The sequence below is a fragment of the Acanthopagrus latus genome, chromosome 4, assembly GCF_904848185.1.
Source record: "Acanthopagrus latus isolate v.2019 chromosome 4, fAcaLat1.1, whole genome shotgun sequence".
Lineage (NCBI taxonomy): Eukaryota > Metazoa > Chordata > Actinopteri > Spariformes > Sparidae > Acanthopagrus > Acanthopagrus latus.
This window is the reverse complement of record NC_051042.1, coordinates 6,044,738-6,188,916: the sequence shown is the minus strand read 5'-3', so window position 1 is coordinate 6,188,916 and position 144,179 is coordinate 6,044,738. Positions and strand designations below refer to the sequence as shown.

The following is a 144,179-nucleotide window of genomic DNA, read 5'->3' as shown; positions in this document are numbered from 1 at the left end:
AGGTGGTCGTTAAGTGAAAGACAGAAGACGGCTTGAGTTGTGTCATCGTGTAAAATGTTTGTCACTGAACATGGGTCCATTGTTCGAGTGTTATTTGTCAACTGCTAAACAAAAGTGGTAGAAGCCACGGCCCACAGGCTCGTATGCATGACAGCACTCCTGTCCACTTATTTTAGTGCGCTGTAAGCTGCATCAATCATTTCAGAGCAGCCTTGAATTTATTAGCTTACCTGTGTGTCCTTTTTACACACCATGACTTTCATTTGTTGCCAAGAATAAGTACTAGATAGAGGTTAGCGTCTTTTTTCACATATTTCATTTCTGCTACTTCAGAAAAGAGGCTATGGATACACAAGGAAGAGGTTTTCAAAGATCCTGTTTCAAATGAAAACTCTGGCTCTGGGTTTAATGACAAGAGGTGGAGACTGTGAAATTTGTCATCACCTGCACTGAGAGTCTGACAAAATACTTTATGTGCTCTCCTCACTTTGAGCCTGTGCTCAGAACAAAAAGTGAGATATTCAGCTTTACTATGTCGCATCAGGACACGACTGAGAGCTGGACCTTATTTCAGCGTCACCACCAGAACCAGAAGCTTCACCAAGGTGACAGAATTTCTACAACTCATGCTGGTAGTTTGTACCTGTTGGTAGCTGGATGTTCTTGTTGTAGCTGGCAGCAGAAGACATGGCCTGGCCCAGAGCCTGGTTGGTACCAAGGGGAGCCCCAGGAGTTTTGGTTGCTGCTGCAGAGTTTGGTTTTGATTTGGAGTCCTTGCCTGGTTTTGTCCACACCAGAGTCTCTGTCACCTGCAAGGCAGCTCCCATCTTCTGGGCCATGTCCATCAGCTGGTATTGACAATTGGGCAAAGACATGTAAATAATGGCTTCAACAACTGACACTAAAACATCAACATAAACAGGATCCTACATACCTCAGAGTCAAATTCAAAGTTGCTACTGCTGTCTCGAAGTACATTGACTTTCCTCTCCATCTCCTGATACTGATCCAGAGCTCCTTTCTTCTCGCCATGATTATAGAGGAAGATAGCAAAGTTCAGGTTGACGAGAGGGTTGGATCTGGAGGGGAAACAAGAAAAAGTGATTAAACTACAGACTCAAATTCAGAAGTTATAGTTTTAGATAAAAGGTGTCAGACAGACTCACTCGTCCATCGTCACAGCTTGTTCATATGCTCTTGTGGCATTCTCCACATCCTCCAAGTTGGTCAGAGCCACTGTTAAGACAGAGCATAGAGGTGTAAACTTAGAGACAGGACTAGGAGCTGCGGAGGCGGGTAGTCGATGTCTGAAGCACTGCTCCTTCGGAGACTGTAAACTCCCAGTGCAGCCGGTCTCACCCTGGCTGCTGCACCGTGTGCCCGCGGGTAGCGCTCTCCTCCGGGGAGAGAGGGGGGTTCAGTGTCAACGTTTTACCCCCTCGCATCTATTCCGGAGGGCTGAGGGACCAGGGTTATGTCTGCTTATATCAGACAAAAATGTACCATGCAGTCCCAGAAACAATGGCACTTTCTCAGCTTAACTATGGTTGGACTATTTTATATCTAAACGCATCATGTGCCTTTGTTTACATGTCAATTCTAACTAGAACTTCCTAGAGGAAAGATTTATAATTTAAGATTACTTTTTTAAAATAAAAAATTATCAACAGGAACTCTAATGAATTATTTATTTATTACTACTTATTACTGAATCGATATCGAAGCGTTAAGTAAATATTGAATCGAATTGATATTGAAACGAATTGTGACCTAAAGAATCGAAATCGAATCGAATCGTGAGGTTCTTAACAACACCCAGCCCTAATTCACATTTATCATGTTCAGTTTGTTGTAAGTGGCATGTACCTGCGAGCAACATGTAGAGATCCCCCATACGTGGGTTCAGGTTGATGGCTGCACTGAGGAAGTGGAAAGCTGAGGCATACTGCTGCATAGTCAGGTGGACCAGCCCCAGGTTGTACAACACTTTCCAGTCAAAAGGAGACAAGTAGTGAGCTCGCTTCAGACAGCTGATGGCCTGGTGGAGAAATAAAGTTGGGAGAGAGAATTCAACAGTTGACAGGACTGTTAGGTGAGTATTTTGATAATATTTGATCCCCTGAAGGACCTGAGAAACAATACATTCTGTAAATGGTAGATTTATAATTCACAGTCCTGGCAAAGTTATTAAGTCAGTTTTTGACAACCTGGGAATGATATTCAACAATCAACTATCTGTCTCCTTAATTGAATACAAAGAAAAGAAGAAAGTACAGACAGAAGGCAGGACCTCTACAGAAACAGACACCGCCACAAACTTCTAGCAGGTAAGAAGCTATGAAAATGGGTTTGTGGGTGTTGTGATACCCGCTCCAGTCTGTGCTTTCACTCTAGTCCAGTAATCAACAGGTGGCAGTAGAGCAGCAAGAAACAAAGTCATGTGCCAACAAGGGCAGTGAAGAAGACTGTGAGCTACATGTTTTTTTTAGTCCTGAAGGAGTCACACTACTGGTTTTTCGTAAGTAATGCTGAATGTAATCAGAAACTTTGTTTATTTACAAGAAAACTCCACAGAGCCCTTTAATGTAAACATGTACTGAAAGTAAAAGTGCTCGTCCAATGCCCTGTTGCAGATCAATGTGTGAGAGTTACTTCACTGTTTTAGCTGATGAAGTCAGAGATAGTTTTTTTGAATAAGTTATATTCAGTTAGTGTTGTCCAATTGTTTCCAATCACAGAGTCTGGCCTCCCAAAGGATAACAAGATAAATCTGAGCAGTCGTTAGATGATCAATGAGAGAGGAAAGAAATAAAACACATTTCTGCAACACAAATCTGTATTCATCATATAGACTTTTCTTTTATCTGTCATTTTTTCTCTTTGGAGCTCAACTGGCTATTTAAATGAACACTGAGAATATTAGAAGAGAAATGTCTCTTTGGTGGAGCTGCTTACAACTCATAGACAAGCTCCAACTAGACACGGCTTTATATAGGAATATTTAACAAGCTCATCAGATGTTTGAAACATAAAACTTACTCTCAAAAGTAAAGTATCATAAAATGAAAATAATCCAGTCAAGTAACTTAAAAATGTCACAGTAACTGTACAAGTTATTTTCCACCACTGCTGGTGTTTAAGAAACTTATACCAAATGTCTCATTGAAAGGAATGAGTAAAAAATGAAATACTCCTCCTTCACTGACAAAGTGAAGCATATTACTCACAGCTACATATTTCTTTTTTCCAAAGAAGCACATGCCAATATTGTTCCAGAGAGGAGGGCTCTCAGGCACAGCACATGCTGCCACTCGGTACTTGTTCATGGCCACATCAAAGTCCCCATGAGTCTGCATCATGCTGCCTGCTGCCAGTATGGCCTGGAAATAAAAACAATGATTAGAGAGATATTAGAGGAGGATATACCCTTTGAACTTGCACATGATGACAGACCTCCTGACAGAATGACCTTTGATTTTGATTGAATGGCTTTAAAAGAAGTTCAACTCATTGTCTTTGGGTTGCTTAGTAGCAAACTAAGTTTATACCAGAGTGTAACATACCTTATAATTGTTGGGGTCAAAAGTGAGGGCATTTCCAAGGTGCTCAAAAGCTTTTTGGTATTTCCCCAGCTGGCAAAAACACAAACACAGAAAATTATATCTCATCTCCTTTCCATTTTTTAGTTTCTGACACCTACAGTAAATGCCAGTCTTATCTTGTAGTGTTCGTTGTTGTGTACACATAATTTCACTGGAAGGTTATAAAAAGAACTAGCTACCTGTAAAAACAGCAGGCCAAGAGTAGTGAGGAGTTCAGTATTCTCTGGAGAGAAGCTGGAAGGAGAATTAGACACGCTGAATGAAAAATGCCACTTTATCTATGCCTGTAATTACACTTAGTGCCGGCACTTATTCTCCAGCAAACATAGTTTATATTCAGGGAATCTGCTGATTATTCAATCAGGATTTGATTCAGCACAAATGTGGAGTATTAATTATAACCTGTGGGGGGAAGGAAAAAAGGGAGGAAGAGGCAGATCTACATTAAAATAAGATTCACAGTGGTATATCTCATTAAAGGCATCATCAGCATTGGGGCACTTGATTAATTCATTTAACCCCAACAGGAGGTAGCTACAATGAGCTCTATTATAGACACTGATGTCATTTCCTTATTTACATCACAGCCTAGTGTTTAAATATTCAACATGTGAATAGAAGTGGAAATGAAGAGAATTTATACTGAACTGAAAAGGCCCCTGGGTTGAAAGTGTCAAAGCTGAAGCTTTTTGTGAGATTGAAGGAGAAGCACTTTTTGAGAAGAGCTACAAACGCTGGAAATCATCAGACACAATCATCAAATAACCAAACTCCTCTGAAACAGCATGTTTTATACAAATCTCATCTGGTGTTTTGAAAGAGTGTCATCATGAAGAAAGCTGTCATGTTGAGGCTGTGTAATCATTAACAGATTTGGGTTTATTTTATTTATATCATTTGGGTTTGATGAAAAACTAAAAATCCACAAATTACTTTTTAGATGTCTTCTCTGTGTCTTTAAACATTGTTCACATTTTAATTCACTTACTCCACTGCTCTCTTGTACACATCGATGGCCCTGTCAGTGTCTCCAGCCAGCAAATGAACCTTCCCGAGCATCATGAACGTCTTGTCGTGCTTATTTATCTGGAGAGCTATGTTTAGGTGCTCTTCAGCCTGTCAGGCACAGAAAATCTGAATTGTCAAATCAAATCACAGCAGAAGTGACTATAATTTGCAGACAAGTGTTGGTAAAATACTCACATTTTTGAAGTCTTTGATGAAGAAATAGCACAACCCCAGATTATGATTGATCTCCTGGGGTGAAGAAATGTCAAATTAAACATGGGGCTTTGGTGCATGCTTAATTGAACAGGGCTGGATAAAGACTGAGCCGCATTTTACTCTCAAATATAAAAGCAGCTCTGTGGAATACAGATTCTATAGTATTTCTGACAGAAGTTTGAGATGGGACAGTCTGAATTTAAAAACACGCTTGTGTGAGTGATTAATGGTCCTGCCTTGCTCGTGTAATACAATTTTTATAGGCTTCAGAGTAAAACAGCCCTGGATCCGTTTTTAAGTTCGACCATGAAGTTCTCTTTGTAAAAAAAAAATGATGCTTGAGTATAAAAAAGGGCTTCAGTACTGGTGTTCCCCATATGAAATATGGAGAGGTGTTCTTGGAAGAACATCACCCTGTGTTTAAACTGAAAGATGAGAAACATGAACACTTTCCCTTACTAACTTTAATGCTGCCATCCGTTGCAGGTCGGAAGTCGGTATTTCTGAGTCAATGTTCCAGACTTCTGATCTAAATGCGTCTTGGTTTGTTTGCTCAGGAAAACATGGACAGCCTCAAAAAAATGGATGTTTGCATGGCGAGTCTGTGAACTTCACAAGAAACTCCAGCGGCCTGTGTAAGCCGGGCACTTACACAGGAGGAGTAGGCTCCTACTGCCTGATCGCAAACACTCTATCAAGCATAAATCAATGGAATGGAATAAATAAATGGAAATTAAAATGCCAACTACAACGTTACAGCATGTTTCATAACACCAACACTACATTAGGTAGAGAGTGAAGAAACTTTTATTTCCTTCCCCTTCATTTTATTTTAACTTACTTATCATGTACATTTACATATATTGTGATGTTGGTATTGTTTCTCTCTGTTGATTTTGTTCAGATGATATCCTTTTATTGCTTTTTCTTGAAAAAGGGAATAAGTAATGCAAAGGTAAAGGATAATCGTTCACTACGCGCGCTGACACGCTGCTGTGATGTCATCTGAGTTTATTGTCTGTGAAGTCGGGCTTGGTGGATCTTGCCTAAGTTTCGTATTTGGATGATTGTTTCATTGAACTTTTCTGTGGTGGAGGTAATTTTTTTTCCAAGCTGCAAGTTCAGTGCGATGCAGCATGAGACAAAGTAGAAACGCAGTATGTGATTGTTTCTTTTCTCTTACCCAGTCTTTCTCGTTGAGCCTTGCAGCTTCATGATAGAATTCAATTGCTGCTTTGTGCTTTCCCAGGAGAAATCTACGGAAAGAACAAACAACAATAATCCACGTGAGAAATTAACCAGTATTAATCACTACATGCTAAATAGATTCTTACACCAGTAAAAATACTCAGTGGGGATGGATGCATTTTATTACAGTATCAAAAAAGGTTCTGGTCATAGCTGACCTGCCGTTTGACTGTATATTTCTCTCTAATGTCTGTCTTGTTAGTAAAGGAAGAAGGATTGTTGCACCCTGGGCTCCAGGGCAGTAGACTCACAGTGATCTGGCCACTTGCTTGAGATTGTCAGTGCTGCTGGGATTAAGGATGGCACAGCTCTGGAACAGCTCCAGTGACTGTTGGATCTTGCCTTCAAGACGCAAGATTAGTGCTGTGGCAAGAAAATTAAAACACAAGAAGAGAGAGCGCTTCATCTACATGAGGAAGTAAAAAAAAAACCATTAAAAATCAAAGGCACAGCATGGGGTCCAAAAAGCAGATTTGGAGGGAGCTAAATGATGTATTGCGGAGCTTGAGCGTCGACTACCACAGAGTGCTCATTTGATGTAGATATTAATATCATACATTTTACAGGTGTGGGAGGGATGAGTAGCTATAAAACTCAGCTCACCTTGAACATATATGGCATATTCACACATTCCATTAGTCTCCTGCAGCTGTTCTTTGATGATCGCCTACATGGACACAGAAGGAAAGAGAATTTCTAAAACTGAAGTGGGTGTTATTCTCTACATGAGTGAATTAAAATACTGCTGAAAGTAATGGCTGCTATTGCAGTCCTGCTGAATACTACCTCCAGTGTGATTCAATCAACTTGATTTTAACAACATGAAGCTCTACCTAAGACTACAGAGATATATAAGTGTATTGCATCCTGTTCTGTACATCTGCACACAACAGCCTGCCGCCTGTATTTTTGTGCCATTGCAAAGACCAGCAGAGGCAGAACTCGAAAAGTTTGGTATATTCCTGACCTTGAAATTTGCATTGGCTGTACGATATTTTGGTGCTGAATTCAGAGCACAGGGGGCACAGTTGGCTGGAGAGGTTCAAACAGATGGGAGTTCATTCGAATGAGGCAACAAAGAGCAAGTATTGGTATTCTGGTAAAAATGTGGCTTCAACTTGAAAAGAAACATCAGAACCACATCTGTGTCTGACAAACCATCAATCTGATCTGTTTTTGTCAACAAGAGCAAACTGAATATTTGAAGCAAAAGAACACAACTAACAGAATACTGCTTAAAATGTAAATAATGTGTTTTCTGTAAATATCCTTCAGTTTGTAGATGCTTTTAAATCTGCATCAACAAATTGTTTAATGTGGCTGAAGAGGGAACGCCAGTAACTCAACTGAATTATGTGTGGCTATGCTGAGGGTTTTTTTTTATTATTATTCAAAGCTTCTGACGAAGTTTGAATGAAGCTTTGAATGTCTGCCACCTTTTATCAGTTCTTACCTCAAATAAAACAAACAAATAAATAAATAAATCCTGAAACATCCTTTTGAATAAAACTATTCATGATTAAATGGAGTGCCCCATGCCAAGCCAATGCAGATAGATAATGTGATTTTTTATTATTATTTTTTTTTACTTTAGTGTTAGAGCCAAAATAAATTTTCCATTCTGATGGTTATATAAATGTAATCTAAGGTGCTGTTACATTGCTGCTAAACTGGCTCATTAAACATAATTAAGCAAAAAACAAAAAAACATAATTTGAAAGTTGATGTATAAATCAGAAGTGAAGTATGGGCGTAGTAAGTGAAGTTCCAGAACTCTGAACTATTTGGTACAGCCATAATGTATCTATAAATGAATTGGCCTGACTCTTACTGGATATGATGTACACATGAAGCCGCTTCAGTTAATTAAACCTCTACAGCAGGGGTCACCGACACAGTGCCCTTGGGCACCAGGTAGCCCCCAAGGACCACATGAGTAGCCCTCAGGTCTGTTCTAAAACTGAAAATTGAATATTGATATTATCTGTTTCCCACCTTGTTAAGTCATTGTTGATAATTATTGTGAGAAATCATTAACGTGATCAGTGTCTTCACATAGATGAGTATCATTAATCATTAATAATCATATATAACTAAAGGCAAACTGAGCAAAGTTGTTATTTCAGAAGAATGTATCAAACTGGTAGCCCTTCGTATGACTCAGTACCCATGAAGTAGCTCTCAGTTTTAAAAAGGTTGGTGACCCCTGCTCTACAGCCATGCGAAGGTAGCAGGGCGGATACGTTGACAGCACAGTGCCAGTGACAGCATACACCTCCATACACATGAGACTATATGACTCTAACTTGGTATTCTGCCCGAGAAACACTGAGTTTCTGGGTCTCATTAGTCCTGTGAGCATGTCTTTATCAGAGTAACGTTTGAAAAAGATAAATCAGCAGTTCATGTTTTATTCTTGAAATGTATTACAAGGCAAACACTTCTGTGTCACATTTTAAGATATGATGTAACCGTCTGCAACGTGAAATAGAAACAGTAGCAATGAAACTGAGATTGATGTGATCATTCATTATTTCTATCATCATTGTATTTATTGTCTGTTAAAAAAAGAACACACCATCTGCCTCTGGCTGCAGATTTGTGTTGCTGTGTTCACATTGTATCACTCTGCTCTATCCAGACAGCAATATGATCTCATGAAGCTGATTCTTTATTTGTCGAGCTGGTTGTCATCATGAGTGACTGTGGTTGGCTCTGCTGTTTTAGAACAAATGAAACCAGAGATTTTACTGTCTTGTATTTATCCATCCCAACATCCTGTGATCTGTTTATCTCATGAGATCCTTTAAGAGAAAGTGTTTAGGAATATTCCAGTAATATATCTTAAAAGTACAGTCATCTGTTCAAAGATTTTACTAAGTACTGGTTTCATGTGGGAATCCACAGGTCAATACAGTGTATAGGTCATAATGAATACATTGTAAGACATGAGCCTGTACATGTCAGGTATTCATCATCTTCATTATGTTTAAAAGGTCAATCAGACCAACACTGAACACAGATTAAACCACAGGGAGAATGGTGGAATGAAGGTACTTTACCTTACAGGTATCATAGTCTTTGCGGATGTAGTGCTGGTGGATTAGCCAGTTTCTCCTCTCCACAATGGGAAGCTCTGGAGCTGAGAGGAAGAATTAAAGAAAGGTGGAGAAGGAGACAAAAATGTAAAGATTCTGTGACGCTATAAAGCTTATTACCCTCGACTGTTCAGATGATGCCTTAGCTGAATGATTAATCCTGAAGGTGCCCTCCTTTTGCAGTCATAAGTACGCCTCTGATCTGACAGTTACACACAGATGAAACATGCAGACCTACATCCACAGGCTAAATTTAAGTCATTTTTACCGAGCACACTGTAAATCCTAGCTTGTAAGCAAGTGTTTACTTACAAACTGACGGCTCAGGCTATCATGAATTATGTCTATTTGGACTATTTTTAATTCATACAGTCTTTATTTTAATTTGCTGGCTGAATAAATAATCCTCCCTCTGCAGTCTCTAATTGGAGTCTTTGATCTGACAGTTTACATAGATGTTAACACTTCAACCAAAAGCCACGGCTAAACTGTAATCAATTCATCCGCCACGCTGTAAATGTCACCTTGTAAGCAAGTTTAACATTAGATACAGTGTTTCTTCTTCCTGTCACTCTTTTAACGTCTCGGCAGGGTGAGATATTCTCCCGGTTGCCAGGGCAACAGTGTCTCACGCAAGCCAGGTGCTTGTGACAGAACAGAGAGGGTATAGAGACAAGCTGGAGGTATAAGCAGCACAATACAAAGCCAGCTTTAGAAAGGGTTAGGTAACCTCAAGAACTCCACCATAATGCTCCAAGTCTCCTTCCCAGTGGAGTACAACATTTCATTTCACAAGGAAGCAAACGTAATTCCAATCCGAGCGAGTTTGATTCTGGTAATCCTGTTATCTTGCACCTACTACCTTCCTCTGAGGCTAAAAATAGGATTCACGGCAATGTAAAATGAAGTACCAGGCTATGAGTCTGCCACTGACATTGGGGGGTTGTATTAACGAACTGCCTATAAAAAAAAAAAACAGTGTGAATTACACTAAAGCTCCCTTCTGTTTTTATCTGCCAGCGCTTCAAGCCGAGCTCTGTTGATTTGCTGCTAGAACTGGAGCCTCATCCAACTACTTCAGAGAAATCCTCTCCATCGCTGAGTGTGAAACTGCACAGGCTTCACACATTTGCCCCGTCAAGATTCAGAATGGCCCTATTTGTAGAGCCCTAATCCGCTTTCTTCCTGCTGAGACAGCAATAATATTCTTGTCTCTGGGTTTCAGCTGTGGCCCTGTGGTGCTCCACTCTCCACACAAACAAAGCAGGGCACATTTGGTGAGGAAAGATGGGGATACATGTCTGACATGTATTCTTAAAACTACTGTATAAAAGAATAGTAGAAAGGAGCAAGAAAGAAGAGCACAGCATGACGCCTCCTAAATATAGTCCTGTGAAAAACTTCATCCCAAACATGGAGGATTTTTCATTGTTACAGCTGATCTTTCTAACGCTAAGACAGATTTACCATCCATGTGCTTCAACCATCTGTTAAAAGGGGATAAGAGCGAAGGAGAGGCATGCTGAGATCAAAAGACACATGGGGAGAGTGTAATAGGAAATATGATGAAAATTATTTTGGAAGTTTTACCAAAAGAAACTTCAAAAAACCCTTGGTCTAGTCAAAACATTTAGTTTCATATTCAGCAACCGGCACTTTTTCTCCCCGAGATATGACAAAAATGAGCATCAGTGTCTTGAAAAAAGACTAAATAAGGCCGACTGCTATTGAAACTTGATTCTATAAAATTGAGACATGCTGGAAACAGGGGAAATTACCTTATGGCGCTGGCAGCTGGTTTAAAAGAAATTGATTTGAAGTCTTTCTTGTAGACATGCTCGTATTTTTGCAAACCCTCTTGAGTGTTGCCCACTAAAAAGGTAATATCCGCACTGCACAGAGTGAGATAGAACAACACCATGCACATCACAGAATTAATTTTGCATGAGCATTACATTTTATGATGGTAATAGCTGATGGAGACAAGTAAAGATTTATGGCTTTTTATTAGTTTTTTTCCAAATTTGGAGATTTATTTATTATTTATTATATTTATGTGACCATGCACCAAATTTTATCATCAAATCACAGCTTGTATTCTAGTGTATTCTAAGTGAGAACTAAATTATATCACTGATTATATTTTGTATCACCGTGTACAAGGCCAGATGAAGTCTGTTCTTAACTGTTCTCAGAGGATTTGCATTTTTAGTTACACAGATAGTAATTATAAAGCTTGTAAAACAAAACAAAAGGTTAATCCCTGAGCGACAACATTAATTGGCTGATGGGACATCAATTTTGCTGACAAAATATTCTCAATAATCAAACACATTTTCCACACAGAAAATGATCTGGACCAGGCAGTACATTGTACATATTCCTTCAAGGGACGGTAGAGAGAAGGGCAAGGGTGACCTCTGCAGGACGATTAGTTCAAAACCCACTAAAGTATCCTTAAGATTTAGTGAAAAACAAAATGCCAGAAATGAACCACAAAACAGCAGTTATGTTGTTCAACAATCATTTTAGAAGATGACATGCAAGTGTCAACTGTAACATGGTACCTTTAGGTGCTCGACGTTTCTTGGCTTCAGTCACAACTGGGAGCTGAAATATATGAAATAAAACATGGACAAATGAATAAATACCAGTGTCGATCCGTACATGACACAGCAATACATGCATCATCAGCGCTTCCCATGAGCTGAGGTATGTATGATGGCCACACCAAAACAGATTTACCCCACCCATAAATACTTTATGTGTTGTATCTTCATGATGAAAGGCTGTGTGGAAATGCGGGTGAAAGTTCAGATTCTCTGCTCCAACGGTGTGGTCATGCTCCATTTTACAGAACAGAAAAAAAACTTTCTCAATTACAAGTTGTTGTACAGAATGTCTTGTTCAGGGACTGCAAAGACAGGAGTTTAAAACTCACTGTGAGGCAACAGATTTAACTGCATATGGTCATTGTATATGGCAAAACAAATAATAAACTAAACTGCTCTGCACCAACTTACTCTACATGTTCATTCAGAGGGTTAAAGTCCTAAAAGGTACAATATCAGCAGCTGTCTGGTGGTATTAAAATGAAAAGCCCAAAGAATTGCTCCGTAATCTGTTTAAATAATTCTAGAAACCCCCCTGGGGTAGATGCTTTAATATTTTCATAAAATGTATAAACATCATTCATTCTTGAACCATGGTCATCACTGTTGTCTCAATTAAGGGTAGACTGATTATCAGTCCTGGATGATTATTGGGTTGATATTCAGCATTTTTTCTGACATCAGTAAAAATGTGCTACCTTAGCTCTGATGCAGCATCCTCTCACACAATATCCCACCCACAACAAAGTAACTAGTAACTCAGAGTATCAACTAAATGTAGTGGAGAGGAAGTGTAAAGAATCAGAACTTGGAAATAATCAAGTAAAGTACCTGTACCCATTACTGATTGTTCATCAATCAAGTAAGACTGCAAAAACCCTTGAGGCATTTGGGCTTTTAATCGAGAGATCCTAACTTTAATGCAACTCTGCAATGTAATTACTGAATGATTAAAACAAAGCTATCCCACAGACAATATACTCTTTTACTGCTTGTTCCCACTGTAAAGTCTACAGAGATGGAACATTAATGGTTGAATCTTACATTTCTTGTTGTCTGTTTGTCTTGATCAGTTATTGCACCCACACAAACACCACTCACTTCACTTGACTAAGCAGTGAGCTATGAGGCAGCTACCTTATGCGCAGGTGGATGAACGCATGCGCAGTGCCTGTGTTTTGCTTAGCATCATATTCCCCATATTTCATTCACTTGTGGATCGCTTGGAGTGCAGCCGCTGACAAGATATTGTAGTGACACTCGGTATATTTGACCACATCCAGAACGCCGGATGTCACAGCAATGACGGCTGGTGTTCGTGGTAAAGCCCGCCTCCGTTATTGTCGAGCGGACAGTTAAATAACTCGATCTGATCCAGCTCCGTTACGTTACAGTAACTTAACAGGCGTGTGCTAATAATGATGGTCAGCAGAGAATAATTGGAAAGACACATTTCTGTTGTTGGCACCTTCCTGTGTGTGCTGCCGTTAGCTCTTAGGTTTGAGCTTCAGCGTGTGAGATTAGTGACAGAGCGCAGCCAAGTTGCCGCTAGCTTTGGTTAATCAACTTAGCTCCGACTTAGACCTGGTTAGCCGACCAGCTAACTAACACTCACAAGGCGTTAAACGACACCAATACTCACAACTAACGTAACGTTCGCTCAATAAGTGTCACACTGCCACTTCTACTGACGAACTGTATCTGTGTGCACTCCACATAACGATAACTAGCTTTGGTTCTGCACTCACCGCCGTGGCTTGCTCCTCGTCCGCCATCTTGGGATGATCAACACTAGAAGCTGTTGTCATGGAGACGTCAGTGGAATGCGGAGGTGCAGCTGCCGGTTGGATTCTGAGTGTAGCTCAGTGTGTATACACTACGAGTCAAAAGTTTGGACGCACATTCTCATTTGATAGTTTTTCTTTATTTTCACATTTGTGGAATTTCTCGTCTTCTTAATGGGGTTGGGACCATCAGTTGTGTTGTGCAGAAGTCAGGTTGGTACACAGCTGACTGCCCTATTTGACAACTGTCATATTATGGCAAAAACCAATCAGCTAAGAGAAGAGAAACGACAGTCCATCATATCATTGCTTTAAGAAATGAAGGTCTATCAGTCAGTCCGGAAAATTGCAAAAACTTTGAATGTGTCTCCAAGTGCAGTCGCAAAAACCAGCAAGCCCTACGATGAAACTGGTTCACATGAGGACCGCCCCAGAAAAGGAAGACCAAGAGTCACCTCTGCTGCTGAGGATAAATTCACCAGAGTCACCAGACTCAGAAATCAAAAGTTAACAACTCCTCAGATTAAAGCCCAGATGAATGCCACACAGAGACACATCTCTACATAAACTGTTCAGAAGAGACAGCGTGAATCAGGCCTTTTTATGGTCAAATAGCTGCTAAAAATCACTACTAAGGAAAAGTAAGAAGCAGAAGAGATTTGTTTGGACCAAGAAACACAAGGAATGGACATTAGACCTGTGGAAATCTATGCTTTGAGTCTGATGAATTTCTTTCAGATCTTTGGTTCTTTGGTTTCACCTGTTGTGTGTGTGTGTGTGTGTGTGTGTGCGTGCGTGCGTGCGTGCGTGCGTGCGTGCGTGTGTGTGTGTGTGTGTGTGTGTGTGAATGTTTGAATCAATGCAATGAGCTTTATGTGACTTCATACTGATGATGAGATTCTGGACTGATTATGTCTTGTAACTCTAATGAAAACTTTAATTTACAATCACTGCTTTACAGCATTGCGGTCTTAGAACACAGTTGGCAGAATTAAGAATTAAAACTATATAACTGACTCATAGAGAACATAACCTTATTAAGACTCTATACCTCTAAACAGGTACGTCTTGGACCTCATCTGAGTGTATTTTCCATAATTTAGTTTGTAAAACATGACCCAAGTTTTCAAAGGAGAAAATAAAGACAGTTTATTCAAGGTTAAGACTGAGAACCGATTCCACCACATTTCCCCCATTTAAACTTTTTAAATAAGTCACAAATATGTACAACACCTTAATATACATTCTGATCAACCAAAACAAACTTCACCATGAAACATATTTCTCTGTAAAGACGAACATAATCAGACATACACTAATAACCAACAGCCTTGTGCTCCAATCCCCACACAAAAAATGGTAGGTTACATTGACTGAGGCTACTCCTGAACAAAGTGATTCAGTATTACAGTAATAAGTGACTAGAATTATACACAATATATATAATATTAACAAGTAAAAACATGAGAATGCTAATGCTTATCAAGTAGGTACAGCTAGAAAATACCAACCATCTGTGACTATTGAGTAACACGTGACTTGTGTCTACATGGTACAAAGTCAACCAAATGAATAATCAACAGATAAATATTGTTCTTTCTGCTCATCAAGCACTAACACCTCTAATTCTATACTATGTCAGTAACTTTAAATTAATAAACCTGCATCCTGTCTTTCACTTTTAATCATAACAAAGCTCCATAAAATTAAAAAAAACAAATGTATTCTTAACATAAAGTAATTAACATGTGCCTTCCCAGTTAAACCTCTTCTCCATCTGCTCTTTAAAAGAGCTTTCTGTCTCACTTCATCTAAATCAATTAGCTGACTAAAACAGTAGAAATAAAAAGAACCTTCATCCCGACACCTTCATAAATCATCAGTTTATCCTACACATGAAAACTTTAAATGGAACGAACCAAGTTAAACCAGAAACTGTGTGCATCAGCAGTGTAACATGAAACAGGATGCATCTCATTTACAGGGCGACCAGTGAGATTACCTGTAGTATAAGTAGAACTCATAAAGTGTACCTTGTGTAAAAATGTTCATAAGGCAGGAGAAAGACAGCCTGGTCACCCTGTAAACCTCTAGATGCTGCTGTAAAGACAAACATCTGTATACATATATTATGTGAATCTATCCATCATGATGGTCAAAACATTCTCATGTCAAGTCCTGCATGCTTTTTGTACAACCCAAGTCTTCGTAGTGTTTTGAGGCTCCTGTAAGTTATTTCTATAATTGTACTGATATCTGCACTAAAACAGGAATCTGGTATTTTTTAAACCTGGGACTTATATTTACACATTTCGTTCATACTTATCAAAGATTTTGGGATCAGCCCAGCACAATGCCTCAGCTGGCACAGCTGCAGTGGCTAAAACACAAGCCATAGGGTCAACTGTGACTGTCGGAGCTAAATCCACTGGAGATGCTTGTTTTTACTCACAGGCTGAGATGATTCCCACAGAGTTAGACCTGTTAGTTAATTAATAAGATCATTTTTGGAGCCACAGACACAATTCTCACTCAGGGAAAAGTGTCTGAAATCTTGCATAAGAAGGTGTTGTAGGAAGACGACAGTGGAAACGTGAGTCAGAGCTGGACAGAGGAGTTTGGAGTTTACCTACAACAACTGCCAGTGAGAAATGTGTTTCCAAAGTCACGGCTGACTACTGAGGTGATTTAAGACAATCCAGACGAGGAACTGTAGCAGTTCATCTTGCGAGATTTCAGAGCAAGACTTCTCCTTGAGCGAACCGTTTGGTCGTAGTGATTTCATTACAGCCACTGCAGCAGAGTCATGGCTGCCAGCTAAAGCAATCTGCTGGACCAAAACTTTGGTAAATCATTTACAACCAAAACATGAAAATGTAGGGCACAGGTTATAAAATACCAGAATTTCCCTTTAAACAATTAAATCAATGCATCTTATCACTAAACCCAGTGTTACCAATTACTTGTCACACTTGTTTTGTCTCCTTTTCTACCTTGTTTAGGTCAACTTCAATTTATGATGTCCTACATTTCCCAGAATAGCTTCTATTAGCATGAATTTTGAACATGCTGTATGACGACAAGGATTAAATAACAGCAACGAATTGTGCAAGTCATTACATGCTTGCTGTCTGTAACATACCAAACTCTGTCAGTGGTGAATGTGGACTCGGCTGAAGAGTTTGACATAAGTAACTTCTGGCCCTTTTCATTAAATAATCAACCCCCCATCCCCTTAACCCAGAAGAATAATGTAGGGACAGATTAGTCTGGTATGTTGGTCAGAGGAGAGACTAGCCTGAGGCACTCTGGATGTGGGAAACAGTCTAGTTTCCCTGACTCCTGCCAAAGGCTCCCTGGGCAGCAGAGGTAGCAGCACCTGCTGCAACATTCTGGACAGTTCGGCTGGTCAGGACTCCTTGTGAGAACTCCTGCTGGGCCTTGGAGAAGCTGGCACCTGTCCGTCTGTACTTAGAGTGGACCTGGAGGGATGGAAAGGGATACAGATTAGGGCAGAAGCTGTGAAACATAGATTATATTTCTTTACTCCGACTGAAATCATTCGGATTAGAGATTCCAATTTAAAGGAGCCCCATAATAATTATTTTTTTTTGTTCCTTTAGTGTTTACGAAGGTACTTGTAAAAGGTCTTAAAGTTAAAAAGTCCCACAAAAAGCTGCACTGGACAGTTATTTTTTAAATCAGAACTTAAGCATATAAACCTATTCTAGTAGTACGACAAAGTAAAATGAACCTGAAAATGAGTATAAAGTTTTCCTTTAACTGATTACAAGGATGCCTCATAAAGTGATCAGATATGCTGTGCTATGCCTCAAAGCATTTAATCAGTATATGCTTATTTTCTTTGCTATGCATAGTGGTTCTGTGGAGGTCTCTTTCCAAATAAGCCATTTATATTCCAGTTCCTGACCTGGTTAGACTGTTTCTAAACCTTCATAACAGCAGTTTCTAAATCTTGCTTATCTCTCCGATGCCTCGGTTGCCCTCTCGCTGCAGCTGCTGTTCAAATTTTTTGTGCCCACCAATTTTTAGTTTCTCTTGTTTTGTTTCCTGTTTTGATCTGTATGCATCCTCACGAAGTTGGAGTGGAAATAAACAATATGAAGCCTCACTGAGAATACATTTATATACAGTACATCTGCTGCACCGTATTCAACTTTCTATTTGGGGCAAGTTTAATTTATCATAAAGCTTCAACATCTTTAATTTTACTGCAGACGTACATATTGTTGAGACTGCATTTCACTTTAAAATAGCAAAATATGTAGATTATGTAACCTACCCTACCTGGTATATTTAACTCCACTGGTTTATACTCAAATAGTGTAACTGTAACATGGCTCAATATTCCCTTTTGTGAGGTGACTCATTAACGTACCATCTTCAGCAGGATGACACCCAGGACGGCATTTACGGTGAAAAAACCTGCCACCACCATCATAACCACGGCCACGGCCAAGTTTATGCGGATCATGCTGATGGATGCAATCCATCCACTGTAGACCAAAGACATAAAAACAGATGTGTCATTTCTGAGTGCACACAGCGTACAACAGTAGTTTGACACGAAAATACTTTTAAAATAACTGAAATGAAGAGAAATGAGCGTAAACCTTGACCTGCCTGAAGTGACCAATGAAAAAGCAGGAATGACGGAAAAAGCCTTTTATATTACGTGATATAGAGAAGAAACCTGAAGAGAAAAGTCCCACACTTACAAAGCAGCAACCCAGACAAGTTAGGTCAGCAGGAATCTGTCAAAGAAATGTAAAAGAGGAGATACAGAGCAGGAATACACACAAACACATAGATGTGAATGAAGAAACACACCAACACATGCATGTACCCACATTTACTATGAATCTACCCACAGCAGAGTGCAGACACTCATGGTGAAAATAAAAAGATGTTATGAGCAATGAACAACTGTCTCATGCATCAACACCACACCTCCAGTCTTTCACCCAACATGCAGTTACAAATCTCTCCACTCACCTGTTTCCCCATTTAGGGATCCCGACACACTGGATGATGTAGACTGCCACTTGGAAGAAAAAGACAAAAAAGAAGAAGAAGAAGCTGAAAGAGCTGTCAGACCTAGAAAGAACAAACAGACGACACAAAGGACATGTTGTTAATCATGTTACGTTCTTTAAAAGGTTCACTGTCAGACTGTCAGATACAGGAGATATAAAGAAGTGGTTCAATACATACACATATAAAATATAATTAAGGTTTCTCTAAGACCACAGAAACAAAACAATATTCTGTAAAGCCTTCAAAGAAACTTAATTTTGCAGATATTAAATATAAATTTGTTCAGAGTGTTTTTGGAGCTCGGGTCTTAATGTTGTTTGGGATGTGTCTCCTCTGCAGCAAAATGAGCGTTACAGGAAAAACATTTTCATAGTGGAAAAAAAATCTAATTAAAGCACTGAACTGTAGGCAAGAAAACTCAGATATTAGCATCTTCTAATATTAGAAATGGAGGCAGCTGAGTACAGAGTGGATCCCACATACTTCCTCTCACCCCTCTGGCTGAGTCGGAGGATGAAGGTGTTCACAAAGTTGTACTGAGTTAAAAAAAAAAAAAAAAAAAAGGAAACACTGCTAACTATTTCATCTGCATATGTCCCTATTTCTTCTGCTTGCACAACAAAACAGTTACATCCTGTAAGTTATGCAAACTTAAGAATATTTCAGCACAATGCTACTAAACCACTGTACCTGAAAGCCTTGTAGACGGGCCGGTACCAGCAGATGAAGGACACGGGGGTGAAGAGGAGGAACCAGAGGATGGACAGACCGAAGTCAACACCATTCTGAGCATCTGCAGTGAAGTAGGCCAGGCAGGCCATCACGTTGAGGAAGAGCGTGGCACTGTGGACTGCAGAGACACAAAGGAGAGCAATGAACTGGACTGAGGGAGGTAAAACAGGAACTACCATCAACATGTACATTGGACTCTGCTTTGAGTTGTGCGTCTTCTTCACGTGAACCATCTTTGGTGCTCTGTCAGAGGAAGAAACAGTTGTGGGTGATGATTTGATTGTAATGTGTAGGATGTGTGATGGGATGAGAGGGTTTGGTACCAGCAGTTAGGTTCAATGCAACACTCTGGATTTTAAAAACTGTGGAACTGAACTGCAAATAATCCATTTTCGATTATTTTTTTATTGTCAGCAGATCATTTTGTTAATAAAATGCTCATCAAACAATTTCCCTAAACCCAAAGTGACACCTTTAAATTGTTTCTTTTGTGCTCTTGACTGTCCAAAACCCAAAAACTCTTTATTTACTCTGATTTACAATTACAATTCAATAAACTGCCAGGACTGTCAGATGGCCTTTCAATTAATCAATATTGTTTAGGAAATAGATAGAGATAAAGAGATATCAAATTTTGTGTCGTGATTTTTTTGTTAATATTATGAAGATAATGACATATGTGTGCATCATGTGTAGTAATCCTTGGTTATTAAACACCTCAGTGTTTAAATAAGATCTCATATCATATATGACATATAAAGCTGTCAGATGTTAACCAGAGGCACTGAACGTAGACTGATGCAGGGCTACATACACATCCAGAGGTAATACATCCTCTTGCAGATCCTGCGGTACTCCTCTGGGATGTCCTCCTCAAAGTCCTGATAGAAGCAGGGATTCACAGGGAAGAACTTGGGAAGAGGAGGCCAGTTGTTCTCTTTAGCTGACGGACACAAACATTCCCAGCTGGATTAACATTGTGACTGGTGTGTAGATTCTTATGGTTCGTATGTAAAACATGAGTTTACACCAACTCACCACCAGTGTTTGTTGCTCGGCCGGCTGCCCTGTTCTGTAGCTCCTGCTCCTTCCGCTCAAGCTCAGCTGCTTTACGCTCCAGCTCCTCCTGCTGTCTGATCAGGTTCGCCTGGCCAGCAGCTGCACTCGCCTGTTGGAGGGTGGAAGACATGCACTCTTTACACCATGTTGTCACTATATCACTACAACTCCATGTCACATTTTTCCTTCTAATAGCCATGTGATACATGATCAGCAACAGCACATCCTCCTACAAACACTTCAGCTAAAATGTTTCCATCGTTGGCCAATAAGTGACGAGATATTATAAATATGTAAACTGAAAAAAATGTGTGGTTCTTTGTCACATCTTATGTGTAACAATAACTCAAGTTTAAGGACTCAAAACATACTCTAAGGACTAATATAAATACACTCACTTGAGCACTCTGCTCCACAGATGTCGGCAGGACGGCGGGTTGAGACGAGGAACCAGAGACGGGAATGGTCGTGCCGGTGTGGTTTCCCTGTGAGATGATTGAGGATTGATTTTTTTTAAAGTAAGTGAGTGACCTCAAACATCACATCAGTAATTAGAGTAAGAAATGGGGGAGCTCACCATGTCAATAGCAGAGAATGGGTTGAACTCCCCATTGTTTTCAGCGGCTCCACTTGTGGCTTGTGTGATGGAGGGATCCTAAAAACAGATCAAACAACAAGTTTGTCATCAGCTGTGGAAGTACTCAGCTCCTTTACTGTAAGTCTCCCTCCGGGCAAGTGAGTGTTTTTCTCCCTCTCCAACAGTTAATGTTTGAGTTTCATTGTGTAGAATGATGTACATGCATAGTTTGACACTTAAAGACTGTTTTCACATTTATTGTACAAATCTAACTTCAGAGGCAGGCCTGTGAGCAGGATTTATGATATCAATATTCAGCGTACACAGGTTTGATGGAGAAACTTGATGCCTCCCATTCTAATACTGTACACTGAGAATGGACTTAACAGAAAAGTATGAGACATCTTGTGCCCAGCAGTTAAACTACTGAAACATTTGCATATGAGATGTTTAAGGATATCATGTGTGGTCTGGATCCTAAAGTAAATGTTATAACACCACACTTGAAAATATTCTATTACAAGTTGAAGTTTGCTTTATTAGATAGTAATTGATCACTTTCAAGGACCAGGCAAACAAAGGTTGAATTTCACCTGTTCATCAGGACACACAGGTTATGATGATGTTAACACAACGAGGAAAAACGAACAAATAAAATTATATAAATAAGTTAAAATGGAGTCATCCCGGCAAGCTGACTGGATCTTTTTTATTCACTACTTCCTCTCCAGCAGCTCTCATGTTTCACTCTGGTGGATGAGCTTGTGTTATCACCATCCTTTAATTGTGGACATCCGCCGATATATTGATATTGGAATGTTTTACTGACCAAAATTGGTACATGGCCCAAAACTCATATGTGGGCTGGGCTCTATATATTTGGGCAATAATATCATGATATTTGATTTTTCACCCAGTGACAGAATCAAACATAACATGATTCATGAAGTGCTTCTGAGGAGTTTTTTAATATTGAGGTAAAGGTCAGCCCACTTACTGGGGTACAGAAACCTAGAGTTTGTCCTTAATTAGAGCTACAGTACTGGAGTCAGTGTATTTAGTTAGATTCCACTGCTGGATGTACTAATGAGAGGCCATGAGTCTTCAGTTATTAATCTGGAGTTATGTGTGGGTGTGTGTGAGCAGTGAACAGAGTCCTGAACCAGTTCAGGAAGACACACCACGTTAACTATTCATACACTCTGGCTCCTTCACCACATTTGTCTCTGTTAAAACCTAAATGTAATAGGTTTGAACAAGCAAATGTTGCCCTTTCTTTAAGCAAATATGTCTTAAGTCAAGAGGTGGATTTACCCTCAACATAAGCTCCTGGAGCTGATACGCCTGAGAACACCTGGATGAGATAATCATACAGATCAACAGTCGATAAGGCGACAAAATGAGACTTTAAATCCTACTAAACCTGCTTTTTAGTTTCTATCCCCGGCGTGCTGAAGAGAAGAGACAGGTGGACAGCTAAATATCAGCAGGCACCTGCTCGTCACTCTGCCTACCTGCGCAGGTGAGTTTAAAGCCCTCCCACAGCGAGAACACACCGTTTTAACAAATAATCTCTATTAAAAAAATCTCATCACTGGCCTCCAACGTGTCATACTTCATAATAGTGACGATTCTTAGCCAGGAAATGCTGAGGCCAAACCCAGCAACCAACCAAACAGGTTTGTGCTGCAGTTTATCTCCTCTAGGGTTCACACTCAAAGTCTCTCAAACTCGGTCCAAACGCAGACAGCGACAGAACCGTCTCACCTGGAACGGGTTCACGTCCACCGGGTCCACGAACGGGTTGCTGTCAAAGCCCGACATTGTAGTGAAAAGTTAATCGTGAGTGAAATAAACAACACGACCGCGTCCAGTCCGCTGCTACTGCTGCTCCTCCTGATGGTGCTCTATGACACTGCGGCTCAGCGCATGCGTGGGTCGATGAGTGCCTCGCGTCACCGCCCGGAGGCCGCCTGTCCTCGAGCCACTTCAAATCAGTGACGACTTAATTTAGAAATTGGTTTCAACTGTGCGGTCCTCGTGACAGTCTGAGCCCAGTGTTGTGTTGTGTTGTGTTGTGTTGTGTTGGACCAGCAAACAAAACAAACAGAAGTCTTTGTTTTTTCAACTCTTCTGGACATAAAGACTTTCGGTTGCCTTCAGGTGCCGTCGGAATTGTGGGATTCACGTACAGCTGAATAAATATAAAACTCTGTTTTACATTCAGAATGTTTTCAAAATTTTTATATTGGATTTTGGCTTATCGCTGAACATAATTCCTGTGGCAAACACACGTTTATGATACCACCAGGTTTTGTTACAGGCAAACACCCCCTTGTGATTTTTGAGGCATAAATTAAATTGCTAGCAGTAAAAAGTTAATGTTAGCTATAAACAGAATACATAGACTACACAGACTAATATCTTTAGCCTACAATGACCACAGATCTTGCTTCAGGCATTTTACTAAACCCTTTGACTTTGACACAAGGGAACCTGATGCTAACTACTACTAACTACCTACCTACCACTCTATTCAAGGCCTGTTCCACTGTTTACTTCACTTTGCCAATGCTGCTGCTTCATAATTACAGGCAACCTGCGATGCTGCTGTGAAACCTGCAATAACCTTACAATAAAAATGTAAGTTTCACCTCCAACCCTGCATCTATCTCTCCAGGATCCACAGATCAGATTTTCTGATACTGTCATAGAAAGCCTTGGTGGGTGAAAAGAAGCATGTGTGAAGGAACTGAATAAAAACAGAGGAGAAAACATGGAAACTGTTGGCCTTGCTGGTTTGTGCTTCTTTCTTTCATAAATGGATGACAATGTGTTGAAGATGGAGGTGGAGAGGTCAACAGCAGCTGTGACCTCTGCAAACACAGCTGGAGGTCAGTCGACATCAACAGAGTGAGGAGGCGGTCATCTTTGAAATCTGAGCAGAATAAATAAATGCTGCAGATGACAGGCCTCATCGCTCTGCATCCCCTCGCATTCCCTCGATTTGGACAGTTTTTTTGTTTTTATACTGTACACAAATTAAAGGAGCATTACGTAGTTTTGAGAATTTTTTTTCAGAGGAAGAAGATCTTCACTGACTGATTGTTTTATGCCTAAACAAACTAATTAATTAAATAAAGAAACTGAGCTTAAAGGACAACACAATGTATACTGTTTACTTTGTTTATATGTGGAGGACCCTGCCACCTCTCTGTCTTTAAACAGTGTTCTGGGACCTTATTCTCCTCCGAGAACAGCTTGTTAATTATTTCTGAGTTTGTAGTATTACCTCTTTAATATTGTTAATTAAAATTTCAAGGTACATGAACTACTTTTTACATCTTCTCCAGTACCTTTTACAGGGAAATAACAGAGTTTTATTTGATAGTTTTGATGACAAGTTACTTTACAGATGTAGATTATTTATACCAAATATAAATAAGCGAATAAATGAAACTATAAAAAGTTAAAGTTAGTCCCACTGTTATCAGCTGCCACTTTAAAGTGATAAACACATTAATGCACCTCTAATTATAGTCCATTAAAATAGTACAGTTCCCAGTTTAGTTAGCCAGTTTCCATCCATCCATTGTCTGTAATCAAGTCAAAATACTCCTGGCTTGAGTTAATCCTGATCTTTAAAGTTTAGTAGTCAAGTGAATTTCCAGGAGAGAAGCAGGAGTTGAAGGATGAACCAATGTAGGCCAGCAACACAGAAACATCGTACCATCTCTGTTCTCCAGAGAGAAAGAAGCCTGAACTCCTACTCTTATTTTTAAAATTCCTTAAGTGAGACAATGGAACCCTGAAGCAATGCTAATGCATGCAGGCAAAATCAATGTGACATGAAACTGCTTATCAATACTGTAGATCAATTCAAAGTGTATGATTAGTTCACTGTAATATACATAAATTGTTCCAGCTGTGCTCCTGAAAGTGCAGCATGACTGTTATACAACAAATGACAGTTCTGATTCCTCAAAGTGAGATGATAACTTTTCCTTTACGTGGGTCTCACTTAAACACTGAAGTTTGGCACACTCTCTTATTAATCGTACTGGCGTGTTATATTGATTTTGCAATGATACATCATTTGTCATTGACAATTGATCTTTATAATTAACCAATGTTAAATTCTTCTCTCAGAGGCATCATCGTATATTAGCTCAGTTTTTGTGTCTTATTTAGAGATGACTTTTGGACTTGTCTCATAACAACGTGCATAAATCGATCAGTCCCATTGTTTGAGACTTGTCAACTCTCTTTTTGTTTTTGGCTCATTTTCCAAATTCGCTCTGGACTAATTGCAGGGATTCACCTATGAGGAGGGTGGAGAGACTGATTCCTGATAGAGGAGTGGAAGAAGCTTGGGGCATTTCCCTCCCAGCCAGTCATGGTGCGACAACGCCTTTTTGTGAAGGCTTAAGAAAGTTGGGAATGGCACCTGGGTTGGATTTACTCTCATTCTCAATCCGTCCCTGACTAATTTAGAACCTTGCTCCCCTCAGATTGCCAGCTAGAAACTCTGGTCTGTTTAGGCCCTATTATGTTTTATTTGCTGCCCCACATCAAATCCTCAGGAGATGCCAGCAGCAGCTTTTTGGTTTAAAACACTTTTCAGTTTAATAAGAACATCCTTCTGACATTTTATTACTCCTTCATAGAGAGTGTCATCATTTTCTCCATCACCTGCTGGTTCCACTCCATGAGCCTGCAAATCCAGACATGCCTGCAGAGCACAATGAAAGTCTGCTCTAAAATCATTGGACTACCGGTCAGACCACTTTCCACTGTGTGTGAGCAGCAAACGCTGAGGCCACCTAGGGACCCTTCAGGATCCTTCAGGACCCTCCCACACTCTGTTCCAAATGTTTGAGAGGCTCCTCTCAGGATGGTGGCTCAGCTGCCCGGGCTGAAGAACACAGAAAAGGAGAGCAACCTTTGTTCCCAAGGCTGTTCAGCTCCTACACTCCCATCCACCCGTGCAGTTGTGACAAAAATACATTCTTTTGAGTTGAATTGAATTGTAGCGAGGAAACTGTGTTTGTTCTGGAACCCCTCGACACCTGAAGCCCCTTTACACCTTTAGTTTGACATTTTATTTCACTGGGGCTTATTGGAGCACATTTGTTTATTGGTTTATTGTCCAAGTCGCTGACATTGAACATCCACTCTAGATATACATGTGTTCTGTTTATATTTGTATGTAGGTTGGGCTGGTCTGTAAGCATTTTACTGCCAATACTGACACAAAACAAAATGAATAATACCTGAATTCCATTTAGCTTCTTCGGTTACAGTTTCACTCCGACACATCACATTGTTCTGACTACTGAGTTTTGTTTGTCGTCAGCAGCTACATCACGGCTCACAGAGCTGTGAATCTGTATTAATGACAGCAGTGTTGCCCTCAAACAGTGGAGGGTGCCAGATTACACAAAGGGCCAATTTCTACATAATGTTGCTTTAAAAAGGATGTTTAAAAAATACACAAATGATAAAAATGTGTTCACACTCCAGCATCCTCTGAGTCATTTCCATTTCTTTTTGCTCTCTTTGTCAAAGTAGGTGATGTCAATGAGTCTTAACAGTGGTCGCTAAAGAAAGAGGAGGATGAAGTAGCTCACCACGACACAGTGTGGGGCTTCTGCTGCTACACACAACCAGGACAGAGGAGCTGACAGATGAGAGTAAGACACTAATAAACACAAAAACACATACACTGACAATAATAAAGACAAGAGACGAGCTGATTTTATGTTCTTGTTTGGTTGCTGTTGAGCAAACACTTTAGAGACAGGAGGTGGGGTTGGGTAACAATAGATTTCAAGAATAGAATGGCATTTGTCCACTATACTGTACATATGAACTGTACTGTACATCACAATTGTTGTATGGCTGTTAAGCAGTGAATGCAGGGATTTTTATACCTGTCCAACATTCTTTACAGAGCTGGGATCTCCGGGGCTGGAACACACACCAGCTGAACTTGGTCCCTTTGATGGCGGTATTCCCCTTATGAGGGGGGAAAAGCAGCACAAACACATGAAGTGGTTTTCTCTTTCTCACACATACACACAGTCACGCATGAGCACTCGGCACGCGGCCACACATACGCACACACACATAAATCATCCACGGCCCATATCCGTACATCTCTGACCAAGATACTCAAAAACAAAAGATAAATATTGACTTCAACTACCCAGCAGAGGCTGGTGTTCCGGCTTTGTACAGTATTTATACCAGTATATTATATGCTATAAAGAATTTCTGTGACATTAAAATTTATTAAATAAGGGAAAATAAATTTGTAATAACAGAGCAACAACTGCTTACACTGATTGTTATGAACTGTAAACTCATAAAGCAGCTAATAATCGTGAGCGTCAAGTTCACTGTAACATCCGTGACGCCTGATGTTGCCTGATTTCTTCGTATTTACTGTAGTACACTGCTTCAGCTCTCCAGCTCTGTAACATTCCCTGATACTACGTGGTCTTCCGCATATTCCAACATTCCCTTTATCTCTGTCCTCCTGCTCAGTACGTCTCCTCTTGGCGCTGAGTAAAGAGCTGCCAAGGCACTGTGAGAGCATGGGTGGCAGTCTCGTCCACAGAGGAGGAGTCCCACTGATTCCTGTCCCTCTGCCAAACGTTCCCCCTGTCCATCCGGGGGTGGAAACACTGTACACGGCACTTGGGGACACTTTGCAGACTTTAACAAAGAAAGGCGAAGCAAGAGTGCTTTGAGAAGTGAAGATCAGTCGCCATCGCGTTACCTCCGTTTGAGAAGGTGTATACCTGCCAGGGAGTGGAATAGGGAGTGCTTTGTCCCAGTGTCCTTCATACCATGAATTCATTACTACCATACAACACCACCTGCTGTTGTAGGTCTGGAGGGTCCCTGCCGGGGCCATCGCCTTCTCTGGAGTGCCTCAAGGTTGAAGGCTTGGCCCCCTTAAGTTTCTGTTTGCCCCTCTCTGGATTGAAGGTCCCTCGGCTTGTAAACTGGGGCCTCTCGTCATATGCGCCTTCGACATCTCCTGTCGGGCTGCTGTCGATGCTCTCGGATCGGGAGGCTTGAGATGAATTTAGGGACTGAGCCTGGGATGAACCTGAGCCTGTGGACTTGCCGTGGAAACGAAAGCGACGGGTGTTGGTAGAGGAAGAAGAGGATGACGGGTGGAAGTGTGATGAGGAGGAGTAGGAAGAAACACTGGACACAGAGTCCACTGAGTCCAGGGACTCAGGCTGCCGGCGGAGAGCGTGGCGTCGGGGGCTTTTCATGTCCGATCTCCGAGGCCAGGGGGACGTCAACACTGGACCTTTCTCTGAGGATGAGAAGGGAAGAGAGGCCAAAATATGTCAAGTTTTGTCCTTCAATATACAAAAAAAAAATTGCATAAAAAGTTGGGTTATGATTTCCTGCATACCAGAGAAGTCCGAAATGGTTCCCTCAGAGTCAACGTTAAGGTTTTCAGAGCTGTCAGCGGTACCGATAGAGGCCTCGGACTCGAGGGTCTCATCATCTGATGCTCGTGGCTCCAAAGTCAGCATCTCAAAAGTCAACTCCTCTCTGAAGAGACAAAATTTCACCAGATTAACCCATGACATCAGCGCACAAGACGAAACACTGCTAACATAATAAAACATGCAAATTAGTGATGTTTCTGCAAAACCAGTTATTTACAGACATATTTTAGCTGCAGTGACGGCGCTTACTTCTCTTTCTGCAGGCTCTCGATCTGCTCCGTCAGCACTCTCTCTTCCTGCTGCATGGCCGCCTGCTGATGCTCGGAGATTTCGGCGAACGAGTCGGCTCTCTCTTCATCGCCGCTCTCTTCAATCACAGCATCAGCCACAGATGGCAGCCGCGGACTGACTGGAGGCGAAGGCGTGTGGTAGCTGAGTCGCTGTATGTGACCTTTTCCCTAAGAGACAAATCAAAGGCAGATGTCCTCTCACTAATGTGAATATTACATTAGGGCTCCATGAGAAAGCAGTTGACCAGCACGAAATGATTATGCCATCATATTCAGCGAAAATCTCCACTTTCACCAAGCAGCTACTCCGTCACACATGCAGTGACATAACCACATGCAAGAGGAAAAACAATACAGCAGCACCGAGACAGATCAAACCCACAGACAAACAGCACAGTGATGCACACACTTTACCTTTTTAGCGGCATTTGGCTGCTTGGGGTAGAAGTGAGAAGCAAAAGGAAGAAAAATCAATGTCAGTTTCACGAGGGTCAGTGTAGTTAGTGTCTAGCTTCTTCTAGCTGAGAGGTTGATGCTGTAGACCTGATAGTAATGATGTCACTGTTCCAGGTCATGTTGTTGTTTTAGTACAGTGAAATTCCTCCAAGGTTTAAAAGTCCTTACTGTACTTAAGTAGATTTTTCAGGTATCTGTTTTTTAATTGAGTATTTATTTTTCTGATACCTTTTTACTTTCCGCCCTTTAACCTGAACACAAATATTTCTACTTAGATTTTCTTAACAGGCTTGTTACTTTAGTTTTAATGCATTCGAGAGGGGTTATCATTTATTTTTATTTTGCATCACTGCACGCGGCCTTCCCAACATCACAAGACTGATTTCAGCCTCAGTGTACATCAATCACGGCAGACGCAGCGAGACGCAATGATGTATAAGACGTAAGAAGACATGAAACAGACAGAGAGGGAGGCTGGAATGTGGAGAAAAGGCGTGTTAGTGTCTAATATCTGCAGAGAGTTTCTTATTTTCTTTGTTGCTGCTTGGCACACTTTACCAACCCAACATGTGTCTATTTGACGTCCTGGGAATGAGATTCAACAATCAACTGTCTTTGTGGTGCATTCAAGGAACAGCTGGGACAAATCCTACTGATTCTACCTTTAACTTTAATAGACTTTGAATTCAATTAATATGGCATGAGCTTCAGTTAGCTTCGCACAGAAAACAGCAGTATAGATGTCATTCAGAGGACACTTTACTTCTCATATCTGTATTGAGTAAAGTCTATGTGTATCGTGCACTAAGGGAAGCTCAAAACTGAATCCTCGTGTTTGAAATAAAGGTTTGAATTGAATGATCTCCGACTATAAATGATCCAAAGAAAGTAATGACAAAAATAAAATCACATTTTCCAATTTCTTATTTCAGATGTTTTTGAGTGTGAGACACTGATGTAACGTCTTCAGGCAGTTATCGTAGAAGGACAGATATTTGTGTAGAAAAGTTGAAGCAGAAGTACTGATTCAACTCCAGTAAAAGTAATAGAGTACAGGCTCTCAAATGTACTCAAACGTAGAGTATCAGAGTAAAAAGTCACCCCCTGAAGGACATTTGTGGTCAAAGCTAACTGAAGCTCACGTCATATTAATAGAATTCAACGACTATTAAAGTTAAAGGTAGAATCAGTAGGATTTGTCATAGCTGTTCCTGAATGCACCACAAAGACACTTGATTGTTGAGTCTCATTCTCAGGATGTCAAATAACACTTGTAACAATGAACAATGAGTCTGTTTTGAAATTTAGGAGTAAAAGTACTAAGTTGTCAGAAAAATAAATACTCAAGTAAAGTAGACGCATGATAAATCTATTTAAGTAGAGTAACTAAGCATGTATGGATTTAACTACCCTTATGGATTTGTGTGTTCCATACTCCATATAGCATAATGTATATCTAATCAAAAGCAGTTGCATGGCTGCATTATGTCTCTAATTTCAGCCACGAGAGATAGAAACATAAAATTAAAGTAAAACCGAAACAGAGACTGAGTGAGGTGATGACTCATGCTTCAGGGGATGAAGACGACGGATGTTAATATTTAAAGATATGAGACGATGCAGTGATCAGCACCACAACAACATCACCACTGGATGACGGTTTTGAGGATGCAATCCATGGTGTGTGTATACATACCATAGTGCGCGCTATGCTCATAAATCTAACAGCTATTAGTACGGGTTTCTGGGTAAAGGAGAGGACAGGTTAGAAAGGAAGTCATCAGGGACGGTGTGGCACAGAAGGAGTTGTGGTAGGAGGGTTCAGTCAGGTAGATTTAGCTGTGAGTCACTGTATATACATGATTCATCTGGAAGCAGTGGGCTAGTCACATTAGCCACAGCGCTTGAACTCACCATTGACCGTCGGATGAGGGTCAGTCTACACTTGGCTTTATTCTCTGCAAACTCCAGGCTGCTGATGTCCTTTAGTCGAACTTTGTACTTATTCATCTGTTCACAAATGATCACTTCAACACACCTGTGGAGGGACAGCAGGAGATGAAGCCACTTGAGAAGGACTGGAAATACGACTCCATTTAACAACTTTCAGAAATGTACAGATATTAATCACTACATTTTACTGGCCATATATGAGCAGATTGACATGTGACTTAAATAAGAAGACCATCGCCGTCTCTCTGCCTACACAGCCTGTGGAAGATTTGTTTAAGTTGTTTCACGCTGGAGGACTGTGGATATCTTTGTGAAGGACTTGGCTCAAAAAGACATGATTTTATACATGTTGTCCATAGCCTCAGGTCAGCTAGCAGAAAGCAACATTAGCTAACATTAGTTTAGAAATGTCTGCTAACATAAACGAACGAGCAGCTTCCTGCACAACACAAAGTTTCCCCTCTAATGCTCCAGTGAAACAATGTAAGTATGAGCTTCATATTATCCATCAAGCCAGTGGTTCACAGCTGTATTCAGTCAGCCCCCTCTAGAAACAGAAAACAAATTCATGCCCTAATCCCATTATTAATCATCTATTATTGAGGAGCTCTACAGGAAAATGACAAATTAAACAATATTCATCTAAAGTCACAAATTGAAGTTATTTTGGACGAAGCAGAAGCATAGTTCCAACATCAAAACCTTAAAAAAAGGCACCTATTCCTTCATCCTCATTAAAAACATCAGACTATATGAAAACACTGAAGTTTAGCAGGACCAAAAATGTCTCCTGCTTCACTGTGAAGTCCATTGTCAGTGTTCTTGAGCTGCAGGCATGGATCAACTTCTTAACAACTTATATGTCACAAATCATTGAGACTAGATTGTCAGTGATCACAGAGAACATTTACAGCTCAGTAATAAACGTACCAGAACAGCCTTCTGGTGTCAAACTGAGTGTAAATTGTTCTGCACAGTGAAGCTCAAACATTCAACTGAAGGACGCCGAAGAAGACGTGAATAATTTCATCATGGAGGAAGTTACATCGACAACACCACACAAACAGAAACAGAGACCTCTGGTTTTGACTGATGTTTTTGGCTGTTGAGGATCACGTTTTTTACATTTGTGTTTCCTCTCCTCTTTGTAAAATCTGTACTGTCTGAATCAATTTTGCTGAACTGGATCAAGATAGCCTTGAACAACGTTGTCTAAATTGTTCTCCACATGAAACAGATTAGTTTCAACTCAACTCCAGCTTTTTTGCTCCTGGTCATGTGTGCCCCCCATTGAAACGTCTCTGAACAGAGGCCACAATACACTTCGTAAATCAGCGACTTATGTAAGGGTACAGAATTTATTTGACAGATTGTTAGATACAGCATTTATTCTTACGCTGTCGTCTTGCCGATGTCCTGGACACTCTGCAGTGGATCGATGGTGTCCGGACAGCGCAGGATACAGGGAGCAAACACTATGGCCAAGGCATTCGCGGACATACGGTTTGTCTCCTCTTGCAAGGCGATCCTGAAAGCATGAAGTCAGCATTAGAAAAGTGTCTGAAGCGGTTCCATGTATTAATCTTGCTCTAAGATTACCATAATTCTTTATTACCTGACAAGATGAAATATGAGGCGTTCCAGGGTGTTTAGGTGAGTTCTGCTCAGCTGGTCAATAACCGAGTACACCCCTCTGATCATTTCCTTTTTATCCTGCAAACCTGCAGAGGCATTTCCACAAGACAGATCGTCACAGTCAGTCACAGTCATCAATTATGGAGGACTGGATCTCCGATGTGAAAGCACAATGTAGCTGGATATCTGAATCGGACACTTACCCATGGCACGTATAAACTCCTCGTACAGCTCAAACGTCATCAGAGGATTGGGCAGATCTCTCAGCCACTGCTTGAAAACACTCGCAATAACATGAATGTTGTAGTCGTCCAGATTCATGCTGTCAACATCTGTACAGTGAACAGGGGAATAAAAACACTCAGTAATCACACAGTCAGCGAGCATCTTTCACCTGGTAGCTAAAATGTAAATCACAAGTCACCTGTGTCGAGTCCCTGCTTGAGTTCCTTGATTTTATTGGTGGAGCCAGACTTCCTGTATATTCCTTCAGTGTAGAGGCCGTGCATCTCGATGTAGTTGATCAGCTTCTCCACCACCAGAGGCACCGTCCTCTCGTCGTTAGTCAGACGAGACACTTCCACTCCGAACTGTCTGGAGGAAAGCTCCGGATCGAACTGTCCACAGACATAATGTACGCTGTTAAAGCCGAACAGGGGCCAGCATATCACCTGAGCAACCCCTAACTGCTGTTCACTGTACTCTACGCACTTCCATTTGATTTTAGCTTATTTTAATGTTTTGTTTCTTGATGTCTCCCTTCTTTTTTATTATGTCTTTTAATGTCATTCTACGATCCCGTAAAACACTTTGAGTTGGTTCGTGTCTGAACACAAATAAACGTCCCTGTCTTTGCCACAGCTGTCTTTGGCTTTAGCTACTAGCTGTTGTTAGCTAGTGAGTTGTTAGCTCAGTTTGTTGTGCAGCTACAGGCCCTAAACGGACTCTGGTGACTGGAAAACTGATGTTGGTGTTTGCAAACATGGACAATCTTAGGGAAAAAAGAAAAAAAAAAGTAAACCAATTCAGAAGGTGTACTGCTGTATTGTTCTGTTTAATAAAGAAAATAACTTTAGTTTGAGTATTTTGGTGAAGCTGCTGTAACTTCCTGTCTGGTCTGCAGTGAGCAGCCCCTCCTCCTCTCTACGTCACCACAGTTGCACAACTCCTCTTGTTTTTTTAAGGCAGCTCTCTTTTCGTCTGTATTTCCTTCAAGCATTTTTCATGGCCTGTTCGGTGGTGTCAACTGTCACCAGGGGACTGGCACGTGTGGTAGCGTTTATTGTTCTGCTGTTGCAGGTAAACAGGAGGATCCTGTCCTCTGTCTGTTCCCTGAGCAGTCCTGTCCTCTGTCGTGATTGGACACAGTGGGCAGGGATACAAGAAAATCTCTCTCAACAGTGGAATATAGAGTTATAGAAGAGCAGCTGAAACTATGAGGGGCTACAGACTAACTGCTGGTCAGCATGGTGACTTCAGTATACATCACTGCAACACACTGACATCTCTGACATGAAGTCAACACCCTTGTTTCTTCACAGAACTTTAAACAAAAAATCTGACTTACTTAAAACTTAAACACATCACCATCTTACGTTGTGTGAAGAGTAAACACTCACACAGAGACACACGTAAACAACAAGAAATGCCAATACTAATATTCTTACAAGAACGGGTGATGTTTCTCTCAACAGTCTTGTCTTTGAAGAGCGATCTGACACTCTCGGTGTATGAGGTGGCAGAACAAAACTGGCTACTGCACATAAACACATTCGCACAATCAGTGTCATGGGACGTTATTGTGTGGCCGACTCACCTTCTTGCTGCATTTGGTGGTCGTCTTCTGGCAGCACTTTCTGTGGCAGGCGTACCGGCACACTGGATAAACACAGCCAGAGAAACCAAACAGGTCATTTCCATTATCCACAGAGAGACAGTGTCTCCTCATTATTCAGCAAAAACTTCAGGACGAGACAAAAAACTGTTATAGTTTCAGAGACAAAAGCAGCATTGGCTGGCACGAAGAAAACATCCTGTGTGAATAAAGGACAAACTGTTTGGAGAGTCTCTGGAGAGACGGAGCTGCAGAACCCATGAGTCCTGTTGAAAACAATCTGATTAAGGCTGAGGGAGGGTGGGGCCCGCTGAGCACCAGACAGCTCAGCCACAGACGTGTGTGTGTGTGTGTGTGTGTGTGTGTGTGTGTGTGTGTGTGTGTGTGTGTGTGTGAGGGTCAGGTGAGGTACATAAGTTAAGCGAACCACACAACACATACAGTATATTTTTGGGTTGCAACTGGCAATTATTTCATTAGCGAGCTAATTTATTGATTATTTTATCATGGAACTGACCATTTGGTCAGTAAACAGTGAAAAAGCCTGTCAGGAGCCCAAAGTTTAACTGTCAGAACTCTTGTTAGGTCTGATCACAGCTAAAAGATATTCACTTTACAATGAGAATCTGCAAACCTTCACAACTAAGACGGTAAAACCAACAAATATTGAGAATTTCTTTCTTTCTAAATGAATAACTAAAACGAATGACTTAAATTCATAGTTAACTTTTCAATGATTCAATATGTTTCAAAACATTTTAGTAGCTATTTAATGTCAAAAAAGTCAAATTTCAGACTTTCATTTGGAGGAAATAGGAAATATGACAGTGAACATATTCCAGTCTGAATTCATAAAAACGTTAATAATCAAAGTTTCATGTTGATAAACTACACAGGTTGGTTGTGACTGTTGTGATTCTGAGAGAAAGTTGTGTAGTTTCGTACAAAATATATTCTTCTTCACAATATATTGTTGATTCTAGTTTATTGTTGACATGTCTCTGTTAAAGTTTGGTGTCCTGTGTTCAGCAGGGACAAGGACCGCAAATGAGCCATAGCTAGAAGTCCCGCAGGCACCGCAGCAGCTGCACTTTAATTAGAAGTAACAATGTCCAATGTATTGTAAATATATATTAAAGTTAATCAGTATTTAAATCTACTACAGGGAACTCTCATTTATTGTTGTTTCTGGCAGCCTCTTTGGACAGAGGTGGTGATATGAAGTGAAACTTGTATGTCCACTCACATTTGCACACACAGGCTCGGTCCATCATCCAGATGAGCGAGGAGCAGAATTCACAGTACGTGGGGATGCTGTACTGGGTCGACTTGAAGATGTGTCCGTTATGCTCCTCCACCTGCAGAGAGCAGCAGAGCAACGGTTCATATCGAGTTCACCTGCATGTTTACTCTCACATGTATCTGTTTTACAGCCTCTGGTGTTTTAGATCTTTTTTTTCGCCAAAGAGCAAACGGAAGTGAGGAGAGCCGGCTGTTAGTAACGATGAGGACGAAGACAGACTCACAATGTCGGTGTCCTTTTTCCTCCGTTTCTTGCGCTCAGGTTTCGGAACCTGCTGCAGTGAAAAAGACGCAAACAGAACAACAGATTAAGTTTCAGTATTTCAGTATCAGCTATGTCACTGTGTATGTAAGAACCTTAAATCAGCTGAGCTGAACAGGAGGCGATGTGCGTCTTTACCTTGCTGAGTGTGCTGTCCAGAGGTTTGTACTCAGTCATGAACTCATCCAGGAAGACTTTGAAGGTGTTGACCCACACGGTGACGGGAGACTCTCTCCAGTCCCTCTGCTCCTGCCGCATGGTCTTCTCCAAGATGTGCTCGAAGAGAGCGTACAGGTCTTTGTAGCGGATACTCTTACCGTCGTCCATCTGGGGAGAAGACAGAAGGATCAGAGGAGGGACACGATATTCACGTCCCTACTTTAACTTACTCACTTAAGTTTTCTAATACATTTCTTTGAGCACTGATGTAACAGGTGATGTTTTCAGAGGTTTTCAGAAAGGGCAACTTTGGCATTTTTCAATGTTCCCAACGTTTTTGTGTCTAGCTGAGTCCTGAGGACGTTTTTTTAAACTGGTCCAGTACTATGTGCACTCAGCCAACATACGTCCTCAGTAAGTACTTCTTCATGACACTGAAGTCCGGCAACATTACTGAAACCCTCCCTTCACTGATTTGCCTTGTTATTTCACTAGAACAGCTGCTGTCGCTCTCATCAAAGCCACCAGACTCCATCAGCAGAAACATTTCAGCTTTGTAAAACACACTTTATATGTAAAATATACGTTATCCATCTTCATCTGTCCACTGATTAAATACCAACTCTTGTTAGGTCTACTTACCGCGAGCGCTGTGGAATATGAGTTGAAGATGTTCAGACGGAACTCCTTCAAAGCCTTTTTAAACACGACGTCCACCATGGTGTCCTTCTTACTGTCCTCTGTGTCCAAGTCGCTGATCTGAAACATGACACCACAGTCAACTTAATATCAATATGGTCTCACGGAGAAGACAACACTCAATTTAACATGGCTTTTTCTCTGTGTGTTTGTCTTCACCTTCTTCATGAGGAAGTCGTTCATGCTCCTGTAGTCGTTGGTGCAGGTGAGGATCTGCAGCGCGTCGTTCTGCCACTGGGCAGGTTCCAGAGCCACGCTGGTGATCTTAACACTGCGCCTTCGCTTCACCTTGGGAGACGGCTCCTTGTTCTCCTTCAGGTCTCTGAGGCTACGATCCAACATCAGATCAGGACTGCAGGGTGGTGACATGTTCTCCTGCCCTGCTGTGAAGGAAGAGAGTTCCAGGCAGGGATACCTCAGTGGGAATTCTCAATTATATGATTATCTTGTGATGGAAGTATTTTGTATTTACGTAACGCACCCTCTCCCAGTAAAGGCCCGGTGTCTCCATAGTCTCCATCCAGGGAGTCTGACCCACATATCATCTTGTCTCGGGATGTCTTCTTGTCTCCGTACTTGTTCTTGCCCCAGAAACGCATCTTACGAACCCTTTTCAAACAAACAAATTATCAATGAAAAATGTGATAAAAACCTAAACACTTTGATGAAACCATCCTTGATTTCTAGTCAAGTGATAAAGGTAATATATGTAAAATATATGTAAAATATGTAAAACAAACCTTCCATCCTGTGAGTTCTTGCGCATCGAGTCCACTTTGCCCAAATCTCCTGACGACATGGCTTTGTGAATCTTCTTTGGCTCGTCAGGATTCACAGGCTGAAATCACATCAAGTTGGATTGCAAGTTAGTAACAAATCCACAGAAAACCCTCTCTTTATGCATTTCCATCAGATGGCCAGCAGGTGGCAGCATCACACTTCTGGAGCTGCACCAGATACAGAGAACATCCACTAGAGAACACTACACTGTTGATGGAAACGCAACACTTGTGACATAATATAACATTCATTTAAAGAAGGAAGGAGACAGTGTTCTGAGGAACCTAGTTGTTAACAGCCGACAGGAGTTTGTGAAGTGATGAGAAACAGTCCAGAGTGACGTCATCTGCATTTTTCAAAAGTGTCCCAAGTTTTGACTGGTGAGCAGAAACTACGTGCTGACAGAGGAAAAGTGACAAATGACATGCAAATACTGTTAATCGACCAGGATGGAAAAAAGTCTCTGTTACAGCTGTGAGAGAGAGAGATAGGAAGAGAGAGAGAGAGAGAGTTAGTTCTGTTAGAAAGGTTTCTAGTTTAATGTCTGAATGGAAAACACATTTCAAAAGTTACAGTAACATTCACTGACTGATGTCAGTCAGAGGAGTTAAACCAATCATTGATCTGATTTCTGGTTGTTTGACAGCCTTGAAATCCTTTACGTAAATATCTGGATCATACACAGAATCCCTGTGTTAATGTTTTATTACATCTTAGCAGGTATTTCTGAATATCATTCAAAAACCTGCCTTGAAACACTTTTGAAATGTCTTCCACTTTCTAACAGACAGTTATTAGCACATTTTCAGTGACCCGAGGTTTGTTGAAGCTCAGTTTGAGTCAGAGTTGTGACGCAGATCTGTGCTCTCTCTGCTGAGTGGGTTAGAAAGAGAAGCCAGCTTTAAGAGCGTAGAGAGAGCTGCTGCTGCCGTGGAGGCGCCTGTTACCATGTCTGAGTCACTGAGACAGGACTCTCCTAAGCTGGCCTCCGCGGAGCTCTGTTTGGAGAGGGGCAGGGTGTAATGACGGGGGCTGAGGGGGCTGAGCGGTCTGTCGCCGTCATAGTCATCCTCGTCTGAATCGCCCCCCACCGAGAGGACGGGGGCGCGGGTCAGGAAGTCGGAGCGGGTCCGAGCCATTCTGGCTTTCTTTTTTTGGCCCGCTCTGCCAACCTGGAGTTCACCAGAAGTGATGACAGCATGTTTGAAAGGTGACTGAGAGAACTTGTGTGAATGTTGTTCATCACGAGAGTCAGATGTTTGTTTTCAGAGTAAGATCTGAAATCCTGCCACGATTCATTAACACATTCACAACACAAAACACACACATGCTTTACATCTGTAGCGAACTGCAGCCATGACATGTTCTTAGCGCTCATTTGGAGGTTAGCATCGGCTTGTTTCCCTCGACAGGAGTCGTTTTTTAAAATTTGCATCATCAGCACAAACAACAACACTTACAGCTAACGTTACATTGTATACAAACTTAGGCTGTCACATGACTTCCATCACAGCCTCTAAGCTTCTTACTAAACTACACCATACGGACTTTATTATAAATTGGTCGATACACAAGTTGAACAGTTACAATAGTTTGAAGTAAAGCGATTGAGTGGTGAGTTCACTGTTTACAGCCATATATTTTAGTATAAGTTTTTCTTATTCACATGTGAGCTGATCACTGTTATATTACTTTGGTGAATAATAAAACTTGTAACTCTCTGTCACCCATGTTAACCACAGATCTTATTTCATGTATCCAAGCAAACCACTGATTTCAAGATCAGAGAACCGCAGGTGCAAAGATGTCACTTCCAGGTTTTAGGACTCATCCTGCAGCAGTCGATTTCCTAAAAAGTACCTAAAAGAAGTGATTTCTTACCTCTCGCCCTTTTGTTGCTTTAGCAGGCTTAGAGGCCGGTGTGGCTGCTTCTCTGGGAACAGCTGCAGGAGTTTCTTTTGGGACAATGTCTCCGTCAAACCTGAGGGACAAAAACAAGGAAACGGAAATAGGAAACATATGTAAAGTATAATGTAAAGTAATTAAGCAAAATAAAGAATTGAATATGTAGCTACCCAGAACGAGTGTGTCAATGATGATGTCGTCATGTACACTTTTACACTGTGTTTGTGTGGTTTGATGTCTTTTAAAATAAGCGGATAGTGCAGTTCCTCGTGTCAAACATGTAATGTGAGTATTTGTTGCTTTTCTTTGTATTAGATGAAAGTAAATGAGGAGTCCTTTTGTTCTGGACTGTTGGTTTGACATTCTGGAAAACTGTGACAAGCATTTTCACTTTTTCTGGACAATTTTATATACTAAACATTGACCGGTGATAATAATTACTATTCCTTTGTAAGCAATTTGTATCTACTGACACCTGAATGTTAACTTACTTACAGTACATGTTTCATTTATCTATCCATCCATCTCTTTGTTTGTTTGGTTGTTAGTGTATGCGTTTGTTTGTTTGGGGGTTTTGCTGCATTGTTATTAATCCTAAAAAGAGTTGATCACATGTCAAAAACAATGCTGTAAAAAGTAAACAACCAAAGAAACAAAACACACACACACACACACACACACACACAACAGCAGGTGATGATGATGATGATGATACTCACTTTGCAAATGTGACTTTGTCCTTGGGAGAGAAGAAGATGTTGCCGGGCTTGTCCGCCATGCTAACTGTGGTGACCTGGTTACTGGCAGGCTTCTTGGCAGCTATTCTGACTCTGGTTCCTCCGTCTTTGGACTCCAGCGTCAGTTTGGGAGCCCAACCCTCTGCGGCAATCCTGCGTCTCTCCCTGGGAGCGGTGGCAGGTGGAGGAGGCAGCTGGGGCTGAGGGGCTCGGCCAGGAGGAGAGTGCACTGGCGGGGGAGTGGAGTCGGACTTTGTTCTGGCATGAGGAACCAGCCCCGCCGGTCTCTCGATGAGCAGGGAGCTGGGTCTCAGGGGCTTCCCGGAGGTTGCAGTTGCACCAACATCTTGTCCCTGTCGAATCTGCTGTATCCTCTGTAGAGCTTCGCCCCTTTGTTTCTCAAACATTTCTCTCTCGTACTGAGCGAAGAACAGACGCTGCCGCTCCAGAACCTCCTTCTGCTGTCTGATCTGCTCCATCATCTCCTTTTCATTCTGCTGCTGCTGATTGCGCTGCCTCTCCTCTTTCTCCTCATTCAGTCGCACCAGCTTCTCTATGATGGCCGGGTCAGCCTGAGGGACAGAGGTAGAGATGGGGACCGGACCTTGAGGTGCAGGAGCTGGTTCTGGCTTCTGTGGCGATGGTGTCACCTCCCCTGTCTGGGCTGCAGAATCTCGAACCTCCACAGGGGGACGGACGATGTCGCTCAGCTCTTCACTTAGTGGTGTTTCCTTCTGCATGCTGATGACCACCACCACAGGACGACGCGTTGACTCTCGCCTCTCTTTGATGGGCTTGGTAACAATGGTGGTCGTAGAGACGGCTGCCTCTGCACTTTGTTGAGGCTCTTCTGAAGGACGACCGGAGATGGCTGTGCTTCCCTCGCTAGCAGGGACGTAAAAAGTCGGGAGGTAGTTCTCGATTTTGGGCGGATGTGTGGGAGCAGAGGAGGCTGCCAGGTCCGTTTTGATCTGGCTGCCTGGTTGAGTGACAGCATCAGAAACTCCTGTCCTGTGTGGGTCAACTGGCTGTGTGCCTGTTGAAACAACCTCCACATCAGGCTCTACTGGAGGAGGAGGAGGGGAGCAGGTGTCCTCACTATCCGTCACCTCCTCCACAGCCTTGGGTGCCTCCTCGTCCATGGTGAGAAGCTCAAAGCTGCCCTTGGAGCTCTGGCTGTCGGGCGTGCCCTGAGGTGAACGGAGAGGTGGCGTTGTTGGAGGCACCAGCTCGACAGACCAGCGCCGCTCCTCAGAGGGGGACGAGGCTCCGCCGGTGGTCGCACGAACTTTGAGGAGCTCCAGGCTGAACTTGGCCTGCTCCAGCTCTCTCATCCGCCGGCTCTCTCTCTTGGCCCGAGTGGTTTTCTGGCTGGGCTCATCTAAAGTTCTCGACCTCTCTCGTACCACCACAGTGGATGTTGGGATTGAGGTCGCAGGTTCACTGTGAGCTTTAGAGGGGCTCTCTGTCGTCCCAGCATGTTTTCTTCCTTCTTCTTCCTCCTTAACTGCTCCGTCATGGCTGCTGAGGATTTGGAGGCTCCTTTCTCGTTGCTCGCAGGACCGATCCTCCCACGTGCTGAGGTCCAACCCCATGATGGTCTCAGGTGACGCCCCTTCTTCCTCCGGTGACACATTCACCTGTCCGTTCTGCAACTGAAGCAGCTTCTCCTGCTGCTCCTTCCTCTCCCTCAGTCTCTCTTCTCTCAGGTTTTTGAAGCTGTCAATCATGAAGACATGGTTACAACTTTAGCGAACATCAAACTGCTTCCTCCTCCTATCATCAGGATATGTTTTAAAAAAGCTGAAGTTATTCAGAAGAAGTTACTACAACCTCCAGTATTCACTTCAACTCAAAGTCTGATCTAATTCTTTCTCGCAGCAGCTCAGCTGATTGCAGAGCAGCTTTGGGTTGGATTGCTTGCGTAATGGCATGCTGATCTACAAACATGCCGAACAAAGAGCAAACACACTGCACGAGCTGTGTGCAAAGATTAATCTGGTTTTTTACCAGCTTGAGCAAAAATAATGCAGTCAGTTATAATTAGAAGTTATTTTTCAAAGCCTTTAGACAAAATGCTAAAATGTTTGCTTCATCTTTACATCAGTTTTCTAGCAATAACAAGCAGAACTGCTTTTACAGTTCAGGATGAAGTTGTCTTACCTCTGCCTGGTGAGGAAGCCTCTGCTTATTCTCTGTAGATGTTTCACAGCAGCATACAGACGCAGGTAGGTTTCTCGGGCTTGATGACAGCGCCAGGCCGTCTGGATAACCAGAGCTGCTGTGCAGCGCCGGTACAGCCACATCCTCCATGCCCTTTGCAGCACCAGAGCAGCTTCCCTCCACAGTCTGAACTTCTGACGCTCCCTGTAACCTCGCCAGTGAGCCTGCAGACACACAGCTGCCCCCTCCTGGACCGAAGGGTCATAATCCTCCTCCTCCTCTACAGGTCGATACAAACGCCACCATTTCTGTGAGATGAGCATAATAATATGTTATTTTCTTTCCTTCATGCCACAACCTATTTTTAATATTCACTGAGTGCAACAACTAAATTAGAAGTATGAGCATCCCTGCTGAAAGAGTCATGTCAAGAGGAGTAGAGCTCTGGAAACATCTGCCTTCTCTTGAATATAATGTAACTAGAACTCTTGTGAAGCTTTTTCAGAATCATGACCCAGTCGGACAAGATGATCCACAGAACTTGTTGAGAGCAGTTTCATGTAGGAACAATTTTCTTTCTTCTTTCAACTGCATCACCACACAGTAGGAATGTGCATCAACTTATGGTTGAGAGGTCTGCAAACCAAGCTAACTACAACAGCTCAGCTGAGAAGAACACCATTTATGTTAAGTTTCCCTTTAAGATAAAATAAAACTTTCTTAATATCAGCAGGTTGGGTGCTTTCTGATCCTTTCATTTCTTAAGTGCATGAAATTGACGTAATAATATTATTGCTAAAACCATTCAGATATTGACATTATAGTAAATGTAAGCGCAGTCATGAAAAATATGATGACTGATGAGATATATCTAGTAATAGTAATATATCTTTACATGTTAAATCACACAAATTTTGCACTTAAAAAAGTTCATTTGCTCAGTAACGTCCATGAACAATATGACTGAATTAACATTCAGCTGTAAAAACAAACCTCAGGAGCAACTTCCAACACAAAAACTGTTTTCAATAAAACACAAGCAGAGGAAGTAAAATGAGGAGCTGGCGTTATGAGCCATGATGATGAGGGATTCTGGACTGTACCTGGATGCGGACCGCCGCTTCTTTCATCCTGACAAACTGTTTCCTCTCCAGCTGAGCTCTGAAGCGCCGCTGCAGCGTGATGATGCGTCTCAGGACTTCAGTGTGGAGTAAGGCCTGCAGCCGCTGACGCTCAGCCTCCCGCAGGAACACCTGAGGGGAGTGACCGCGATGAAGTCAGTATGGGGTGACACACACACTTAATGAAGAAACAGGCATACACACACACACACACAGACTCTGAAACCACTTGGCGGATACATGGTCACAGGTATGTCAGGTATGATCCTCTAATTATATAAACAGCATCCCAGAGGCATGGAGCGCTCTATCACGCCTCATTCACTGGACACACCAAATATGGGGCAGTGGCTTCATTACATCCTAGTGTTCAGAGGGAGGATGCTGTCAGGTAATATGAGGTTATCATACCCAACACCACCCTTTCCGCACGTCTCTGACTCTATTTATAGACATGCAGTTCTGCAGTTTAATAAACTAAACTGACTTTGAGTAATTTAAAACGCCCACACTGTTTTGAGTAAATACATTTTGGGTCTTGGACTGACAAACAGATAATTCAATGAGAGCACATAATAACATCCAGGATAATGAGCCTCCACATGTTCTTCTCCCAAAACATGACGAAGATCACCAAACTACTGTTTTGCCCTGACTTTTCATTTCACATCTGGATTGTACGCTGTGACGTCATTTCATCTTGAGGGGAAAAGTCTGCGAGTTTTAATCTCACTGAAATCTCACTAGCTCACTAGTTTCTGGCATTTCTTACTTTGCGGTGTGCAAATACAGAAATGTATAATTATCAAAGGAAGGAGGATGGATGCCTACCATTGTCTTTCCCACTTGGTACCCATCTGGCACCAGGTCCAGCTGGTCCAGACACTGCTGGATGCCCTCTCTGGTGGCACTCGTGCCCTCTGGGAGCAGCACACAGAAGTGATGCACAAAATCCTACAAAGAGAACAAAGACAGGTGGGAGTGAGAAAGATTCATCTCTTCTGAACTTCACGTTTGTGTCATGTGTAACAGATTTCTATCCAGTAATTGAAACTAAATGTTTGTTTCTGCTGTCAGTTTTTCTAACACTGATTCCAACACAGGATTAATCAGTCAGGACATAAACTCTGCAGCCTTAAATCTGCCTGCTGTAGCATCTCTGGAGCAGAAACAGGCTGTCAGGGCACATGTGGTTTCAGGTATAAGTCCATGATGTCCATATTTGCAGGGGTGCAGACATCATGGCATAAATATGCTGAACTCCCACTCTTCAAACTGAGGCCCATTGTCTGATTTCAATACACTCTGCACCCTGGGCTGTAGGGGGTGGATGGAGAAACAGATGCCGTGTTTATACAATTACAAGCATGGGGAGTGTTTCAGAGAGCCGAGGACAATGGAGAGGCTCTGTTCTGAAGAGTCGGACAGAAACGGCAGAGTCCTCCAGAGTGATACCATGCCCAAGATATTTCTCATTAGTGCTGACCGCAGCACTAAATATGTTTGGAGGAATTTCGGGTAAATGACGACGTCTGATGATGAGGTCATCAAATTAGTCACTGTCTCATGAGTTTGTACTTTTACACTAAACCCTCAAACCATCAAAAACTAAATGTATAGTGTTGTTTTTATATTAGTTTAAGTTCGATCATAACCGTGAGTCTTAGTTTTAGCAGCCAAGATCTCAAAACCACAGCAGATTTACCCTGAACTGACTGCAGGCTGCAGCAGACACATGGTGGTTTCATGAGAAAATAAGTCGTGATTTGGTAAAGCAACGCGCACAGTGACGCAATCTTTGGCTCGAACCTCCACATGACAGGATTGGCACCAACAAACATTCAAAACCACAAAATGGAAACTGAAATATGACCAAACTGGAGCAGGAGCGAGCCACTCCCAAAAGTTTCTGTCCAAAGACTCACTTTCAATCAGCTTTAAACAGGATCTGCTTTATTAGTCACACAGCAGGTCTCTCAGGGTGACGTCACTCTACAAGAGCCAGTGTGGTTGAGATGGCTGCCACCTCATGACCTTCATAATCCCTTTCTGACACAACTCAATGTCAAGTGTCGCTCAAACAGCATCAGCAATCATAGGCATTAATGGTGCATCAGTGATCTGCACACGGAGGTCGTCAATACGCCACCTGTGCAGGCTTTGTTTATATCTTCTGCTCATCTGCCTGACATTAATGACAGTCCCTCTGGACTGACACCTTAAAAAGTTAATTTGTTTAGTAACATCCATGAACAATATTACTGAATTAACCTTCAATGAGCATCTTCAGGGTGTAAACGTGTGTGTTTGTACCTTGAAGCTGTACTTGATGTTGTAGCCCGACTGCCGGATGCGCACAGTCTCCAGCATACCTGTGTAACGCAGCTGCCTCAGCACCAGGTTATCATTAAACCTTAAGGGCAGCTGAGGAAGAGAATGGAGAGAAGAGAGGGGAGAAGGGAAGAGAAGAGAAGAGAAGAGAAGAGAGGAGAGGGGAGAGAAGAGAGGAGAGGGGAGAGACGAGAAGAGAGGAGAGAGTGACAGAAGAAGGAGAAGCGACAGGCGGCGGAAGTTACAGAGAGAAGAGGAGGAAATGATAAACAGATTTAGAAATGTTCAGACTTCAAGGGAAATGAAAAAATGCTTTGAAAACTAAACCAAAACAGTCGAAGTGTCCGCAGCCTGGAGTCACACTGTACCTTCTCAGCATTGGAACGGATGCACTTGACAAAATAAGGCTCTGACTGACCCAGAGTCTCCATTAGCTTATTGAGGGAGGCCTGTAGAACAAGACACAAGAGGGAGAAGAAGAAATGAGCACAAAGCCTAAATATAAAAGCACATGTAGAGGAGAAACAGTATGAATCACTGCTGGTCCATCTCCAAGTCAAAAAACTTGGTGCTGCTAGATTAAAGTCACTGCCTGAGATCATAAATAATGGAAATATGTCTAAACCATGTGTGTAGTGTGACCATGTGCTGTTATTGCGTGTGTGTGTGCGTAAACATATGCAACATGTGTGTCAGCATGTGTGTGTGATAATCCAGCGGCAGGAGGAATTCAGCCCCCTCCCCCTCCACAGGAGATTAAAGCAATCAACGCAGCACAGGATGTGGGAAGTGAAGTCATCCACACACACTGAGGCCGGGGCCGCCTGCCAGAGGGGCCTCCACATCATCTGAACCTCCAGCAGCCGAGCACAGAGCTCAGTCTACAGAACTCAGTCCACAGAGCTCAGGGATGAGACGGCAGCCTACGCTTCAAAGTCATATCTGATCTACCAATTATAGCCTGTTTGACTTTAAGATCACCAAATTATTAAGAAGGTTAAACGTATTGTCCTATTTGTCTAGTATTTGAGACTGGCTTTACTAGGCCAAACAAATGACTTTTATTCATTTATTTATTCAACATTAATGACAGCTGCTGTTCATCCTAACTATTTATTATCACAGACCGACCATCTCATGAATTTAACCCACGACACAGGAAGTTCTTAAACTCACAAAATATCACATCTGTCATTAGCAGTCCGTCTATCAAAACAAAAGAGGTTTCTGAGTATTTTTTTCACACCAGAGTCACACTGAATTCTGCCTGATCCAGAGTCGTATACCGACGGGAGGAGAGCTCAGACATCAGATTGAATCTTTTGCATTTAAAAGGTTGATTTATCCTCACTCCTGTTAAACAGCCTGACTGCAGCAGCGATTTGCGGTTTGTTTTTTGGTGTTTATGTTTTGAAGTCAAATATGAATCTTCATGCAGGTGAGCGATAAAAATGCATCTGGTTTTAAAATAAAGCCTTCTGCTAGTCACTACAGTCACTTGTTTTCATGGTCTCATCTTCTAATGAGTGAACTTTGTGGAGGTATGTGGGTGTGTCCGCAACGGAGGGAAAGCCAAACTTTCTACTTTCTCACCAAATCAGAGTGTTTTTATTCAGACATTTATCCAGTTTTTTTTCTTAACTTCCCAGACATGCTGTCATACTTTTAAAGACTTGGGTGGGTATGTGAACTTGCGTAATAGACTTGAGAGAAATCATAGACAAACACAAGGATAAGACAGCGGACGTTAAAAGGCCGCGGGTAGGCAGAGTAACAGAGATGTTTCCACATAGCCAGTCATGAAGGACACGCCTTCTTTATCATATTCAAAGCTGGAGGGAGATTCCTCACTTCAGCTTGGGCTTATTGTGTTATTTTTACGATGAGAGCAGTGGCTGTGTGTGTGTGTGTGTGTGTGTGTGTGTGTGTGTGTGTGTGTGTGTGTGTGTGTGTGTGTGTGTGTGTGTGTGTGTGTGTCTGACCTGGAACTGTGCGCTGATACTGGGTGGTTTCTTCTTCTTGTGGAGGTGAAGCAGGGACTTGGTGATGCGGTCGTGAAGCGTCAGGTTGCTGAGGTACTTTAGAGACTTGACGTTGAGTAAATGCTGCAGGTGTGAAGTCAGAGTTTGGTCGTAATGTTACTACTGTCACATCAGACAACTGTGCCTTGTATTGAGATACATTAAAGATGTTCTGTACATCACCTTTGGGAGAACTGGCTTAGATTTGTAGTTTTTGTTCCTCCTGTTTACAAAACACAAGAACGCGAGAGGTGATCGAGCAGTCTGTGCAACACAAAGTTGGTAAGAAGTTATGTCAGCAACAGAAAACAGTTTGAGCACTTTGCTGGTGTAATCAGAGTTAAAAATATCACATGTGGAGTCCCACACATGTCAGCACTCGGCCCAGTGGTTTCTATCTTTATATTAATGATATCTGTGTCCAAAAATTTCCTCTATTTATAGTATGTGAACTGGTCAAAATTGAGAGGCGGTTTGAAAAACCATGATTTTTAAACTGGAATAAAAGTAATCGTTTGGTTTTCTGTTATAGATGCTGTTCATGTTTAAAGAGTATTAAAGCAAAGTTTCAGGGTCATAATGAATCAATTGTAAATCTCATAAAGAAAATGTCACAAGAGAAGTATGTAACAGTTATGCAGTTTTGGCCAAACAAAGGACATCATAGATTTTGCTTAACATCTGTATCATAGAAAAGAGCAATAAAGTTCCTGAACAGAGTCAGTGTCAGAGAATAAACCAAGAGATTCTTTATCAAGTCCAGAGGTAGATAAATAAAATAAATAAATCAAGAGGTGAGATGCGTCTGTAGATCCAGAAATTCTTCCCCAGACAGTCGTATTCCTGTTAGAACAGTAAACATTTTATTTGTCCTGTGGGGATGTTCTTTTTTTCACTTATTCCCCTCATTTGGGAGGGAACAGGTCAGGGTCAGCTGCAGAACAGCCCCTCAGAGCTGGTAGGAACGAAGGAGGGCAGATGTTTCTACACTCAATCTGAACTTTCTTTTAATTTCCAGCATGTCTGTCGACAAAATCAACAAACCGCAGAATAAAACCATGCTGACAATGATTCTGTAATTAATAATCGGACAGAAAACCATCAAAGTGTTGATCTGTGACTGGGTGTGAGGGCGGAGGTTAAAGCCTGATGGTGTTACTGACATCAGGATGTCGTGCGCTCTCTCCAGGAGTTTACTGCTGGCAGAGTTGACGAAGATGCCGTCTTCCTCTGTGGCGGAGCTGCTGGATGACAAGCGACTCTGTCGACCCAAACGTCCGTTCCAGCCAAGGCCCGGAGAACTCCTATGGACGAAACACACACAGACAGATAAAAGTCACTGACTCGTGAAAATCCAAACTTTACACAACATGCTATAGTCCAGCTTTAGACCAGAGTCCAAAAACTTTCACATTACAAAACACTTCTGAAGCTTCAAATCCATCTTGATCTGTAAAATAACTGATCTAGATATCATTAAGATAGATAATTTATCAAAAAACAGTCAAAGGAAATCTTTTTCTGATGTGAATTAAAGAGCTCATTTATTCAACTTCCACAACAACATAATATTCTGATCTGTTTTCCTGTTTTTAATTCAAGCTTGTAGCTGCAGTTACATTAATACAGACAACATAAATGTAACACATCAAAATTTCACAACTCTTATTAAACTACAATTAAATATAAGTAGCAAACGATGACACAGGGGTCACTGATCTGTGTCAGCTGCTGTAGAGGCTGACTTCTCTACAGGTGAATGTGTTGGACAGATCTGTTGTAGCTAAGCTTTAGAAAAGTGTCTCTTTGTTTAATTATAAACTGCATCAACAGTGTTGTATATATAGTTTCCCCAGCAGGAGTGTCTCCAGCAGGGGCAGTAGCTTCCATGTTTCCAGCCCTCAGCAGAGAGCCGAGTTCACTTCAAACAGACTTCAACACAGTTTACTGAAGTCTCAGAGGTTTGAAACCTCAGGCCTCGAGGTGAAACCTCAGCACCTGCCCAGAGGACTAACACAAACACCGGCGGTCAGGTCACGGTTAAAACCATCAACCAACTATTTCAGCCCGGAGGAGAGGGCGCTAGGAGAATAGCTGTGGCAGGAGCAGTTCATCACTGATACAGCTCTTCAGACACACTTTTGTAGATTTACAAGAATTTCCGCTGAAGAGTTAACGAGCTGCTCTGCAGTACTAAGATGTGTTTGTTGTCTCACACCATGTTTATTATCAGAGGGCTGATTCAGTCCTTGAGAGGAAACAAGGTGGAGGACGAGTGTGTGGAGAGGTTTCAGTGGGTAATAAAATGATAATCAACACAAACACAGAACAGCAGGCGAGATGGTGGAGCGTTTGGTAACGTAGGTTATCCATGAATGGAAGCTGTTTGGGATTGTTTGTACACAATCTTGAAGTCTGACATTACAGTCGTCACCATCTTGTTTTTTTTTTAACCAGGTGTGACCTTGTTTGGACACAAGGGTGGAGCTGAGGAAGATATCCTGATTGGATCTAAGTGTGGTAGCAACTTGTCAATCACACAGTAGCCATGCCCTGAATCAAACAATGCTTCTTCATCTATTTTACTCTAAATAAGAAGATACTTTACAAACTGAACTTCCTGTTGTGTTGAAGAGGACTTAGTGACTCAGACCATGAACTCATTAGGAAACTGTTTACTGAGGTAATAAATCAAGTGAGAAGTAGGGTACTTTCCCATAAGCCTACATATGATTGGACTTCTTTTTGAAACTTGTGGAGTCGCCCCCTTCTGGCCATTAGACAGAATGCAAATTTGAGGCACTTCTAAATTAGCAATGTGTCAGTCGCTCCACCACTTTGGAGTCAAAGTCATCTTGATGGATTAAAATGTAATCATGTAAAGACATTCCCTGTCAGAGGATGCACCCTTCTCACTTTTGTGATTCCTTGACTTTTTGATCAGGTCAAAATCTGGTTATTGCAAGCATTAGCATGCTACTGTTGGCATTTAGCCTAAAGCTCACTGAAAGCCACAGAAAGCCATTAGTCAGAAAAGCAGTTTCTGATTTGAAAATAATATTTTATTTTTTGGTCAAACCTCAAATGACTGTCTGTTGAATCTGAAACAAGTTGTGGCTTGAGATGAAAACAGAAACCGGGTGTAAAAACAACAACAGAGGTGTTGCTGGTCTTTCCATTAGTTTTTCTCTCTTTGAGGCCACAGAAGAGACCCTGAGGATGCTCGTTAAACGAGGCCAGAACTCTACTCCACAATCCTCATCACAGTCCGGGGTACACAGGTCCCTGAGGAGCAGTATGATTTGTACCACCAGCCTGCGTTGCATTACAAGATCAAATATTATGGCAGAAGATCCACATAGCTCCAGGATACAAGTGTAAATCCACATCTTTGGATTTATATTTATTTCTGGGTTTACATCTCCCCAGCTGATCATCGATCTCAGTAAAATGTGAGAGTACAATATGCCTCTTGTAGTGTTTATCTCCACAGTCTCTCTGAAAGTCCCATAAAGCACAGCACTGTCTGCTGCCCCGTCCAGCCGACACGCACCCTGCAGGGACTGAATATTTATGACTCTCCGGGCGCTCCTCTCCAATGCATAGCTCTGCCTTTACATCACAGAGGAAGCAGCTGCACGGGGTTTAGAGCTCGGAGAGCATGTAGAAGATGAGTGTGTGAGCAAGAGAAAGAGACAGAGAGGGAGGGCAGAGGTTGCAAATCACATTAAGAGGGGGGATTTTAACAGCCCCGACTGAGCTCCTGTGTAACAAAAGCCGTTTTGTGCGAGCTGGTCGGTGCTACCAGTCGTGGTCGTGGGCTGCTAATCTCATGGTCCACAGCTAATTAGAGGAGGTGGTGGACCGGCGTGTCAGTGGGGTGGTGTGAGAGCAGCGCTCCGGGTCATAGCACAGTCTTTACTTTTTATGTTAGAGGTAGGCAAAGTTAGGAGTGAATAAAAAACTATTATTTATAGTGTGACAGAGAATCTGCAAGAAATGTACTCAGAGGATTGTGACAAAGACCAGTTCCAGAGCTTTGTGTCATAGTTCGTATGTATAAACCTCCTAACGGAGGAGAATGGACCATTCAAGGAGCACATGAATGGACCGTAAGATCAAATACTACATTTACTGGACGGCCTGGAGGACTGAGGGTGACGTTAACCACAACGTCTACAGCCCGTCTCTCCCTCTTATTCCCTCCTTTTACAGTCGACTCACTAATAAAAGCATACAATGCAAACAAACAAAAAAAGAAGATATTATTCTATCCCTTCTATGTTGTTGTTTCTGAAGCTAATGAAAGTTTGCCTGTATCTGGATGTAATGACAATAAAGATTCATATGAGTCTGAAGAATAATTAAAAAACATCAGGCAAAAGAACAAGAAAAATATAATACAATATCAAAATCAATATATACTATTTGGCTGAGATTCATAATGTCAATACATAAAACTGTTTATGGTGATTTATCTAATACCAACAACTATTTGTCACTATCTGATCTAATAAAATACAAACTTATAACACCTCTCTAACACCTGAAGCATATATTGTTGAAAAACGACTTTGAATTGTGTGAATTGTGTGTATTTCCACATTTAAGCAATATCATATCCAGGTCCTGTATATGTCCTAAAAACTCTCCTGAGTTAACCTGACAAGTGTTTAACAGCTTATTTAATGAACAGATTACAACAAATCCACAAACACAAACTCTTACCGTGGAGATTTCTCATTGATAGTGTTGCTGCCCTGAAGGTCCGACAGCGGCGTGCGCGCACTCTTTCTGGATACACCTGATCACACACACACAGGTTGGCATCATGTGAAAGAATACACACATACACACACACACACGCACACACACACACACACACACACACACACACACACACACACACACACACACAGACAAAAACAAACCCTTCCCAGACACAAATCACACTTCTGACACCATGTGACCCTCCGGTGTTATTGCAGCGAGTGTTATGTTCCTTTATTATAAATATTATCTTCTGCAGATGATTTGATGTTGAAACAAAGGTCTGTGAGGTTAATGGTAAGTTACACTTGTTAGTGTCAAATTACTGAAGTTGATACTGAAGTTAATGCATTATTGAACAGTTTTGTCTCATAATTAATTATCTAATGCCGCAAATCAGGAAGAAGCTGTAGATCAAACTAGAGAGAATTTAACAAATGAAACTGATTTACTAAGTGATTTACTTAATGCTGCTGTGTTATGTTACTACAGTGATTCCTGTGAAGCTGAAGCAGGTCACAGTGCTGTGAGATCACAGAGGTCTACGGTGTTAAAGAGATCTGTGAGAGCATTTTAATCTACCGGGTGTTTAACAGTGTACCGTTTTCAGTGTCATCACTTTGAACAACACTTTCACTCTCATCTGGAGCTGTAGGACGGCACAAACACAAAAACACAAACACATCGCAGTGAAATAACATGTTTATGGAGGAGAAGTGACCTTTGAGAGAGTGTGTGAGCTCCTGCACCACATGGAAAGTTAGTGATGATAATATACACGTGTGTCAGACACCCCTCTGCTAGCACCATCAACAGCCGGTGGTATTAGAGCATGTTCAGACCTGGAATCAACATCCAGCCAGGGGGATCTGATCAGAAGTGGACAGCTTTAAGTCTGTCAGTTGGCATCAGCACTGGTGTTATGATACATCTGAAGTAACCATCTGTGTAATCGGTCTCCTTATTAATCTATAGTTTATTTGATTGGGACAGATACAAACAACCACAATCATTATCTAACAGATAGAGTAAGATCTGAATGTATAGCATTTGTCAAATTTGAGAAGTCCCAAATAGTTAAGAATTTAGTCATAGAGAGTGTTTCACAAAGACTTTCACATGACTACTAACTCAACAACTCACAAAATTAGCGATTTTTTAAAAGGAGTCTCATCCTATTTGTAACATTTGCCATGTTTAACATCAGTCCTGATTCTAAGATTCATCCGATCACTTTTAAAGTTAGTTTGGGTCTATCTCCAACATATAGAGCGAATATTCATCTACCACATTAGCCTCGCAAAAACACTTAAGTCTTTTAAATTACTTTTGAACACCTGCCCTTAAAGACTTGCTTTAATGTGAAGTTGTCCTTTTTTTATTGCTTTAATTCCTTTCTATTTATACTGACATTTTGAGTCTGGCTTCTTTCTGTTATGCTTTATTGTTCAGAGTTCGTTCTGTTATATAGTCTCTCTGTGTTCCCTGGCATTTGTTCCATCTGTCAAAGTACTTTGTAAACTCTGTTTTTTAAGGTGCATTGGTATTCTTTCATTAATTTAATGTAAGTAGTCAAACATCACACCTGTCTACCTGTGACTGGATCTCTCAGGGCGGATGTTGACACCAGGTCTGAACTGGGTCTCAGTGACAGTGATTACAGATGTGTGCCGAGGTGGAAAAGCAAATATACCCACAGCCCGACAGACAGGACTGGAAATTAAAGTTTAGCTGTTTGCCGTTACTGACAAAAATAGAAGTGATTGACACCTAGAGGTGTTACTGTGTTGTTTCCCCAGACCAGCGTTAGCTAACAGAGCCAAACAACCATGCATTCCTCTGCTAGTCTCCTACTAGCACAGTGTTAGTGTCAGGACGGCTGAAGCATGCTAGTGAACAACATGCAAGACAAGACTTAAAATGCATGCAGGTGCATAAGAGAGTGGGAAGAGGGAGACAGAGGGAGCGGAGACCAACAAGCATCTAGTCTAACAATAGAAAATGAAAGTTGTAAATCAAATCACAAAGCACAACATAAAACTTTGTGACGCTTCATCTGTAAGTCTGGATTTTCGTATGCTTTGGCTTGACTTTGGCTGCAGGAAGGTGCAGTAATGTTGGAGATGTTGGTCGGCCTCGTCCCTAGAGTTTCCCTGAGTCACCATCTAACATGGAAATAGTTAATTGTTGTATTGGCAGCCTTACTGTACTTCTCCTCTTTGCATCTCTGCAGGATCTCTAAGCTTCTCTGATGCACAGGGTGCTGCAGAAAGCTAAAACTATCCACACTTTTCAAAACTGCACAGGGAGCAGCGTCATCATGCCCTTGGAGAAGCAAAAGAAAAAGAACAAAAACACAGAGAAGAGAGAAAATAAAACACACAAGGAAAGAGAAAAGGGGGGAAGAGAGAGAAAGAAATGACAGATTAGACAGTGAAGAAGATGAAGATCAAGAGATGCAGTCATCTACTGGAGAGATACCTGTGCAAGACTTCTGGAGAAAAGGTCGACATTCACAACAGCAGCAGGATGTTTGTCACTGTAGTTCTGTGTGAGGGTGTTTCGCCTCCCGATGGCACTTAATACAATGTCTTCAAGAAGTTTTTCTGTGACTTGATTCTACAGTTGTTGTCTTCTGAGACGAGGTGAGGCTACTTAAAGCTACTTAACTAAATCCTTAGCCCAAAATCAAGTATTAAAACAAAGCTGAAAACTTTTACGTTTAGTACATAAGTGTTTTGTAGAAATGTTCTAGAAGACACGTAGAAAGTTCCCTCTGGTGACGCTAATATCTTCAGAGCTCAGCAACAAGAATTTCTAGAAGCTATCTTAGGATGAGCAAAATCTATGGTCACAACATCTGCATGTAAAACTTCATGTGTAGGAAGGATCAAGAGGATGCAGAGAGCAAGTCTGATTCATACGACGGCAGCGCTGAAGGCACTCTGATGCTAATATCTACTGCATGGTCAGCCTACAGGAATGGAAGGCATTCATAGAAAGCCAAAGCTGAGAGAGACAAAGAGCAAGAGCTACTGTAAATACATGGCGGCACTACGAGCACTACGCACACAGACTACAGAACAGGGACAACTGGAACACAAAATATGGCAGAGATAAAGCAAACTATACTGAAACAAGAGGACAAAATTGTAGCTGCATGACATGTGAGCATACAGAACTGAGTATGGCAGAATTACATTTGTAATTTCATGTAGTTGATTGGATCACTAGCTTATTTCTTTTACTTTCATTCATAGCCAGGTGACACTTTGTTTAAAGAGGTGAAGGGTCCGTTCGGCTCCTGGCAGTCCATTACAGTTAGCAATGATTAGCAACACTCAGCTTAGCAACAAGGGAAATTCCCCCATATCACCTTGGTACTGATTCTGTGTCATCACGCTGGTTTAGTGACATCTTAATGACAAGCAAACATTGTGCTACTTCACTTCATGTCAAGAAAATAATTTATGCAGTTATAAATGTCATGACAGCTGATAAACACATAAAGCTATGTGGTTTCTTTAACATGATGTGTTACATAGGTTCTATTTCACATAAAACATCATCAACGTTAAAAAGGACAAAGTGCTGGAGCTCCTCGCTCCCACAGAAAATACTGCTCCTGAACGCCTCGTCAGCAGTCCTTTAATTCTGTGACTTTCTGACATCATACTGCAGCACCACACTCATGCATAATTGATGCCTCGTGGCTCGTTGCAGCTTCAGTGTCAAGCGTGTGTGAGCTGACCAATCAGAGCAGAGCGGGGATCAACGCAACAAACAGAGCGTTTCAGACAAAATACAGAGCTGCAGTATGAGAAACTGATTGTTTATCATTATATTATTATTTATTGAAGCATAGACAGCTATTCTAATGGTAACAAAAACTAAAATGATGGACCTGACATGAGAAAACTAGCTTGATACTTTGGTCCGGCATGTTTATAACATCGTCTTTATTGTCTTGGTTAATGTCAAGCTGTCAGAAAGAAGTCAACTTTGCTTTAAAAGTGACATTATTGACCAGATGACAACAATCATTAACATTCATCAAGACTCCTTCATGTCATGTCTGACTCACTCCACTTCAAACAAAGTGTCACCCAGCAGACTTAAAGCTTCTAAATCTTATCAAGGAGACAATTACATCAATCAACCTTCTGTAGATTTAATAGTTTACTAATCAACTGGTGTTCTTGTTTTGAACCAGAAAGTTGCTGTAATGCTCACATGACATTCAGTAAATGTTGTTTCCCACGGTGTGGATTCTTTGGTGCGTGTTGACACAGACTGAACTTCATATAGTGAATTAATAGTTACACTTGTGTAGTTGCCTCATCTTGACAAAAAGACCAAAGACATGTGTGACTCTGTCAGCTCAGATATTCCCAGAACATTATCTGCCTCACTGCTAACATTTACATATCAGCTGATATACAACAGATTATCATAGTCTCGTTAGAGTGAGATCTCACCAGTCTTCTTCTGCGTGTGCCTCTTTCCAGCCTCTCTGAAAGCGACCAGGGCCCTGAAGTAGGATCGGAGCACTGCCCAGCGGAAAGTGGCCGACGGGTCGATTCCCATCAGCCCGCAGATGAAGGCGCTCTTACTGCTCTTCAGTAAAGCTACAATGTCTGGCCGCATGTGGTCGGTGTTCTTCTCCCTGAAGTCCTGTTTTTGGGACAGAAACATGCAATAACATTTAACGCGATATATGTTATTACTGGGGTGATTGCAAAAAATTAAAAAAAAAAAAAATAATAATCCTGAGCCTGAACTTTTTTCCATGCTGACGGGGGGGCTCCCAAGCTCTCAAAGGGAGGGGCATTGCTAGCATGGAAAATCCAGATTTAACAGCACATGGAGCGACTGCTCTCTGGATCAATCTGTTTGACTAAGGCCCGCCCCCACCATATTTCTGATTGGCTGGTAGACCTATTGTTAGTGTGATTGAGTGAAAGTTGCGCCTCTGTTTGATCCAGAGAACTGTATGTGAGATCTCTGGGCAAACCCGTTTTTTTTTATTTCGCAGTCACGCTGGTACCCCGGAGATCCAGCACGGCGCCGGAAAGCAATCAGCCCTGTATTATAAAATACATTAAAACTAAGACACCATCAGATATGTATGTCCTATACTCTGCCTTTCGTATCTGTGTTTGTTGATTCTATAATCCTGATGGTAATTCATTCATATCCACGTTTTATCTAAGGTTCATTCTTGGGTCGAGGGATAACAGGTGAGATATACAGAGGTCAACCAGGCTGAAACATTCATGAATACAAAGAAAAATATCAGCTCAATTTCATTCTTTCTTATGATGTGCCACCATTTGTTCTGATCTAAGGCAGAATTCCTCTCCGGTGGATATTTCCTGGTTGACTGCATGTGGCGGGCCCAGACGGAGCCGCTCTTCACGCCTCTAACTCTGCAGATAAAAGCTGAGTGCTGCACAACAGGTGAGAGGGTCCCTGGGAAGCCTATCTGCATCTGCTTGTGTAATATAGGAAAAGGGATTAAAGTGTGTCCTCGTTGTTTTGTGAAACTCAGCAACAGCTTTTCTCTGGAAGCACAAAAAAGGACCAGTGGTTTTAACATCTGATGTTCTGCAGTCGCTGATACACATATTTTAATGGGAGGTTTCATCTTCTGTTAACATGTTTAGTTTTATGTATCTTATTACGTAAACATTAAAATCTATGTGTATTTTGTGTTTGCGGCTGTAGGACAAGTTAAAGATGACAGACTGAATTTAAACTCATCATGTCACGATTGACTGTGTGTTTACTTAAACTTAAAGAGAGTTTAAATAGAACATGCTGCTTCAACATGGATGTAACATTTGAACAATGTTGTTACAATGAGAGCATTTACTCTTTGCACAACTTAATTTACTGTATCATACCTATAGTGCACGTTTCAGATTCACACATTCACACACAGTCATACACTGAGGCTCAATATCTTGCTCAAGGACACTTTGACGTGCAGACTGGGCAGCCTGAGAATCGAACCAATGACCTTCAGATTCTCTGACTCTCAAGTACAGTTAAAAAGGAAGCAGGTGATGTTTTAATTTTCGAGTCTCGAAAAAAAATCTAATCGCTATGACGCAGTTTTAAAACCCACTGAAAAACCCACAAAACATGTTGATGGAATTAGATAACAGAAAATGGTCTCACAAAAGTTTACATTGAGGATTATAAACAAATCTTTTGACTTAAACACTTTTTGATGATGGCGGCACCAACGACCAACGGTTCTGGAGGCAACGGCAGCACTGACCTTGACACCGTACTTGACCTTGCCAGCATAGTGTCGGATGATGAAGGCGGGCTCCATGACGGCCGGGAACTCGATGTAGCTGTTCCCCTCATGCTGCCGCTTGAACTTATCCAGCAGAGTCTGGTTGGTGGCTTGGGGGAAACTGAAACAAGTGGACAGAAGAGTTTGATTTGGAGGACAATGCGTTTATACATCTGTATCTAATATGAAGGCACACTGCTGATGGACTTGTTTTAAAGCTGTCAACCGGGTCATGAATCTTGCAGAATAAATCACCATGACAAAGTTCAACAGATTCCTGAACAATTTCAGATGTTACTTTTTCCATCAGTCTCCAATCAGCAGTTAGTACAACAGCACTGGTAACGTGGAAAGTTAACATGATCTGATCTGTAACCAGTTTTGACATTTTATCCTCTGATGCCAAAGGCTGAGGATTAGAGCTGAACTCCGCTCAGATTTCCCTCAAGTCCTTTAACACAGAAAGCCAGAAACTCTGCAGAAAATCAACAGCTTACAGGAAGAGAAGAGGCGAAGAAGGAGACACCAGGGGTTTCTGAACGGGGTGAAACCTGAGCTATGAAAACAACACAGCCACAGACTCTGTGCTGCTTTCCAGCTTTTCTAAGTGGGAGGAATTTGATTCAGAGTCCAAACTGAGACGAGAAGGAAATAAAGGAGGAAATACTGTTAGTAAGAATAGTCACAGTGCAGTCATGAACGAATTTACTCTGAAGTTCAGAGGGTTCACACCTTAGTAATATGATTACACTTCAAAGATCATGTCCGCAGAAATACACATCTAACGCAACACTTCACCAGGAAGCTGCGCAGTGAATATTTCAGGTAGGACGTCTGTGTGCCTCCTTTAAGAGTTGCTAACTGCTTTACCGGACAGAGAGGAATAACATCTTCCTCCTGATGGCCGTGTTGGGCCAGAAATATGATTTTAACCACTTGTTTGCGTTGACGTTCATACAACCTGCGGACGTGTAGCATTCATTTGACCGACACCTCAAACAGACGCAGGAAACAGGAGGCATCATGAATATGTGAGGGTTTTTAAAACCAGGAGCATTTCCGGACTTTTTGAGATACCCGATTGATACTTATATTAATTAAAGTTTGATACTTTATTGAGATTACAACAAGTCAAGGGGATCACGATCTTTGTATTCTGCAGTGAGTTGTCCGTGTGTTAATTGAAACATTCAACTCTTGTCAAAAGAGATTTATTTACATGTTTTTAACAAAAAATACTCTCTACTGGATTTTACTTCCCTACTGCTGCTGCAGCTGGTTCATCTGTTTGGAGATGTTTCGAAATCCGACAGAAGAGGTTTTTTTGAGTTGTACAAGTTACACACACAACAACTTCCCCTCAACGTCTTTATAAACATTTACGGCTGATAAACAGCAACACAAGAACCATGAAGTCTGCGTAACCACTCACAGAAGTGTTTTTAGAAAGAATAAAAAGGCAAAAAGTACAAAAAATGTATTAAAAAGTGTAAGTTTTGTGAAGAATAGTGCCCTCATGTCCATTTTCTCCTGGACGAGCGTCTCGTGCTCGTGACAGTGTGGAATGGAAACATTAACGGCGTCCTGCTCGGCTGAACTGTGACATTAACTGCATCAGAAAGCCGGACTCTCTATCCATGAGTAGAGACAGGCTTCTTTCTCTGTGAAGATAACATTTGCAGATGTAGATGTCCGACATGAAACTGCTCAATAGAAGGTCATAAGTAACCTCAGTCATGAATCCTGCAGAGGGACATTGCTGATGAGTTTTTCAAACCGTCTAGTTTCATTATATTGGTGAGAAGGCAGACGTCCTCTAAACTCACACCAGAACAATCCAGATGAACAAAAAGCAGAAGAAAGAATATGTAGTTCTTATTTTTGGGTGAACTTTCCCTTTAACCATGCAAACCCTCAGGATGCAGGAAGCACGTGGTCGTTGACACCAGCAGGAAAATAAAGAGTTGAATCAGGGTGAGGGACTCACTTGCACTCCTCGTCCAGTAGGTGGAACATTGCTGTGGGCTTCTTGCTGATCAGGTTGATGCAGCCCGTGTTGTCGATGTAGTCGATGTTGTGCCAGCTGATGCCCTCTGACCTGTACTCCTCCTGCAGGGACACAACACAGACACACAACACAACATCAGAGTCACCTTCAGTCACACAGCAACACTTTCTCTGACAGCATCACTGCTGCTACGATGAAGCAATAGAAAAACAACTTGAGGAGCCTATTTCAGCATATCTACACGTTAACAGTTTTAAAAACATCAGTGTTGTACTTTGGAAAACAGAGACAGATGCAGATCAAGAGCCTGAAGGCATAAAACTATTAACTCTCAATGATCCATGTGTCAGTAGACGCAGACATCCGGTCTGATGAGGGCCGGGCTGCTATAAATATTCCAATCAAAGCAACAATGTTGTTTGTGTGCTATCATGATGTCTCCTCGCCCAATAAAACGCTCCTCAGATCTCAACGGGTCTCTCGTCTATTTAATGAGCAGAGAAGCATTCAGAGCGTCTCTCAGTCTTCTTCTCCATTCATGTTGTTTTCCAGCTTTCCTGGGGAAGAAATTGAAGCAATAAAGGCCTTAATCCAGACTCTCGTTTTCCCCCAAAGTCAGGAGGCTGAAAATAATTAATCACTGTCGCTTCCTCTGCAAGACGGCAACAGGACAGAATACCTTCAAAGAGAAGATGATCCTCCTCAGTATCCAACTCAAAAAGTTGAGTCAAATAATGTAGCTGTCTTTCAGGCTTCAGGTTTTAACTAAATATATTCTTCAGGATAGGCTGTCACTCATTTACTTCAGCTGGGATTGTTCATTATTTTGGATATATTACAAAATCAGGATAAAAGACAGATTCATTTGTTAGAGATGGTTTTCCTGAATTATACAAGACGGAGTTTGAAACAAATATGTGAAGTTGATTAAACATTTTACAAACACACAAGCTCAAATTCAACATGTATTACAATTTACAGGTGCTGCTGACTCTGTTGTCTATGCCAACAGCTGACATACAACCTGATGTCAATTACATGGCAATCAATATATCTAAAGGTTTCCTACATTAGCCTCCATAAGCTGCCAGTCACATCAGGGGTTGAAGCATCTGTGTGAAATGAACTGAGCGAGAGTTTACCTGCGATGTGTCAGTTCTTCTTTCCTAGAAACATTCATTGACAGACACACGCCTGTATCCCACACGGTGTCACGATAAACAAAAGTAAAAGTAAGTTACTTTTTAGTTTAATACGAGGAACACATCAGTCGTCTTCATCCTCTCACAATATAAACATGTCAGAACGTGGTCGTTATCTCTGACTGAGCAACTCTCTAAACACATTCTCTGTCTCGTGATAAGACACTATACAAACTATAATAAGGACACCTGTGTAACATCATCCAGTTCAGCAGCGCTGGAATAATCATCATGATATTCAATCTGTGTGTCAGATGGGTGGTGACTCAGCTCTTTGGTAATCTCTAAACTGTGGTCTGTGGGGGTGCAGTACTGGATTGTATTACATTACACAGGATACTGTATCCTCCCCCTCAACATGCCTCAAAATCATCTTCAAATCGCTGCTGTGACTCACTCTTATTCTGACACAACCAACAAAAGAGAAACAATAACGTGACTCCAGGAGGTGCAGGGTCAGCTCCTGTACAGACTGTTTTACATGATGCATGACAGTATCAACATTCTGTCATTCTGCATAACTGTGTGTCAACGATGTGAGTCCTGTTTGAGAGGGTCAGAAAGTGGAGCAAAAGAAGAAAATTAGTGATACGCCCCCTGAAAACGAGCATCAATATGCCCTGGAGCAAATCATTCAGGCCCTGAGTGCTCCAGCAGAGTGACGCACAGGTCGTCAGATGAATGGAAACATACTGTATGTAACAGTAGACGAGGGTGTGAAGCTGACTTCAGCAGAAATATGATGCATGCCAGCTCCTGGTTGAATCATTTCGCCACACACGATTAATGCTTTGCTAAACCAGGACATGATAAAGTCCTAACAACTCCAGTTTCCTGTGAAGAAGTCTTAGTCAGCTGTGCGAACTCTGTTTGTGTAGAGATTTCGACTAAAAACCAGGATGTCTGATGAAAAACGTGGCCTGAACACTTCAGCGACAGTTTGATTGATGGAAAACATTAGAAATCAATAAGAGAACACATTTACTGATGAATTCACAAGCCCTGTTGACTGACTGCATGTTGTGTAGGTCAATATGTTGTGAGACCGGCGTGTCACGGCTCAGCAAACGTGTCTGCAGCTCTACAAAGCACAAACACAGCAGCAGGTGTAATTATGCACCTGTATACCAACGAGCGTCAGGTGAGTGCAGTCAGGAGTGTCATTAACAGCAGAAGGGTGTCATTTTTGTCTTCTGCAGCTTTAGTTTGATCAGAACTCAAACAATCCGCTCTGTGGTCTCCTGATCTAATGCTTCTTTACTGCAGGATTCAACCTCCGGACAGAATCTGCACTCACACACGCTGCACCAGGATTCATGATAATCCATACAATGCTATAAAAGATATAAATGTGCAGGACTGCATTCTATTTATTTACAAAGACCTTCTTAGTAAGCAGCTCGGGGATCTTGAACTGTGTCACACTGCCTGAGGTCCAGAGACGATCTGGTCCTTTAATCATCAAAATAATACGGAGACCAGAAAACTGGCTTTCAAATGTCATGTTCCGGAAAAATGGAGGAAATTAGATGTACTGGACAATTTTGCTCAGTTTACTGTCAGACCCTTCTGACTGACTGACTGTTGTGTGGTTAGTTTGTACTGTATATGTATTATACTGTTATATATTGATGTATATTGCCTTTCAAGATAGAAATAAAAAGAGACGCCTCTCTATTGAACAAGACCACGATCACATCCTCTCTCTGGGTTTGAATATAATACAAATCTGGTGTTATGCTGCTCTTTGATAACAGGAAGTAACAGGTGACCAATCCAACTGGACCTCCAGAAAAAGGTAACACTTTGAAACCATTAAAGCAAGATATACAATTCTGAGTGCAAAATAAACAGAATCCAGATTTCTGGACTGGGCTCCTGGAGGCTGGATCTTCTATGACCTGGATTAGTGCAGCGAGCAGCAGCACAGGAAGTACTGTAATAAGAGTCAACAAATACTGGAAGCCGAAGTCTCCGAGCCAGTGAGAAAATTAAACAGTCACATGTTACATAACTGTGATCCTCAACAAACCTAAAAATCAAACATGAACAAGAACAGATTCTCAAAATTAAGGTTTTCTAATTGTTTTCACGCGACTATCAAAGTATTCAGTCTAATATCAAACATGATAGTTACAGTGGAAGAAATGTTTCACAAGATCGACTGATTGAAGATTGACTTAATCAAACTAATAGTCTGTAGACAAATTCACGAACATTACATATTATATATACATTTTCTCACATTATAACGAGCAACTGTGTAAATGTCACATTCATGTTTGTTCCCTGCAGTCGTGCAATAAAACATGCGTGTTTGACAATTCGGCTGCATTGTGAAGCTTTGAAACTGTAATCTTTTGGCCATTAGCCTCAATCCATCAGATCTAGTGAAGAACAAATGTGACAAGTCCATAATCTACAGCTCAATTACTCTGCATTTCATTTACCTTAACCTCCAAAACAAAGGAGTCTTTGAAGCCTCCCCTCCCGACATAAAACTACAGTCTGAGTCTTGACATATTTATGACACGGTGGTACGAGCGTGGTTTGTGAACAGGCGTGAAAGAGGCCGCAGTCCTTCATGAACTGAATGAAAGCCCCTCGAACATGTCGGGGCAGGACGCTGATTCAGTCAATCTCAAGGTAAACACAAGGTTTAACTTACAGATCTCACAGATCACGACTTTAGAAAGCGCTTTGAAGTTAATAAGCTCACTTAGGAGAACATACATCCACAGCCGGGCGAGGTGAGTCATACGCTGTCAGCCACTCTGCTCACCCTGTTGCATAACGTCATGAAGAATTCTTCCATTGTTCCAGTGTCATTGTAAAGTACGTGCACTGTGTGCTGTGATAAGGATGAGGCGTTTCCTTTCAAATGCTCACAGCCAAAGAACTTAAAGTGGGTAAATATGTTAAAATAATAGCTGCAGTGATACGGAAGCTCAGAAGTTCAACTCCCGGTTAAAAGCCTTAAATAGGTCATTACTTCCTGTCAGCTGACAAGCTGGATTAAAAAAAGAATATTTAGAGTTTTCTTACTTGTTCAAGCTTGAAAATGTGCTGGTTGAAGTAGTGCTGCAGACGCTCGTTGGCAAAGTTGATGCAAAACTGTTCGAAGCTGTTGTTCTCGTAATCCTCAAAACCAAAGATGTCGAGGACTCCGATGGACAAGATCTGGCGAACAAACACAACACAAACTCATCTTTAACCCTGAAATGCTGATTATCAATCATGCAAACATTCTGTTTCCTCCTCAAAACGTCGCCATCTGAAGGTTTTCTGTGTTGGCGTTTAAAGGTTTTAAATCTGCATTCATAAGAAAGTAGATCCCCAACTACTCAATTTGAGTTTCCACTGACATGGAACTGGTTCTGGTTAGGAACTTGAAAACTTTTTTACTTGAACTGTGAACTGAACAGGTTGTTGTGCAACATTTGCCCTCCGTCCATTACAGGTCCTCGAAAACTGGTGTAAATGTGAGCTGGTTTCCTGGACAGTACCAAGGGAAGGGCTGGGTATTGATAACATTGACTGGCACAGATACCAGAACCTTGACTTTGATGCCTGGTCCTGAATGATATTTTTGATAACGACTCAGTTTTAGCAAAAGATCAACTCCTGAACGTTGGGTTCGAATGACGAGACATTTCTTAATTCCCGCATTGAGGCAATTCAGTCGGTTTTATACCCAGCCCTAACCAAGGGTCCAAACACCTCGAACAGCACCAGAGTTAACATGGTGTATAATACATGTGCTTGTCGCAGCTGCTGTGTTTGCCTCGTCCAACCTTAGTGGTCTCCACCAGGTCCTTGACGTTGAGCAGAGCGTGGTTGATCCTGAAGACGATCCAGTCAAACAGAGCGCTGTACAGGGACTTGGCCATGGAGTCTCGCACCGTATTAGCCTGCAGGTGGACACATACAGAACCTTTTCAGTGTTTCTACCACACAGCTGATTAAGAACAAAGAGGTATAAGTGATATAACTGTTTCCATGAGGACCCCTCTCTGTGGCTCTTCCTGAGGTTTCGTCTATCTTTTTATTCCCTGTTTAAAGGTTATTTTTCTCAATATGGGAAGTTTCTCCTCACTCGACTCAAAAGGTCTGACGACAGAGGATGTTGTTCACTGTACAGATTTCAAAGCTCGCTGCGGCGATAGCTGAACATTTCTGGAAAGACACTCATGTGCTTCTGTGCAGACAGATGATAGATGAGAAGACTGAAGAGGGGAAACAGCCCATAGGCACATGAGCACCTTTAGAGCTCGTTAATTAACTATATCCATCTCATTTTAGTCATTTGCTGCACTAAATCAGCCAATAAATAGTGCGGCACATACATTTCCATAAACAAACCACGTACAGCACGTTGATCATCGGCTTTGGAGTGGCTGGAAAGTGGTCTGTGTTATATCTGCAGAGAGCCAAGCTAGCTGCTTCCCCCATTTCCAGTTGTTTTCCATAGCTAAGCTAGCTGTCAGCTAACTTCATATTTACTGAACAGTCACAAGAGTTAAATCAATCGCATCATTCAACTGTCAGCAAAAAAACAAGGAAACATTTCACCCTAAATACTCCTTTAGATTTCTGAGTTATTTGTGCAGTCGTCCGTTACTTCAGGAGCCAGCTGATTATTGATACGACTCCAGACAACATTCCTGTGTCACCCACTCAGGCTCAGACTCCCTCACATCACATCTGTACTTTACATCAGAGCTTGGCCTTGAGACACTACGCTTTTGTAAAGCACCAGCATAAAAAAATGCACTGAAGGGCGGCATTTAAAAATAGAAAATAAAATGGATTTATATGAAGGTCAAGGTCTGAGACGACACTGGCCCAGTTTGAAAGATGTGCAGACAGTTATAGTTTAACCTGCTGCTGCTCTCAGAACTCTGACTGTAAACGTTAACTGTGATATCAGAAAAAAACAGACGACTCAACCACTTAACATCTCCAGCTTCGATACTCTCCACTGAAACTTTGGCACAGACGTGCTGGCAGACTGCACTGTGTCATAGCAGGACGTCCCTGAGCCAGTATTATTGTCATTAGCCAGTCCAACAGGCATCAGGTTGACTCATGAGATCTGGCAGTCTGACCGAGTGTGGCGCTGAGGGTTTCATCTGCCAAGTTTTGATGTTACAATTTCAGGCATGCCCTAATGGAAATATTAACTTTAATAGTCCAAACACAGACTGCCAATGAGCCTCTGCTGCTGTGGAGCTTTGGATGATAGCGGGATGACAAACATAAAATATTGGAAGTATTTATTGAAGTTTTCAGTAACACCATCCATGAAGGTAATTTCTTTGTTATAAGCACATTCTTACATGCATTTATGGGTCATTATAAAACTCTTTAAAAATCATTATAATCATGCAAAATGAAAAAAACAAAAACTACAGTATTTTCTTGGTTTTAATTATTACTGCCATCAAATAGTACTCCTAAGTCTTTATAATTGTTATAGTATCATGAAATTGCTAATATACACCTTCTACAGGCACTTTCTTGCTTTAGATCATCACTCTTAGGTCAAACCTGGATGCACAGTGTAACGCTAATGTCTGTAGACAAATGACACCATCCATGTTTAGACTGGTTCTATAAACCTTGCAGCCTGTTCTGCCATTAGGCTGCATTTTCCCTGCAAAAATGATGGATGTGCTATGACACAAGTGTGTCTGCCATTGTTTTCCCCGGTCACTGTGCCCAGGTATCAGTGGAACAACTTGGATAACAGTGGAAACTCCACACTGCAAACCAAAGAGATCCCTGCTGATGGAGGAGGCTACGAAGAAGAAGAAGAGGAAACCATTGTGACACAAGAGTTAACGGACGGCCTCCACTCGATGGAGAGCTACTGTCATGTGTCAAAGTCTGTTCCATCGCCAAAATCTATATGTAATGTTTCCACTTTAAAGTTCACAAAGTCATGAAATAATGTATTATTGGTCTTTACAAGACATTCAGACACTTAATAATCCTTTATGACATGTTACAGCAGCTCTTTGTGTCTTTATAACTGGCTGAAGTTAAAATGCTTGTTATGCTGTGCTGAGTTCTTCAGGTCAGACTCTTCTACAATACAAAACATGAAGAATGCTGAACTTATTATTCATAATGTCCACCACGTCATACACCATCATAAACATTTATAGTCTGATACATAGTCTTACATTACATGAGTTAGAATCACACTCATCAACATCATGTTGCTTCGTATTTAAAATCTGATGTAGACAGAGAAAGACTCGAGTGCTAAATCGATGTTGTGTTAAATATCTGACGACCATGTCTAATTATTGAGGAAAAGTTCTAGTTCCTGTTTCCTCTGGAAACATTTGACCTGGCGGCGGCAGAGGGTGAGTGGTGGTCTTCAGAAATAAAACAAACTACAGTGTCCACTCACAGTTGAAATTCCTTTGTTTCTAAATAATTAACCAGAATATTTTTAGCAGCTTGAAACTAAATCTGCCGTCTGCGAGTCAGGACAGATATTACTGTGGGCCCATACATTCTGAGGTCTAATGACACATAAGCTTTTCATTACTAAGGGGAAGCTGGACTGAAAACATGCAGAGCGGAAACAGCCTCATAACTCTGAACAAATGGAGAAAAGTCATTACAGGAATGCTCAGATTTCTTTGAGGTTTGTAAGTGTATGATTTCAGTTAACAGGCAATGAGACTGTTGTGACTGTTGGAGCAATATTTACACAGAGACCACCCAGAGACCGACCAGAACAACCCCAGTGTGTTCTTATGAAGACGGATCGGACCGTTACGAGGGTTGTTGCCACTTTGTTGGGGAATGTGTAACAATCTCTCAACAGTCGAGATTGTTTTGTTTCCTTCAGTGAATATTGTGAGCAACAGAACATCTTTTAACTTAAACTAAACGTATGTGTGCGGGAACTATTTGACATCACTACGATACAAAATATATGTTATGACAACTTTAAAATATCTGCTTGTTACAGAGGATTTCACTGGACAGGCGTGTTACATACATGTTGTACCCCCTCGTCTCTCAGATGGCTCTCATCAACAGAGCGTGACGTGTGTTTGTTTTCAGAGCGGGGGTCCCAATGAAAACTGCAGGGGGACTTGAAATGCCTTCGCTGCTCTCTAAACACACTGAAGGACTCCGTGCATGTGTGTTTGTAAGAGTGTGTCGGTGTGACTGTGTGTGCATGTGAGCTGCAGAGGGAGAGTGAGGGGGGGGAGGGAGAGGAGGAGGAGGAGGAAGAGGAGGAGGAGGAGGGAGATCCGGTCCTGGTGCACACTGTCCTGTAAACACAGCCGGGTCAGACCGAAGAGACCAGGCTGCAGCTCTGTTATTGAGTTGGCAGAGTGCCTTCAGTCAAACTACTGAGTGTGATACTTGACCTAAGCTTTAAATGAAGCTGAATCATATGAAAACTAATGACTCTTTAAATCTGACTCCAATGCTCAGCTACTTTTTCAGAAGGGCCAGGTTGGAAAAAAAGAAAGTGAAGAGCCAGAGGTCATTTACAGCTTGATTAATACTCAAGAGGAGAAAATTCACAGCTCCGTTTCTCTCCTGTAAAAACTCAAATGTGTCAGAAAGTTTGTGTCTTCTCTGTATTTACATTTTAATTTCGTCATCTTTCATAATGCACACAGCTCTGATATTAAATAGAGAACAGTCTCACCTCAGACAGTTTGTAAGGAACAATCAGCTTCTCCCCGACAGTCACCGTCTTGCGTGTTGTCAGGGCTTCAAACAGCATCTCTTCTTTGACCTGGTCATGAATAAGAAAACCTGTCATTCAGAACAATAATGTGCATTGTGACTGCAGAACTCTGTATGTTCAAAACAAATGTGACACTCTTTGACAACGTTTTGGTGCTTTAGTGTGACAGTATACAGATAAAGGCTGGCAGATGTTGACTCCATTCTGTGCACTGACTGTTGCATCTCTCGTGTGTCTTCATAAACTTCGTCAAGTTCAGAGCTCTGATGTCAGTATCATGACCAGAGCTCTCTCCACAGATCACATCACTGCAGTTATTCAGTAGCTTCACTGGCTCCTTGTTAATCATCACATTCATTTTAAGATTCTGCCTTCATAACATAGCTCCTCCTCCTGAACCTCTGGACTATCTTCTGCAAGAGATTTGAAATATTGACTCTCTCTCATTTCAAAACACACCTTCAAACCTTCATCCTGTCCTTCAGTCAAGATTTTACACAAAGTTACTGTTTTAGCTTTTATTGTTTCTCTTTGTTCGATTTTTCCGATGTTGGATACACTGCTGTTTATTTCTACTGTATTAAAACAGGTATTGTAATGTGTTCCTGAGCGCTCTGAAAGGTGCCTATAAATCAAATCTTTCATTATAATTCAGTGAATAGAACGGTGTCGTGACAGCACCACAGTATGTGTCAGTACCTCCAGCAGCTCCGAGACGACGGGCAGCTCCTCTGGGTTACAGATGTCGATGGAGTCGTCCCTGTAGGTTTTCCTCTTGTAGCGGATGTTGCCAAGGTGAAGGATGGCCGACAGCAGGGAGAAGATCCTAAACAGGTCAGGAAACGTTCACCACACATAAAGAGAAAATGTGGAAGTGTAGCTGCAGTGGGTCTCAGTCTGTGGGCGCCTTTGTTTTTATGAAGATCTGATTAAAATAAAGATTTGAACTGAGATTCACATCATGGTGGTGATGATGAAGTCTGAGCAGAAGGAGGTTTTCGGGGGTTTTACACTTTTTCAACATCTTATATCATCACACACTCTTTGCAGTTGTGTGTGTTTCACTCACTGTCTGCGCGTTGCAGGAAGAAAGCCCACCATCTCCATGGCCAGCTGAAGCCTCTCGAAGTCATGTTTCAGGTCTTCTCCCTCCACCGTGAAGCAGTCCTGCAGAACAAAGAGCAGCAACCAGAAGGGAGTTATCAGGCCGACTGCAGCTGTTAACAAACCGGCCCGGCAGCCAAACGGACTAGTGACAAGCCACTATGAAGTTTAGACGGACTTACTGAAAACTGTTGACACACACAGTGCCCAATGTTTCTCTTGTTTACAGAGTGATCAGCAAAGATGCTTGAAATAGTTTTTTAAGAGTTTGCACTGCAGCTGAAACAAAGAGCAGCAGAGTGGCTTGAAGCACACAAGATGAATGACTCATACTAAAATAAGCTATCATTAAGAAGCCTGGCGGTCTAACAGAGCAGCAACACTCTGGTCTGATGTGCAGAGCGTCGAGTCGACGGCAGTGTGTGCAGGTTCTGCTCATGTAGTGGAAAAACTGGCCTGGCTTTTCTCTTTAAACCAATCCGCAGAAATTTGGCAAGCTGGCAAACGAGCCGAGAAGAGCAGTAATTTAAGGGTTTTCCTGTGTTTGAGTGATGGATGGAGACACAGGAGGAGCCTGTTTTGATGCAATAACAGAAACTTACAGTCACACATTTTACACAAGAAAATATTAAAAACGTGAAGTTCTGATCTTACGAGATAATGGACACTAGAATCATGACACAAAAGACAACGCTGTCTCAAATAACAGAAATATTGTTTAGCAACCAAATGCTCATTAAAAGGAGTAAACTCGGGGATAAATCTGGATCTGGACCAGTTGTTTATGACAGAGGAACAGCCTTTCCTGAGCTGGAAACATATCACGCTTTGATGTAACGACATAACTACACAGCCTTCACTACATACACCCTCCGTAATGTGAGGTCTGCTCTGTGCTTTATGGGCCCATTCCACTATGGCTGCCATAATTATCACATACCGAGGCCTCAGAGAGCAAACACTCCAAACATGAGACTCACACTCACACCAACTTGCCTCCTTCTTGCTGCCCTCGCTCTCAGCTTTCTGACCTATTGGTAACTCTGGTGTTACATTTCAATGACAGGAAAGTCTGCATGTATTATGCTTTTATAGTTTCAAGTGAAAAAAGAACAGAGAGAAGCTTGAGGAGTCCAGATGTGGTGAATGAAACAAAACATTAAAAAAACATCTTGATCATTAAAATACATCAATCAGGAATCATATTTCCTTGGCTGACATGTTACAATGTAGTTATTTTGCCAGCTAATCTCACTGAATCACTGCATACTGTGTCAGAGTTTACATTAACTACATCAATCAACATCAGAGGTATCTTACGAAGATAGAAGGAACTCAATTAATTAATCAAGTACAATTCAAGAATCAACATGCACTGTTACATCAATGTATTAATAATCAGAAACCATAAAACCCCCCCAAAATCCCAACATAAATCACAAAGACTTTTTGATCATTTATCAATCAATCCCAGCGTTCCTGCCGCAGAAAGATGAGCGTCTGACAGGTGACCGTGGTCTGATCATGTAGGTGTACTGTAGCTCAGCCGATAACCAGCTGGAGAACAGTGATCGATGTCTGTGACTGAAACTCACTCACAACCACTTACATGTGTCCTGTGGCTGTGATGCATTATGGTCCAGTCAGGCCAGATCTGTTGATTGACAGTTCTCTGAGATTGATCCATAATTGATTTGTGACTATTTATTCGTAGTGTTGTTGTAAATGGTAGATTGGGATGCGGGTGTTTTTGTCAATTTATTTTGTTTTGTCTTATGTGTATGGTGTCAGTGGGTTCACTATAAAAATAATAATACTAATGTAAAGTAATTGTAAGTTGCAGCCCTTCTATAGTATGACGTTGTGATGTGTTCATAATCTAGACACCAGCATTTACACACCCATACGTTAAGGGTCTGTAGGACTTCTTAAGAACTTGTATGATTTGACTGTTTGTCTATCTTTGGTCTAAATGTGTAGTCTATGTAATGAACACTGAAGCATTGTGAGCATTTCAGATAATATCATTTAAATGACACATGATGTACTGACAGACAAGCTCGTCTTCTGCATGGAGGCTTTCACTATGAGACGCTGCACTGATGTCAATGATCAAGAAGTCACACACAGGTTACAGCAACACAGGCAGCTACAGTGGCCAGGATATGACCAGACATACCAACATAACTCAGAGCAGCAGCACAACAGGGTGAAGCAAAAACAAACACAGTCAAATAAACAGAACCCAAACCAAACCAGGAAATATCCAGAGAGCAACAACACGAGGAGCAGGGCAGGGGGGGGGGGGGGAGGAGGTGGGGAGGAGGGGTGTGCAGGGAGAGTGAGGCTTGAGCTGCAGGTGCTCAGGTGACGGGGAAATCTACTTGTTGATGTTTCTCCAACAGGTACAGACACACGGACAGTACAGACACAGCCGAGCACAGATACTGACCGGTTCACTGTCACAGTAACTGTCCCAGTGCAGCTGTCGGGTCGACTTTGTCATCTGGAAATGTTAAGGCAGAGTTTACAGGAGGGCGAGGTTACGGTTAGACAGCAGCACTCCACTCACACGGTCACAGATTCATGTGCAACAAACTGATGGATGGACATGCTGTTAAGACACAAGCAACGGTTCAACTGTGCATCACATACAGACAAATGTCAAGGAGACGGACATGGGACGGACATTCAGAGACCCATGAGAGACGAACGCACACAGTTAACAATAAGCACACGTCATGATCAACACATCAAGTCAGTACAGCAGGTCAGAAGGTTTGAACATACATGCACATTAAAGATTCAGAAAGAATGATTGGATTTGATTTATATTAAAGGTAACTATTTTTTAAAGCATACCTGAAGTTTTACTGACTGCCAGGCTGTGGATTAAGTCCTTCTTTTGATAAAATCAACTTGCAGAAACATTAAACTTGCTTGAGATACCGCATCCATCAAATCAACAACCTCTGTTTCATGTTAAAGTTGCATTACATAGTTTTAATTTTAACTAGAAGACAAAAATCTTCATTGGCTCATTATTTTCTGCCTAAAGACACCAAATAATAAAACTGTCTCTGTTTCATGACTGAATGAACAAAGTGACCTTAAAGGACAACACAGTTTATACTGTGTTACTTTGTCTATATGTGGCAGACCCCGCCACCTTTCTGGCTTCAAACAGTGTTCTGGGACCTTAAATGTCTCCTCCAAAACTACAAAGTGTACCTTTGAAGTACCTATTGCAGTTTATGGTGTTCTAGTTTTCACGCAGTAACATTTTTAAAAATCTTCTCCAAAAATGTTTTTACAGAATAACCTATAACTCGTTTAGGCCTTAAGAAGAAGACTTAAAGTCTCTGCAAGTCATTTTAATGCAGTAGTTAAAAGAAACAATCAAGGAATCAACCATAAAACTCTTAAAAGGCCTGTGTTGATCAGTGAATCCTGCGGGGATGCAGACCCATAAGTGTGGCAGGACAAGTTATGAATAAGGAACAAGGTGTGAAAAATGAAGGAGTGTTAAAAAGAGACAAACCATGACTGCAGCGTGTGTACAGCCTGTAAACAACTCATCCTAAATGAGTGGTGGAGAAACCCATGCAGAGCTCACAGAGATATTTTTATGTAAACCACACAGAGGAGACCGAAAGGAAAGAGGAAACAAGAGGGAGCGCAGCGTTCAGGAATGTGTGTATGTTTTTATGTATGCTTGTTTGTTAGTGTGTGCACATCGGCGGCCGAGAGGAATGGAAGGAATTCCCTGCTCGCTTCTGCGTAGGTGGAAGGATTTGGAGGAGGGAGCAGGTCACTGGTTGTCTTGGCGTGACTGTCAAAGCTCAGAGGAAGAGACGCAACAAGTTTCACACAACATCCACATTCCATACGCTTCACGTGTGTGTTTATTGTGTCTTTGTTTCATGGCTATGAGAAACCAGTTCTCATTGTGGTCCACACGAGCAACAGATTAAGTGAAAAACGCTGCTTTTTGTTGTTGTGTGTTGGTCGGTGGTGTTTCAGCGGTGATGATGTGTGAGGGCTTGTGTCAAAGGTTAATGAAGGAAACTCACAAACAAATAAACACAAAAACACAAACTGATAGAGAGACAGAGGCAGAGAGAGAGACAGAGGTGTTGACAGCGACCAACAGCGGAATGTGTTTCCTTTGTGTCCTGAGTTCTCTCCTTCCTGTCCTGCCTGCAGACGCTCGAGGTGACTGTACTCGGCCAGCTGGGGTAAAAGGACTGGAAGGTGACACCAATACAGGGACATACAAACATACTGTACACAACACAACTCCACATATACACATAAACCAAACACAGCACAATACATGACGCAACACTAAACAAATTGACAACAAGATAAAAGCAGGTACTGTCTGTGTGTGACTGAACACCCCACCTGACTGAGGTAATGATATTCTTCAGGCTTCTTGAGGTGAAAGGCTTTCCTCTCTTCTTCACTCGCTCCTGCCAGCAGGTAGTAAAACACATGGTAGTTCCTACAATTGAGAAAAGAAAAGAACGTGTTATATTCAAATTAAAAGTGTTATGGTTAACTATTCAAAATGTCTTCTTGGGTGTTTGTATATGACAGTATAATCTATCTAGGGCAAAATAATTTCCCAAATTGAAATGGGAGAAGGTGGTTAGCAGAACCAGGAGGAATTTAACACAATAACAACCCTAAAAAGACTCAACACATTGTGTGATCACTTTAGCATGACTTCAGTAAGCGTGTTAACTCGTAGCATGTTAGCTTAAACTCATCTCAGCATCAACAGCTCACAGCTAGCAAAACAGCATGCTACATAGTAATTGCACAGTAAAGTTGGGTTGAAGTGTTTACCTCATTGGCTTGTTAGCTACTGAGCTAAATACTAAAGAATAATAATAATAATAAGAATAAAGTTAAGACATGTCATACCTCATGTAGGCTAATATTTAGCATGTTATCATGCAAAAAGTGAGCTTAGTAACATGCCAGCACTTTGCATATATTCACTTAATAGGCAGCTAAATGATAGCATGCTAGAATGTCAGCAGGGTAATGTAAGCATGTTAGCATGCAATGTTAGTCTTAATTTTATCAAGAAAGGGAATGAACAGTGAGACTTCAGTCATTCATTTAAGAAATATACTGCCATTAACAAAGTATTTGGCGAATAGAATCTTGACACTAAATGAAATGTCAGAGAGTATAAATGTCTCTGCGACATCCAAACTGTCCAGTGTTAGTCCAGATATTAATCCCCACACCAGTTTGTTTCACTAATCCTCTGGAGCCACATTGCTAACTGAACGAAACGTAAAGAGAAAACTAGAAAAAACGGATCATGACAGCCCAGTTTGTGTGTTTGTGTGTCTAGAGGTCAAGTGTGCAGCAGCTGTGCGACCATGGTCCTCTTGGTACACACACACACACACGTGCGTGCACACGGGCCTGGAGTCAGCAATCTGTCTCAATAAGAGGTGGCTAATTCCGGGGCCCCACACTGAGCCCCCCCTAGGTGAGGTTAACCCTTTACCACACCGTCCAGCCAGTCCAGCACATTAGTGTCAGTCCCACTTAGAGCTCAATTCACTCCATGACTCAAACAACAGGCTTTCTGAGTTAAGTTCACTCAGATGTGCTCCATTTAATTTATACTTTATACTAGAATTATTAAATATGCTTTACCTTGTACATTACACTTTGCTGATACCACGTTAAGTTCTTACTTCAGATGTCATGTAAGATGGATTCAACAGACCAGATTGTGTTGCAATTGTGTTTGTTGACACGCTTTCCATATCTGGATGTGGAACCGCCCGTGTTTACATCAATGTGGACACAATAAATTACAAGTATAGTATATTCAAATAAATGCACTCACAGAAGTTGTGGTAAACAAATGAGTTGTGTGTGAATGTGAGGGAGATCTCAGTCAACATCTGATAGTTGTCAATTTTTAAGTAATTATTTGCCATTTCTCAGAAGTGAAGCAGTTTCAAGTGTCACTTCCTGCTTGACAAACCCATCTAAGATCTAAAGTGATGATTGTGATCTGTGCTCACCGCTCATTGTGCTCCTGATAGACCAGCCTTGACTTCTCCAGGAGATATTTCTCAACATACGCTCTGAAAAAAGGACAACAAAATGATTAACTTGAAATCCTGATCTTTTTTTTTAACGAAAACACAAAGCATTTGTTTCTGGTCTCATACCCTCTCACAGTGCCGCTCTCTTGGTAGTTCACCTGGATGAATTTGCCAAAGCGACTGGAGTTGTTGTTGTGGGCCGTCTTCGCGTTCCCAAATGCCTGAAGGGGAAGACGAGACGACGTGGTAAGATTAGAAACAAACACCCGCACCCGAAAAACAAGGTGAAGGCCACACAGTATATATCACACACACAGGTGAATGATGCCAGACATTTTTTAGGTCAAGTTCTGAGTGGACTCGAGGTGTGGATTATTTGTTTGTGGGTCAAGCACAAAGAGACTTTGGCCTCGTGCCAGACATTGTCCTGAAACACTGTCAGCCGGGACGGCACGGCGCAAGCTTTTCTTCTTACATAGTTTCAAACAGCATCGGTCCGAGACAGATTAATAACATGGTTTTAGGATCTATTTAAGTCAGAGTCAGACAAATTGCCAGAGCGAGGATGAAGGGACCGGGGCCAGCAGGCCTGATGGAAAAAAAGCTCCTCAGTGAGTAATGGGATCCATGTGGCCGTGTGGAACATGTGTAGTGGTTGTGCTTTAATAAGACGGTCCAGTACTTCCCCTCGCAGCTCTGTTTATGTTGTATGGCTGCCTGGAGGGGAAGTCGTTTTTTGCCCTATATAAACCCTGCAGTTATTTGTAGCTCCGCCACAAGTAAACAAATTCCTCACTGAATCACTCAGAGCTGTCCGGAGCCCTGCGCCTGTGGACGGAAATACACCTCCCTGACACCACCCGGTACTGACACCACCAACCTGCACGCATTCTAGGAAGAGACTAATGTCAAGCTAATAGGCAACATGACAGGGCTTCAGGCTGATGCACACATTTGGAGCTGGAACTGCAATGAGTTCATCTGTTGCTTCAGTTCTGCCACGGTTGGCTTGTTGCTGCAATGCAACATAGAAGAAACAATTGAGGGGTTTGGTTCTCCAGCCACAAGTCAAAGCTTTACAAGACAAAGTACAACAAAGGTAATCAAATAGGACTGACACTATCATTATCATTGTTGCTATTATTGTCAAAAGTATGGAATGACAATTGTTTCCATCTGAGCTGAATTTGTGTGTTTTTTCATCTAATATTCCTTCCAATAAGATATTTTTGGAAAAAAGATGCTTTCTGGAATCAGGGACGAGGAGAAACCAGGACTCAGGCTGGCTCAAACAATTGGATCACAGCAGCGACTCGGCTTTCATTTATGACTCATCAGGCTGAACAAATCATTAAAACAGGCAGAGGCTGTGGAAAAACATATTCAGCTCTGCTGTCTGGACAAAGAAAGAGCACTCGAGGTCAAAGCGAGGAACGGTGACGATATCACTCCACATCCAGAAATGTGGGTTTGAAAATGTGACACCTGATTCACTGGACATTCTCAGAGGAGCTAGTATTCTGCTCACCGGCCTGTCTGTCTCTGAACTGGATAACCTGCCTGGTTCAGGAACTACAGGTCAGACGAGGACAGACGGTCGTCAGTCAGTAGTGAAACTTCCTGAACAGACAGCCAATAAAAACCAAACGCCAAAACCTTCATGACAACAGTGTGAGGAACTCGGGACAGACGGGGCAGGTATTGGACCTTTCAGTGCTTTTTATGAAACTGTCTGACATTCAGCATTTAGTGTTGGGCCAGCAGGAAGCAGGATGTGGAACAACTGAAATACTGAGAGCTGATTTATGTCCGTGTGCTCGTCCGCCTGCTCTGTGTAAAAAAGATGCACAGTTATAGACAAGACATCTTTACAGCCGACAGTTTGTACTCTTCAAACTTGGCTCACTCGATATCAACGGCAGTAAAACAGAAATGCCACCGCAGACGGGACGATCACTGACCCCTCGAGCAGACGGCGTTTCTTACACGCAAGAGATATTACAGCATATAATTCATGAATATCAGAAAATGTCATGTTTTCAGTTCTTAGAAAAAGATATGGCAGGCTGTCTTCAGAACATCAGGCACATTAAACTTGCTAAAAAGCAGCAGAGAAACCTTCAGTCACATGTCAACAGACAGAAGCATCAAACCATCAGGAACAAATCAGATTATTTTCACCCAAACTGACCTCAAACTGATCTGAATGCAGAGCAGAACCAAGACAACTTGTTCTCAACCGAAAACATTATTTTCCTGCACTCTTGCTCTTTCCACCGACGCAAAACAACCCACAACAATGCAAATTTGTTCGAGCCTCCTCTCTCCGATGGGAGTTGTCAAAAGTTATTCTGGGAAATCTAAGTGACTAACCTCAGCTCAAGTAGACGGAGCAGACCGAGGTAAAATGAGAAGAGTGGAAGGATATCGGAGGGAGGATCTTTTCCCAAAGACTCAAAATGGACACCACAGCTCCAACTGTTTGTACAGACATGATTCGCACCACTTCAGTCACTCCAGCAGGTCAACAACATTATTCTTGGCTCCAGACCACAGACTGAGCCAAAGGCAGACCAATGACGGACTTGAGATGGTGCCAGTGTGTTCTGGGTGTAATGTGTCTGTCTGCAGGCTTGGTCAGAGTCGCAGAGACGGGCCAGACGCCACTGGGCTGATGTGATGTTTTTATAAGTGAAGAGCTCCGTTCGTCCTCGAGTCAACAACCGTAAAACCTCTGAATTATGTCGTCACTGTGAGAAAACACTTTAATTAGACGTCTGACAGTTGTGGCTGTCACAATGATGCACTAGTTCTGCCGGGCGGTGAACTCTGGGCACATATTGATCCAAAACAAGTGATAGTTTATCAAAGTAGAAGGCAATTAATTCAATAGCTGATGACTAATTGATTAATCATTGGCGTCTAAGCAAAGTAAAGCTTCATGTTCTCCTCCCGTTATGTAAGGCTTCACAGATGAGCTCCCTCATTTCTAACCTGCACACATTTTCAGAGAATAAAATAAACACAGGACGTCACAGAGATTCCCACACCAGAGGTGACAGTTCAGCTGCTCACGTGATTCAAGTGGAGACAAATGGAGACGACTCGCCGTAGAAACGTTATCACTTCACAGTGCAAAATAAGTATGGACGTAATAGCAATAACAGCCTTCCTGATTTTAAATTAGCCCGACGCTGCAGCATTCTGAACCTGGCTTAAATGTATCTGAAGAATTCAGAATGAGACTAAAAAGTCAACTGTCTTACAAATTCAACGCATCAATGTTTGCATCAGGAACACTTGGTGTACAGCGTCACACAAGTACAGTATGAAACAGAAGGTTCTCCACCAGGAAATCCATTAGACCTCCAGTGCCGCCTCACAAAGAGGCAATCAGTTCAGATTCTATTAATGCTTCTGTCTGAGGCGAGGTAATTAGGTCTTTGTCTGAGAGAGGAGAGGAGAGGAGAGGGGAGGAGAGGAGGAGAGGAGAGGAGAGGAGAGGAGAGGAGAGGAGAGGAGAGGAGAGGAGAGGAGGAGGAAAGTGTTTGGGAATGTTAGCGGATGCAGAGGTCACTCAGCCCTCAGATAGAATTCAGACAAAAGGCCTCTTGACTGAACTCACAGAGGAGATCATCTTTAGTGAGTCATTAATTGCTGAGGGTTACAAATGAATTTCCACACTGGGTTGTGTTTAGAGGTCATGTGACGTCGTGGTCTCACCCTGCACACAGAATCGCTTTGTATGAATTTCCAAGTAACTTCAGTGAAATGGGCCGTGAGATAAAAACAGCATTCTTCTGAGTCACTGGCTGCAAATTGATTTAGGAAAGTGTCACCACATTTTTAACATTCCTCCTCTGACAGTAGCTGCGGAGATCTGTGTGATCCAAGAAGCATTGCTCATTTAACCTTTGTAGATTCATATCCTTTCCTGAGCCCAGTAACAGACCGACTCATCCACCACAGACATGCGGACAGGATGTCAACAATGAAAGAAAGAGTGACTCGGCCCCACACGCATCACGGTCGTGTCGCGGCGTGTGTGGGCAGATAACATTCTCCAGAGGCTAATTCGTAGCCGTACCCGCTGTAATCTCACACCTCAGGTCCTGCCGGCCGGAGTGGACTGTGGTCACTGTGGTTGTGTAATCATAGGGGGGATTCTGCCGTCACGGTTCCCAGCTGAGTGAAAGTACGGTGGGATGTGGGTTCTGGCAGCGGCTGCTTCTGTCAGAACAGGGCGTCTAAATAGAGTCTGAGTCAGGAAGTGCACAGGTTTAACTGTTAGGGTGAAACATTTAGGAGGTTTTTCCCCTCAGTGCTGAGGGAGAAATAAACATACGTGAGACTATCTTGATTTTACACTTGATATGTCCTCAAAACACTTTGTTTAAGTTCTGTGAGGCAACATGGTGATTTGAGCTTAATGCTAAAATGCATGCAAAAATCAGGGCTGCAACAATAGGTTGATTAAAGGATTGGACAGTCGAAAGGAAATTCAAACATTTGCTGGTTGCAGCTTCTTAAATGTAAGGACTTGAAGTTACTCTTTTTTGACCAATATCTGAGCAGACCAATTTTAAAAACAATACTAATAACAACGTAGTATCAAGATGTTTTTTCTCCTAGCAGCCCGGGGCTGAGTCAGCAAGGACCGCAGCAGTTGGCGCTTACTCAAGCAGCAAAGCTACCAATATCTGTCTACAACCAAACTCCATGAATTTCCTCTGCATACCAACTAAACTCAGCTGTTCTACTCTAGCTGTAGCCTCTGTTAGCAGTTTGTTACTTCGTCGTTACTTTAGCGATGAGTAAAGCTGTCAGTCCAGAGTAGCTCGAGGGAAGCGGAGAAGAAACTGGAAAATATTTTCTCCATAAAACAAGAACCAGTTTCATCCACATGACTGAATGACTTTGTGTTTCTGTACAGTGATCCACACTCCTCTGGCAACTATTTCCCTAGTATAAAATAAAGAAAGTGTGTGTTGGACAAATAATTAAGTTATGCCCCCAAGTGCTTCATTTCTGATGATTTTCCAGGAAGTTACAAACTCCTAAAATACCAATAAAATGGCCTTTTTACCATTCTTGAGCCTGATACTAGTGTGTAGGTGGAGATATGGAGCCTGACATACGTGATAAAAACACTCGAAAAACACTTTTCAAATCATGGGAACTTTAAATAAAAAGACATTATGATTGTGATAAGACTGACAATGAGTGGAAAAGAATCGTTTTGAATCACAATCTTCACTGAAATCATGATGACGTAACATTAGTTGGGGCCTGTGTGAAACACGTGATTCTAATAATATGTGGATTGATTGCGCAGCTGACAAACATGTGAGAGAAAGAAAAACAAGAAAACCTAATTCAAAACTGCACTTTTGATCAGCACAGCAGCTGACTGAAGTATTTGGCCCAATCAGAAAGTCCTCCTGAGTCCGTCAGAAGGAAGTGAACATTAGTCACAGAGATGAGATGAAAGCCAGTCCTATTAAATAAATAAATAATCGGGGATCTCCAGGACTGCTCGGCTTCAGTATCAGAGACATCGCTCATACAACATAAACCTCTCTCTATTACAGAACATGATGAGCGGAGCCACATTCCTGAGTCACAAAGGCCCCTCAGACTGAGGCAAATCAAAAACTCTCAAAACCTTGAAATTAGTGAATCCATTTCCCATGCTGTTTGACAAATTGTAGACGTGTGTATGAATCCTGAAGGAAGACAGGTTTTGTGTGAGGACAACGTCATGTCACTGTGTTTGAAAAGTGAGCGATATTAACCAGGAAATTGTGAGGATGAACCATTAGACTGTTGGATCTGTGAATGAATCTGTTCCCATGTTCACTGACAATGATCTGAAGGCAGAGACAGACTTCAGAAAAGATGATGTTAACATCTGCATTAATAACTGTTAGCAGCAGTGTGATGGTGACACTGTTTCAGGTTTATGATTTTAGACTACTAGTTTAACTACATCATATTCAGTGATGGATGCAACACAAAATATTTACTTCATTTTACTACATTTAGTTCTGTACTTAAGTGCAGTTTCAGTTTCAATTTTCACACTACAATTCTGTTAAAAATTGAGTTACTAGCTACTTTGCAGGTTGTCTGTATCGGAGCCAAAACAGAGCTTTTTCAAATATAATCATTTAAATAAAAGATTTCAATAATCAGAAAATGCTGATAATTACATCCAATATTCGGCAAAGCTGATAATCAGTCAGCCCATATTATAAAGTATCTACATACATGTGAACACATGCTGAAGTTGTTTCACGCGGCTGGATTCCCACAGTACAAAGGAAGTGATTTTATGCACGTTAACAAGTCTCAGACTCCCTCCACCCTAGCTAACATTGGTCTGAAACGGGGTCCAGTAACATAAACTAACATTCGGCTTCCATCACAACACAGAGCTCCTTTAACCAAACTTTAACTCTAACTGTAGTTCAGCTTGTTCCTGTGTGGATTAATTGGTAACTGTGATCTCACAATAGCTTCTCCAGAACTGACTGCTGAGGACCAGAGAAAGTCTCATCATCTAAAATGTCAGGAACAGAGCAGAGAGCACTTTCCAGGAACACAGACAGACGCTTTATTTGTTGTGAGAGTTAAGTGAAGGATTTAGCAAAGAATTCACGAGCCTAGGGGAAGGAAAATGTTCTCAACGTGCAGTGAAACACAGCGACTCCTGAACAACAGTGGAACTGACCCGAGGGCCAGGAAACACGAGTTAGATTATAATAATGACTGAGCCATCATCAGACTGCATTTTATCATTTACACAAACTGTCCTAGATGTCACACTGAGGTCAGGACTGAGGGACTGCAGTCAGACCTGCTCTGCCTGCTGGACAACGCTTGATGAAATGCTGCCGATGGTCCAGAAGGACTCCCTGCAGAGCTCGTGGGTGGCCGCATGTTTACTTGTTTTCCTCAGCAGTGAGTCAGCACTGCAAGCTGCCCAGTCACTCCTTATCTGAAATAAAGATGTGTGTGTGTGTGTGTGTGTGTGTGTGGGGCCACCCTCTGACATCTCATCTGATCAGCTTTATTTGTGTTTCATCTGATTTCACTCTCACATTCTCTCACACATCACAGACACCAGCAGACAAACAAACACAGCAAATATTACTGACTGTGGCATCTCTTCTGTTTTGTGACAACAACAAACTGCCGTCCTGACGTCTTTAAAATAGTACAGCTTGGCTTCAGGGTCACATACTATGAAGCATACACGAGATTATTAATACGAACATGTCCGTGGTGGACAGTTCAACACGGACGGAGGGCAGAACAAAAATATAACAAAAGATCAACTGTACTGAAAACTAAACAGGAAGAGTGTGAGACAGAGAGAAGACACATGCCTCACACATCCACTTATTCAAGACAGTAACAGAAATCTATTCATTTCAACACATCAATGCATCCATACATTAATACATGCACATCTGTCTGCACAAAATCAGCCTCAGGAAGCAGTATGGGCACATGGCAGCATGGGGTGGCTGTGGCTCAGGTGTAGAGCCAGCATCCTGCTATCAGAAGGTCACTGGTTTGATTCCCCTGGTCTGCATGTCAAAGTGTCCTTGGGCAAGATCTGATGTGCTGGTGGGCACTTTGGGTGGCAGCCACCACCATCAGTGTGTGAATGAATGTATGAATTACTGTAAGTCACTTTGGACAAAAGTGTGTGATATATGATTTAAATGTGCATGTACACAATGTGTACTACAAATGTTTGCTATCATATGTGAAAAAAGGAAGCTGTGGTTATGAAATCATAACAACAGTGGTGAAGGTTTATTAAAGAGACAGTCATAGATTAACTCTTACTGTTGCTCTCCACTCTGACTCAGTGGTGTGCAGACAACAGGCTCAGCTAAATTGAAGGTTAGTCCTCTTTAACTTCCCATTGGCACTGAATTCCCCCCTGCCAGCACACACGCGCACGCGCGTGCGCACACACACACACACACACACACACACACACACACACAGATCTGCGGGTGTACTGTACACTGAGGGAGAATTAAAAGTCACACGTGTGTGTGTATGTGCTGTAAAACTCAGCTAAAATTAGAGATGTTGATGACTGGGCTCAGCTGTACGTGTGGCCACAAGCAGGGAGGTGACATTTCAACACAACTGGAAACTGAAATGGGAAATAAAGAAACCCATGGGGCCTCTTTCAGTCCCAGGAGCTCAGGGCCCTGAGGAACTATAGTCAGGAAATACAAGAGAAGAAGAGGTTTGACAGATATACTGACAGGAATTATTTTCTTGCGGAGCCACAAATAGATATCATCTCATCATATGCATTCTGAAAACAGCTGTTAATAAAGAAAGATACCATTAAAAATATGCTGGTTCGTTCCATCTCATCTCATCTCATCCTCATTCAAAGTTCCTTGTGGCTGCTTTAAATTAAACCACAACCCTCTAACAGAAGTCACATAATTATTGTACTGTGTTTTAAATTAAAACAGAATTCTAAAAATTTGCAGAAGCCATTTTCTTTTAAGGTAAGATTTAGAGATGAAGCTCAAAGCAGGTCAAGCACAGGTAAGATTACAGGTGCTGCACCTGCTGCTCGTCTGGGAACCATCCTTTACATGGAGATCACAGAGGATCAACTACTTTGGGCCATTAAAAGGAAAAAAGATCAGAAAGTTACAACAATAATAGGCGGCTCTCTTCTGTCTGTATTCTTCTACAGAAGTTAAACCACATTCTTCTTCAGTGTAATGAGAAGACTGAACTCTTCGTCCTGATCTGTGTGGTGACTATTTGTAGCGGAGGCCACAGCTGCCTCTCAGGATTTATTTCAAACATTGTCAAGATGCCTTTGACGCAATGTCACATCTCACACTGGTACACAGTGTCGGCTCTGTTCTTCACTCATTCACCTCATTATTCCTGCTCTTTCTGCCATGTGACAATTTCTAAGGGAAAAAAACCTCTCCTAAGCTGAACTCTTGACCTGGCGTTACATAAGAGTGCTCAGCCTCTACAGTGTGACAAAGGGGTTAATGTGGTCCAAAGACGGCAGAACCAGAGGAAATAACTTTGTCAAAGCTAAAAGAAGCACAAAGTGTGGCGGGACAAACAGGACCAGGGAGCTTCTGGTGCTGCCTCCACTTCATCGGGGTAAACAATAGTGCAGTGTTTCCTGGTGGTAACGAGATGAGGTAAATGAGAGGCACCGGGAGGGATAAAAGAACGAGAGGAGGGAGAGAGAGGAGGAGAGAGAGGAGAGAGGGAGGAGAAGAGAGGAAGAGAGAGAGATGTAGAGAGAGGAGAGAGAGAAATGTACAGATCACAGTTCACTAGTGCGAGTCGTTCAGGATATTAACTCACAGACTTCATCCTCGTATAATAATCCTATTCTCTTAATAACAAGACGAACTGGTACAACTCTACACCAAGACCAAAAAGAAGAAGAAGAAGACGAAGGAGAAGAGGAAGAAGAAGAAAAAGAAGAAGAAGATGATGACGAAGAAGATGCAGAAGAAGAAGGCGAAGAAGAAGATGAAGAAGAAAGTGAAGAAGAAGAGGAAGAAAAAGTAGATGAAGAAGAAAAGGAAGAAGAAGAAGTCCCCCTGTATCAGTTATTGTGTGATTCAATTCTTTACCCTCAATTAAAAATGAAGAACAGTTTAAGTGAACCAAAATAAGTTATCAAGATAACTTTTTCACAGTGAGATAAAACAATAATGCAAGAGAGGAACCTTCATCCACGTCATACATTGAGGACCACAATATATCCAACTGATGCTAAAGAACAGAACCAGCCCAGTGTTGGCAGGACAAAGACTAATCCAGTGGGTCCAAGTACATCTGAAAGCATCTCTACTGTCGGTCCACATTGAACCAGATCTGTGTTTTACCAAAACAGGCTGATGGTCCTCAAATGTTGTCATTCCTTCCACTCGGCCCACTCAGGTTCGGTTCAGAGCTGTGAGTCACTCCACCAACATATAGACGAACAAGACTTGATTGTTGAGTCAAATATCAGACTGAGCGCTGCTCCCACTACAACACTGAGTTGCTGACAGAGCCTCAGGGAGAAGGAGGCACATAACTAACAAGGCTCGGTTAACGTCTTTGAGCAGACGCTTGACAGGTTCCAGCTTCTCAGGTGTAAAGTTGACAGGTTTCTTTTTCTTTTGGCACAACAACACATTTGAAGATGTTACTTTGTCTCCTACTATGAATTTATTCAACCATTTTCTGGTCATTTTTTTTATGGAGACAAAATGCCAATAACCTGAATATATAATATGTTACGCAGGAGAAATAGCCGTTAGTTCCAGCTGAAGCTATGAGGGTACATTTTAAAAGATGGTGAGTATCTAGTAGTGGTGATAATATGATAACATACCACATGAATCACAACACACCCACAATATGGATCTAATCCTGAAAACATTTCTCTGACACCTTCTGCACCAGTCAGCTGTTAGTCGCTAGCCGTTGTCTCTGCAGACGGAGCTTCTCCAGCTGAAACACAGCAACAATGAACCAGACGATAACCTGAGCTGGCACACTGAGTGAGGCTGGGCAGGCCGGGCAACCGAGCCAGAAGCACTCATATTGATCCACACACGCGCGCACACACACACACACACACACACACACACACACAGAGCGTCTGAGCCCTCAGTTTGACTCTGTGCCAGCACACTGCAGCACTGCAGACCTGGGTGTGTCCTCAGCAAAAGGCCTTTTCATCAACACCTCAAAATGTGCTACTGATGTAGCGACACCAACGGATCAGCCCACATTAATGACCATGTTTGACTTGTAGGGAAATTTATTGATATTATCTGGTGCTTATTTGTTAGAATCATGAGGCCTTTAACAAATACTTTCATCACTTATAATCTGCTGATGAGGTAAAAAAAAAAAAAAGCTCATCACAATCTCCTCGAGCCCAAAGTGACATTTTCAGAACAGTCCAAAATCCAAATACTCTTCAGTTTCTGTTATAAATTATAAAGAAAAGCAGAAAATCGTCATTTAAGAATCTGGAACCAGCAAATATTTTATATTTGCGGTTTAAAAATGGCTGAAATGCCTTTTTGATCATCACAAAAGTTGGCAATAATTTTCTTTTATTGCAGATTTGACCTGAATAAGGTCCAGCTACATAAATCCAGTTAGAAACCCAAGTGTTTAGACCATCATGTCAGTGGTCAAAGGCAGCTGGTGGAGCATCTGAAGGGAAACAGCTGCCCTTCGCTCATAACATACACACAACTCCACTGAGGAGCATGACTGAGAGGCTTGAACAAGGCAGACCTTATAAGAATTAGTCTTAGTTTACAGGAATTAAAATCCACACAAAAAAGACTAGATGTAAAATGATGTTGACATTTCACAGAGCGAACAGTAAAAGAAAAGGAGGGAGCTTTCCCTCGCCCTGTCTGAATAACATGCGAACAATCTGGTATTAAAAGAGATTTTACTGGCCGGCAGCGACGTTCACAAGCCTGATGATGTAACAGCTTCCACAGTGAAATCCCTCTACATGCCACCCTCTCATACCCATGCCCTCATCACTCAAAACGTTTACTTTAATGGCTGGGCGGGGATCACAGCGGGTTCAAGTGCGGTTGCAGACTTCAGAAATAGGATGAATTACATCAGATTGAGTCAGTCACACTCCAGGAGAGAAATCCTTCTTCACTGCTCTGCATTTCATTTAGAGCTCAAACATGGTGACCAATAAAAATGTACACAACAGAGGACTGTCCTTTTACTGACTCCTGCTTTTGTTTAAACTACAGAACCGGAGTAAGCACAATAGTCACAATGTAAAGTTTTTAATTCAATGACCCAAATCTCAGGGTTAAATCAAGAACTCCCTAAAATTAACTAAACAGAAACAACTATGTGCATCCACTTAGTTAATCGATGGATCAGTTTACTCATTTATCAAATATCTGTGAATTTCTACTTTTGAATTTCTTCTACAAAACTACACAGTGCTCCTTTAAAGACTCAAAAACCTATGAAAGAAACTAACAAATAAAAGACAAAACAACCTTACTGAAAACAATTTTGAAGCACAAAGACAAAGTAAGCTTAAATATGAAAAACTGTCCCTCGAAATCTGACACAACTGATCTGTTAAAACTAGTTTAATGTTTTTAACGGCTCCTTTGACTGGTTTAAATTACCACAGTGTCTCTTCTGTGTATATGACAATATGTTGATGCCTATAAACCTTATTTCCTCATTGACTTTTAACCACACTAGTTCATTGCCCGTAGGAAGCATGTATTCCTATAGAAAAGTGCGAGGTTAAGTTGCTTTTTCATGGATGGCCAAATGAGGTTGTGTTTGAAGGTGGGATGTCAGGGATATAATTGCCCATTTTTTACTTCTTTTGATTTTACCATTATATTTTACCGTATAAACTATTAACCTTGCCTTGTTTGGTGTCATTATTTTCGGCACAACCTCTCACGTGTGACTGTACAGTTATTTTTTCATTTTGACATATCGTATTAACACAATGGACCTAAAATCACAAAATACATAAAATCCGAGTAGGAAAAAGTTAGATTTTTTACTGTGAAAACCACAAATATGTTATGCACCATTTCTATTACTTATAATACAAATATAAATTGTTTGCTAAATTTGAGTTTTTGAAATTTACAAATTAATATGTAACTATTAACATTTAAATGCAGGCAATGCCTCAGGCTCAGGTCTCTCTCAGGTCCCCCCAGTCTGCTCAACATTCAGCTGTCTCCTCATCTTTTTAACGCACAAAACAAAAAAAGACTACACTACACACTAAACACACTACATCAAACATAACACACTAACTATACACTCCAAACTCGCTGTCTCTGTCACCGTCACTGCTGTCTGGTTTTGGGCGTGCCGGCGTGTCCGCCGAGTCAGGAGGTGGGCCGTGTGGGGGTGGGCTAGCAGCTAGCTACAGACCAAGATCCACAGACTCCGATTCCAGTTTGTTGTCCTCACGCATCCAGATCTCCTCAGACCTGAGCGGACTCATTAATCCACAACAGTCAGTTTAGATGCACAGAACGGGACTGTACTGCCAGCAAAATCCCGGTCCAGCTCGCGCCGCTGCAGGTATAAATCCGCTTGTTTTTAAGGTATGTTGTGGAAGTGAGCCATGGTGGCTACGGCTGACAATGCTAGCGGAATTGGTAAAGCATTTATGAAATAATTTATTAACGGTATCTTTGTAGTCCAAACAAATCTGACGTTGCACACCCTTAAACCACGCAGCAGCCATGTTGAAAATCTCAGGTCAGTCTGATCCTGATCTGCAGACACATTTGAGGCACACACACACAGACAGAGATTTCTTGCTTTTATAGAGAGATGTGTGGAATAAAAGTTGCATTATTTCTTTCTGAATTGAAGATAAATTAAAACATAAAGTCTGACAAAGTTCCTCACAGCTGCACTAAACTTCACTTGTCTACTTGCAGAAATGAAACAGAGACTGCTGGAGCAGATTTGGTCACATTCCTGTCGGTGCTGCACTCTGAAGATGACTGAGGGGTGAGTGACCCGAGTCAATTTGCCTCCCTGTATAGGATGTGTTTGACAAGTGCTAAGTAAATGTGCTCAGCCATTAGGAAAACAGGCCTATCTTTAAGAGCAAACACTGATCCCACTCACTCCAGCAGCCTGTGTCAATATACTGCTCCTCAGTGCCAGAACATCGCTGGGATAACCTGCTGCAGCTCTTCATACCTCCAGAGAGCACAGACCTTTTCCAACAGTCGCTGCAGAGGTGGAGGAAGCACGATGTAGGACATGACTATAAAAAAATGCTCAATAACATGCAAAAGTCGTAAAGTAGTTTAGTCCAGTGGGTCAGAAACTAAATCTGTCATATCATGTTGCTGTTACATCAGTGAACAAAAGATAAAGGCTAGAAAACTAGACTAGATCGTGGATAAACAACACAAAAGGCTTGGGGATGAAACCTGCTGGGGACAGACTCCAACAATAAAAACTGTAAATAGTAACTTAGTTTTGATGCTCTGCTCATTGATTTTACATTTGTTTGTCTTAGATGGGGCCCAGAATGGCTCCGGTCAGACGCCTAGGAGAAAACCCTGGACTACAAGTACAGTATGAAGCACAAATCTGTGTGCATGTCTCTGCAGGTTAACTCAGACTGTACAGTGTCATCAGTCTTTAAGCACCAATGTCTGCGTGTAGACACCAACTGCTTCAGAAAACACTCCGCATAAAAAGTCATTTCATCATTTCATACAGGGGAAAATCGCTGCGTTAGCTGTAATTCTATATGACCACAATGAGTAAAAGCTCCTCTCAACAGGCGCAACAACAGCCCAGACATCAGCAGAAAGAGAGGAAATGCAGGAGGCGCGGAAAGAAGCTTCCCAAATCTGGCCACCATACAGTGAGATGGAATGTAATAGTGAGGGGGAGTGAGGGGGAGTAAGGGGAGGGGGCGAGATGTCCTGGAAAACATCGAGTCTTGTCCCAACTGTCAGTGTTGGACCGGGAGCCAGGAACAGGAAAAGTGTTGTGACAAACTACAATGGAAATAATCAGTGTAGTTTCAAACTGTCACACAGCAGATGACACCTTCACGTCCCGAGTGAATGAGCGAATGTAGAGCGCAAACAACAGCAAGCAAGGATTCTTGTCACTGTTAAACACACTTGTAGGTCTCTTTGGATAAATTAATCTAATTGCAACCATTGTGACAGCTGATTAATCATTTGTCAGTTTTCCAACAGTGATGCCAAACATTCCCTCGCTCCAGCGTTAGCCTTCAGACTTTGCTCCTCTCTTTGTCTGAAGGTGCAGTCACATTTAATTTGCAGCCTACAAATATGCACCGCATCTCCCAATAAATCATTCTATCTTCTGTATGAGCCAGATCGAGGGACAACATCCCAGCATGTGTTTCTCGCTTCGCTGCAATTTTTGGAAAATGTGATGAGCACTTTCCACGGTTGCTGCCATTTCGTGGACTAAATGATTAAGATGAAAAGAGTTTGTTATTATGGCCCCAGCCCAACCAGGAACTCTTTACAGATGTGTTGTTTCATTTAAGTCTTGATAGGCGATATAAAGGTGAATATACAGACTTTCTCACACAGCAGTGACAGGCTGCAACAGAAGGACAGTGAATGTAAAGGATAAAACTCCACATTCAGCTCTGAACACACTGACAAGATGCATTTGTTTACAAGGTGAAGCTGCCTGCGGACGATAAAGACACAAATCAAAGCTTCTCACATGAACTTTGTCTGGAAAATGTCTCCAAGCATCTGACCGCAGGACAGAGAGGATTACTCAGCCACAGAATATAAACCTCACTCTCTCACAGTATTTATTATGAGATCAACAGTCTCCTTACACAAACACCGAAGAAGCTGTTGCTAATTGTTGTTACAGATCAGTCACTGCTGGGCCGGGCCTCAACTCTCCCAGGATGAGAGAAAATCGAGACACTTTCTGCTGAAGTTCTGCAGAAAACTATAAACAAAAGTGAGACTTCAACAGGCATCAGAGGCATCTTTATGATCCTATTGTTCTGGTACCAGGTATCTGGAGTGGATCCAACAGAGCTGTGAGGTTACAGCAGGATATCAGGTTAAAGATCATGAGCAGACACGATGGATGCAGCAATCAGGTCCTGCTGCATTCCTGATGTGTAATCTTCCAGCTGATCTTACTGCATATAATACATATTCAGATGGATCTATTTGAGGTCGACAGCTGAATTTGTGGGTATTTGTGAGAGTTTGGCCTCAGGTCAAGTTTCACCACATCTACAAACGTTCTGCCAATAAATCTGAGCTGTGTGCTCGACACTGTCAGCTCTGTTTGACTTTCAGCTGCTTGTGCGGTCGGTGATAAAGGTTTCTGATGAATTTATCTGCTCGTCCAGCACAAAACGCACCTGTGACACACCTGGGAAGAAAACTGGCACTTCTTTGATCTCAGCTGTGGCTGCCTCATTTAAACCTGTGATAACAGATTTAACTGAACACAACGTTGATGAATCATCACCTTTCACCACACATCCAGCAAATACATCATTCATTCTGATAATTGTCATGTTCTGGTAAATACTGTTTTAGCTCTGCTCTGGTCTCAACCAACTACAGCAAGAAATATCTCCATGATCTTCATTCTGTTCATGTTTGTCGGCCGTTTGGTGCAGAAACAACAATATAAGTCCGAGGTTACATGAACAAAAGTGATCTGCATTTCACAAATGAATCTCTGTCCGTACTAACACACCTGAAAACTAATCACGCACACTGGACTGCACGTGTGTCTGCCGGTGTAAACAAGAAGCAGAACATTTACTGCGGGTGTTTGTTCGGGTGCAGAGTATAATATTTTATTATAACTGACTCTTTAATGTTGCCTACCTGCTTACTTTGACTATTTCTATTACCTAGAGAGTTTGCCCTCATTTACAATGATGTTGAGTAAAAAGATATAATATGAAGAAATACAAAAATAATACCATGAATTCAAAACAGGTTTATAAATACAAATACAATATACAGAGAGTTCAGTTAAAAAGGGTACAACCAGAAGCTGTTTTTGCGAGCTGTGTTGTCAATGCCAGTCTGTGTCTTCCACATACAGACGATCAGCCCGTCAGTGTACACACTCAAGTACCCCACAATATTATAACACACACACACACACACACACACACTCCAAGTTCACATTTTTCAGAGGCTCACATGTGTGTCTGTGTCATCGTTTCCAAATATATCAGCTTCTGCCTGTCCAGACGTAAACACTGAAAACGGAGTTTCCGAACATCTCCACCCTTTGTTCCACACGGTCCGTTTTCAGTGACCTAAAATGTCTTTTAGGTTTCTACGAAAGGCCAAAGCACAGAGAAAAACCTGCATGTTAACAAATACCTGTGTACATGTGGAGAACCACAACAGTAAGATTAAGTTTAAACCGAGGGGAGCTGCAGATTCACACTGTTTTTCACATTTTCATTGAAACATCTACTACGATAAGTCAGAAAATATTGATTAACAGCTTCAAGCATCACGACAGTGTGTTTGTGAGATAATCCATTTGGCTTTTGAAATGTTTTATTGGACTTCATAGGTGTTTAGTTTATCAGAAATTGTGAAAAATGTGATTATCACAAAATAGAGATGGACTTTATTTACTGTTTACACATTTAGTTCTCCTCGTACCTCTTAGTGGCCAAAAGCATTTAGCTAAAAGACACCTTGCCAGCTGACAGATGAATTTGTGAGCGTGAGCATGTGCACTGTGACCTCTCTGTCATTAGCCAACACCCAGGTCATATCAGTAAAGCTCTTCTCCTCCACAGAGCAAACCACCATGTTGGAGCAAAGTCCGAACAGGTGGTCTCATCAGTTACACGCCCATATGTAGGCCACATGTCAGGCATTAGCCTGCCGCTGCTAGGCTAACACTGTGTTACATACGCTGAGGCAACAGGGACGATGCAGGCAGGTGAGGGGAGTGACTTAGCACAATCAACACACTGAAGCTGAGCCATGTGGTCAGAGCAGAAAGGAGGTCAATCCAATTAGTTAGATCTGAGAGACACAAACATCGGGACTCGGTCCAATCCTGTCGGTCAGAGAATATTCTCCTCAGTCCTCCGTCTCACACAACACACAGATGTGTTGCACTGAGCTTGCACACCTAAATACACTCTTATCTGTCTTAAAACATACACATCAGACAAACAGGGAGGTTCTTTGTGAGACTCTGGTTGTAATTAAGTGGTTAATGATCTAATCTGAAGCTGCCTCCCTGATGACCTCAGCACACTTCAATGTAGTGTTAAGTAAGCCATTAGCAAATTACCTCACTGCACCATCACACAGCCAGTCTACCACCTGCTAAACAAACAATCACTTTAACTTTCTGTCTCAATATCCTCAATACTCCCTGCTATTACAACATTTCTAATATTTAGCAACCTGACTTGCTCACATCAGCTGGCTTCTGTGCCGCCTTTTGCTGATGCGTCACCCCCAGCAGCTCTCGAATACTGAAGAAGTGTGAAACTGAGTGATACATGATGAACTCTTAGTCCTCGCTAAAGTCTGCAGGTGTGTCAGACAGTAAACAAACCTCATTATGTTTATCATTTAATAAAAATATTAAGTTTTATCCCCTCAATTTTCCCCCATGCTATCAAATATTGGTATCGTTCAAGTTGTATGGAAGTTGCTGGTCTACAGTAGTGGTAGTGCAGAAGGTGCTCAAGGCTGCTACATGAGAGGAAAACGGTAAATTACCCTGGAGGTGGTAGAGGTCTGGCCAAGGTCCAGATCCAGATCGAACTACAGCGATAAGTAATTTATATATTTCTGTGACTGCGAGTCTCTCGTGTGTGTATGTGTGCTGCCATCCAATCACAAGAAGTGTGATGTTGTAACGCTGCTTTACATAATCTTTGACTCGAGGTGGATGGTTACTGGTTGTTTGTCTGTCTCTTGTGTTGCCTTCATGTGTTTTTTTGTGCCCTAACTTATGTAACTGCTTTTATGTGATTGCTTTGTTTTTCATTTGAAACTGTTTATGTCTCCGTCCTGACTGAGACTCTCTGGAAGGAGACATCTTGTATCGTAACAAGTCGTCCACATCAGTCACTCTGCGATCTGAGTCTCACGTCACTGATTACATCCACATCACTAACACAGGGACCTTCAAGGGAAACTGCTGGACTTTGTGTTGTGTTGTGCAAACACGGTGCAGAACCTCTGAGATGAAGTAAAACAGATATATGGACCTAATGTTTGAGTATCCACGCCTCCATATCTAACCTGTTTCTACTGATGTGAACTGTCCTATAAATGCAAACCTTAAAGAAATAATATATTATGTAGGTTTTAGAATTGTTCAAGAAGAGTTCCTCATTTGACAGGAGCCCAAGGTCAAAACAAGAGAGTTGATGACACCATCTTAGTCTTTGGGAAATAATGGATTACATTTTTCACCATTTTCTGACATCAGACAGACGAAAAATCTGACTGACACATTGTTAGTTGCTGCCATAATTTACACCCTAAAATAAGTCCGAAAAAATAGGGCCAAAGTGTATTTCCCCAAAACTCACATTACTTACATCATGTAAATACAATAGTCACTGTTTGTAGAACATGATCCTGTCAGGGTCCTTAAATGATCCGAGGTCAGAGTCGTGTTTGGACGACAGCGGCTGTTAAAAGCTTTACGACAGAAGGGACCCACATCTCCACACTGACTAAACACACCGCACCGCCTCTTCTGAAACCATTGTTCTGGACAGTTAATGAGTCACTCACACATCCACAGCCAACTTTCCCAGAGCACATCGTTTTATTCTTAGCGAGGCAGTGACACTTATCTGGTCGGTGGGATGGGCTGGTGGACAAACACAAGCCATGATTGTAGTTATGGGCCAACAGAGAAAGCGACGGACAGAGACCAGGGCGGACGACGATGGTGGCTGCTGATACCTGCTCTTCAGTGACAGGGTACAAATGTCTGATCTTATCTTTCCTAATGGAAATGTAAATGCTAATGCTGATGCTCCAGGGTGACATCATGTTTTCAGCTCCCTTCCAGATGTGAGAACTGTTCACGCTGGGGTTTAATTACGCCACATCTGGACAATATGAGAGGCACACGATGACCACACACACACACACACACAGGTCACCTGCGAGGCTTTATGTAACTCACAGTGAGGAGTACTGTCAGTGTTTATGTAACAGACTTCACTGATACTCAAAATCATGAGGATGGAAAGTCTGCAGCGGGAACATACTGTGAGTTCAAGAGGTGGTGTTTAACTGCTGGTGTCTCAGAGCCTGTCTCTGTGATCGTCTTTGGTACGAAAGCACATCAAACTGAGACATTCTCTTCTTGTCTTTCTGTTGTTGATACTCCTCCAGGAGGAGAACAGAGGGAGGAGACTGAGCATCCACAAAGAGGTTTTTAAAAGAAAGTCCTGAACAACTTCCTCCTTCACAAACATCACAGGAGGGTTTCTGAGGGAGGATGAGAGGGAGAGACGACATCTGGCCGGCAGCAGATGGACCAGAAACAGGAGGGAGGACAGAGAGTGTTTGTCTCTCAGTCTGTTCTGTCATCCAAGAGAAACAGCAGACACAGATTTTAATTCAGAACTTTTTCTTTCTTCTTTCTTTTAAAAAATTATCTAATCAATCATGAGGCCGGTAAAATTTTGAAAAATAGTGACAAACGCCCTTTGTGTATTTGTGTAAGTTAATGGACCCACAGAGTGATTGACAGCTTTAGCTCTACAGGATTTCATCAGAAAATGCTGAAGTAAAACACAACATAAGTTACTTCATGACACTTTTCAACAACACAGATGAGCTCCAGGTGACCACAGAGCAGGTCGTCTGTGATTGGACGTTTGCGTCACAAAGAATAAAGACTTTTCTGTCTAGTCGTCTCTATGTGACACACTGCTGCAGGTGTAGTCAGGGCAGTAGGGCAGCTGGTTGAGTCTGACAGCAAGTGCTGACTGTGGTGTGTGTGTGTGTGTGTGTGTGTGTGTGTGTGTGTGTGTGTGTGTGTGTGTGTGTGTGTGTGTGTGTGTGTGTGTGTGTGTGTGTGTGTGTGTGTGTGTGTGTGTTGCTGATGAAGCACCTGCAAACTCTGGCGTACCCCAGCATAAATAAAGAGCCTGTGAGGGGCACAAACAGGCACATTGTGGGGCTGCTGCTGATATCTGCTGCTGACGACTGACTCGTTGGCTCAGAGAGTAACGAGACACACGAGACTCAGCAGACTCAGACTGAAACTGTGAGAGATGTTCTCTTATTGGCAAATCAAATCTCCAGATGACATATATCTGAGCAGATGTAGGGCCGGAACTAATAATCATATTCGACACAGATAAATCTGCTGAATATCTCTGAATACTGTTTGAATGTTTCCATCACAAATACACGGAGCTAAAGTAGCATTGTGTCCATCTAAGTAACCGCTTCTTCTAAGAAGGAGGAGGATGAGGAGAGAGAGAAAGAGAAAGTGAGGAGGAACAAGAACAAGAACAATGACATGAAGCAGAAAGCTCTTACAGTGTGTAAGTGATGTTATAGAAACACATCTAATGACATCTTCAAATTCTCACAAACCTCCAAAACCTGAAGCTGTTTTGTCTCTTGGAGACGGAGACTGTTTGCTAATTTGTCACTACTTTTAACTGGAAAAAATGACTGAGGCATTTAATCCATTATAAAAGGATAGAATTGATTCCAGCTCTGCAGAGACTGACTGGTTTATCTTCCCCCATCCTCGACAAAATTCTGAAAGGTCCAACTGTAGTATATTTGCTGTCATGAATATTTTTTGTCAAAACAGAATCCACCCTCAGTGAGACGTCAGACACTCTGCACACTCCGAACCCTGTGAGACTGATGTGGCTCCAGCAAACCTCAGTGTGACCTCTGACCTCGAGCTGTTCAGCCACAGTGAGAAGCTGCATCAACACTCAGCCGTCTGCCTGATGGTTGACAAAGCAGGAACAGTCTGTACTCCTCTCTCCCAGCCAGTGGTACCAGTCTTCATTTATACAGCCTCGAAAAAAGCGCTTGGCACCAGGGTACAGAGATAAACAGTGAGAGGTAACAGCTGGAGATGTTGGCGTTCCTCATCTTCAGTCTGCAGCTGGTGCTTGTTGGTTATTCTATGTTTAATGTGACTAGAGTACAGAAACACCTGCTTTAAAAGGACCTGAGTCTGCTTTAATTCAACAGTAACTCATCGTAGTTGTGGGAATTTACATGGAGCAATAGTTACAGCTCTTATACACGTTTATATTTATTGGTCTCATCAGTCAGGCATCATTTAATGTCTCTCCAAACATTCAGATGTAACTTCTGCTGCCTCGTCCTCCGTCTGCTTCATCATACAGGATAAACTTTTTCCAATGCAAATGGAGTGAGAACAGCTGACTGCACTGATTGAACATATCTGCCAGTTATCTATCTGTATGCACTGTGGACTGATGGACCCATCTTCACTTTCTATGGACAGAAGAGAGAACTTTTTGGACCCAGCATCATTTCAATTTTGCTACTAAAATCACTTATGCTCTTACAATTAATGTTCCATTCAGCTTCTTTCTAGTTGAATGTAGATTCTGTGACATCTCATGTGCGACCACATGACCACAGCAGTCCTACCACATCCCTCACACCATAATGTTTCATGCAATATCTTACAAGTCAGGTTTCAAGGTCCACTGACGTTTGTTCCACTGGCTACATTCCACATTGGAAGGTGAATAAAGGACAGAGTGATTGATTCATTTCCTGAGGTTTATATGTTTTATGAGTCTGACTAATGACAGTTATGAGGGTTACAGAGAACAGAGGAAGAACATGATCGCCTGGATGAGGTATGGAACATAATTCATCCATCCTTCAGGTGATCTATCGATCTTTATTATCTTATGCACTCAAGTACAATCGCAGATGGCTGAATCATTAAGACAAACAAATGATCTCAGCCTAACAATCTGTAGCGTTAACAGCCACTCTCGTTACTGATTTATCAGCCTTTTTTTTTCTGCATTCATTGATTCAAAAGTCAAAAGCCAAAAGATATTTAGTTTCATTTGATGTAAGACAGAGAAATGCCGGAAAACTCCATATTTGAGAGACTGAAAACAGACATTTCTGCCATTTTTTCATTAAAAATAAACTGATCAACTGATTTGGTGATTTATTCTTAGCGAATCAATTAGTCGTCTAAGCACTGCAGCTCTATGATCCACTCTGTGTTTATGAGAGGACAGTATAGTATTACTCTATTTATGACCTTGAATGAAACTATTTCCCAGAATAATTCTGGATTTTACATTTCACCCAAACAGTGCTGAGGTTTTTTAAACTGGGATTACAGTTAAATCATCAGCTGCAGTGTTGTGCTCACACCATCATCTTTAACTTCCCTGAATTCACGAATATTTGGACGTCTATAAGTGCTGCAGCGACGCAAATTTGTCTTTGAATATAAAACTTAAGCGCTACAAATGTGCTTAATTTCTTCAGCAAGACCGTTTAAAGAAATGCTGAATGAGAGTTTGCAGAGTGAGTTACAGAAGCTGCAGCGGAACAGAGTCCAGCTTGGTTCTGTGGTCACGACCTCAGCTGACTTACTGGCTGACTTGATTTATTCAATAACCAATGGAGGCGATGTTCAGACTGGCAGCCCACATCTGCTGGTTCACATCCACATTGTATCCAGATTGATTTCAGATGGTTTTAAACATAAAAAAACACACATACAATAAGCCAAAATATCTTTTCTGAGCTACCACTAGTGTCCGTGACAGCTCCGCCTCCCTCCATCATGTGGGATGACCCTGAGCAAACAGCTCTAAACATATGGCTCATTATGTAATCCTCACAAACCATGGTGAGGAGGCCAGGTGCCCAAAAACTGATATAACTCCACCTTTCAACTACACCGCCAATCTCAGGTCTCAACACAAACAACTCTGCGGTATATTACTTGTGTGACTCGCTACTGTGTGTTTTGACTCCATAATATTCACACCCTTTATAGCGCAGTAAAGATAATCTGCATGTTAATAAACCTACAGGCCGAGCCCATTGTGTGAGCATGAACACAAGCTAGTATCACCCTCTCTACCCTGGTTCACCTCAATAAAACACACACAGCGCTGTAACTCTACACTGGCTCACATGAACGGTGCTCCATCATTCCCCGTCTCTCTCATCTCGTCTCTTTCTCCAGTCCAGCCTGAGGAAAACAACACTTTCAGGGCACAGTAAATCTCGCCTGACCCCGCCCAGTCGAGGGGGAGATCCCGTAATGCACACTAATCCTCCTCAGTATTAGTGGGGGCTCTGGGGAGATGGTATTAAATGAGCAAGTGTGTGTGCTTTTCGGCGTGTATTGAGGCAGCGGTGAAGGAGATGCTGAGAGGTGAAACTGCTGACCTGGGTTGACTCACACTGGGAGTGTTTCTGTTGGCTGGGAACGAGGAGGAGCACAACAGGAGCTCAGGCGCTCACCGGGCCAACGAGCTCTGCAGGTCCTTCACATGCGCTGAATATGAATACTTGTAGGTAATCAAAACTAACCAGACTGGAGTTTGTAATCAGAGTGTTTTCCCCAGATGTGCTGCACATTAAAAACAAACTACAGGACACAGTCACAGCCCTTTGGAAGAGAGAGACAAAGAAGTCTTTGTGTTTTCTAAGGAGTTGCTTTAGATGTCTGACCTGATGAAAATAATCATTAGTTGCAGCCCTGTTGGAGCTGTATTCATTAAGTGCAATGATTTAAACACTCAAGTCTTCTTGCCTCATGTAGGTGCACATGTGAGTGTGTGTTTTCATGTCCTTTGATGGCAGCAGCAGCAGCAGAGCCCTGCAGCTCAGAGAGCATTAAAGTGCCCCTCAAACACCCTACCACCACTAACACACACCATTATCAGTGCTCCTGCACTAATGCACTACGACACTCGTCCCCCTGTCTGAGAGAGCAGATCCTGATGATGTGCTGTCACAGTGAGCAGCGTGAGGTCATCCCAGACGCTCCCTCCTCACCCCGGGGACAGCAGAGAACAGCTGAGCTCATATTAAGCTGTCACATCGCTCACATGTAAAAACAAATGAGCGTGTTTCCTGTGAGCTGTCTTTGTTTTCATCAGCGTCAGAGACGATGTTGAACCAGGAACAGATACTCCTAAAAAATAGTGATCCATGATCGCCTTCTATTAGAACCATCACATGACGTGAACCCAGTTCCTAATTAGTTCAATTCCATAAAAATAATCATGTTTACTTTCCACATGTGGAAAAAAAAAAGCATAACGTTTCAAGAAATGTCCAGATCACGTGACATTCTTTCATTTTCACAATTCAAATTTAACGTTCACATGCAGAAATGTCCAATCACAGGTAAATAATAAAGTCATTCTTTTTTTTTTTTATCTATTATTGATTTATGTTTGCTTAAAGAGGCAGATACAATGTAAAGTGACAGACTGAAGCAGTATAAAAACATTACATTAAGAATTCAGCCTGAACACACAAGCTCAGGATTTGGTTGCTGTTTTGAAGCCGTTTACTTCTACTAATTTCAACATTTTCAGATGTGACGAGGAAAATGTCCCAGGTGACATCTTTGTGAGGGTAGGCTGATGTAGTAACATTCTTAAAATATATGTTTATGTTAAATGATTATAAATACTCTTTATGTGTTACAGCAGACACTGTAGAGATATACATGACGATCTGAATAAACTGTGGACGGATCAGTTCAGTTAACCATAAAGGTACCGGGACATTATCATACCTGCTCGGGCCTTCATACCCTGCCTATCATTCTTCACTGTCAGGTGGACACCTGAAAACCCAAAGACCTGACAGGCCGACACCTGGATGTTAAGCCTGGGTGGTAGTTAAAGACCACCTGATCATTAGCTAGTAGAAGAAAAGTAAAAATAAACAAAGTAGACCAAGGAGCCATCTCAAAATCCTCCAAGATGCATTTTTCATCTATACGTTTCTGATCCAACAGTTGTCTGGTCTCTGTAGATACGTCAGAGAAGGCTTTCAGAAAAGACAAGGTGAGCGTCTTCGTGGCCAAACTCAGTGAACTCTTGTCAGACAAGACACAAACCTGTCATTACTGCTGAGCACGGTTAAACAAATGGAGAAGCAGGCAGGGAAACACACAGCAAATGGGCTTTAATAGTAATCCTTCATAACCGTCTGCCATGATCATATCGAACTGTGAGTCGTTAAAATGCAGATATTCAAAGTGCAAAAGTACTTAAGTTTCTGTTCTATAGCGTTGCTGCATTGAGGAGGGCCAGAGTCTTGTTGGCCTGGAGACCAAAGAAGATTAAGACACTCAGACTCTTCAAACAGTAAATTCCAGTGTGGGGGTCTGTGGGCACAGGAATTTATGGTGTAATGTCAATTTCAGTCATATCTGGCACAAGAAGGTAAACAGGCCGGCATGATGGACAGCAGATAAGCTCGAAACCAGCGTTACGCAAAGTATTTGTCATATTTCACGTATGCTTGTTTTTACCTTCGTTCAGGGTCAGTTGAAGTCCAAATGGTCTTGAAGTGTATTCTTCCATCTCCCACCCTAAAATCAAAGCTGTCACTTCTCTAATGCCCTTAAATGTAGATAAAGATGCGTGTTCAACCACAACACTGAAATTCGCCCTGTTTATCTTCCACTTCGTGTTTTCATCTCCTTGCAGCTGAGTTGTATTAATTGAAGCTCTTGAAGCGACAGGGCTTGTCAGGATCTTAACATGTCCCTGCAGCTGCTGGCTGGTTTCCAAGAAGACCAGGACCTCTTGTAACTGATACCTTCTATCTGGAGTTAAAAGAAAAAAAAAAAAAAACTCTCTCTATATAGTTCAGGCCTCAGGGTGACTTCAGCCTGCCGCTGACAGTCAGCAGAGAATCTGTCTGCTTTGTTGTGCTGTAGGATGGTTTAACATGATGGTGAAGGCTGATCACCGTCCCGGTCTTTGATATCAGTTATTAATGTGTGATGGACCGGCCTGTGTATGAAACCTAAAGCAAGGCACTAAACCTGAAGTAAAGAGGCCCTGGTATTTAGTGTAACAATTTAGTAAAGTATTACGTGCAACTGAAAGTGACATCACTTGATTCAGCTTATCAGATGTTCCCCAGCTGTCTGTGGAGACACAACAGACCCTCTTCCAGAAGCTGTAAACTGACTCTGATGTGTAAAGTAGTTCCTCTCTTGAAACCAGCGTTAGAGGTCAAGGTTAAACTCAGTGCTCTTTACATTAACACGATGGAACATTAACTTCGGCGGAGCTCAATACTTTTTACTGTCACCATGACATTGAACGTCCTGTCAGTGACAAGATCCTGTGACTACATTTGACTACACATAATTATAGAAATCCTCCCATGTTTCTTCGGCTACCTAAGTCGAAATGAGGATGAAGATGTGAGGTAATGCTAGCTGCTCTTCCTCCTCCCCCTCCTACTCCTCCTCTATCTCTCTGCAGTAGCAGGGCAGCTCTCCTCCTGGCATCAATCACCGGCAGGCAGATACGCAATCTTACTGTGCAAACAATTAAAGGCTGCTCCTCTGCACTCAAACCTACTCACTCGTGTTGCTGCGTCGAGGATTAACCCAATATGCTTACACATTAACCCCGGAGACACACCGATGAATGGCATTCCTGAGAACCGCGTTTGCTAAACCAAAGGCAATAAAACGGCGTGCGGAGCTACTTGTTGACTTGATGGTTACCTTTGAACTTGGCTTGTCGGCTGCCATTTTTTAACTTGACATTGACGCTGCGAATGACGGAATCATTTTTATTTCACCATATGAGGAACTGAAATGAATCGAAATACAACTGTTTAAGATAAGGAACAGGTTTGATCAGTCGGGGCGCTGACTACACCCACATGAAGAAACACCAGAAGAAATGTACGCATTTCTGAGCACTGCCCTGTACTTTGTGAGAGAATCAAGTGTAAACAGCTGGTGGTCAGGTGAGCTGCCAGTGAGCCTTATGAAATACAAAAAGCAGCCATGACTGGCAGCATTGTGCACACAGTTTCAGGGTGTTATGTGTGTATGAATTCAGTTGATGCTGAAGACAAACACCAGAACAATGTGCGGTTATGAGCGTGTCAAAGACTATAGACTGGCGTGCACTGAAGTGACAAGTCCCTGAAGAGGAAGAGGAATATGAGTGGAATGTCTTGAGTGATACGAAAACACCCAGTTTCCTTCCAAACATTGCGCTGGGCCTCCGCGAGTTCTACCTTGAGACAATCTTTCCACTGTGCAGGGGAAAAATGGTCGTAATCACAAAAACAAGAATCTACAACTGTAATCAGTGATAGGCCACAAGCTGTGTGCTGATAGAGAGCTGCTCTGTGTGCTGCATAATCTCCACACAGCTGGACTGAAAGTGCAATAAACCTCTGTATGGGGGCTGACACAGCCACAGACAGTTGTGTAACTGATGCGAGAGCCGCACAGAATCTCATTCACGGCAAGTGTTAAATACAGCAGCAGTAATAAATCCATGCGTACGGGCCAACATGAATCCGAATGGGAAGTTCCGGCCCACGCATATCGACGCGACCTGAATATCTGCTGGTCAATAAAAAAACAGCGTAAACACGGCGGCTTCATGAGCAAGAGCTGTCAGTTTGTGGAGGCAAATCCAAGTCAGGTCTCAAATCAAGGCTGAGGGAATCTCTGCGCATCAGCCGACCCAATTCTCAAAGCCTCAACAGACAGCCGAGACAAAGTGTTATTCATAAAATAAGAGCATTTCTAATTTTCAGTAAGATGCAGCTACATTTCAACATAAAGCTATTCTGATGACATGAATTAAAACCTTGTGCTCACAACAGATCAAGTCCAAATGCTTGAAAGGTAATCCCACCAACCTTCCACATTAAAGTGTGAACAGCATGTGTGTAGTATAAAACCTTTAGTAGCTCCAGAGGAAGCTGCATGTAATCCAATACACTTCCTGCAGTGATGTCACTCAGTGCAATTTATCCACCGAGTGACATCACTGAGAGCAATAACTTCCTTGTTACAATCACTGAAGATCACATTCAGCTTCCTCTGGAGCCACAAAAGGTATTATACTAATGTTTTCATGCCCTGTAAACACACAACAAGGCGTAAAATTGGTGGAGTTGCCATTTAAGGACAAGTCTTTCACGTTTCAAGGCTGTCTGTCTCTGTGGTGTTTTATTCTTTACGGTTTCAGGGTTTAACAGTGTCAAGTCGTCACTTCTGTTAACTGACCGTGGGTCCAGCTTCAGGTCAAGTCTCCAGTCTCTGACAGGTCAGCAAATTAAAATGTGTTTTATCTTACCTCTAGTACTGGCCCCGCCCCCAAGATAATCTGCTCCACTCCGCTGGCGAATCCCTTCTGGCTGAGAGCCGTCAGATGATGAATGAGAAAGTTTGTGCTTTGCGTCTTCCCAGAGCCGCTCTCCCCAGATATAACGATGCACTGATTGCTCTCCCTCTGCAGCATGGCGTGGTACGCCACATCCGCCACAGCGTAAATATGTGGCTCCAAATCTCCCAGTGTATGATTATCATACATCTTCACATACTTGGGGTTGTAGATGGGCAGGAACTTGAAGGGATTAATAACGATGAGGATGCTCCCAACATAAGTGTAGATCTTTTCCTGGCGGAAGCGCGAGCGCAGGTTGTCCAGCAGCGAGCGCTCGTTGAGCTCCGGCAGGTGGCACAGATCTGCATGGTCCCCCTGCGAATCAGGCTGTGGCAGCAGTCCGCGCTCCTGCATGCGCCTGCGCTCCTCCGTCACCTGCAGCCACATCTGGAGGCTGCCTCCATAGTGGATTGAGCCGTCCAGGTTCTTCTGCCTCAGGAGGAAGCGGTAATCCTCGGCACCAGACAACGCGCGGTGCTCTAGGGCCACGCGTGGCCAGAGCATCATCCTCTGCACGGGGCAGTCGCAGGGGTTCAGAATCCATTCTTCCCCACCAAACTCCTTCACCTCAGCCAGAACATAACACCTGGTGCGGTCCAGGTGCAGGCGTTCGATGACACGTTCGATGGCCTCAGCGGCTGTGGTGGTCTTTCGGGCACTGATTGGGCAGTAGATGGTGCCCTCGGCCAGGGCGCCCGGGTAGATGCGCACGGTGAACTCTGAGTTCTCGAAACGCTGCCGCCGGCCCAGGGTGCCCATGCCACCAACGCCATCTCGAGCACTCATGGCGGAGCAGGAGTTCCCATTAGCAGCAGCCCGGCACTGACACGTCCTTCACTGGGCTGGAGAGGCCACGAGTCAAGACATCACCACTGTGGAGAAGAACAGGAGAGACTGATCAGTACACTGAATACTAAAAATATCTATTTTTTCAAGCTAAACAGAGAAACAGTCAACACAGATTACATATCAATAAAGCTGCAATGATTTATTGATTTGTTGTCATTATTATGTCCACTAAATGTCCTTGATTTCTCACTTATACTACTTCGATTATTATTTTTGTTTGAGAACAGTTGTTAGATTCTTCAAACCCACAAACTTGCTAAATCGAAAGGAAATAAAACACATTAAAACCATCTCGTTAAAATTTCTTCTTAGACTGTAGCTGCAAGGATTCACTGATCAGTTGTCAGTGATCTACAACGATTTTCATAATAACTTCATCAGATTTAGTAATTTTTTCAGAAAACAGATCCAAAATTCTCTGTATGAAAGTTTATGGTTTGCGCCTCTATGACGTTAAACAGAATATCTTTGGGTTGTGGACAAAACAAACAGCTAAGGACATCATCAAGGGCTTAGGTAAGCACTGATCAACATTTTTGTTTATTATTATTATTATCAGCCTTTAAAGACCACACAACTAACTGATTAATTAAGAAAATAATTGTTAGATTGACCAACAATGAAAGTAATCACTAGTTGCAGCCCAACGTGTGAAGCTAAATAACACGAGAGCACAAGCAGGGATGATACAGTTCATTTGATCCAAGAGTTCACCAACCATTCAATCAGTCTCAAACCAGGCCGGCGCCCTCTGCAATCTGCCCGATTACGAAATTTGTCAGATTATGACACAAAGACTTCATGTGCTATTATGCAATCTACCGAAGGGCCAAATTATTCTGCTGCTGGCCGACATGCACACTCATAAAGGATAAAGGGTAAGTCATCAGGATCCACCGGATTACCATTAACACACATACACACTCCCAAGCACACACATAAGCTCTGGCCAATGCTGAGGCTGCAGCTGCCATCCTCTCCTCTGAATACACAATCACGCCATTCACAAGGTCCCTCTTTAATACACAGCAGAGGGACATCATGGGGTGAAGAGAGGCCAGAGAGAGAGAAGAAGGATGTGTTTGATGACTGAGCTGCTTCTCTCTGACTTCTTCACTATCAGTAGTTTTGTAAACCACATCTGAAGGAAAATTATTATGGAGCGATCAATGCAACACACAAGAATTTGACACCTTGAATACTGATGAGACAGAAGTCTACAGGGCAGTTTGTAGATCATGTTATCAGTCAGAAAGAGTCTACGTTGATATGAATCAAGCCTTCGTTGATTCAGTCGGTGTCTGTTTAACCCGGACAGTCGTACAGTCGCTCGTGTTTCATCAGTCTGACTTGTTCAAGACATTCCAGGAGTCATCATGTGTCGGGCGTAATTTGGTTTCATGTTCTCGTCAACTTCTACCTAAGATAAAAGCAGATAAGTGAGGTTCAACTTGTTGATATCAGCTGTGGCTTTTTCGTGCAGGTAGAAAAAGGAACCGCTAACTGTCACTACAGACGCACCTATTGATCAAAGAGTGAGAAGAGCTCAAATATGTGGAGAATTAGTGTCTCTGCATTTTGTAAAATAGATTCTTCCATATGTGACTGAAGAGCATCTGTACCAAACTGTGAGTGCCTAAAGAAACATCAGATCTTTCTTTTATCTTTGTTCAAATCGATAACTGAAAAACATCCTGCAATCAATACAAATGCTGATTGTTGTTATTACTGTGTAATCTGACAACCGTTTCGCTATAAAAAGCCAATGAGTGTCCATTACAATGTCTCATGTCAGCGTTGTCATATTAGAGCTGCAAACTGTAATCATCTAGGGAGAGAGAAGCTTCTGTTGTTGCAGACTTTGATTGTTTTAACGCTCAGGATCTCTTACAAACACAAGAACCTACAGTATGTAACACACCGAGGAAAAGGAAAAACTGAACTGAACATAACATTTTTAAAAAAAGGACTGGAAAAATGCAAGCCACTTTGCTGAAGGTTCATGAGGATAGCCGGGAGCACAATAGCCACATGGCAACATGGAAGGAGATGGAGGTCGTTTTGCATAGGGGCTGACGATAGATAAGCAAGACATGGCACTTGCTGGGGCTGAGAGATAATATGTTTGCACAATGCCTTATTCATATTGTATTTTCATCACTTGTTTATTTCTTCAGTTTTCATTCGGTGAGATATTTTTGACTTAAAAGAAATAAAATCTTGAATACATACATGCAGTTTCTGTGTGAGTGTATGAAAATTGATTGCGAAATTGGCTTCGATGCAAGGGGGCGCTGGCTAAAATCTTGGTAAGTGTTACTGGAGCGTTTACATCTGGAAAGACAGAAAAATCCATCCTCTGTTTTTAGAAATCATATTGTTTTAATGTTCCTTTCTTTATCTGTACTTTGTTAATAAAAAATATACTTTCTCCATTTGAGAAGAAACTTTACGTGCAATGCAACATAACTCACCGTGCTTCTCTTTGTATTCAAAAGCATGATCATGTTTCAAAATTTATCTTAATAATAGAAAGCACAAAGAGGAAAACCAATCATATTCCTCACCTGCTTTCAAACTGTATGAGCAGCGTGACCACAACAGAAAAAAAGTGAAAACAGGAAATGGAACGGGGACATGTAACGTGCAGAGTGGATCACAAAGGACTCCAGCAGGGAAATGATAAAATGCTGCACTCCTGGTCATTTCCTGTCGCCCCATATCCAAGCTCTCAGCCATGTGTCGCCTCAGCAGCTCTGATATGACTGTGAGCCACACAGGCACACACGCACACAGACACACGCAGACAGACAGACAGACAGACAGACACACACACAGGAAAACTCACACATCACCTTGTTACCCTCCCCTGAGGCATTCAATCTAAGCTGAATCCATAAACACATAACCAAAGGCAGGTATAGACTGAGTGTGCTGTCTGTTTGTGCTTGTACCTGTACTGTGTGTGTGTGTGTGTGTGTGTTGTTAGGGCCGGGAACAGATGGTCAGCTCGCTGCTTAAAGGATAGGGAGGGGGGATTTAGAGTTGTGGCCCTGCAGGACGGCACCGGGCCACGCAGGACGGCACCGGGCCGCGCAGGACGGCACCGGGCCGCGCAGGACGGCACCGGGCCGCGCAGGACGGCACCGGGCCACGCAGGACGGCACCGGGCCGCGCAGGGCTGCATCTCTGTTTACCATCACATGGGGACAATCAACTAATGGACATGTCATCTGGGAAATCACTGCAAAATCTTACCAATCACAAAAATACTCCCTTTAACAACAACCTCCATTCCTTCATTGCTGATAGATATACAGACATTAACCTTGAATGGATGACATGAGGAGACTGGCAGGTAGATGGATTGGAACTAGGGATGCAAATGTATCGCTGTCAGACGCATAAATGATCAATAATACATCAATTTGAGTTTTAAACAAGTGGGAAATCAAGAATATTAGATATGAAATGACAACAAACTAAGCATCCAGGGCTCTGGAAGAAGAACCAATTGTGGTGTCAACAACAAGTGATGTAACCCACAAATGCAGCTGATCTGGCAGAGAAATAAAATGGGCAGCTCCTGTCGACAGGAAACAGATCAACGGGCCGGTCCGACTAGTTTTCATTTAAAACTTGTTGACAAATCTCTGGCGGATCGGTGACGTTATTACAAAGAAGTGTTGTCATAGGTGAACTTCATCTTGTGTATTTGCTTCACTTTAATAAGGAGACTGTGTGAAGCTGGAGGGAGTCACAGTGATGAGTCACATGGACTGAACAAAGTTCTTTAGACCAGCGGGTCCCAGTCAAGGTGTGCCTTGGGAATTTGTCAGAGCCATAGATTATTCCTGAAGTAAGTTAAGAATCGGTTTTTACTTTATTTTTTCCTAGTTTGTACACATTCATTTCCTAATACAGAGACAAAATCTGAAATCCTTTAAAAGCCAACAAGAGACCTAAAACTAACCCTGAGCATACAGAGTGAATGCGTGATACAGAAGCACAACTAGTTTGAAAACAAAAGCCTTGAGCTCTATTTGCACAGGAGTAGCATTACCTGGGGACCTCTAGTAATTCGTAATAATTGCAGAGGTCGTCTGTGATCCTAATCCCGTGTGAATCTGCCATGTCCGTAATTTGTAAAGTAAGAATTCCACCTCAAATTACCTACCATAATTCGCCAAACACAGAGGTCATGTGATAGTATTAGTCCTGTGCAAATCAGCATCTCTGTGATTTACATAGTTTACGCAGAGCCTTGACATCATATTCAGGGGATAATGTCAGTAAATTCGAGTTAAAACACAGACTTCACTTATCCCGTGTGAATGCGCCGCACGAAACACAGACGTGGTGGGGTGATTTCTAAATCACATGAGGTCCCCAGGTAATACTAGTCCCGTGCGAATAGGGCTTTAGACTCTGAGGTGCTTTAATTTTACTTATTGTTAATCCTAAGGATCTTAATTTGAAAGAAAAAGAGTAGAGAGCTACTTATTACTTCAACAGCTAAACTTATTATGTCTCAATGTATGGCACTGGGAAAAATAATGCTTTATTGTGCAGCAGGTCAAAGTTGTGGACAACACATTTCCTTTTAAACTAAGGATGAACAAGAAAAGCACATGTAAAAGATGCTCATTGCAGTTCCCTGGACCCAAAGTGACGTCTTCAGATTGTCTAACTAACAGTCCAAAATCCAAAGATACTTTATTTAATATCATAAATGACAAATAAAGGCGGGAAATCTTTGCATTTTAGAAGCTAGAAGCAGCAAATGTTTGACATTTTTGCCTGAAAAAAGCCCTCATGATAATAATTTATCAAAACACTTGATAACTAACTTTCTTTAATTGACTTACTGATTTATGGAATGGAATAATAAAACAACCATCTTCTTCATGGTGACACCTCCAACATGTCATCAAGGTAATCCCATCATACTGCTCCTGTTGAATCTAAATCCACTCACATGCTCATATCACAGGTCTGGATTATGCAGGTATGTCAACTACAGGACAATTAACATGAGTCTGGCCACTGAAACCACCCTCACCGAAACAGAGCTGTTGTACGAGAAACGTTTGAGTGAATGTTTCTCTTGTGTCGCACTAAAACATCTCTTTAGATAACATTTAAACTTTTCATTCTTGAAGCCTACGTGTTTCTACATCAGTACATCTTGCTCTGAGCTGCTGGTGAGAGGCCAACTGTGATAAAACTTTACAAAGTGAACATGATCACAATGGCTTCACTTCATTCAGCTCAACAAAGTATTCTGTTTGCGCACACACTTACAGAAGTGCAACACTCTCACCGCACTGACGCCATCGCTCACATCGTGCAGCAACAACTTCTTCAAAGTAGCAAACGCGCACAGACGCCCTGCTGCCGAGAGCATCCTCCAGCAAAAAGACAGAATCAGCAGAGTGAGAGCAGATGCACGTGTGTCCACACAGGAACTAAAGAGGTTTGAATTAGATAAGCTGGAGGTTTGTGCTGGAGGAAACCTGCAGCGGCTTCACCTCAGCTCCTCAAACAACTGAGGCTGAAACCACTCACATCACCTGAATGGTCAGAGATTATGAAACTCACGTAATCTGACCTGGAATCTGTTTGAGGGGACTTTTCCCAACATAGCAGAACAGGACTGACACAATCTCAGCTATCGACAAACACTGAAGCTGGAATTTGATGAATTCCGAATATGTAAAAACAACAGCAAACATGTTCTTGGTTTGAGGAAGTAAAACTTGGGTCAGATGCTATTAGAGTTCACTAAAGTGTAGTGTTTGACCTTATCTGCAAATACGTCAGTGGTGTAGTGAAGGGTAGTGTGAGGGAAACAGAGAAACAATGGTTTGTTGTATTAGACTAGTCAAAAGAAAGATATGGCAGTCATTTTCAAGAAAAAATGGCAAACATTTGCTGCTTTCTTTACAACATCACTAGGGGTGGGAATCGAGAACCAGTTCAGACTCAGAACCGGTTCCAACTGACCAATTCCATCGGAATTCTACGCCTCCAACAATTCCTCTTAAGGATTCTCTCATTTCCCTGCCTGCACAAGATTTTACGTTTTTTCTGAAATTTTGCATCGCAGTACATTTGCGTCACACTCTCTGCAACGACTCAGACCTTCAGCGAGGCAGCAAGTTAGCTGCTAAGTTAGCACTCGTACGCAAGTGGACAAACTAATTCATTTAGACTATATTTTTTCCTTTGCCACTCAATTAACTTCTCAGGAATCAACACGAGCATTGATAAGGAATTGGATTGATAGGCAGAATCGACAATGGCAATGATTCCCACCCCTAAACATAAGTAAAGAATCTTTACAACATCAAAGCAATCTGGGGTTCAGTATCTTGCTCAAGGACACTTCGACATGCAGCTAGGAGGAGCCAGGATTTGAACCAGCAAGCTTCAGATTACTAGACGACCCGCTGTGCCACCTGAGTTACAGCTGCCCACAATCTGAAGTAGAGCTGAGGTGACACGTAGACGCTAAGAAATTGACTAAGTTTATTGATGATATAGAACAATTAGAAGAAAACACCACTCTTTGCACTCTTTACTCTGAACGTGGTGTTGGCGTGTTTGGAGGTTCCCTCCGACAGGAAACCAAGGAGAGGTTCAACCATGTGACTCACACTCTTCAATAGCTGCCATTGTTGCAGACGAGTGAAGGATCAAGTTTGGTCAGCTTTCTGTGAAGTCATCTTTCTGCAAAGCTGTGTGTGTCATCAGGGCTGAGCTCCAGTGTTCAGGGCTCATAATGTTGTGGTGGCTTTTATTAGGCCTTCAGCCACAGTTACAGTCAGGTGTGTGAGCTGGCACTGAACCGACAACTCTCACGTCTGCTCTACACGTTTCTGCGGGTTGACCTGTGAATCTGACAGCTCCGGTGCTAAATTTAGCTGCTGTGTTACTTTTTTATTGGCTGTATGTCACAGGATCACACTGCTTCTCACTTTTGAACACTTTGGTTCTGTAAATTATGTTTGCAATCAAGTGCTGATGAAAGCCACAGTTCAGATCTTTGACTTGATGAGGTTTACAGCTGATGACAATCACCCCTAAAGCAGCATTTACTTCCATTTTCTCTAACCATAATCGTCCTCTGTCACCATCTGCTCACAGCTTAACATTCACAGTTATCTACCAGAACCATTTCTGTAAACTAACACACTATCTAAGTCAAAGTTCATGCAAACAAGAACGTGTTTTCCAATTTCATCAAATAAAGTGTAGTATATAGAAATAAAACTGACAAGTAACAGCCAGTTGAGGCAATAACGTTACGTGTTATAAACCAGGAATGTTATTTGGATACACTCTTATCAATCTTTAAATTAAGGTATGAAAATAACACAATGCATCATTGATCAGCTGGTCAGCTCTACTGGGTGTGTTCATAATTGAGAAGCTGTTACATGTGCTCAGCCCTTCAGGTTCTCGTCTCAGGTGAACAACATAAAGACAGGTGTGTCATCTGGTATTTACTAGTTTTATGACATTCATAAAACATGTTTGGCCGTTGTAATAGTACAACTCTTTAATGTAAAGTGCTCAGAGCTCATGTTTCCACACCTTGTCTGTGTGCGTGGCAACAACTTCAGCTGGTGCCAAATAATAATCTCTCTGATTCCATCTCTAGACAATAAAGTGGTTGGAGGATTTAATTGCTGACTGTTGTTTTCTGATATTTTTTATTTGAAGGTACTTTGCAATACTCTAACAAAAGGGTGTGATTGCAAGAGAATGTGCAGAGTAAACTGGTGTCCATCTGTGACATATGTGGGAAGGAAGGTGCTAATTATGGCAGTGCAGATAAAGACTCAGATAAGGCCTGCGGAGCCAGACTATGTCATGCAGTATACATACCACACAGAGACTCACTTCCCTCCTTTTAATAGGGTTTCACAAACAGGCCCAACCCCCCCCCCCCCACCCCACCCACCCCACTGTTACGGAGGAAATTACACTGCAGACATAAAACACGTGCAGGAAAAGCAGTCGTAAAACCAACTGTAAAAAGAAAAAGGGACGGGCCTGGGCTGCTCGTGAACACCAACACTGAAACTTCATGAAGAATGTGCTTTGATTTGTCACATGCAGCATAAAAGAAGATAAAAGACAGTTAATAAAACAACGCCTGCAGAAATTACAGTAAAAAAGTTTAGTGTTCAGAGCTTCTGAAGATGTGTTGAGAACAAGCGTTTGATTTGTAGTCTGGGGGGGGGTCGCACAGGCTGATGAACAGCAGTATGCTGTCTGCGGCTTGAGCAGTTCCATGATCTGACTTTCCTCCCGGCTGTTTTTTTTTTTTTTCCCATAATAAACTGAGCTGGGTCAGAACAGTTCAAAGTTGTTCAATCCATCAGAATCATATGCCTCCAAGTCAATCAATTCCCTCTAATCAATGTGCAAGGAATGCTTTTCTGACAGGGGCACCTACATGACAGGAAACTACAATAAGTCATAGCGAAGAGTAAAAAGAAACATTGAGCAGCTACATTTCACTTGTGAGGACTGGGGCGTTAGGGTTTGGTGATTTTGGTGACACTACACTGAATATTAGAGTTGAGTGAAGTTATTGAATATTTCTCCTCATAGAAATTCCTCAAAATTATGGCAAAGCACCTGTTTTCCAAACAAACAGTAGAATAACCAGCAGGAGACCACTGATGTGTGGAGTGATTTTGGTGGCACTACAGCGAATAATAGTGAAGTTATTGAATATTTTTTGTAGTATCTCTTTTCGGCGTTGCACTTTGTAGACGGTCCCTGCGCCCTCGTCTCACAGAGATGACCATAGAGGCCAATGTTGCTGTTCAGCCCAGATGACTGCTCGTTTTGATGAAAATATGGTTGTACCTCGTTGTCTACCTTACTACAGTACTGAAGAGTCGTCGTTCGTGTTTTAACAATGTTTCGCTTATGAGTTGATCCAGGAAGTTTGAATCAGTGAATGTATTTCCAACTTTACCGAACTAAATCCTAAGTCAGTTACGTATCATATCAAAACCGGCTTAGCTTGCTTGTTTAACCTGTGCTGTAGGTTGTAGTGTTGTTCTTCTGTTTTGAGATGCTGCTACTGTTTGAGAGGCTCAGGCTTTCACATGAGATCATCGATGTGATGATCAGAGACAACTGTGCACTCGGGTGGCTGTAATTCAAGGCAAGCCCACTACGCTGCACAGGCGCTTTTTACATGGAACTTGGACAGGGCCAGGGGCACAAAGGCCACTGTGGTCATACAATGACTTTTTTTTTTTTTTTCCATGGGGCATCAAGGCCAAGAGTCAGGGTGAAATTCCCACCCTGACAGACACTACATTAAAGACAGCACTGGGCAGATGTTTAGAACTGAATCAGAAAAAGCAACATGGGACAACATTTTGTGGAACGCTGTATGTTTGGTGCTCTTCCCTTCGACTGCTTCCGCCAGCAGCCGTCCTCGACCAAAGACAGATATCCTGCTGTAATAACATCAGCGCCACACAGGCAGGAGATAACATGGGAATCAAAAAAAGAATTGGGCTCATAAAGAGAATTGATAAAGTAATTCCTAGCAAAGAAATCTTAGCAATTATCATCCCTAACTCTGCTCAGTGTGGATATACAGGAGTGACTGTGTGCCTGGTTGAGACGTAGCATTTATATGCCACAATCAAAATGACCATTCTTGACTTCATCATCAACAAAACAAGACAGATGTCAATAAGAACAACCTAATTCAGGGTACTACTATCTGTCCCACTCCTTGTTACATGTTGACTGAAGTACACAGTTTCGTTATGACACGGATGAAGGTTGTTTCCACAGTACTTTCAGATGCATTCAGTGGACATGACCTGCAGCTGAAGAAGTTGTAGCCCCAGCTGCACCATGGAAGGAACAAAGGGGTCAGCTGATCGATGTGGCAGTGAACGTGCCATACGAGCACCAACATGCTCCACAAACACACATAATTACAGGTCACCATTCTTTGGCCCTGAATGTATCAATGTGTAACACAACTCTGCAGCGGCCAACAGAAATAGTTCACCTTCGGCCTGGAGGCAACGCTGCAGCTCTGAGAGCAGCCTTGACCTTTCTTGACTCAGAAAGGCAGAAAGTTACAATCCTCTGGCTCGTTTGACTCTGCGAAGGCTACACCAGGTGCGACTAGTTCATCTGTTGATTGGTGAGCATTAGATAAAACAGCATTTAAAGTCCCAGATGATTATGGATGATTGTGGAGCTCTGTTCTGTCGCTCTCCATCTGAAGACCTCACTTACACTTTGACACTGTTACACAATTTCCTTTGGAGAAGTATAGGAAACCAGCTTTGGGTCATACCAAGGAGGCCGTCCACAGTGACTGGTTGATGGAGGTCAACTTTCTCTCCAGACTTTGCAGTAAATTGACTGTAACATGAGGATATGGCACAGCGTCCTACTGTAACCTCTCCCTGTATTTAACTCTCTGGTGAACGGCCATGTTTGACGCTAATTTGGGTCAATGGAAAACGAGGAGCACAGGATGCCAACGCTGCAGTCAGCGTCTTTAACATCTTGGTTTTGGGGTTTTGTGAAAATTGCAGTTAATACATGCAAATGCTTCCTCAGAGCGCACATGTGTAGACTGTGCTAACCGCTCCAGAACCAGGACTTTACTTTGTGGAATGACGGCACCAGCAGATTTGCTAACACAGGACATATTTTCCTCAGAGCAGCTTATTGGTGCTTTGAGTGTCTGAAAGTAGTTTTATATCCTCAGATGATTCTTTAAAGTGGTCGTGACAACTATGACTGTGAGGAATGAAAACAATAACAACATTCCCTGATCTAACAACAGAACTAGAGATGTCCTAAACCAATCCTTCATATCCTCTCTCTGCTGAACGCTGCTTTGTTTCTCCCACCTCACCCTGCTGATGAAGCAGCACTGCTGTCCTTCACACCTCATTGAGACAGACAGATGTGTCACTCTCCTCTGACACCCGGGACTGCATTCCATCATCAACTGCAACTGTAAAATGTCCAGCTATGTCACTTGTCAAAATCTAAAGGGGTGGCAAAGCATCATTGTTGGATTTCTTTTAAACTTCTAAATACCAATGGTCTAAAAAACCCAGAATCTCTTGCAGATGTAATTTCGTATTCGTAATTCAAGCAGATTAACTCATTAGTTTCAGACCAGGGCAGAGATGAAAACTGTTCAAAGAAAGCAGTGACGAAACAACATGAAATAAAAAAAGAAATATCTTCAATACTCTTTATCAGCAGACACCCAATACTTAAGACTTGGATCGAGATCGGGGTAGTCTGACTCACCGGATGTGGACTGTGGGTGGCCGGCATAGACGCACCACACTGGATCAAAGATCCAGTGGTGACGACAGCAGACTGTTGCGTTGCCGCAGTCAAAGATCTGCACTTGAATGCACCGCAAAGACTACAGCCAATGGCCAGCGAGCTTGTACGTTGTGCGCCTGCATGAGAGGAAATACCTCTACATACCACCAAGCAGTGGGAAAATGAGAAGACTGAGGTCAAACCGATGGCGTGATAAGCTGTGTTTTCTCACACCTCATACTTTCCACTCCTCACTGAGAATATGTCAGATAAAAAGTTACAAGTCACACTGGCAAAGAGGAGGAGGTGAAAAGTGAGGAGAAAACAGGAGACAACTACAGGCTCCGCCGCTGAGTCCACTTGTTTAGGAGAGGTCGAACAGCTGCTGCAAAGGGCCGACAGCGCAGGACACACCAGCAAACAAGAGCCATAGACGCCCATCAAGCCTGGTGTGACAGGGACCGGAGCCTGATATGACCACTGGCAGCAACATACATGCTAAACATGGCAAGGTACCATAACATTAACCAAGACGTTTAGGTACAAACCTAAACAAGCTCACCACTTTTACGTTTTCCTTTGCTGGGATTTTGCAATTTTAATGCTAGGTCTCCCCACATGCAAATAATCCACCAGAACAAGATCCTTTGCTGCCACATCCTGATCTTTGCACCGCCCAAGACATCTGGGACTGGTTGAAAGAGATATAAGAAACTCAGACAGAAATTTGGAATCTAGAACTGGGGCCACTTGATCGGGACATTACTCAACAACAGTCTAGTTAGTCTAGTCTTCTTAGCCTCTTCAAACTTCACACAACGAGCCTAAAACAATTAGAGAAGCATTACCTGAAAATAAACACATCAATAAATATCTAATATCTAGTAGAGCTAGATCTACCACTCTGATTAACCGGCAGAGGGATGAGCCAAGGTAAGTTTAAGGGAGTGGAGGTGAATAATACATCTGAAGAATTGTTTTTCTTTCACGTGTACTGACAGTAATGAGTTTACGAGGCCTGCAGTGGCACATAGACATGTGCCTACTTCTGAAGCATGTTGTCAACTCACTCGCACGACTCAAGTCTCTCTGCTTCTCTAACTACTAATGACTGGGAAGTGGTGGCGAGGGTGTGGAACATGAGATCAGACCAAAATATGTAGAGCGCCAGCGAGGGTGAGAAAAGAGAGAGTGAGCCGAGAGGTAATAAAGACTGACAGAGAGGGGGGCAGAAGAGACAGAAGAGAAGAGAGGATGTCGGTTTCCTGAAATCTGAGCTGTGGGAAAGTGAGAGCCAACCGTCCCGTTTCTGTCCTGAACTCATTATTGATACAGTTCATCCATCATTTCAACAACAATGTGTGTCTTCAGAGCTGAGAGTTGACGAGCAGTAAAGTCCAGGAAACACAGAAGATCTCCCATCTAATGTCACCACCAAGGTTCACTTCAACACAAACAACAATCACACGGTCGTCATCCATCACAGAGGAATTCTCCTCACTTACTGGCAGCTTCTTCTGTTTCGCATCCAGACACACATTTCAAACCACATGACAGATAACAAGATTATTGTTATTGCTTTGGGTTTTTTCATAAACTTTGAAAAGGATCTACATTGGTGATTTTGACGCCACTTGTAGGACTGAAATGACAGATCAGTTTCTGGTCGTAGCCCTTATAACGTGCACTTTACATCCCAGTAAACCATTCCGCAGAGCAATCTACTGGGTGTTGGACTGTTAGATGTAGCCACCAGTTTCCAATCATTCATGTTCTCATCAATTCTTTGAGCTCTGGTGCAGACTGACAGAGGTGGGTAAAGCTGTGTAAGAGTACCTCTACATTAAAAAAAAAAAATTCTCAAGAATAAGTTAAATTGGTCATCAAAAATGATACGTCATTATTGACAATTAGCATTACTGGGATAACAAGGCTTCAGCAGACCTGGGACCAGTTGACCACCGGCCTCTTACCAGAATGTGCATCAATGTAAAAAAAATAATGAATATAAGAACTGCAAAAACAGCAATTTCTCATCAAACAATATACTTGTCTAACAGGAAAAGTATGCCAAGTGGAAAGCACAGTTTACTCAAAGTTACCCATCACATGTAATGGAGTAACTGGTCACTACCCGCCTGTGCAGAATGATTAGAAGAAGCACATTAACTTACACTGCTCATGTAACATCAACACAACCAACTAAAGCAGTCTACTGATTGATTTTACAGAAATTAAATGCTGAATGGAAGTCAATGGCTGTGTCTGGTAGATTATTAATGTAGGCTCATAAAAATCAATCAAGTGATAAACCACACCACATTATCCTTTGTGCTGCTAGTATTCCAGGTGACAGGCAGTGACACACCTGAGTTGGTGAGAAGGGGGCTTGACTGGAGCAAGTCCATGCTGGAGTAATTAAACCGTAATTAAAAATGACTGAAGGTTTCTCAGGCCCGTCTGAATCAAGTGCTCGGCTTTCATGTTCTTCTGACCGAACACCAACAGGTGACGCAAAAAAATGACACGAGGAAGAGTCAAGTGTGTTTGTGTGCCGAGCTAACAGACTTCACTGTGCAGAAGTTTTTTATTGTTGTTGGAGAGATCGGAGGGAGGAAAGAGAGGAGGGAAATTAATACAACACTCCAAGTACACACAAGCTCCAAAAACAACATTGTCGCAAAATAAAAATACTTTGCATGCTGCTGTGTGTCTCATATCTACAGCCTGCACACACAACTGTGTCCTTTTTTTAGTTGTTTTCACTGACTCAGTATTCAATGTTACAAGCGTTCATGGAAAAAAGATAATGTTGCAAGTGTTTGGTAATACAAGCTGTTTCAGTCAAAGCTTCAGTAGGGTAGTACAAGGTTAAGTCAAAAAGCTTGTAAATGACTGCAGGATTCATTCTAATGGACCCTCTTAAAAAGGGAAAGAGTCTGAAATAAACAAAAACACAAATCCAGTGTCCAGTTTTAGATGTCTCTGCTGGTAGGACGATGTTTTAGGCTGCTGTGAAGAGAAGCTGTTGTAAAGTGAAACAGGGGGAGTAAACAGCACCACTCCTCTGTTGTCGCCATGGAGAATTCCACTTCCTGTGTCCACTCCCAGGACAAAGACAGCAGCTTTGGGTGAGACAGGAAGTGTAACACGGGGGGGGGGGGGGGGCTTCAACATAACAACACCATAACAGCCCCATCATGGTACTGTTAATATATCATACATACATGTACAACTAGATGCTTTTAACAGGGTATTGTATTTAAACCTTTTAAGCCAGTAAACTGTCATCCTTCTCAACATTAATAACATCAGCGGTAGAAGGATCTATAGTTTTGGAGAAAATCAACAATCACAACTTCACATTCCGCCAAATCTGAGGGGAAACAATGAAGTCAAACTTGAACCACGATTGAGGCGCAGTTGCATATGGTGCCACATACAATTTGTAAGTACTCACAGTTTACGTTCACTGTTGAACAAAAGCAAAAAGTGCAGTGGTGAAAGAGTGACAAAGCCAGTTTTCCACAGTGTAGGGCAGAAAAAGCATTAATGGGGTTTCCAGCAATGCTACACAACCAGTCATGTGACATTTCAGACAACTGCACAGTGGAGACTCAGTATGCAGAACACACTTTAACACTAAAACTACGCATTATTAGGCCCTGTAAATGTAACTCAGAAAACACCAACATCAGATAAAAACAATCATCTGGTTGCCAAAGGCTTCGTAAGATGGTCAATGTTCCTGTTTGCTGTGTCCAGACACGGCAGATGAGACAGTCGAGTGAGCTGACCCTGAAACACCTGCTTGGAAACCTGTCGCCTGTCTCCAACTCTCAGCTGCTGGTCTCGTTCCAACACTCCTGTCTTTGGTACATGTCAAAAAAGTCCTCTTCGCCTATCACTCATTGTGGGTCAAATCTCTAGTGTGAATTTGCTGTACATGACAGAGACATGTCTCCAAACTGTGCTCAGCTGAAGTACTCAAGCGTAGATATAGAAACGTGTGTTACTGATTAAAAGGTGTCTCTATGTAAAAATGTGTATTAATCAACATTTGTTTCATCGATAGCAAGCTCACTGAGTCCTTTCAGATTTTAAAGTGGCATACTTTCATAGGGCTCGCGCTGAGTGGACAGTCACCAATACCAACGATATCAATGAGATGACGCACTGTGTTAGCGCTTGGGTTAGATTGTTCTTTCCTTCCCAGAGGTGTCGTGGGGAAGTTTAATTCAAAACACATTTGCATCATCATCATTATCATCATCATCCCGTGGACAACACGATATGTTTGTCTCGAGCCATGCTAAGTATCATTAAAGGAAAAACCTTTATCCAACAGACTCCCCACACTTCTCTCCACCTATTTTTTATTTAGCAGTTAAGCTACTGTAGGTGGAAATATTGGTGTACTACAGTGCGACTATTGAGAATTGGAGTAAAATGTGGAGTCTAAAACAAGGCCGTGTCTCTTGGACTCCCCTCACATTTACATTTTATTGTTTTACAGAGTGGAAAAATGTTTTTCCTTTCAGTCTCCAGTCTCGCTCTGGAAATATCAATATGACGCTGCACAGTCTGCATTTGGCCAGTTGACTAGGAAAAGTACACCACCCCGCAATAAAAGGGGCCAGCAAACGAAAGGCACATCATCAACAGCTGTTGTTTTAAAGGCATCATAAAGAGTTTAGGTTTAATGATTCCCTGTGAAATCATATCCAGATATGTACATGGTGACTCCAAAGTTAATGAAATCAGTATGTGTGTGTATTAGAAGGAGGAACACTCAGACAATAAAGCAGCATTTGAATCTTTGAACTGTGCCAGCTAGAGAAAAAAGGATCACACTTAAAAGCCAATTGAAATAACTGCATGACACAAAAGTATAAAGCAAAGTTGTATATGCTTCTCTGACATGACTATGAAAAACAGACAGACAGCTGATCAGGGCTGTGCAGAGTTGAAGATGCAGAGATTGATTTAACAACGTGACATCAGCAGGTGATCATATGAAATACAGGATATGCCTGTATTAGTATTAGCACGCATCGTTTTATGTCAAACGTCAAGTTAAAGGGATTGTTTGACTCAGTAACCTCTTCCATGAAGCTGTGGGCAACATTAGACTGAAGTTACTTTCATATGTTGGGAGATTTGGAGGAGGGAGGCAGTGGGTGATAAAAAACACAACCTATGGTTTGAAAGCTGACAACTGGTGACACTTTGGATTTTATGAACTTGCAAGAAAACAGAAACTGAAAAATGAAGCACGCTGTGTGTAAAATCTGCCTGACAACTCCAAACTTAAGTAGTAGTGAATAATGAGATACATCGAGAATCAAGAATTGTTGTGTTTGAATCATCAAATTGAATCAGGTGAATTATAACCAAATAAAATTGTAACTCAAGTGACTTTTCACTCCTCTACTCACAGCTGGTATGTAAATGATATATCAGTCTCTAAACGTAAAGCTTATTTACTGTTGAAAGTAGGCTCTGCCATAGGTGGCCTGAGCCGCAGACAGCATTTACACATATGTGCTGGTGTGTCTAAGTAGCTGGTGCCGTGAACGGATTGCTAATTGAAGCTATACACCTTAGCTCACAGATGTGTCTCTGGACATACATACCCAGCTTGAACAATTTGTTTTTGTCAAAGTGGCATTTGCCAGCGGGCTGCGCGACACATGCAGAAGAGAAGTATAAGAAGAAGAGAAGTATAATCCAAAAAAGAGCAGCAGCTGGCAACAGCCGAACAGGGTGGTGTCTTTACTGGGGAAACTACATGTCAGGAATCCGCATTCTGCATCTCTGCGACATGCAGTTACATTTCTAGGGATATGCCAGAGGTGAGATACAGTGTAGTTTCAGCAAAGAAGCATGAATTCAGCTTTAAAGTACAGGAATGTACACATTTGTTTCAATGTGTCAACATTCTACAGCTTGTCCACCAGAGTAAAACTAATATCAACCAACATCATCAGATTTTTGAAACTCCTAAATACTCACATCAACAATAAATAACAAGTGTGGATTTAAGGCAGCAGTCAGCGAGGTGTTATCAAGCAGCCGAGAGGGGAGCTGAAAGAAGAGGCGGGAGGGAGGAGAAGAGGAAGACGGTATCATTGATCCAGATTATGCATACTCCATTTCCCCCTCAGAAAGGAAGTCTTTTGGGCCAAACGGACCCATTCGGCGGCCCCTGGCCGGGGGGAAGACAGCGCTGAGGAGAAGCCAGGACGCCGGCACGTTCCTCCAGAAACATTCAACATGTGAACAACAACATACCAACCAGAGAGCAGGCTGCGTACACAAAGGTAAACGCAAATGGGCACTGTACACATCCACATAATGGGTAACTGATATGGAGCCTGTCTGAGAACACACACTGAGAGTACGAGAGGCTGCAAGTGCCAAAAGGACTCATATCGTCTTTCATAGCTGAGTGGAGACGAGCAGTAATGACTGTACTGTAGCTGCTCACACCGCTCAGTGCCAAGATGCCTCCAGCCTCACTGTGACGAACACAGATGTCCTCTAATGTGCACCAACAGATCAACACTGTTACCTATGTTGGATACCTGTGAAGAGGCTGAGCATGCAGACAAAAGAAAACATAAAAAGAGTTGTTTTTCTTTAACCCTCCGGGTTCGAACAGGACTCGTCATCTACATGGTCAATTAGCTGCAGTGAATTTGATCAAATCAGCTGCCAAAGGTTTCTTTTGTGAAGTGTTGCATAACGACACGGAGGGAAGACTTCTTCCTTGAGGCCATTCAACACCTACATCGAGAGCTATTTCAAAGACATCACGACGAATCATGGAATACATGAGTGTGCACCAGCGATCAAAGGAAAATGTTATAATCCAATAGATCAGATGTAAAACTACTCATAAGGACATGTGTGCAGGTTGGTTTGTGTCATATGTTATCACACTGGACTCACAGAAACCTACTACGAACAATTAGACGTCCTCGTGTAGAGCAGAACAGTCATTAGTGTAATCCTGTATAAGAAAGCAGTTCAATTTAAAGGCCTCTTTGTTGTCACCCGTCTCTGTTTGTTTCTCGGTCGGTTGGTCAGAAGGATTACTCAAACACTACAGAACGGATTTCCACTGAACTTGGATGGAGGACCGGTATCAAATCCAGAATAGACCCTATTAACTTTTGGTGTGGATCCAGATAAAGGGACAGAACCAGGTATTTCTTCTCACTTTCTTTAACATTGAGAGAACATTTTCTTTAACCTATCAAGGAATAAGACTAGATGGATGTTTCAGTAAAAGTTACAGTGTGAAGTATGAGTTATGAGCCAGTTAAAAATCAATAAAATTCTACAGTTCCTTGTTGTAGCTTTAATGCGCCTACACACCACCCAGACGGCCAACTGCCTTAACCCACCACTCTCCGACCACTCTGTTGCCTCTCGTCTGACTCTTTCGGCACAAAAGTTGCATTGAACATACCGCTTCGACGTGCTGCCAGCTCCACAGTAGCATGTACGTCCTGCGCTTGCGCGAGATGCAATAAGTGGGTGGCCCCAGCGTTAAAGACGCTGGACTAAAGGTTTACGCAGGCAACTCTGTACTTTCGATCAAAACAAAACTTAACTATTTCAGATAAAAACAGTTGCATACTAAACATGCAACGAGGCATTACCAAATGAACACAGACTAATTCATCCTGGACAGACAAAATAACACCTAGTCTCATGCCAGTTCTCCAAAAAATGAAAACAAGAAATGATGGAACGGAGTGCGTAGAAAACCAAAGCGCATACAGTATTCCGGCCCTCCCACACACTGCGCTGATTCGCGGGCACACCGCCAATCAGAGAATCCAATGGCTCAGACATCCGACAGCCAACCTCCTCAGATTTTGCATGCTGAATCGGAGCAGGCAACGTCCGCAGGGCTCCGAAAGCTTCCGACACAGCTGAACACACCAAACATATTTGTTCCCGACCTCATCCGAGTCTCTCCAAATGCTTCAGACGTCCAACGGTTGGGCCGGTGTGTTCCTGCCTTTAAAGGAATACGCCACCCCTAGGTGAAATTGAGTCCCTCCACGCAGTCCCTAGAGTTGGATGAGTGAGCGAAAGCGTTTTTTAGCCGACCCAGCCATTGTCCTAATCTAGAAACGCCGCGGTTAGCTTTAGCTTAGCATAGTCGCTGTAATCCGGCGTGTCCAGCTAGCATGTCCTTGCAAAAGTGAATCAAATAACTCAAGATTTGTTTTGTAATTATTTCTCGTGACCTATACATTCATATCGAGTACACATATAAATGCAAATTAACACGAAGGGATTTACTAGACCAATTTATATCTGGAACTATTTGCGGCCGCAGCACAGGCAAAGCACCGCTACCACGCGCAAAGACACCACTCGGCATCTGAAAAGCCTCAACTTCCGTCAACACACCAGCGTGGCTACTACGTTCTCTGCCTCTAGGCTGACACTGACAGGTGTGCTTTCTCGAGTCCGATGAATATGGAAGATTACACGACAGACGAAGATGACTTTGACTACCAAAATCCGAGACCCTACCTGTTCGAACCTGAGTTCACTGAAGAGGAGTTGCGTGCTTTGGATCGGGGAAGAGAGGACGTTGCGACGAGTCAAGGCGAGTCGGACGAGAGAACGAGAGCAAACACGAACTGGTGGTGTGACTGTGGAGTGTGTCAACCCATGCCGACTGAAATGGAGTGTTTGTGCTGTGCAGAGTGGGATAAAATACTGCCGTCGATGGTGAGCAACGCTCCCGAAGAGGAGCGTGACCGCACTTGTGTCACTGCTACCGACAACTTCTCAGCAATGATCCATCCTGCAGTCCTCAGTTTTTTTTTTCGCCGCGATAAAGTGAACTGGAAAAGAAACAACACACCGAGTGGACCCAATGGACAACTGTCCAGAGAGTAAGTACAAAAAAATGCATTATTATTTTTTATGTGAAGCTCTACATACATTAGACTGAACATTATGTTCGTGTACGTCCTCTGCTTGTTATCGCAGCCCTTCACACAGCAAATAACCATTTTAACACTAACGCTGGAAGTTGTGGTGCTGCGTGCTGTCAGTGTATTGACGGAAGTTGAGGGTTTTCGGGTGCTGGTCTCAGGTTTCAGGTCTTTGCGCGTGGTAGCGGTGCTTTGCCTGTGCTGCGGCCGCAAATAGTTCCAGATATAAATTGGTCTAGTAAATCCCTTCGTGTTAATTTGCATTTATATGTGTACTCGATATGAATGTATAGGTCACGAGAAATAATTACAAAACAAATCTTGAGTTATTTGATTCACTTTTGCAACGACATGCTAGCTGGACACGCCGGATTACAGCGACTATGCTAAGCTAAAGCTAACCGCGGCGTTTCTAGATTAGGACAATGGCTGGGTCGGCTAAAAAACGCTTTCGCTCACTCATCCAACTCTAGGGACTGCGTGGAGTGACTCAATTTCACCTAGGGGTGGCGTATTCCTTTAAGTGGCTGGTATCTCTGAGGGAGTGCAAAATGGAACTGTTGGCAATGGGAGGCTGTGTCACACAAATTAAGGTGTTAAATTTGCGACATGGAAGCCAATCCTGGTCGAATATTCAGCTGACACAAGTGTGATGTGGAAACACAGAGAATTAACTTTACAGTGAAGAAGAAGATGTTTGCAAATGAAAACAGTGTTTCCTGTAGGTTTGTGGGAGACTTGAGTGTTTGGGGGTTCTCCCCTAATTCAGTATCATGTTTTTAATTATTATCACCATATACTATGTGCACAAAACATTGGAGAAGATAGAGCAGATGACAAACCAACAAAACCCGTTAAAGAAGTCCGTATTTTACATTCATCCAGCTCAGGTTGTTCACAAAACATCTTGGCTGCTTTGTTATAGAAGCACAAGTAAAGTAAACTTTGAACTTTGTATACATCTTAAGACTTTCTGGAGGGGATCACCAAGTTAAATATTTTTGTCTTTTTGTTTTGTTGTCCATTAAATCTGTTGATCTTGCAACACATATATTTTCAGACTCTCAAATCCAACTCATGAAGGCAAGAGTGAGCTTCAGCAGCTGATAGTGATGACAGGTCACCATGTCTGACTCTGGGTCTAAATGTGCACCATAATGTTAAGCACATCTGTTTAGCTTATTAGGAAAAAACATGACCTGTAATTACAGGGCAGCGTTACAGTGGCTCTGCCGTCTCTTCGGAGGGTGAGGGGGGTTGGCTGATGTCTCTCTGCCGTCAGCAGACCGCAGGCTGTTTGAAATCTGAGCCCGGTGGTGCAGTCAGAGCCGCAGTCGACCCAGAGACAGACTGAGCTGCAGTGTGATGATAAAGCATGTTTGGTTGCAGGCTTCAAGGAGATGACGGAAGATGTTGGCGAGTATCTCTGAAGAGGCTGAACAGAACGTTATTATGACCTCATGGTTTGTTGCACGCCCAGAGTGAGTGGAGAGATGATGAGAGGCGACGCTCGGTAAACTGTGGTCGAATTAGAAATAAACAAGATTTAATAAGTTACAGGAGGATTCCTTCGTCAGATACCCTTTCACTCTGGACCATTAATACATAACCTCAGTGTGTTGTTTGAGTCATTCTGCAGAGAAACACATTGACCATCACGTTTCACCTCTTTTTCTCGTCATTTCCCAGAATGCCATCTGATAACTCGAGAAAAAACATGCATGGTCTTGTTTTACTCAGTCAGGTTTCGTGTGTTTGTGCAGACAGCAATGACAACAGCAATAGAAAACAAGAACCAAAAGTTTGTGGACCAGGAAGAATGACGGCGCCTTGAACTCAAAACTCAGCATGTTCTGTGGTTTCAATGCGTTCTCGTCGACTGAGGTCACAAGCATTGATATCTCTTCGTGTTCTGCAGTTTATTTCTTCCTCTGTGGTCACCAAAGCCTAGAATGTTGCCTGTTCAAAGGGGCTCTGTGCAGCTTCTTGTAGTGTTGTTAGTTTATGTTAACGGGCTCCATTTCTAAACTAACGTTAGCTACTGTTGTTCTCTGTTAGCAGAGCAGAGAGAGGCGCCGAGACCAGACGCTCCACAATGAGCATAAAGTCACATCCTTTGGACTGAAATCCACAGTCCAGCAGCATTCAACGACTTCAAGTCACGTCACGATCCGCTCTCATTAGATTTTTTAACAAACTGGCCAACCCTAACCCTCATAAACATCAAAACCCCAGAGATATTCCATTTACAGTGACATAGAAGCAGCTTATTTCCATGTTTCATAAGCTACAAACAACAAATATGATCAATTAACTGTTTGATTACAAAGTGCTTAGATTTCTCTCAACATTCATATTATATTCTCTATTTCACCATGTGTCCAAAGAGAATCAGTGTCAAGAACAAACCTACTTAGTCCAGTTTTTCAGGACAATAGTCCACTCTCTCTCTGAGAGGGTCACAACAGCCCAGCTCTCGGTCTGAACCCTTGTTAATCTCACACTGGCTCGGACTCTTCATCCTCAAAACTAGGACTTTGAGAAAGACTCATTACAGCTGGTATTTGGAGTCGACTCTCACAGCTCACCTGCTCCTTGGTGCAGCTCAGCCAGCGTGACATGGAGAGCAGAAACATTCACTAGGCTGAGACGGCTTGACTGTTAAGTGTTTCTTTCAGGCAGAGTGGAGGACTCGGACATTGCGGAGACAATAGGGACCCTCTTAATCGTCTCCAGGGTGTCCGACCGTAATCGTTCAACCAGACTACTAAGTCACTGCAGTGAATGCCGCTCTGATGTGCATCAGTGGGTAATCAGGATTAATTCAGGTGGGTGCCAGAGTTAAAGGACGGGGATGTTAAAGACAGAGCAGAGTTCAGTGGAGGTGTTTACATCATTCTGTCAGGATGTTTTAATGATAAACAGTGGTTCCTTTAGCACTAGATAAGGTTCTGTTTGTTGAGACAGATCCTCTAAGAACTTCTCCCATTAAGACAAAAATATTATCATCGTCACAACATTCAGTTTTTGTCTCCGTGGTGGCTCCTGTCTCCTGATGGTCACATCACACTTCACATCAGCACCCAGACGATATCGGTTTGCCAATTTATGAACCAATATAGTTCTATCACGGATAAATCAGCAGCAGCGCACAGGTTGTCCGATAATGCCAATCTGAAAACTTTTGTTAGAAATTATATTTGCAAGCAACTGACACAAAGATTGTGACGGGCAGAGAACAGCTCCAACACTGACTGATTCTCTTTAATAAGGCAGAAACCTAAGAGGCTGAACATCTGACCGTACTTCCACAGCTAACAGTTAGGATTTGAGAGTAATCTCCCAGCGGTCTATATCATCTGCCCATTTACTCCACTGATAACTACAGTATAGATTAGACCACAGAGCATTCCAGTCATCAGTGAGCATGTCTCCTGCTGTATGTGAAATCCACCTTATCACGGCCTGTTCGTTGTCAGTTAGCCACAACTATCTGCGCTCTTCCTCCCCTCTTGCCTCATTCTGACACAGCACAGACGACTGTATACTGACAGAATTCCTCTCAGATAAGAGCAGCAGCCGACTGTAAACTTTCTCCCTGGATGGAGAAGAATATATGGTGTTGTTAGCACATTTTAGATCACACAGTCTCTCTTTTCACAACTTCTGCTGAAAATGTAATTTTCAATTTTGGACAGCAATTCCTAATGTTGGTCAGGAATCTTTGTGCATGAACGTCCCTCTGTTATTAATCAATTATCTAAACTTCAAGGAAATGAACTGTGTACAAACTAAATTTCAGAATCACATTGAAGGAACTGTAATTTAAATTTACCCTCATAATGAGTTTCTCCACATTAACATGCATTTCCATGTTTTATAGAAGTCATATAGAAACAAAACGCTGCTTATTTCTCCAATGAAAACACAACAAAACCTTTCTGCTATTTGTTTCAGTAACTGCTTCAAGTGATGATTCAATTTTTGATTGTGTACATGCTCATAAATATTCAGAAGGTTTGATTAACTTACTGCATCGTCAGTCAACCTGCTTTGCTAATTTGTATTTTAAGGAACGAACAAATGCCTTTACAATTGGCATCATGATACTTCATGAAATAAATGTAAAAACAGAATTTCATTTGAGTCCTCTGTGTCCCCAGTGTTCATATACTGTGCATCAATACATGTCTGCATTATAGTTAGTTATCCTGTATCCCACACATAAGAATCAACACATCACATAGTTTTATGAGGTTTAAAGAGGATGTTTCCCATTGAGCATGTGTCGCTGGTTGTGACAGTGCAGCCATACGAAGGCTTTAACCAGATAATCACACCTTTCACTGATAGTTATAGTGGTTTTGTGGCTGCACTGCCCTGCAAATAGACAGTATTGTGTACCATTACACAACAGCACATACCTGAGGATTAACCACCGGCTCTGTCCTGTCTGTACCACCAGGCTGCAGGGGGCCACAGCTATTGTCACAGCTGTGTCACAACAAACAAAAATTCAGAGAATCACTACTATAGTTTCCAGTGTTCTGCTGCCAAAATGCCACAGTCGTTTTACTGATAATATTTCTACTCTTAAACAAGAGTAGAATCAAAAAACAGCACTTTTACACAGTAGTTCGGACACACTTCCTTCGCTAATTAGCAGCTGCCGCATGACGACCCGAGACACTAAACATCCTCTTCCTCAGAACAAAAGTCAAATAAGGACGTAAGTGGGCAACTGTAACTGTAGCTTCATTTAATTACCACAATCCTTCAATCATGGGCTTACAAGCTCTATGAACTGCATAGACATTAGACATTTGCATGACATTCAACGAGTGAATAACACCTGGGAAACCTCGACAAAATCACTCAACTAAACCTTTAGAGGACAGGATCTAATTCCAGGGGATACAAAGTGAGTCTCCACACAGATCAGAACTGTTTACTGACTCCATTTCCCATTTTAAGGGATTAGTTAAAAACAACACTTTAAGCTCCTCTCACATCAACAAAACTGCAAAGAACAACACAATACACTTTCTTCTCTCCAACTCGCTTCGGCTACTGTTAGCAGCAGCGAGTTAATGAGGGGACATGCAAAACGCGGTAGAAGCTGAGCCTTTGAGGCCAAAGCCTTGCTCATATAATGGCCAACTAAAGAAAGGGGAGCTTTGTTCGGCGTAACACAAGCAGGTTCCTCTTTAATGACTTCATGCGCATGCCAATCACTTACGCCATACAATCCCATCATGCAGCCGAAACACTTTTTTAGAGAATCCCAATCATGTGAGCCTGTGACACATGACTGGCTGTTCTCCCCCAAACATAGGCGGAGATCTGGTTCGGCAGGTGATACATCAGGATGGGGTCATTCTTATTTTTAGATGATTTTCGAGGCTGTGGATGTGCAAAGAAACAGTGAGAGCACAAAGGGATGTTTCCTCAATGATCAACAGAGGACAACAGCAGGTTTGAAGAAGCGCTGCACTTTAAACACTGTGTTTATATCTTTAAAGAACAATGAGATGATTTCTGGGTTACATGTCCTCATAACTGTTGCAGCCTTTAGCTTCAGGCTGCTTTTCAACACAAACTATGAACAATGATATCTATCATACGTCAGCTGAACATCACAGCTACAGCCTCCTGGTATTAGGGTCACAAAGTGATGAGCTTTAAGCAGAGAATGTGTCAAAATGTAACAAAATATGCAAGATGATGTGTACAGTAGATTCTTCTTGTTAGGTATGACAGCAGTCGAGCACAGGCAGCCTTCCACAGCGTTGTGTCAGTGCTGGACGAAGATCTTGATGCATCAACTCTCATTCTGCTTGTTTCTTTAAACAAACAACAATTGTCTTGGCTAGTGCACGCAGAGACAGTGCTCCTGTAAAGTATTGTCAGGGGAACATATGCATGTAGGGAGGTAAAAAAAGCTAAATCCATGCAAAAGGAACTAGCTACTCTACATTCATACATGACCAGATTAGCGTTAAGGTGATTTTCAGAGTGTAGGCTGCTTGCTCAGACATTGTTGTTGTTTTCAAATTCTGAAAAAGCTACCACACAGATAGCAGAGGGGGAGAAGAGTGCTGACTGAAATAGTCTGCCAATGTTTTAAACCCACGATCTTGTCCCAGAAAGTCAGACAAGAACAGTATAAGTAGCAGTTAAAGGCAGAGCTGGATTCAACCTGAACAACACGACTGGAGCTGCAACATATCAATATGAAGTGAGTTTGTTTAGTCTGTAACATGTTCAAAATTCTGCCCTATATCCAAACGACACTCCAGACCACAGAGACTCATTTACTGTCAGCAGCAGATTCTTACATTTATGAAGCTGGAATTAGCAAATGTTTCATATTTCTGTTTGAAACAAAGTGTCAGTCATCAAAACAGTTGATTCATCTGCTTCAGCTCCATTGCTCAACTAACTGCTGAAGCTCTTATCCCGACATGATGACAGTTTTTGAATGAAGATGCCGTAGCAGAACACTTCTGTCAACCTAAAACATTTTCCACTATAAAAAGAAGTGAGCTCACACAAAGACAGATTTAACTTCTGATGTATACTTTATGCCAGGAGAGTTTAAAGCTGCAGAGGGCCGGTTGCTCTTTCTGCCGTCATCATGCTGCTCCACATTTAAAGTGTGCTGCAGTATGTATGACACACTCAGACAAAAAGAGGGAATCCTCTGAAGACCAAACTGTACTCAATAAACTGAAGTCTTCCTCTCTTTGGAAATCAACTCTTCTTTACGATTCACTGAGATGGAAATACAACTGAAGCAGTCTATGACAAATTACGACAGCTGATCTTACACAATCTTGCATTTGCATTGCAGCTGACTAACAGGAATGTAATGTCCACAGTTTCATTCTGACAGAGATCTGCATTTGTAATAAGTCAAGTTAGACAAAAAGAAAGACCAAGACTGGCCAGACATGAGGACACACCCCGGGTCTGACTGGCTGACAGGACATGATGCACAAGGTGACAAAAGCTGAAGTCATTCATCGTTTCCCAGAGAAAACACCGACGGTTGAGATTCTGTATGCACAAGTTTGTGGTTTAGTCTCATAAGGGCTAAGTATTCAAAGCAGAATTAGAAAAAGGCAGATTATCTTATTCCAGCACTGCACAATGTTCAGAAACCCACAAGTCTCGTACAGCTGAACAGATTAGCTCCTGCAAAGGAGGCCTAAGAGCTCCCACACTGAGCTCTCAGACCTGTTTCAGTGTTTCAGGTGATATCTCTGAACACAGCTCCCTCTGATGTGATATAAAGTGAGGCCCGTCTTTTTAGAAATAGCAGACAGCGGGGGCCTGCGGGGTGTCAGATGTCGACAGGGACCAGTTGCTGAAGTCTCAGCCCGGGCCGGCTCTCATTCTACAGCAGCTGTGTCTCCTCAGACCACACATTCCTGCAGGACAGGCCCACTTTACTCTCATCACCTGTGCTGATCTGAAGACAGGACGCTGGGTTCTCAGCAGAACCTCACAGTTACGAGTCATTTTCTTAGGAGTTTTTGCCTATATATCAGTGTTTTCTTATGTTTTTGGAGCAGTGGTGGTAGCAGGTATATGTTGGTATTTGTAGGGGAGGTCGACCACCATCCCAAAACAGGAGCGAGACTCAAAAATCAGCCTTTCTACTGATAGAACTAATAATGTTCTTACTGTGGGGGAAAAACTCTCCAGAATGAATGTAGAGGAAACACTGCATATAAAAGGGACACAGGGACATTGATCTAAAAAGGACAATTACATATTCTTTTACTCAGTTTAAAGATAAAAACTTTAGCAAACAGCCCCATGACATGAAGATGTTCAGTCACAGAAATCTAGGTCTTAATCTAATCAGGGTGTTTTATAATACCAACCTGTCTCCTTTCATCACACTATGAGGAACTCTTTGAATCAAAAGCATAAAAGAGATTTAAAGTGACGAATACAAAACAGTCTTGACGTTCATTAACAGCAGTGTCCACTACACAGTGATATCTGGTGTTATAGTTTGCAGTCCTGCTGTGTCTGACGCTCATCCACCGGCAGCCTGAGTGCTACAGCCATGATTCAGCAGCTTCTTCACCCCATCAGACCTCCCTGTGCCATTACAGCTGCTTTGCACTCCGTATTGCCTCCGCTGCATTATAATCTGTGCTGTCTGACCTCCACTAAATAATACATGTAAACATTAACCCCACCCTGCTGCAGCCATACACTCACACAGCACACCAACTTCACCCTGATGAGAATGAAACACAAGATTGATGTCTGTTTCAGTTCTGTTCCAGATCTCCAGCATTAGTTACTGTCGTATGTGTCTGTTCTGTTACGTTCTCTACCAGGCTTCTATCCATTTCTGCTGCATCATCCTTCACAAACATTTATGTTCAGCTTTGCTTTGTTTGATCATTTTATACATGTATGTGCATTACTCCAAATGAGTCAGGGATATTGGGATATGTGTGCATATGCAAAAAGTCAGATACATCAAGTGAAAAACTGAAATATCCCAGTATGCCTGACTCATTCTGAGTAATGTACAATAATATGCACCTGTCCAGGGACTACAGCTAAACATGAAGTCAATCTGACACATGTGCAACTTCATCCCGGGCAAATACCTGAGGTAAAGTAGAACCCAGGATCAATTACAGAGAGATAACACACACACTGTGCGTGGCTTCAGATCTGCAGCATCAGTGTGAGTTGTCACTGAGCAGCAACTCAAAGTTTTTCACTCACGGCACACACGTAAACACACACATACACACACACACACACACACACAGACACACACCTCTGACTGAGCCCAATTCATCCAACAAAGGACAGACTGAGCCCAAACACACCTTGAAAGCACCGCGACTGAAAAAACATCCTGCAAAGCAAATGAGTGGAGATTAAAAGAACCAGTTTCACGATCGACTGGGCTGCTGCCTCCAGCCCGGAGCCGCTGCCTCCAGCCGGGAGCAACAGCCCACCGTCCCGCTGGGTCCAGCTCCACACATCACTCTTACCTCCAGACGTGCCCGCTGAAGTAAACCTGAGGAGAAGTTCGTGATGTGTTGCCAGGTTGGGCTGCAGAGCCGCACAGACACACTTGTAGCAAGACAGAATGCCTAAGTCTCTATTTAATTCCCTGCATTCCCGCTGATTTAATTTGTTTCCTTCTCCCTCTCGCCGGTCGTCTCCGAACTCCTCGACATTCAGGTCCGCGCAGGATAGTTGCGCATTTTTTTAAAAAAAAAATTTATCCGTGCGTGTTCGCTGTTCGCATGAAATAAAGCAGCAGTCCTTCGCTGCTCGGTGACGGTCGCTGAAAACTCTACTTTGGCTTGCTAATCAGTGCGGCCACTCACGTACGCGCAGGGGTGCGCGTTCACGACGGTCCTGGGCGGGGAGAAGATCCAGAGGGAGGACAGACACACATATACACACACACACACCAGCACCAAGGCTGGACTGTGAGCTGAGTTTAGCGTAGTGGCCGCACGGGGTACTGCATCTTCCGGGTTCATCTTCACTAGCCAGCATTTTTAAGCGCTGCTTTAAACGATGGACTCATTTTTTTAGAGCTCTAAACAGGCTTGGTTGAAGCAGAACTTTAGTGTGCATGCTCAGTGGGCCTAAACATACGGAATCGTTTGTAAATATAGACTTTTATGGCCGTTATGAGTGATTTTGTAGGGACTTTGTGGGGCGCCATCTTTCTAGCTACATCCGTGGACGGAGCGACTCAACCGGAAGTAAGCAGGAACTAATGCGGCGGTGATGATAAAAGTGTACACCTTTTTATTATTATATTATATACGGTGGTTTTATTGTAAGCTCATGTAAGATCGTCGTGTGGATTTTAACGTATGTATTTCTCGTGTATAACCGCTAACTGCGAAACGTAAAACCATAACTTTTAAACCCCTGTGGGTCGATGCACTGTCGCAAAACATTTAACGTCACCTTGCAGCGGTTTACGGTAGTCATTGCAATGAGGGACAAGACTGCAGTTTTCGTGGTACTTTCTATTTGAATGTGTCTCTTACAGGTATGGACAGTGGATCAACAGTATGTATTTTAATTTGACACTCCATAGTTTATGTTCTGCAGGCTACACAGAATGTTTAGCGGTGTTGTTAAGCGTCGTGTGGTGGTGAAACTGGTCGTTAGCTAGCTCATGCTAAAGCTAAAGACCGTTTGAGCAGCGAGCTGCCTGCTGGCACAAACCCGGAGCTAAACGCACTGCAGTAATGTGACACTCTGCAGAGGCAGTACACAGACACACACGCCCTGCACTTTGTTACTTATGTACCATTAAACTTTGTCATTAATATATTAAAACATGGTGAGATACCAGTCGGCTGTTTCCAGGTAACGTCCCTGAGAAACGTCAGTGATCCAAACATAACGTACTGAGTCAAGATGGAGCCAAAACTGGATCCCTCTGTTGGCTCCTGTAGTGTTAAAGTCTTTACTGTAAGTGTACGTTTGCATTGAGACTGACTGCTTCATCATCCTGTACTCTTACACTTCTTACACACATGTATTTATGATCAGTAACTGTCAGCATCAGGTTCAGGCTTCGTGACCAGGCACAGTAAAATGTCAATTTCAAACTGCAACTAATTAAACAAATGTTTCTCCGTGAAAAGACAGATTTTGACCAGTGCTAAATATTCTACTGATACAAATGAGTTATTTTTCAATAGTTATATCCGTGAATTATTCTGTAACTTAATCTTTGGTGAGTAAACTGACATAAAACAGTGATAAACGGTTGTAAAATATACACGCGGGGTGCACTTTTAATAAACTGAAGTTGAAATTAATGGGATCGTCCTAGATCTGAAATTATCCTTTAGATGACTTGTTTTGTCTGATCTACAGTCCAGTTTGATTACTTTTCTCAGTATTGTTATATATGATGATATATCCCCCCACATTTGGTAAACAAAGGGCTTAAAACCAACTTGTTTGACATTTTGCACATACTTTTATAGCTTGCTGTATTTGCAATAGTCTTCGTGATTATCTGTGGATGTACAAAAGCTGTGGGTGGATATACATTTTCATTTTTTGGGGGGGGCTTTTTATTGTTTCTTTCATGTTTCGCGTAGGTTAACTGGCAGCACCAGGCAGAGACATAGTGAGCCCAACGTTTAATTGCATTAATGACTTGTTTATTGTAGACGACAAGGTTTGAATTATTTTAATTGAGCATCAAATAAAACACGCTTTTATTGTTGATGAATTTCAGGAAGAAATGAAAGATTAAAATCACAATCACTCTTTCCTTGACATCACATGAGACAAAGAAAGAAGCCAATTTTCTAAATTAAGGAAGTGGAACAGAAAAATATTATAAAATCTGTACTTAATAAATGAGCATAAAGATAAATCAACTATCAAAATATTTGATGATTGAATAATCACACAAATGCACAATTAATGAAAATATGAAAAACAGTATGGCAAAGTAGAAGAAAGAAAGAAAGAAAGAAAGAAGTTCATTTATGTGTTTAAGGTTAAAAAAAACATGGGGCAACACGTAATTATAATGAAGAACTGTGATGCTGCAGACACCTTCACCCACAAATCCTTTTCTCCAGATGTAGAAAAATGTTTGTTTGGTCATCACTGATACCCGACAGATCATCTTGAGTTTATTGTTTCTTTTGTTTGTGTGTTTTTTTTTCAGTGAAAATTAAACTTGATGCATAAATGATCATTCTCGCTAGTCATTGATCTTATCACAATGTAATATGAATTTTACGATATTGTGCAGCCCAAATTAAGATCTTGTGTTTGTTTCAGTCTGACTGTGTTGGAGGATGGACCCTGTAGTGCTGAGCTACCACGACAGCCTCTTACGGCGCTCTGATGTGTCTTTACTAGAGGGACCTTACTGGCTCAATGACCAGGTCATTGGTTTTGCCTTTGAGTACTTTGCTGCTGAGCGCTTCCGAGTCCTGGGGGAAACCATCATCTTCATCAGCCCGGAGGTCACCCAGTTCATCAAGTGTGCCTCCTGCCCCGATGAGTTAGCTATATTTCTGGAGCCGCTGGACCTCGCCTCTCGTCACTGGGTCTTCTTAGCTGTTAATGACAACTCAAACCAAACCGCTGGGGGATCCCACTGGAGCCTCTTGGTCTACCACCACAACTCCAACCACTTTGCCCACTATGACTCACAAAATGGCAGCAACTCGCTGCATGCACGGCGCATTGCCAGCAAGCTGGAGCCTTTCTTGGGTGCAGGGAGGAAAGCGATGTTTGTGGAGGAGCCGTGCCCCTCGCAGCAGAACAGCTATGACTGCGGCATGTATGTTATCTGTATCGCTGAGGCCTTATGTGAGAAGGCCAGGGTGGAGGGCTTGCCACGCCTTCCTGTTCAAATCATCACCCCGGCCTACATCACCCAGAAAAGGGCTGAGTGGTGCAGACTGATCCAGAGTCTAGCACAGAGTGACCTCTGCTGCGCTCTGTCTTTTCCTTAGCACGTCGATTGCCCTCTCACTATATGCAGAACAGCTGTCAGCCTCTACATATCTACTGCTGGAGCATCTGAATGCACTCCTTGAATACCGTATATAACTATATATGAAGTATATTTCTATTACAGTCTCTTATCTTACTCCATTATAGAAACACGTTTGAAAGGATAAAGCAATGTCCTGAATCTTCAATGATTCACTGAACTGTTGGTGTCATGTTTATTCCTTGTATATGTACAACAAGAGACAATATGTAAACAAGAACACCAGCATGCCTGTAAAAGGAATTTACTCCTTTGTACATATTTAGAGATGATGGAGAATGTGTCATGTGGAGGAGGAGGCACAGACTTTTCATTTCTCTGTTTTATTTTGGAGCGAATGTAGAAATGTTTACACAGATTATTGCTCAGGGTCATTTTAAATGAACTAGAATTGACAATAAGAATGTGGATCTTACTTTTGGCTCCGACTTCATGTCACATCTGTTCTAGTCAGTCTGTCACTTCAGTTGGAAACAGATGTCTCCGACTGCTTACTTTTAGTTTTGAGACATTTTAATGCACTGTGTGCTGTGAGTGTTTATGGGACAAAGGGCAATGTGGAGTGGTGGAATGTAAGTTATGTTCTGACAAAAGGCAAGTGTCAAACTCACCGTCTGTTTAATGAATAAATTCTACAGTTGTCATATTTCAATGACAAAATGGTACATTTAATTTGTTGGTTTTATTTGAGGTCCCAGCTTTTTGTGTTCACACTTTAATAAAAAATATTTATTATTAAGATTTTTAGACATTATTTGAGTACAGGATTACCTCACTGAAGAATTCGATTGTCAGGCCACACAATTAAAGAGTCAAAAATGTGGGAGAAACTATTTTTGTTAAACGTGATAACAATAATTCACATAAGACCGAAATCTGTGATTAAACCTTTACTTTAAGGTGCAAAATAATCCGAACCATCAGCATTGTGACGCCTATAGGATGTAAAAATACCCATAAAATGTATGGGTATTTTTACATCCTATAGACAAAAGAAATAATTTACACTCCGGTGTTTATTTTAAAATGTATCAGTAATAAATTAGGGAAAAAAAACTGCCAAACATTGAACACATGAAGTTATTATGTCATAAATCAGGCTAAATAGAACAAAAACCAAGTAACCAATGCAAAACATTCACAAGACATTTGACATATTGTACTTTTCAATAGCTTCTAATTAAAACGTTCATTATTGGAAGGAAAATGTGAATGTGAATTGCAGCAAATTAAAGCCGAAACACAAACAACGGTGTAAACATATTGACATTGTTGTAAGAAGTCTATTCAGACAACTGAAACAGAGGCTCAGTTTTAAAAATGATTTTATGTTCATCTGTAAAAGGAAACATTTTCCCGTCCACTGATATCATTTCCACAGAGTCTCAAAGCAGGTCGCAGAACAAAATGTGATCCAACATTGCTCTTTAAACTCAGAGAGAACAGGATGGTCAACCTGCTCTTTATTTACACCTGAACCATTCAGTCCGTCTGTGGCCTCTGACACGTTTATGAGTGAGCATTAAAATATCAGCTGGAACAGGATTTAGGGCTTCAACATGGGCCAACATGCAGCAAAATGCTGAGCACATTTAGAGCTGGGCAAGGACAGCAAAGACATTTCATAGACATTTCAGTGTAAATGAATATAACATCATTGTCGTGTCTTGTAATGTGTTATTGCCAACCTACCCGAGGGATCATTTTCAGACTACATGAGACTAGACTCAAGTTAATTGACTACATTCTTTAATCATGAATCCCCATCAGTGACTGTGTTGCACATCTCGTGTTCTGGCTCTCGGCCCTGCGCTGCTCTTAAATTCACACTGCTTGGACTGTTTCCACCCTCTGGCATCCTGCACACATCTACATCCCAAAGGCATATTTCACCCGGAGTAACCAGTCAGACGAGCCGTCAGGGTTTACTATTGTCCTCATAAAATGCCACAAAGGTGGGTCACTCACCACCCAGGCTGCACACTGCATTAGTGAGACAAAGAGCTCAGGGACAGGCGCAATAATTTAGACAGATTTGCCTCTAAATGTCCAATTTACCAAGTCCATTCCGTGAGAGCTCACCAGGAAACTGAACTTGACTCAGTGTCGTCCCAGGTCTCAGTTCTCTAAACCTGCAGAAGTGCAGTGAGGTGTTGTGTGAAGGATCATCACACACGGGCACTTTGTTATGTGCTGGATAACTTAAACTGAACCGCATAAACCTAAATCCTACAAAATCCTGCACCCTGCTCTTTTGGCAAATAAAACACAGCGTTCCGTGGTAGAGAATAAAGCTTCTTAGTGTTGGTGGGTTTGTTCTGCACTAAATCAACAGAGGGCTTACAGACGCTGATGTTGTAGTTAGAGAGAAGGCCATTCCTCATCTTCAGGACTTGGTTTCAGTCCCGCTCCTCACTGTACATGCTGGTGCAAAGCTATTCAGTGAGCGGAACACATTTAGTAAAGGTTTCAGATCTGGGGTTTATACAAGTCTAATAATGGCCGTAACAAACCAGGAAATAATGACATTTCTCAAGTGTAATGTACAATTGATTAATACAACAACAAAAAAATATTGACTATTTTTTCACATTAGTTACATTTGTCTCTTATGCCAAAGAGTAATGGAAGAACAACATCAAGTCCACATAGAACATTAACTCTAATTAAGTGATTAAAGCTGCTGTAAGCATCGTTTGACCGTGGTGTTTCTAACGTCATCTTTTTTAACCATGGAACTTAACAGAGATGTGAACAGGTCCGTGGGGTTTTCATTTATCTTTTTTTTTAGATCTCTGCCAAAGACTCTATAACAGTGACTACAGTAGAAATATTAAGCTATTTAACTCGAAATTCAATAGAAATGCATCACTAACAGCAGCCTTAACTTGTTAGCTAAAGTTCTGGAGCCGGGCCGCACCTCAACCACACACGGTCCACCTTTTTGTACCTGGTTAACTAATCCATTCTGCTCTTGTGCAGTCATTTGTCCTTCAATCACTTAATCAACACACCTATATTGCTTTTTATAACAGCATTTGGCTTTTTTTGCACTTACAGTCTTTGCGCAACAACAACATAAAATGTGTTGTCCTGACATTCTGTAATTATATTTGTGTCTCATGTACATACATAGTATATATACACACACACCTAATCCTTTAATACCATTTTTATTTTTTGATAAATTATTTTGATGATTTCTTTAGTGGAGTCTCTAATGGAAAAGATTTTCAGTGTACATGTTCAACCAGAGTGACAACAAACACCTTGAGTCTTGAATCCTGTCTGTGCTTTACTTAATGAACCGACGCTAACCTTCAGTTATAGACGAACACACACAGAGCTGCTCTTCATCAGTGCTGTGTGTAATTGTTTTCAGGAGCAGCAGCCAATTTTCCTTCAGAAACTCCATGTGGTTCATATTTACTCATCACACTGAACCCCTCAGTCCTGAAGTACACACACACACACACACACACACACACACACACACACACACACACACACACACACACACACACACACACACACACACACACACACACATACATACATAATGTACACTAACCATGAGGTTCTATGATGTGAGCTCAGACCTGTCTGTGACCTCTCAATGTTGGTTCTTGTACAATACATCCTGTCCTGTTGCACCACATCTGCAAACATCTACAACAACTTGGAATCATTTTACCTTCATTTACAGCGGCGTGCGTGAGAGTCAGCTGATTAAAACAAGCAGCATCCTATCAAGAAGTCCGCACGGACACAGCTACATCCTGGACAGCACTGTTTCCAGGTGTGCACCACCTCTTTTCTGTTGAGGAGGTGAAAGTAGGTCAGGTCAATATCACAACATCACGAAAGCAATGAAAAGCTAAGGCGAGAATGACGTGCTCCACCGCATGTGCAGCGTGATTCTCCTGAGATAAGGCTCTGTGTTCCTCTCTATGGACTGTACCTGTGACATGCAGACATTTTAGACAGATTTGTCCATCTCACCTGCTTTAATCAGGTGTCACACAACAGTTATTATGTAGGTCAGTGGTTTTCATTTAAACCACTGTACTCATGTAATGCAAAAAAAAGAAGACGGATACA

The 144,179-nt window shown here is 42.1% G+C and overlaps 4 protein-coding genes across 29 annotated transcripts in view; 1 reads left to right on the top strand and 3 right to left on the bottom strand.

Moving 5' to 3' along the window:
• The window catches only part of bbs4 (Bardet-Biedl syndrome 4), a 15,980-nt gene extending 2,345 nt beyond the window's left edge, over window positions 1-13,635 (bottom strand). For 3 of the 5 annotated variants that reach the window (XR_005074804.1, XR_005074805.1, XM_037096446.1), the window contains exons 1-15: window positions 13,533-13,592; window positions 11,740-11,782; window positions 9,137-9,216; window positions 6,678-6,741; window positions 6,326-6,437; window positions 6,010-6,082; window positions 4,806-4,859; window positions 4,591-4,718; window positions 3,782-3,836; window positions 3,564-3,632; window positions 3,228-3,380; window positions 1,867-2,038; window positions 1,167-1,236; window positions 935-1,079; window positions 644-848 (exon numbers count right to left, since the gene is read on the bottom strand). Coding sequence is in view for 3 of the 5 variants with exons in the window: in XM_037096446.1 (XP_036952341.1) it covers window positions 644-848; window positions 935-1,079; window positions 1,167-1,236; window positions 1,867-2,038; window positions 3,228-3,380; window positions 3,564-3,632; window positions 3,782-3,836; window positions 4,591-4,718; window positions 4,806-4,859; window positions 6,010-6,082; window positions 6,326-6,437; window positions 6,678-6,741; window positions 9,137-9,216; window positions 11,740-11,782; window positions 13,533-13,592 (1,483 nt within the window). In the remaining 2 variants the exon portion in view is untranslated. Of the gene's footprint in view, window positions 1-643; window positions 849-934; window positions 1,080-1,166; window positions 1,237-1,866; window positions 2,039-3,227; window positions 3,381-3,563; window positions 3,633-3,781; window positions 3,837-4,590; window positions 4,719-4,805; window positions 4,860-6,009; window positions 6,083-6,325; window positions 6,438-6,677; window positions 6,742-9,136; window positions 9,217-11,739; window positions 11,783-13,532 lie in introns of all 5 variants that reach the window. The other 2 variants (XM_037096445.1, XM_037096448.1) reach the window with 2 other exon arrangements.
• A 1,056-nt stretch (window positions 13,636-14,691) lies between these two features.
• scamp2l (secretory carrier membrane protein 2, like) lies at window positions 14,692-23,004 on the bottom strand. Its single transcript, XM_037096132.1, has 9 exons — window positions 22,762-23,004; window positions 20,995-21,072; window positions 20,816-20,902; window positions 20,397-20,526; window positions 20,173-20,301; window positions 19,317-19,476; window positions 18,585-18,686; window positions 17,968-18,085; window positions 14,692-17,050 (listed from the first exon to the last, which is right to left on the bottom strand). The coding sequence occupies exons 1-9, from the start codon at window positions 22,816-22,818 to the stop codon at window positions 16,895-16,897; spliced, it is 1,017 nt and encodes a 338-aa protein (XP_036952027.1). The 5' UTR covers window positions 22,819-23,004; the 3' UTR covers window positions 14,692-16,894.
• A 3,743-nt stretch (window positions 23,005-26,747) lies between these two features.
• On the bottom strand, window positions 26,748-136,854 carry myo9aa (myosin IXAa). Of its 19 annotated transcripts, none has more exons than XM_037094696.1 (45): window positions 136,564-136,854; window positions 106,269-107,230; window positions 77,453-77,547; window positions 77,303-77,365; window positions 75,648-75,747; window positions 73,693-73,746; window positions 71,206-71,303; window positions 70,836-70,962; window positions 70,095-70,184; window positions 66,202-66,318; window positions 65,453-65,587; window positions 61,185-61,306; window positions 59,177-59,318; window positions 57,369-57,564; window positions 55,096-55,215; window positions 53,492-53,539; window positions 52,849-52,924; window positions 49,284-49,424; window positions 48,304-48,343; window positions 48,082-48,204; window positions 46,468-46,548; window positions 46,082-46,192; window positions 44,600-44,722; window positions 43,751-43,900; window positions 42,648-42,955; window positions 40,467-42,203; window positions 39,724-39,823; window positions 38,790-39,014; window positions 37,803-37,900; window positions 37,544-37,671; window positions 37,222-37,442; window positions 37,006-37,122; window positions 36,343-36,531; window positions 36,167-36,214; window positions 35,887-35,998; window positions 34,623-34,684; window positions 33,231-33,423; window positions 33,010-33,138; window positions 32,787-32,892; window positions 32,568-32,699; window positions 31,133-31,256; window positions 29,177-29,197; window positions 28,722-28,930; window positions 28,433-28,575; window positions 26,748-28,330 (listed from the first exon to the last, which is right to left on the bottom strand). In XM_037094696.1, the coding sequence occupies exons 2-45, from the start codon at window positions 107,142-107,144 to the stop codon at window positions 27,843-27,845; spliced, it is 8,118 nt and encodes a 2,705-aa protein (XP_036950591.1). In that variant the 5' UTR covers window positions 107,145-107,230; window positions 136,564-136,854; the 3' UTR covers window positions 26,748-27,842. The 19 variants fall into 19 exon arrangements, with proteins under 19 accessions (XP_036950591.1, XP_036950589.1, XP_036950585.1 ...); XM_037094694.1 differs by having other exon boundaries at window positions 37,222-37,445; window positions 136,564-136,853; XM_037094690.1 differs by having other exon boundaries at window positions 36,167-36,217; window positions 37,222-37,445; window positions 136,564-136,852.
• A 289-nt stretch (window positions 136,855-137,143) lies between these two features.
• On the top strand, window positions 137,144-140,817 carry senp8 (SUMO peptidase family member, NEDD8 specific). Of its 4 annotated transcripts, none has more exons than XM_037094712.1 (2): window positions 137,144-137,292; window positions 139,355-140,750. In XM_037094712.1, the coding sequence occupies exon 2, from the start codon at window positions 139,372-139,374 to the stop codon at window positions 140,035-140,037; it is 666 nt and encodes a 221-aa protein (XP_036950607.1). In that variant the 5' UTR covers window positions 137,144-137,292; window positions 139,355-139,371; the 3' UTR covers window positions 140,038-140,750. The 4 variants fall into 4 exon arrangements, with proteins under 4 accessions (XP_036950607.1, XP_036950608.1, XP_036950606.1 ...); XM_037094713.1 differs by lacking the exon at window positions 137,144-137,292 and adding an exon at window positions 137,338-137,608 and having other exon boundaries at window positions 139,355-140,817; XM_037094711.1 differs by lacking the exon at window positions 137,144-137,292 and adding an exon at window positions 137,344-137,588 and having other exon boundaries at window positions 139,355-140,817.
• The last annotated feature ends 3,362 nt before the right edge of the window (window positions 140,818-144,179 follow it).

Coding starts and splice junctions, on each gene's coding strand:
- scamp2l (XM_037096132.1), bottom strand. CDS start 22,818: ATGTCGGGCTTTGACAGCAACCCGTTCGTGGACCCGGTGGACGTGAAC. Junction 21,073..22,761: donor TGGACGTGAACCCGTTCCAG/GTGAGACGGTTC, acceptor ATCTGTTTTTAG/GATCCCTCCATCACACAAGC. Junction 19,477..20,172: donor GATGTATTACCTCTGGATGT/GTATGTAGCCCT, acceptor GTGTCTCTGCAG/TCCACAGTGCCACGCTCTTC.
- myo9aa (XM_037094690.1), bottom strand. CDS start 107,144: ATGAGTGCTCGAGATGGCGTTGGTGGCATGGGCACCCTGGGCCGGCGG. Junction 71,304..73,692: donor GTTACTGTGACAGTGAACCG/GTCAGTATCTGT, acceptor TTTGTTCTGCAG/GACTGCTTCACGGTGGAGGG. Junction 48,205..48,303: donor CTAAGCCAGTTCTCCCAAAG/GTGATGTACAGA, acceptor TCACACCTGCAG/CATTTACTCAACGTCAAGTC.
- senp8 (XM_037094713.1), top strand. CDS start 139,372: ATGGACCCTGTAGTGCTGAGCTACCACGACAGCCTCTTACGGCGCTCT.